The sequence below is a fragment of the Myxine glutinosa genome, chromosome 3 (genome assembly GCF_964187855.1).
Source record: "Myxine glutinosa chromosome 3, kmMyxGlut1.1, whole genome shotgun sequence".
In the NCBI taxonomy this organism is placed as follows: domain Eukaryota; kingdom Metazoa; phylum Chordata; class Myxini; order Myxiniformes; family Myxinidae; genus Myxine; species Myxine glutinosa.
In genome coordinates, this window is record NC_136263.1 from 64,336,257 (window position 1) to 64,480,435 (window position 144,179).

Sequence of the window (144,179 nt, forward strand, 5' to 3'; positions counted from 1 at the left end):
GAAGGATGAACCGGCTGAATCAACCCACCTCGTGCTATTTTAACAGCACGACAGGGGCTTGACCTCAGGACCCCTAGGATCTTAAGGTAGCCAGGTAGCCACCTTAACCGTTAAGCGAACCTCAGGCTTTTCTGTGGAGTTTAGGGATCAGTTAAAAACAAGTGCGAACTCTTTGTCTTGCCTGTTGTGCCCTCTGGCGGCAACTACTTCGTTAAGTGTTCAGGTAGCGTTGGAGCCCTGACCAAACCATGAACTATAAGCCTGGTGGATCGCAGGTAGCGCGATGCACAAATGAGTAGTAGTCCTTCGGAAGGAACGACAAGTCGTGTGTTCAACGTCCTCGAATGCGCGTGTGGATGTTAAAGATCTCCTGGTGCCTTTATTAAAGATTAGGCCGATGGTCGTGTGCTGTTATTCTGGCAAATCCCAGGGAAACATTCCTGAGCATCAGCCTCGGTTGCGTAATCGTCCACCTGGAGTGTAGAAGGTGATGGTTTGAATTTCTGAACCCCGGCCTAGTCATTCCAAAGATTTAAAAAATGTGTGTGCTGCTTCCTTGCTTGAAACTCGGCATTTAAAAAGGATACAAGAACACAGGAATAACTTAAGGTGACAAGTGGCTTAATACATAAATATATAGGAGGGAAATACAATTCCATTAAAGTCAGGAAAAATTACTTATTTGCTTTCAAAACTTTTTTTTCTATCTTATTACAATTTGTCATACCACGTCATTCAAATTTGTGATGTTGCGCATATAATTTGCACATTGATTGCATATTAGATTCTGAGATGATGCATTTTTGGAGTGCGGAATCATATGCACTTCCAAAAGAAACATATTAATCATGATGTGTGTTTGTGTTAACGTTTTTTTTGTTTTTATCCCGCCCACACATCACTTGTGTGTGTTTATGTCTGTGTGTGTCTATGTCTGTGTGTGTGTGTCTATGTCTGTGTGTCTGTCTGTGTGTGCATCTGTTTATGTGTGTGTGTATGTCTGTGTGTGTCTATGTCTGTGTATGCGTCTGTTTGTGTGTCTATCTCTGTGTGTGTGTTTGTGTGTGTGTGTCTATGTCTGTGTCTATTTCTGTGTGTGTGTCTATATCTGCATGTGTGTCTATGTCTGTGTGTGTGTCTATGTCTGCATGTGTCTATGTCTGTGTGTGTGTCTATGTCTGTGTGTGTATATGTCTGTGTGTGTGTCTATGTCTGCGTGTGTGTCTATGTCTGTGTGTGTGACTATGTCTGTATGTGTCTAGGTCTGTGTGTGTGTTTATATCTGTGTGTGTCTATGTCTGTGTGTGTATGTCTATGTCTGGTATGTGTGCGTCTATGTTTGTGTGGGTGTCTATCTGTGTGTGTGGGTGTGTGTGTGTGTGTGTGTGTGTGTGTGTGTGTGTGTGTGTGTGTGTGTGTCTGTCTGTGTGTGCGTCTGTCCAGGCCGTAGCCTTTTTACTATTAAGGTATCGTCATGAAATTTTCACGAAAGCTTTATTATGATAATACGGAGAAGGAAAATCAATCGTTTTGGCAAAAGGTTGGGTCAAAGGTCAGTATCACATAAAATCATTAATTTTCATCCAATTGACCTGAAATTTAAATTTACCATTTGAGTTTTGTCATCAAACTTTCAACAAAGCTTTATTATGAGAATATGGAGAAGGCAAATTAATAAATTGGTCAAAAGGTCAAAATCACATAAAATCGTCAATTTTCATTCAATTGATTTGAAATTTTATGAGAATATGGAGAAGGAAAATTAATAATTTGGTCAACAAAGACACAACAACATGCATTTTAAGGCCATTTTCCCTGATAGAGAGGAGTTAGCCTTGCGGTCCCCATGACAATGTTCTCCATTTTGCCCTATTTTCTGCATCTCTCCTTGTTAACCCCCTTGCCCGCATTTCTTCTTCGACCATCTTTAGCCAAGTCTTTCTCGGTCTTCCCCGTCCTCTACTTCCTTCTACATTCATTTCCATCACTATCCTCAACCAGTCACTTTCATCCTTCCTCAACACATGACCAAACCATCTCAACCTGTTCCTCTTCAAAGCATCAATCACAGGCACTATTCCCATCATCTTTCGCAATTCATCATTTGTCTTCCTCTCTCACAACGATACTCCGCACATCCACCGATTCATTCGCATTTCCACCCTTTCCAGCCTTCGTTGCTGCTCTACGTTCATTACCCATGTCTCGCTCCCATAAATCATAACACTTCTCACACATGCAGCATACACCTTTCCCTTCAGCTTCAACGACACTCCCCTCATCATCAGCACGCCACTCAATTCCCGAAACTTCTTCCATGCACATCTCACTCGAGCAACCGTTGCCGAGTCTGATCCACCTTCTCCGTTCAGCATGTCTCCGAGGTAGCAAAATGTTTTCACACCTTCCAGCTTCACGCCATCTCCAAGATCCAACTCAACATTTCCTCCATCTGCAGCTCCCTCTGTGCACACCTTACATTTGAATGTAGCTGCCACACTGGTTAATGACCCTCTCAGACCACTGCATTTTTGATGAACCCACTCAGCGCACATTGTACATTGAATGGAGTTCACTCCGACACCCTTCCTGCACATAGCACATGGCCACTTCCCAGTTCTTTCCACCTCACCACATGCTTTACCACTCGCCATCACCTTCGTCTTTCCGATGTTCACCTTCGGACCTTTTGTCTCCATACATTCCTTCCACTTGTTCATCTTTTCCTTCAGTCCATCCATACTTTCCGCAATCAACACCAGATCATCTGCATACAACAACTCCCATGGTAAACCCTCCTTTACGTACTGAGCCAGCACCTCCATCACAGCTACAAATAGTAGTGGACTTAGTACTGACCCCTGATGCACTCCCACCTTCACCTCAATCTCACCACTGTTCCCGTCCTTCGTCCTTACAGCTGTGCGCGCTCTTTTGTACATTCCCATCACTACTCTGATCAACCATTCCTCCACTCCTAACTTCCTCAATGCCCATGTCAATACTTCACGTGGAACCCTATCGAATGCTTTCTCCAGATCAACAAACCCAAGAAACAACTTCTTCCTCTTCTCCATGTACTTCTCCTGCAACTGCCTCACAATAAAGAGCACGTCTGTCGTTCCTCTTCCTGGCATCAATCCAAACTGCATTTCGTCGATCTTCACCTTCTTCCTTATCCTCCTCTCCAACACCCTTTCCAATACCTTCATTCCATGCTCCAATAACTTTATCGCTCGGTACGAGCCACACTCCAGAGGGTCACCTTTCCCCTTGTATTGAGGGACGAGGGTACTCAGTTCCCAATCCACTGGAATGCGGCCTTCTTTCACCACCAGATTACAGAGCTCCGTCATTCTCTTCACACCCCAACTTCCTGCTGCCTTCAACATATCTCCCACAACTCCCGTCGGCCCTCCCTCTTTTCTACTCTTCATTGCTTTTATCACTTCCTCAACTTCCTTCTCAGTTATCTTCTCTGCCGGTCCTAAAACTGGGTTACTCTCTATGTTGCCATCCCATTCATTCTCTGTATTCAACAGCATTTCCATATATCTTTTCCATCTTCCTTTAATTCCATCTGGGTCCACAACGATTTGTCCCACTTCATCCTTCAAGCAACTCACACCCATCACATCACACCTCTCTTTCGCTATCTGTTTTGCAATCCTGAATACCGCTCTCTGACCCTCTTCCGAATCCAAGCGTTCTCCGAACATTTTCCTGCATGCCTCCTGCGCCTTTGCTACCTCTTTCTTTGCAGCCTTCTTGGCTGCCTTATAACTTTCATGCTCTGCTTTTTCTGCTCCCGTACCCTTCGCCTTCCGCCACTCCTTGAACTTCTTCCTCTTCTCAACAATCCTCTTTCCAACTTCATCATCCCACCACCATGTTTCCGAGTGCCTCGGTGGTCCTTTTGTCCATCCACATACCTCACCAACGGCTCCCAACAGACTATCTAACATTGACATCCAACCACTTTCAAGCTCAACCACATCATCCTCTGCCCTACTCAGCCTCTCTTTTAATGCCTCCCTTACTGTCACCTCTTTCAACCTCCACACCTTCATTCTCGGTTGGTACTTCACCCGCCGAGCTCTCCTCACACCTTTCACCCTTATGTCGCAGACAACCAAGTGGTGCTGTGAAACAGCCTCCTCCCCCGGGATCACGTTTGTGTCCCGGAGGTGCCCCCTATCTCGCCTACGCACCATCAGGTAGTCAACGGTTGTCGTCGACCCACATGACGTGTATGTAACAAGCTTATTATCCTCTTTCTGGAACTGAGTATTACAAATCAACAAATCAGCTCCATCAGCAAACTCCAAAATCCTTTCACCTTCTCCATTTCTCACAACAAATCCGTAACCCCCATGAACTCCCTCAAACCCGTCCATACTCCTTCCCACATGTCCATTTTGGTCTCCTCCTACCACAACAACTTCCTCATCTTTCACGTTTTCCATCAGCTTCTCTATCGCACACCAGAACTTGTCCTTCTCTTCATCGCTCCGACCAACCTGCGGAGCATATCCCGGGATGATGTTCACCAAGAGCTTTCAAATCATCATTTTCACCATCATCAAACTATCACTCACTCTAGTCACACTCACCACACTCTCTACAAACTCCTCAGAAAACAGGACACCAACACCATTCAAGCCCTCCGGTCACCCTTGCCACACAAACTTGTATTTCTGTCCCTGCCTACCCTTCACCATTCTCACACCACTTCCCTTCCATCTCGTCTCTTGCACACAACATATGTCCACTCTTCTTCTGACCAATACTTCCACCACTTCTCCTGATCTCCCTGTCATTGTCCCTACATTCCATGTCCCAAACCTCAGAAACCGATCTCCACTTCGGGCTGTACCCTGCCCATATGTAGTTGTAATTGTCATGGTTCTCTTTTTAAGGCAATGTTTTTATGGCCGGATGCCCTTCCTGACGCCAACCCTCTTACTCGCCTCTTACGACACGCAGGGATACGGTGTACCTATTCTAAACCAGGGTACACACCGGGAAAATTAATAATTTGGTCAACAACAACAACAACAACATGCATTATAAAGGCCATTTTCCCTGCTAGAGTGGGGGTTAGCCTTGCGGTCCCCATGACAATCTTCTCCATTTTGCCCTATTTTCTGCATCTCTCCTTGTTAACCCCCTGGCCCGCATTTCTTCTTCCACCATCTTTAGCCAAGTCTTTCTCGGTCTTCCCCGTCTTCTACTTCCTTCTACATTCATTTCCATCACTCTTCTCAACCAGTCACTTTTATCCTTCCTCAACACATGACCAAACCATCTCAACCTGTTCCTCTTCACAGCATCAATCACAGGCTCTATTCCCATCATCTTTCGCAATTCATCATTTGTCTTCCTCTCTCTCAACGATACTCCGCACATCCGTCGAACCATTCGCATTTCCACCCTTTCCAACCTTCGTTGCTGCTCTACGTTCATTACCCATGTCTCGCTCCCATAAATCATAACACTTCTCACACATGCAGCATACACCTTTCCCTTCAGCTTCAACGACACTCCCCTCATCATCAGCACGCCACTCAATTCCCGAAACTTCTTCCATGCACATCTCACTCGAGCAACCGTTGCCGAGTCTGATCCACCTTCTCCATTCAGCATGCCTCCGAGGTAGCAAAATGTTTTCACACCTTCCAGCTTCACGCCGTCTCCGAGATCCAACTCAACATTTCTTCCATCTGCAGCTCCCTCTGTGCACACCTTACATTTGAATGTAGCTGCCACACTGGTTAATGACCCTCTCAGACCACTACATTTTTGATGAACCCAGTCAGCGCACATTGTACACTGAATGGAGTTCACTCCGACACCCTTCCTACACACAGCACAGGGCCACTCCCCAGTTCTTTCCACCTCACCACATGCTTTACCACTTGCCATCACCTTCGTCTTTCCGATATTCACCTTCGGACCTTTTGTCTCCATACATTCCTTCCACGTGTTCATCTTTTCCTTCAGTCCATCCATACTTTCCGCAATCAACACCAGATCATCTGCATACAACTCCCACGGTAAACCGTCCTTTACGTTCTGAGCCAGCACCTCCATCACAGCTACAAATAGTAGTGGACTAAGTACCGACCCCTGATGCACTCCCACCTTCACCTCAAACTCACCACTGTTCCCGTCCTTCGTCCTTACAGCTGTGCGCGCTCTTTTGTACATTGCCATCACTACTCTGATCAACCATTCCTCCACTCCTAACTTCCTCAATGCCCATGTCAATACTTTGCGTGGAACCCGATCGAATGCTTTCTCCAGATCAACAAACCCAAGAAACAACTTCTTCCTCTTCTCCATGTACTTCTCCTGCAACTGCCTCACAATGAAAAGCGCGTCTGTCGTTCCTCTTCCTGGCATAAATCCAAACTGCATTTCGTCGATCTTCACTTTCTTCCTTATCCTCCTCTCCAACACCCTTTCCAATACCTTCATTCCATGCTCCAATAACTTTATCGCTCGGTACGAGCCACACTCCAGAGGGTCACCTTTCCCCTTGTATAGAGGGACGAGGGTACTCAGTTCCCAATCCACTGGAATGCGGCCTTCTTTCACCACCAGATTACAGATCTCTGTCATTCTCTTCACACCCCAACTTCCTGCTGCCTTCAACATATCTCCCACAACTCCCGTCGGCCCTCCCGCTTTTCTACCCTTCATTGCTTTTATCGCTTCCTCAACTTCCTTCTCAGTTATCTTCTCTGCCGGTCCTAAAACTGGGTTACTCTCTATGTTGCCATCCCATTCATTCTCTGTATTCAACAGCATTTCCATATATCTTTTCCATCTTCCTTTAATTCCATCTGGGTCGACAACGATTTGTCCCATTTCATCCTTCAAGCAGCTCACCCCCATCACATCACACCTCTCTTTCGCTATCTGCTTTGCAAATCCTGAATACTGCTTTTTGACCCTCTTCCGAATCCAAGCGTTCTCCGAACATTTTCCTACATGCCTCCTGCGCCTTTGCTACCTCTTTCTTTGCAGCCTTCTTGGCTGCCTTATAACTTTCATGCTCTGCTGTTACTGCTCCCGTACCCTTCGCCTTCTGCCACTCCTTGAACTTCTTCCTCTTCTCGTCAATCCTCTTTCCAACTTCATCATCCCACCACCATGTTTCCGAGTGCCTCGGTGGTCCTTTTGTCCATCCACATACCTCACCAACGGCTCCCAACAGACTAGCTTTCATTGACATCCAACCACTTTCAAGCTCAACCACATCATCCTCGACCCTACTCAGCCTCTCTTTTAATGCCTCCCTTACTGTCACCTCTTTCAACCTCCACACCTTCATTCTCGGTTGGTACTTCACCCGCTGAGCTCTCCTCGCACCTTTCACCCTTACGTCGCAGACAACCAAGTGGTGCTGTGAAACAGCCTCCCCCCCGGGATCACCTTTGTGTCTCGGAGGTGCCCCCTATCTCGCCTACGCACCATCAGGTAGTCAACGGTTGTCGTCGACCCACCTGACGTGTATGTACCAAGCTTATTATCCTCTTTCTGGAACTGAGTATTACAAATCAACAAATCAGCTCCATCAGCAAACTCCAAAATCCTTTCACCTTCTCCATTTCTCACACCATATCCGTAACCCCCACGAACTCCGTCAAAACCATCCATACTCCTTCCCACATGTCCATTTAGGTCTCCTCCTACCACAACAACTTCCTCCTACCACAACAAAATTAATAATTTGGTCAAAAGGTAAAAATCACATAAAAGTCAATTTTCATCCAATTGATTTGAAATTTTAATAATTTGCATATTGGGTCAATTAATTGGTTCACCAATCAAAAGCTACAAGCCGATTGTTTTGTTTTTTTTCGATCAAAGGGTTAAAGGTCAAAGCTGCATAGAATCATAAATTTTCATTTGGTATTAATTTAAACTGTTTTCGTTATTTTGAGCCTACGCAAGAAGAAGAAGAAGAAGAAGACGTCTGAATACAAACGAATGCGGACGGGCTTTGCATTTTCAGATGCTCCTTTGTTTTGTGTTGAATTGTGATTCTAACACTGAAGAGTAATTGAGTACTAAATTTGAAAGTGTGATTTTTTTATTGTTGATAAATAAGTCACATTGTAACCTTAAAGCTGTTCAGAAGAAAATGCAGGTCAAGTACTAAACATACCTGTCTTAATTGTATAAGAGTCAGAGCGAGAAATATCACTGTGATGAAAATGACGTCATTGTATTATTGTCCGATATTAATTGAAACTGTGATATGAACGTAACGACATTCCACAAATCTCATTAGTTTCAGCAGCTTGACACCACAGCAGGTAACCAGCCATTCACAGTAATGTACACTCAGTAGGTAGAATAAGGTATTTTATTGTTGTCGATGTAATCATATATACATGATAGTACAATATATAACATTAACGGTTCTGAAAAACACCGCAGATTCCACGCTCTGAGTGCAACGACAAGTGTAAACCTGGCACGAGGAAGAGTGTGCGCCGAGGGGCTCCATTTTGCTGCTACGACTGTCTGCCATGCTCTTCTGGAGAGTTCTCCAACAGTACAGGTGTGTACCTCATATTGTACCTGAAAATAAGCTCTCCGAGCAGGACGAACCAAAAACATGTCTTCTGTAGACGTGGTGACGAGGAGTGAGCACATCTCTAAAAGGAGGACTCTCAACTTAGGTGTGAAGGGATTTAATAAGTGACCCTGAAACTTAAGCTCAAGAAGCACTCCATAGCCCTGACTCATCATATCTTGCTGGAATGAGAGAGACCGTGACGGGATGGTCTTCCAGTGCTTGGTGCTCAGCGGGTAGCATCACCTGCATGTTAGAGCAGGAATTTGGAATTTGTTCAGGGTGCCGGCGATAACTCGCCTTCTGTTTGTGGACACATAGGATCTTTAACGTGCAGCAATTCATGCCAGCAGATGCCCAATTTAAGGTCCATCCGAGGGACAGCACACACGTTGATGAAACACCCTGCCTGAAAAACACAAGGGTGACACTTTTAGTTTTTTTTTTTTGTATACAAGATCGAGGCTCGTGTAAGAGCTAACATTGATCACAAAAAGACAAACTGACACATAAAACATACGATAAAGGGAGCGGAAGAACAAGATGGAGAGCAGGGACATCGGGAGATCTGTGGGAGGGAGAGGGCTTCGGGGGAGGAGGAGGAGATTAGTCGGACCAAGATTTGAACACATGCGAGACAGCTCAGAGGCGAATGGGCTGCCGAGGCCTCTAAACAAGTCTATATATACCTTTAGAAATTTTATATAGTGCCTTTAGAAAGTACTCACACTCCTTGACTTTTTCACATTTTGTTGTTACAGCCTGAATTAAAAATGGATTAAACTTTAAAATATTTCACCGATCTACGCAAAATACAGTATTCTATAATGACAAAGTGAAAACATGTTTAAAAAAATATTAACACATCTATTGGAAAATGAAACAGAAATATCTAATTTACATAAGGATTCAACCCATTAGTCAATAATAATTTGTAGAAGCGCCTTTGAGAATGATTACAGCTTCGAGTCTTCTTGGATATGTCTGTATCCACTTTGCACCTCTGCATTTGGGGAGTTTCTCCCATTTTTCCTTGCAGATTTGCTCAAGCTCTATCAAGTTGTATGGGGAGCATCGGTTTAAAATGTCCTGTCCGTACCGATAAAGACCGGTCTCGGACGGATTGCCGATCGAGCTTACACTCCGAGGCGTTCAGTCAAAAATATAGCGGAGAATATGCGCGTGGGGGAGGGCGAAGAACTTACCTTCACGGGTCTCACTGGACGTCTTCGAACCTGCGATGATTAATTCAAGCCGACACAGCACTTAAAATGTACAAAAATACCGGCTTTATTGAAGAAATGCCGGTAATAAAAGAACACACGGCAAAACTAAGATTCCTAAATGGGACGTCCCCACACAGACTCGTATACCACACAAAGGGGGAACATAACTGGTGAAAATAAATGTGTGTTTTTAGGTACTTATCTCTGTGCGTCTCCTGAACCCGCTCGGGAATCGTCAAAACTCCCACTTCCTTGGCGGGAACAGCACAGGCCTCCGTGCACAGTTCGCACGCGGGAAACGCAGGCCTCGGTCCGCAGTCTGTGCCCGGGAAACCACAGGCCTCGGTCCGCAGTTCGCTCCTCCTCACGCTCGTTGAAGCCTCCAATGTCCCTAGCGCAAGAGCGCTATGAACTGTGACTGCATGGCATCAATGTTCCAACGCAAGAGGAGGGAAAATGTCGGAACATGACCGTTCGCCACCAAACCCCACAGCCAAGAGCTCGTAAACTTCGACTGTTCGTCGAGACTGAATAATGGCTCATTGTCAAGTACTCACCATGGGGAATAAGATATGTTGATGGTGATGTCATCGGTGCCTTAATTATGATGTCATAATTCGACAAGTACAACCCGTGATCTGATCATTATGAATAAAACAAGAATTCCTCTGCAACTGTTAGACCGATGGACGCAAAATTTTCAGAATATGTGCGGTTCCTCCTGTATAATTTTTTTATGATAATTATAACGTCATAGGTCATGTGGGACAGACGTCATCTTGGAAAAAATCGAAAAAAGTTGCACCTCTATATCTCCGAAACTACTCCATGGAAAACATTGAACCATGGCTCATTTTCAAGTACTCCCCTTGGGGAACAAGCATTCTGAGTACTGCGCTGCAATACATGTCCCCTACCGGCAGTCTGTCATCCGGAAAACTGTTGGGGAAATTACCAAAGTTCAAAGTGCCATAACTTTGTCAAAAATGATAGAAACGTCGTGAAGTTCGAACTTAATCTGTAACTTATCATGAGGAAACCATGTGCCAAGTTTGAAATCATTAGCGTTAAGAGTTTAGAAAAAAAGTCCGGAAAACTGTTCTTTGCGTGACGGACTGACAGACGGACAGACTGACAGACGGAGGGATGGAGTGCAAACCTGTAGTCCCCTCCGGTGTACACTAACAGGTGACTAATAAGATATGTTATTGATGATGTCATCTGTGCCTTCGTTATGACATCATAATTCGACAAGTACAACACGTATCGATCATTGTTTGTTTTTTTTCTCAACAACTGTTGGTCTGATGGGCACGAAATTTTCACCATAGGAGCGCCTCCTTTTTAATGATAATCATGACGTCATAGGTCATGTGGTACAGGCACCATCTTGAAAAAAGCAAAAAATGTTGCACCTCTATTTCTCCAAAACCACTGCATGGAAAAAATTTAAACATGGCTCATTATAAAGAACTCCATATGGGGAATAGGTTTTGTTAATGATGACGTCATTCGTGCCATAATTATGACGTCATAATTCGACAGGGACAACGCTTAGTCTGATCAGTTTGAAATGTATTGGGTGTGATCTATGCAACAATTATATTAGAGAATATAAATTTATAATGTCATCGCTCACGTGGTCTGGCAGCCATATTGGAACAAAGAAAAAAAATGTTCAAAAACAGAAGCGTTGGCTCGCAACAAGTTGACTGCACAGGGTAAGTATTCTATGAATGCCATCTAGTTGTCCCTGGAACGCACTTCTTACATGTACCCGGAAAGAAGAAGAAAAAGAAGCCCGATCGACCGACCCAGTTGGAGAATTGTGAGCACGTGACCCTCCAGCAGCTATGGCTTTAACCGCGGAGTCTTCCCCAACAATGGGGCGAACATCCTTTCTAGCTTGTTCCACAGCAGCCGCAGTTCCAACCGCTTTTAAAAATGTAATCTCTTCAATCGTCATCCGTAAAATTGACGCTGCCATCTTCTCATCTCGCAACCCTGCGATAAAACGATTCTTCAATCTTTGTGATCGTTCATCGTCCCCAAAACAACAATCCCCCGCCAGATGCTTGGGCCTCGCCATGAAATCAGCTACCTTCTCATCGGGAAACTGAACCAGGTTGTCGAACTCGTAACACGATAACTGGTGTGACTTGTCTGGTTTAATATGATCGTGCAGCGTCTTCACTATGGACTCGTCGGTGACAGCATCATCCGACATCCTCGCCGGCGAAATCAAGTCACACAGCAAATGGAAAACCTCCGCCAAGAGGGACGATAGAAGAATCGCTTTCTGCTTCCCGCCACGACGATGTCGTCAGCGATGAAATAAAAGCTTAGCTGCTGCGCTGCCAATTGTAATGTCTTTGTTATAAAGATGCGGACACGCAGATAGGATCAAGCACCATCTTTATTCCAGGTAACGGCAATACAGCACAGCACAGGTCTCATTCGGCCCCGCCCACAGCGGCCTCATTCGGCCCCGCCCACAGCGGCCTCACTCGGCCCCGCCCACAGCGGCCTCACTCGGCCCCTCACAGCGGCCTCACTCGGCCGTACACGGCACTACACTATGAAATAACCCCAACTATGGAAGAATTCATTTGGAACTTATTAACCACAGATTAAACTTCCTGAAGATGCTAAAGAGCAAATCAGATGAGTTTGGATCAAATCCTAATTGGATACACTAATCAATTTTGTTGTGTTGTTCGCACAGCTGTAAAATAAGTAAGAAGATATCAAATCCGATCGATCCCCTTTTGTTTCGTCCATGTCTTTTGTGTTCCAAAACCTCTGCACAGTCATTTCTTAGATTCATGTTTACCTGCATGGGAAAGATTCTAATACATGTATTGTTCAGGGGAACCAAACTATTTTGATTCAATGCAAATGTCTTCATAAGCTTAAGAGTTGGTGTGAAGGAGCTGCGCTCCAACGCGAGTCGAAAGAATTGACGCGACCAAAGACGGATTTCGTCCGAGTTGCTTTATTGAAACAAAACAGCTCAGGTATTCCGACAAGCCCGTTTATCGGGCAGCAATATATATACACATTTATGCCGGGGCGTTTGCCCGGGAAAACCGAGACCGGGCATGCCCGGGTGTCAAGTGCGAGTCCTGGAAAGGCGAGTCTGGACATGCCCGGGCGTCCTGGACGCGGCCTGGCAAGTCGAGGCTGGGCGTGCCCGGACGCTCTGGGCGAGCCCTGGAAAGGCGAGAGCGGGCATGCCCGGGAAAGAGGAGACCGGGCGTGCCCGGGAGGTTCGGGCGTGCCCGGGAACAGCGAGTCTGGGCATGCCCAGGAGAGGTGCGTCTGGGCCCGTCCGGACGAGCCCGGCATGGCGATCGCGCCCTGGCCGCGTCCTGGCAGGTGCAAGGCGATTGTGACATTGTGTACATTCAGCGGGAACCGCTACACACGCCCCTCCAGAATCGACCTGCACCGGCAGGGTCAATTTAAGGGGGGTCCGGATGACCTGGCCGAAGCGAACCCTGGAGGGTCGTGGAGGGGGGGGGGGGGGGTCCGATCTGGTGGTGGGTGGTCGAGCGGGGGGAACTGTGGACGGGGGGCGGCCTCGCCGCGGAGGAAGGGCCAAACGTGGTGGTCGGTCGACGTCCACGTGCGCCGGTTTGAGGCGGTCCACAGAGATCCGGTCCGACCGGCCGCCGACGTCGACGACGAAGGACTTGTCGCCCCGTCGCAAGACCCGGAAGGGCCCGTCGTACGGTGGCCGGAGTGGCCCCCGGTGCACGTCATGACGCACAAAGACGTACTCCGCTGTGCGAAGCGCCGGGGGGACGTAGGACTGGGGGCCACTGTGGCGGGACGTTGGCACGGGGGCAAATCGTCGGGCGGCCTCCTGGAGGTCCGAGCGCTGGTGTGCGGCGGACCAGGGACTGGTAGCGTCGGGCACGAACTCGCCCGGGACGCGGAGCGGCTGGCCGTAGACGAGCTCGGCGGCGGACGCCCGGAGGTCCTCCTTAGGGGCCGTGCAGAGGCCCAAAAGGACCCACGGCAGCCGGTCGGTCCAACCGTCGTCCTGAAGGCCGGCCATGAGTGCGGCCTTCATGGAGCGGTGAAACCGCTCGCACAACCCGTTGGCTTGGGGGTGGTAGGCCGTGGTGCGGTGCAGCGTGACCCCCAACGAGCGGGCGACCGCGCCCCAAAGTTCGGACGTGAACTGTGGGCCGCGGTCGGAAGAGATGTCCGCCGGTGCGCCGAAGCGCGCGACCCAGGTGGCGATGAACGCCTGCGCCACGTCGGCGGTGGTGGTGGAGGTGAGGGGCACGGCCTCCGGCCACCTGGTGGTCCTGTCCACCATGGTGGGCAGGTGGGTGAACCCCCGCGATGGGGGCAGGGGACCCACCAGGTCCACGTGGACGTGGTCGAAACGCCGTGCAGGCACGGTGAAAGGGGCTAGCGGGGCCTGGGTGTGGCGGTGGACCTTGGCCCGCTGGCAGGCCGTGCAGGCGTTGGCCCAGTCGCGGACGTTCCGTCGAAGGCCGTGCCAGACGAAACGCGCCGACACCAGCTTCTGAGAAGCTTTCCGGCCCGGGTGAGAAAGGCCGTGGATGGAGGCGAAGATGCGGCGCTGCCAGGAAACGGGCACGATGGGGCGAGGCTGGCCCTGGGAGACGTCGCAGAGCAGGACGGTGCCCGCGAAGGGGATGTCGGCCAGGCGGAGGCCCGTGTCCTCCGCCCGGAGGGCCTGCACCGAGGTGTCGGTGGTCTGGTCGGCCGCCATGAGCGCGAAGTCCACGCTGAGGTGGACCGCGTTCGCGCTGGCCCGAGAAAGGCAGTCGGCCACGGCGTTGTCTTTGCCGGCGACGTGCCGGATGTCCGTGGTGAATTCCGACACGGCGGAGAGGTGGCGCTGCTGGCGGGCCGACCACGGCTCCGTGACTTTGGCCATTGCGTAGACCAACGGCTTGTGGTCGACGAAAGCCGTGAACGGGGCGGCCCTCCAGGAGGTGCCGGAAATGGCGAACGGCCAGGAATAGACCGAGCAGCTCGCGGTCGAACGTGCTGTATTTTAACTCGTTCGGCCGGAGTTGCCGGCTGAAAAAAGCGAGTGGCTGCCAAACCCCGTCCACCCATTGTTCATGGACGGCGCCCACCGCGTAGTTGGAGGCGTCCGTAGTGAGGGCGATGGGCGCGTTGAGCACCGGGTGAGCCAGCAGCATTGCGTCGGCGAGGGACCGTTTTGCGCTCGCGAAGGCTGCGTCCATGGCCGCGGACCAAACGATGACATGCTTGGCCGGCTTGCCCCGGAGGGCCTCGTAAAGGGGCCGCATGAGCTGAGCAGCGCGGGGCACGAATCGGTGATAAAAATTCACCATACCGAGGAACTCTTGTAGGGCCCTGATGGAACGGGGACGCGGGAACGTGGTGATGGCCTCGACCTTGGTCAGCAGCGGCACGGCCCCGGTCTTGGTGATGCGGTGGCCCAAAAAGTCAACGGTCGTCGTGCCGAAGTGGCATTTGGCCGGGTTGACAATTAAGCCGTGCTCGCTGAGGCGACCGAACAGTGTTCGGAGGTGGAGGAGGTGCTCGGCGCGGGACGTGCTGGCGACGAGGATGTCGTCCAGATAGACGAAAAGAAATGGCAGGTCGCGCAGCACGCCGTCCATTAAGCGCTGGAACGCCTGGGCCGCGTTCTTGAGGCCAAACGGCATCCTCAAAAATTCGAACAAGCCGAACGGCATGATGACGGCCGTCTTCGGGACGTCGGCCGCCCGGACAGGTACCTGGTGGTATCCCCGTATCAGGTCAATTTTGGAAAATATGACCCGTCCCGCCAAACGGGCGGAAAAGTCCTGGATGTGCGGGATCGGGTACCTGTCGGGGGTGGTAGCGTCGTTGAGGCGGCGGTAATCGCCACACGGGCGCCATCTGCCCCCCGGCTTTGGCACGATGTGCAGTGGTGAGGCCCACGCGCTATTGGAGCGCCGCACAATGCTGAGGTGCTCCAACGCGTCGAACTCGGTCTTTGCCACGGCGAGCTTGGCCGGGTCGAGGCGGCGGGCCCTGGCGTAGACCGGCGGGCCCATAGTGGGTATGTGGTGCTCGTTCCCATGCCGCACTGCGACGGCCGAAAACATCGGCCGCGTGAGGGCTGGGAATTCCGTGAGCAGGCGAGCGAACTCGTTCGCCGTCGGGAGGGCGCACGCCAGTTCGGTCGGCGCGGAGCTGCTCATCATGCACGCCAGGGAGCTGAAGGTCTCGGCGTTGACAAGGCGACGTCGTTTGACATCGACCAGCAGCCCATGCGCGCAGAGGAAGTCGGCGCCCAGCAAAGCCATGGGGACGCAGGCGGTCACAAAGGTCCACTAAAGCGCTAGCTGCCGAAGCAGAGGGTGACGTCCTGCGGGCCGAAAGTGCGTATGGCCGAGCCATTAGCAGCGACCAAAGAGGGGCCGCAAACGGCGTCCCGCCTGTCCTGCTCGGAGGCGGGTATGACGCTCAGTTGGGCGCCGGTGTCACAAAGGAAACGCCGCCCGGACGCTTTGTCCCGAATAAAAAGCAAGTTGCCCGAGTGGCCGGCGCTCATGGCTGGGAATGAACGCCGGCCCGGCCGTTTCCCGACTTGCCGAAAGTGCACGGGGGTCGGCACGTCCGAGCCTTGTGTCCGAACCTGGCGTGGTAATAACACCACGCTTGGTCAGGTGGAGGCCCCGGCCGTCGTGCTGGAAGCGGTCGGCGCGGCGTGGCGGCCGCCAGTTGCACCGGCAGTTCGGCCTCCAACCGCGCAGGGCGCTCGGGCGTCGCCTCGGACGGCGGCAGGCTCCAGGTAGCCGCGCCGATGTGTTGGCCCGCCGAGGAGATCTTATCGGCTTCCCTGGCGAGGGCACGGGGATCGGTGATCGACGTGCCAGCCAGGGCGAGGCGTACCGGGTGAGGCAGCTGGCGAAGGAACAGCTCGCGGAACAGAAAATCCGGAGAGTGCTCACCAAGCAACGAGAGCATATAGTCCATGCACTCGGACGGGCGCGTGTCGCCGAGCTCGGGCAGGTCGAGCAGGCGCCGTGCGTGTGCCGCCGGTGAGAGGGCGAAAGCGTCGAGGAGGAGCGTCTTCAGCGCGTCATACTTGTCAGCAGCCGGCGGGTGCTCGAGGAGGCTCAGGGCGCGGGCCGCGGTGGCGGAACCGAGCGCTGCCACGACGTGGTGGAAGCGGGTGTCGTCCGCGGTGATGCCTCGCAGGGCGAACTGGGAGTCTGCCTGGGTGAACCAAACAGCCGCGTGAGCCTCCCAGAAGGTAGGCAGTTTAAGAGTCACTGCCCTGTCCATGTCGGTAGGTCACCAGTGAAGGAGCTGCGCTCCAACGCGAGTCAAAAGAATTGACGCGACCAAAGACGGAATTCGTCCGAGTTGCTTTATTGAAACAAAACAGCTCAGGTATTCCGACAAGCCCGTTTATCGGGCAGCAATATATATACACGTTTATGCCGGGGCGTTTGCCCGGGAAAACCGAGACCGGGCATGCCCGGGTGTCAAGGGCGAGTCCTGGAAAGGCGAGTCTGGACATGCCCGGGCGTCCTGGACGCGGCCTGGCAAGTCGAGGCTGGGCGTGCCCGAGCGCTCTGGGCGAGCCCTGGAAAGGCGAGAGCGGGCATGCCCGGGAAAGACGAGACCGGGCGTGCCCGGGAGGTTCGGGCGTGCCCGGGAACAGCGAGTCCGGGCATGCCCAGGAGAGGTGCGTCTGGGCCCGTCCGGACGAGCCCGGCATGGCGATCGCGCCCTGGCCGCGTCCTGGCAGGTGCAAGGCGATTGTGTACATTCAGCGGGAACCGCTACAGGTGGATGAATGACTATTGATCTGGGATTGTAGCATTTTCATAATTAGTTCACGAGTTATCAAGTGATCACTATATTCGTCATGCGTGTGCGTCTGTCTGTCCGCAGCATAACTACCCGATGATATCATCCGATCTTGATGAAACTTGGGTGGAAGGTTGATATCATGATCGAGTTGTGTCCTGCCTAGAGGGGGCGTATTGCGCCCATTGTGGGCGGAGCCACGCCCAAAAAAGATATCTTTTTAGGGGGTAATCGAGTTCAGGCTACATCTTCTCCGAGGGGTTTGGTGGAATCTGACAGGGGTTTCGATATTTGGTTAGGCCAATGTCACGTGTCTAGCCCCACGGAGCTCGATTTTTCATTTTCGCCCCAAGGTCAAGGTCACAAGGTCACGAAATTTAGAAAAGTCGATTTTTGATGGTTTTATTACATTGTTCGCTTCCTGATAGGGTGAAATGTCATACATGATCTTATATTATCACATACATCATGAAATACAAGTTTTCCAACACATTTCAGAATCTTAGACCTTGACCTTTGAAGGTCACAAAGGTCAAATTTTCAACGTTGTCAGAATCGAACCGAATTTTCGGTATTGTGTAGCTAACTAACCTCATAACTGATTATACATTATTTTCTATCTCATTACAAGGTCACTAACCTTCGTTTTGACATTTCACGGTCACCAAGGTCAAATTTTCAAAGTTGGCGGAATCAAACCAAATTTTCGGTATTGTGTAGCTAACTAGTCTCACAACCGATAATACATTCCTATTTATATATTTTCAATGTCGGTTTTGACCTTTGTCATTGAGTACCGCTCGCTCGTGAACCATCGTCGTCTCCTGACTTGTTTAATAAAGTACTTTATATTTTTGTAACTGGACGGGTCCCACCTTTTGTTCTGTGTGTCCATAGTACAAAATGTCACCTGCAGGTTAAATTAGCGATTATGAGGACTAGTCCACTCGGCTGTTCTTGTAACACAATGCAGTGAGTGCGACATTTGGGACCATGGTACACACTACCCCCAAGATAGTGAATTGGACCTTTGGGACTGTTACATCAGTTCATGACAGTTTGTAATAAGCATATCATGCATTTCCAAAACCCCGGCCCCAGACTCGCTGCTCTGCCTTCAATGTCCCTTGTTCTTCTGGTCGAACGATTTGCGGGATAGCTGTGTGCCGATGCCAGAGGAGTTTCTGTCCTTCTCCGACCCGCTGGCCATCGCCCTCCTGGTTCTCGCAGCTCTGGGAATGGTGCTCACGCTCACAGTGACCCTGGTGCTGTTCAGAGCTCGGCCACCACACCTCCTGCTGCTTGCTCTGGCTGCCTGCTTTGCCAGTTGTGTTCCATTTGTGGGGCGGCCCACTCAACTATCGTGTCAGCTTCGGGAGCCTGTCGCCTGTATCTGCCTAACCTTCACCATTGCCCGTGTGCTCACCCTGGGCTACCCAGACAATGGTTCCAAAGAGGGTAGGGGCTCTATTACAATACAATGTACAACAGTGTTGACTTGGATAGTGTTGGTAGAAGTGCACGTCACCATTTGGTGGTGTAAGCAAGATAATGCTGCCATTGCGATGACAGATCAAAACTTCCTGTGACGAAAGAAATAATTTAAAATGTTCTGAAATTTTCTTCACCAATAAAGAATTGGGGTCAGCATACGAGCAGATAAATACAGTATAAACTGATAATGCTGCCATATATTGTTATGTGACTGGTATAAGTGGCAAAATGGGGGATAGATTGGTATAGTTATTTCATAGTACATGTTAACGTAAGTGTGGTGTAATTCCTGTATATGATAAAGCAGGTGGAGCATACAGTGCATTCAGAAAGTATTCAGACCCCTTCACTTTTTTCACATTTTGTTATGTTGCAGCCTTATGCTGAAATCGTTTAAATTCATTTTTTTCCTCATCAATCTACACTCAATACCCCATAATGACAAAGAGAAAACAGGGTTTTAGAAAGTTTTGCAAATTTATTAAAAAGAAAAAACTGAAATATCACATTGACATAAGTATTCAGACCCTTAACTCAGTACTTAGTTGAAGCACCTTTGGCAGCAACTACAGCCTCGAGTCTTCTTGGGTATGACGCGACAAGCTTTGCACACCTGGATTTTGGGATTTTCTGCCATTCTTCTCTGCAGATCCTCCCAAGCTCTGTCAGGTCGGATGGGGACCATTGGTGGACAGCCATTTTCAGGTCTCTCCAGAGATGTTCGATTGGGTTCAAGTCAGGGCTCTGGCTGGGCCACTCAAGGACCTTCACAGAGTTGTCCCGAAGCCACTCCTGCGTTGTCTCGGCCGTGTGCTTAGTATGCTTAGGGTCATTGTCTTGTTGGAAGGTGAACCTTCGGCCCAGTCTGAGGTCCTGAGCGTTCTGTTTCAGGTTTTCATTAAGGATATCTCTGTACTTTGCTCTGTGCATTGTTCCCTCAACCCTGACCAGTCTCCCAGTCCCTGCTGCTGAAAAACACCCCCACAGCATGATGCTGCCACCACCATGCTTCACCGTTGGGATGGTATTGGGCAGGTGATGAGCGGTGCCTGGTTTCCTCCAGACATGACGCTTAGAATCGAGGCCAAACAGTTCAATCTTGGTTTCATCAGACCACAGAATCTTGTTTCTCACAGTCTGAGAATCCTTTAGGTGCTTTTTTGCAAACTCCAAGCGGGCTTTCATGTGTCTTTCACTGAGGAGAGGCTTCCGGCTGGCCACTCTGCCATAAAGCCCAGATCGGTGGAGTGTTGCAGTGATGGTTGTCCTTATGGAAGTTTCTCCCATCTCCACACAGGATCTCTGGAGCTCAGCCAGAGTGACCATCGGGTTCTTGGTCACCTCTCTTACCAAGGCCCTTCTCCCCCGATTGCTGTTTGGCCGGGCGGCCAGCTCTAGGAAGAGTCCTGGTTGTTCCAAACTTCTTCCATTTAAGAATTATGGAGGCCACTGTGCTCTTGGGAACCTTCAAGGCAGCAGAAATTTTTTTGTAGGCTTCCCCCGATCTGTGCCTCGCCACAATCCTGTCTCTGAGCTCTGCAGGCAGTTCCTTCGACCTCATGGCTTGGTTTTTGCACTGATATGCATTGTCAGCTATGAGACCTTATATAGACAGGTGTGTGCCTTTCCAAATCATGTCCAATCAATAGAATTTACCACAGGTGGACTCCAATCAAGGTGTACAAACATCTGAAAGATGATCAAGAGAAATGGAAGGCACCTGAGCGAAATTTCAAGTGTCATAGCAAAGGGTCTGAATACTTATGTAAATGTGATATTTCAGTTTTTTCTTTTTAATAAATTTGCAAAACTTTCTAAAATCCTGTTTTCTCTTTGTCATTATGGGGTATTGAGTGTAGATTGATGAGGGAAAAAATGAATTTAAACGATTTCAGCATAACGCTGCAAAATAACAAAATGTGAAAAAGGTGAAGGGGTCTGAATACTTTATGAATGCACTGTACGTTCATAAAAATGTCACCCCACCCTCGCCGTCCCTACCACAGTACCACAGTGTCTGTATCTATGCCCTGCCAACCCCCAACCCCTCCACTCTACCCATTCATTATTGAGCCTGCCCCTTCATTATATAGCATTTCTTATTTTGTTAACAGCCAATTGATGGGGCCCATTAGCATGATCGCGGGGTCAGCACAAAGACATGTTGCACCATGAACATGCCCATATATGGGCATCGGTCAGGCTAAATATAATTGGACGGGCTGGCAAGCAAAGCCATGAATCAGCATATGGCGGTTGTGTGAAATTTACCCAACTTGCTAGCCAATGGGCACGTGCCATAAATCATGATCTGTCAGGTTACATCAGCCAATGAGCGTGCACAACGAACAGTTGGATCGACCCCGCAGGAGGTCATAAAAGCATGCACACCATGCACAGTGGTTATTGACACGTGGTCTTTTGTGGTGGTCCTGATGTAAATTCATGAAAGGGGTCAGCATGTTTCAATGTAATATTCAGTTAATGATGAATACCTAGTGTTGGCGTAGCCGTTAGGGTGCCGGCTTGGGATCCTCGGATTCTGGGTTCGAATCCCGGTCGATCGCTGAATTAATGCCAGGGGGGTTGACTCAGCCTGTCATCCTTCCGAGGTCGGCAAATTGAGCACCAGTTCACTGGTAATTCCCTATGTGTCGCAAGAGGCGACTAACAGGGTTGGCGGCAGGAAGGGCATCCGGCCATAAAACATTGCTTCAAAAACGGGACCACAGTGCCAGAAAAAGACCAACCCCCGCTCTGCGGGGAAAAATGGCCTCTAAAGGTGGTTCTTATTCAGTTAATGATGAGGTATTCAGAAAGGATGTCATAAATCATACAACACAACACACAACAGGCATTTTAAGGCCATTTTCCCTGCAAGAGTGGGGGTTAGCCTGTCATAGGGATGTCACAAATCATACTGTATATAATTTGAGAAGTCTTTGTTTGTTTGTGGGTTTGTTTTACTTCTGTGTATTCTTCAACAGCTGCCTTCCCTGAGCTTATCTAGTCTTCTTTTAGCCACTTACCTATAGGGGTTCATGCCTCCTTTGGGGGTTCAGGGTAGAAGGAGGACCCCAATTATCTCTTCATAAATGTGTGTCGTATCGCACAACTTGGTGAAAGCACATGGTACATTGAATCCTCTTCCCTTGAAACAACTTGCCTTATCTTCCTGGAAGGGAAGATAATTTCCCTTCCTGGTTACTCCCTCCTCCGGTATGATAGACCTGAGCATCGTCCTGGTGGTGGGGTGGCTATCTTTATCAAAAACTCTGTTCCTCACTCTCCTTGCACTGCCCTCTCTCCACCCCACCCCTAGGAGTACATCTGGCTACGGCTTCCCCTCCGCTCCCACCTTGTGTGTTCATATGTGTTCTGTACCGTCCACCAAACAGTGATGACTCCATTTACATCTCCCTGTCTGATAACATGGACCAACTTCTATCCACTCATTCCAACTCTCTCTTCCTCATATGTGGCGACTTCAATTGTCATCATGCCAGCTGGCTGGGTGTGGGTACCTCTCTCACCAGCCACAGCACCTCAGCAAAGGAATTCTGCAACTCATTGGGACTGACACAATCTGTCAATTTCCTGACCTGGATCTCAGTCAACAGAGTATCATCTCTTCTAGACTTGGTTATGACTAACTTCCCTGCAAATGTCTGCTGTTGTTCTTCTGCTCCAATCGGTTCATCTGATCATTTCCTTGTTAAAGTGGACATCTCTCTGACCATTCTCAGAGAGCCTCCTCAGCGTCGATGAGTGACATTTCACTCAGGCCAACTGGCACGGTCTTCAAGGAGCCATCAATCATGTGGACTGGTCTCCCATCTCTATCGCCTCTGACATCAACTCATTCTGGGAATTCTTCCAAAGAAAATTGCTCTCTCTCATGCACAGATTTATCCCATCTCGTCTTCAGTTGTCATACCCTTCCTCCCGTCCATGGTACACAGAATCTTGTGGTGAGGCTGTTGCCATGAAACAATTTGCCCTCACCTCCTGGAAGGCAAATCCAACGGAAGGCAATCTCATTTCCTTTCACAAAGTCCGGAACAAGTGTGTTTCTACCCTCAGGAGAGCCAGGAAACTATATCTCTCTACTCTCAAGACTGAACTCTCAAACCTGTCTCCCTCTTCCAAATCCTGGTGGTGTCTGGTTAAATCTGTTTCTGGTGTTTGTTCCCTTCCATCCCCTCCCTTACCTCAAACGGCTACACAGCTGACTTCGCACATGAAAAAGCTGAATGCCTCAACTCTGTTTTTGCCTCAAAATCTTGTGTCGCAAACCCATCTCTCTGTACCCACCTTACCCAGTCAAACGCAGCTGCTCCTGGACTCCTTGTGTCCTTCTCTCCTGACAAGGTGGAGAAGTTTATGTCAAACCTCGACTCTGATTCTGCAACTGGACCAGACGGCATCAGCCCACGTGTCCTAAAATCCTGCTCTGCCGCTCTATCTCACCCTCTCTCTGTTCTGTTCATCCTCTCTTTTGCTCAAGGTCATCTGCCATCAGCTTGGAAATCAGCAAACATTACTGCTTTACACACAAAAAGGTGCAAAAACAGTTCCTTATAATAATAATAATAATACATTTATTTTATATAGCGCTTTTCAAGAAGCCCAAAGACACTTTGACAGAGTACAAAAAAACAAGTGCAAAAAGACAAAAATCAATAGGTAAATAATCAAAGCAAAAGGAAGGAGAAGGAGAAGTGATAGTCAGGGATTAAATGCTGTGGGTTAAATGTTGAATGCAGTGTTGAACAGGTGGGTCTTGAGTGATGTTTTGAATGTGGTGAGTGAGGAGGAGTCTCTGATGGTGTGAGGTAGTGAGTTCCAGAGGGTGGGAGCAGCGATGGAGAAGGCCCTGTCCCCCCAGGATCTGAATTTGGTCCGCATGGGGGGGGGGGGGGGGGGTCAGGAGGTTGGTACCAGCAGAGCGGAGGTTGTGGGTGGGAGTGTGTCTGGAGAGGAGGTCAGTAAGGTAGGATGGGGCCAGGTTATGGAGGGCTTTGTAGGTCAAGAGGAGGATTTTGTACTGGATTCTCTGGGGGATGGGGAGCCAGTGAAGCTTGTAAAGGACGGGGGTGATGTGGTCACGGGTCCGGAATGGGTGAGTAGACGGGCAGCGGAGTTCTGAATGTATTGGAGTTTATTGGTGATTATTGAGGGCGAACCAAAGAGGAGGCTGTTGCAGTAGTCAAGACGGGAGGTGATGAAGGCGTGGATGAGGGTTTCTGCAGCCGTGGAAGAGAGGGATGGACGGAGACGGGCGATGTTTTTCAGGTGAAAGAAGGCTGTCTTTGTGATCTGTTTAGTGTATTTGTCGAAGGAGAGGGTTTGGTCAAAGATGATGCCAAGATTCCGGATGTGAGGGGAGGTGGATACTGGGAAACCGTCGATGCTGAGGGCAAAGTTATGGGTGGATTTGGTGAGCGTTTTTGGGCCAATGATGATTATTTCAGATTTAGCATAGTTAAGTTTGAGGAAGTTGATTTGAAGCCAGGATTTTATTTCAGTGATGCAGTTTGTCAGGATAGAGTGGGTGACGGTGGAGATGGACTTGGTAGTGATGAAAAGCTGGGTGTCATCGGCGAAGCAGTGGAATTGGAGACCATGACGGCGGATTAAGTGGCCAAGGGGGGACAGGTACAGGATGAAGAGGAGGGGGCCAAGAACTGAACCTTGGGGGACACCTTGGGGGAGGGGAGCAGTGGGGGATTTGCAGTTATTGATGGAGATGAACTGGCGTCTGTCAGAGAGGTAAGATTTGATCCAAGAGAGGGCAGTGCCGGTAATGTTAAAGGTGGTTTCAAGTCGGGTGAGGAGGATGGTGTGATTGATGGTGTCAAAGGCGGCGCTGAAGTCGAGGAGGATGAAAATGTTGAGGTTGCCAGCGTCAGAGGAGAGGAGAAGGTCATTGGTGATTTTGAGGAGAGCAGTTTCAGTACTGTGGTTGGAGCGGAATCCGGATTGGAATGTTTCATACAGGTTATTGGCAGAGAGGTGATGTTTGAGTTGAGTGGCTACAGCGCGTTCCAAAACTTTTGACAGAAAGGGTAGGTTGGAGATGGGTCTGAAGTTGTTTAGAGTGTCAGGGTTGAGTCCAGGTTTTTTCAGAATGGGAGTAACAGCAGCAATTTTGAGGGATGGTGGGACGACGCCTGTAGACAGGGAGGAGTTTATTGTTGCAGTGATAAGTGGAGAGAGAGCAGGAAGGGAGGCCTTGACAAAGCTGGAGGGGATGGGGTCAAGAGTGCAGATGGCAGTTTTCATTCCTATGAGGAGTTCAGAGAGGTCAGTAAGGGAGACTGGGGAGAACTGAGACAGGGGTTGGCAGGATAAGGGGGGGGGGGGGGGCAGGTGGTTTGAGGGGGAGCAGGTGCGGTGGTGGTTAAGCTGCTGTAGATGTTGTCAATTTTGCTTTGGAAGAATGAAAGGAAGGAGATGCAGTTGTCTACTGTGAATGACTGGGTGGAGGTGTTCAGGGGGCTGAGGAGTTTGTTTATTGTAGAGAAGAATGCTTTTGGGTTTCCAGAGCCAGAGTGGATAATTTGAGAGTAGTAGGCGGAGCGGGCACGGGAGAGGGCATCTTTGTAGTGTTGTAGGTGGTCCTTGTAGGCTTGGGAGTGAATTGTGAGACCTGTTTTATTGCGGAGTCTTTCAAGTTGGCGAGCATGAGTTTTCATCAGGCGGAGTTCAGGGGTAAACCAGGGAGCAGAATGGGTGAAAGAAACTGTTTTGGATTTTATAGGCGCAAGCTGGTCAAGGCAGGAGGAGAGAGTGTGGTTGTAGTAGTCAGTGAGGTCAGAAGGGGTGTGGAGGTCAACGAAGGGAGAAGTGGACATTTTTTCAGAGAGGGTGGATGAGAATGAGGTAGGTGAAAGAGCGTTTAGCTTACGGAAGCTGATAGTGCGATAATGCCTTGGTGCTGGGGTGGGGATGTTGATTGTCATAGTGATGGCTAAGTGGTCAGAGAGGGTGAGGTCGGAGCCAGAGAGATGGTGCAAAATTAATCCAGTAGAGCAGACAAGGTCCAGAATGTGACCACGGTTATGGGTAGGAAAGTTGACATGTTGAGTGAGGTTTTTTTTTTTTTTTTTTTTTTTTTTTTTTTCTATACTGAATCGAGGCTCGTGAAAGAGCTGACAACCGCGAGGGAAAGACAAAGACAGCACAGGGGAACCACGAGGGAAAGACAGGACAGGGGGACCACGAGGGAAAGACAAAGACAGCACAGGGGAACCACGAGGGAAAGACAGGACAGGGGGACCACGAGGGAAAGACAAAGACAGCACATGGGGACCGCGAGGGAAAGACAGGACAGGGGGACCACGAGGGAAAGACAAAGACAGCACAGGGGAACCACGAGGGAAAGACAGGACAGGGGGACCACGAGGGAAAGACAAAGACAGCACATGGGGACCGCGAGGGAAAGACAGGACAGGGGGACCACGAGGGAAAGACAAAGACAGCACAGGGGAACCACGAGGGAAAGACAGGACAGGGGGACCACGAGGGAAAGACAAAGACAGCACATGGGGACCGTGAGGGAAAGACAAAGACAGCACATGGGGACCGCGAGGGAAAGACAAAGACAGCACAGGGGAACCACGAGGGAAAGACAGGACAGGGGGAACACGAGGGAAAGACAAAGACAGCACATGGGGACCGTGAGGGAAAGACAAAGACAGCACATGGGGACCGCGAGGGAAAGACAAAGACAGCACAGGGGAACCACGAGGGAAAGACAGGACAGGGGGACCACGAGGGAAAGACAAAGACAGCACATGGGGACCGTGAGGGAAAGACAAAGACAGCACATGGGGACCGCGAGGGAAAGACAAAGACAGCACAGGGGAACCACGAGGGAAAGACAGGACAGGGGGACCACGAGGGAAAGACAAAGACAGCACATGGGGACCGTGAGGGAAAGACAAAGACAGCACAGGGGAACCACGAGGGAAAGACAGGACAGGGGGACCACGAGGGAAAGACAAAGACAGCACATGGGGACCATGAGGGAAAGACAAAGACAGCACATGGGGACCGCGAGGGAAAGACAAAGACAGCACAGGGGAACCACGAGGGAAAGACAAAGACAGCACATGGGGACCGCGAGGGAAAGACAAAAACAGCACATGGGGACCGTGAGGGAAAGACAAAAACAGCACATGGGGACCGCGAGGGAAAGACAAAAACAGCACATGGGGACCGCGAGGGAAAGACAAAGACAGCACATGGGGACCACGAGGGAAAGACAAAGACAGCACATGGGGACTGCGAGGGAAAGACAAAAACAGCACATGGGGACCGCGAGGGAAAGACAAAAACAGCACATGGGGACCGCGAGGGAAAGACCGGTGGTCTTTCAGGTTAAAGTTAAAAGTTAAAGTTAAGTTAAAGGTTAAAAGTTAAAAGTTAAAGGTTAAAGCAGGTGAGTAAATCAGTGAAGTCGGTGGTTATTGTGGAGTCAGTGGAGTCCATGTGGATATTGAAATCACCAAGGAGGAGGATTGAGGGGGAGAGGGAACATAGCTGGGTCAGAAAGTAGAAGTCAGACAGGAATGATGGGTGTGGTTTGGGAGGGCGGTAGACGACAGCCATGACTGACTGTGTGTGACCAGAGAGTTTAAAAGCCAGGTGTTCAAATGATGGAGCAGATGAGATGGAGATGAGGTTGGTCTTGATGTCCTGTCGGTGAATTACGGCAATTCCACCACCTCGGCCCTCCGAGCGTGGTTTATTGATGTAACAATATCCATTGGGTGTAGTGAGGTTGAGTGCGAAGTAGTCCAGAGGTTGTTGCCAGGTTTCAGTGAGACAGAGAAAGTCCAGTTTATTTTCCAGAATGTAGTCGTTCAGGATGAGGCTTTTGTTGTTGAGGGACCGGGTATTGAACAGGGTGAGCTTGATGTTGCTTTGTACGGTGGGGATGAACTCAGGTGATTTAGCCAGGGTTTGCAGGCAGGAGATGCGATCGTGTGCGTTGCTGTGACCAGGTGCGCTGGGACAATGAGTGGGAGTGTGCTGAGCCAACTACAGACCTTGTAGTACTACAGACCTACAGACCTCGACTACAGACCGAGTTCCTTGCAACTATAGACCAAGTTCCTTGCAACTACAGACCAATCAGCCTGCTCCCAATCATCAGCAACGTCATGGAATCCATCATCGTTTCTGATATTAAATCTTTCCTCTTCTCCAATGGCTTGAACTCGGATCATCAAGTTGGATTCAGACCAGGTCATTCAACTCTGGACATGCTGCTTCTGCTGTCTCAGCAATGGATGGAGACCCTCAATGCCAAACAGGAAATCAGAGCAGTCTCCTTTGACATATCTCGTGCCTTCGAAACGGTCTGGCACCCCACCCTGCTCACCAAACTCTCCTCCTATGGTATGCATGGAAATCTCCACGCATGGCTTGCAGACTTCCTCTCCGCTCGCAGTCAACGTGTGGCCCTGAATGGAATTCTCTCATCTCCCCTTCCTGTTCAGGCTGGAGTTGCTCAAGGCAGTATTCTGGGCCCTGTGCTTTTTTTGGTCTTCATTAATGATCTCTCCGACAATCTGGAAAATCCTCTGTATCTTTGCTGATGACCCCACTCTCTGCCGCTCCATATCTCATCCCTCAGATCGGCAGGCAGGAGCCTCTTCACCCTCTGCAGACCTGGACAAAATCACAGACTGGTCAAACAAGCGGAACATGTCTTTCAATCCTGACAAATCACACACTCTCACTATGTCTCTCCGAAAAGACCGTCTGGAAAACCCTCCCATATACTTTCTCAACAATCCTCTTGAATATGTTTTATCACGCAAGCTTTTGGGTCTCACTATTTCTTGAGCAAACCACTTTTCCAAGCTGGCCTCCAAAGCCAGTCGTCAACTGCATGGGCATCCTCTGTCGTGTGAAGTCCTTCCTTGGTACAACTGAACTCCTACTACTTACAAAGCTTTCATCCGCAGCTTGATGAAGTACTGCTCTCCCCTCTGGACTGGTGCTCCTGCCTCACACAGCTCGGCGTCACGCTGTGGAAACCAAGGCTTTTAGAATCATTGGTATCTCCCACGACAAAGCTGATTCTTTCACTCTCTCACCACAGGCAGGTTGGCGGTGTTCCTATCCTCCATCCACTCCTTCATATAAAAGTGCAACGATGTCTCCTAATGTCTCCATCTCCTAATGTACATTGTACAACCTCCTTTTCATGTCTGAATGTCTTTAGTGGCCATGTTTATATTACATATTTACATAAATATTACATATTTCTATTTATTACATATTTTTCTATTACACAATTTACCGCCAGGTCGGTCTCTTGACTGCCACTGGTAATATGTAACCTAGTGCTACCTGCCGCATGGTCAGATAGTTGGCGTCTAAATCGACTACCCTCACTGGCAACTGACTACCCTCACTCATGGTGACTGTGACACCCTGCAGTACTAAAGACAATACTCGTTAAGGGGGGGATGAGCTCCCTTCGGGAGCCAACGACCATCCAGGAAGGAGATGGTGTCTCCTAAAAAACACCCATCCGGTTGGACCAGTTTTTTTTAGGTAGGAGGTATTAGACAGCAACCGCTCAGTGTAGTCCTACCGTTCTAACTTAAGAGCATTAAAGTAGTGCCCGGAACCGTCTTACACTCCCTGTGTCAGGATTGCTGGTCTTACTTTCTGTCTCACTCAAACTATAGTTACCGTGTTAGCTTTAATCTCTCTTCCTCACAAACAAACATCATACACTTTTCATCACACATTTTCATACCCATTTTCATTCCTCACCTTTACATTCTCTCTCTTTTATTTTTCTTTATACATCATTTTACTTTTATTTTTATACATCATTTTTACATCATTATACCATCAGTCATTTATTTTACTTTTTCCACATGCGAAATTTGCATTTATGTTTATTTAAATTATACAATGGACTACAAAATGTAAATGTTTCATGATATTTGTTATATTATATCACCTTTATCTATTAATATTGTTGAAATGAAGATCAAATAGCTGTATGTTGAAATATGTTGAAAAAGTCAAAACTTTACATGGGGTGTACTTACTTTTTCACGTGACTGTATATATATAATATATATATATATATATATTGTTATGAATTTGGTAATGCAACATCTAGAGCTAGGTAGATCTGAATAGGTAGGTATTCGGCTGTCGTGACAGGGACTCTACATGTAATAAGTTCTTGATGTTTAGGCGGTTGTCGGGGTAAGATGTATGAGTGTGGATCTACCTGGAGATTCGAGTGTTAAATAGTGAGGGGTTAAAGGTAACGCCCCTGTGAGTCTCACCTAGTAATCAAACCTTTGTCCTTTATGGCACTGCAAACCACATAAACATTAGTTAGGTCCTTAGCGCAACATTAAATAATCCCCCTTTCCCTGACAAGGACTTCGTAATAAATTGACAGGAAACCAGGTCAAAAACACCGCCACGATTGGCCGCCACCGTGTACACCTCCAAAGGCCTACAAACCTGGCCGGCACGTGTTATGCCAGGACCGCAGGGTCGCGTAACGGGGGAGATGTCAGGAGTCGCGGGAGGCTTTGATTGGCTGAGGAGTGCGCAATGTGACGTCATCGGCCACCAATATAGGCGACGGTCGGACGCCATTTCAAGAGTTGCGTCGCAGTTCGCCAGTTGAGTTGAGTTGAGTTGAGTTCGTGGCAGGCACTGGGAGACGCAGGCAGGCACCAGAGTTGAGTTGAGTTCGTGGCAGGCACTGGCAGACGCAGGCAGGCACCAGAGAGTTGAGCGGTGGTGGAGAGTTGGAGAGGACACGCCATTCCAGTCGCAGTTCGAGTGCAGTTCGGGTTGTAGGGAGTCGCAGGAGACACACGAGAGCACACCCAGTTGGCACTGAGCAGTTCGTTGGCACTTGGCTGCCAGCACTCCCGCGTCGTCGAGTCGAGTGGAGTTGAAAGGAGTCCTTCCTGTCCCTGGTCAAGTGGAGCCGCTGGCCTGCGTCGGACGCGTGGTGCTTGGAGCGAGGGGCCTCGTGGTGTGCGATCGGGCCGGAAGGAGCGGTGCTGGACACCAACAATACAAGACGACAAAGACAGATAAGCCCGATCTCCGCGTATATTTTGAACGACGGGACGTGTTATTTTCGTGATTAATCTCCCTCGTTTGTGTTTGCTGTCAGTCGTGTGGGGACGTCCCGATTTAGGTTTATTAGAATTATTAGATTTACCGGCGGGCTTTTTCACTGGCTTTACTTTTCCTAATAAACCCTTATATTACTTTTTGTACATAATATCTGAACGCAGTTTTCCTGGGTGTTTGATTTTAATAGATAAGGTTGCGGAGCCTTCGCTGCGCCCCGCCATTCCGCGCGTTGGTGTTGAACTTGAGTCCGCCATTGAGTGTTCGCCTCGGGAGTTAAAGTCTCGCAAATCGGTCATCCGTAACTGTGGTGTTAATCACGGTTACGCGACAAGTGGTGTCAGGAGTGTAGGATTTGAACCCGTCGGACAAATTTTTTTTGTCCGCGGGGAGACATCGACACGGTCGGGCGTACATTGCGCCCGACGTTCGAACGCAAAATTTTTATAGTCGAGGCGGAGAAATTTAATAATCAATCGGGCAAACGGAGCGCGATATCGCGTCTTCGTCAAATTTAAATTGTTTCAGGAATTATTAAAATAAATACGCGCGCGGGAAACAATCTTCCGGAAAGCGGATGTCGGAAATTGATGAGATGGAAGTACGCAGCGAGGCCTCCGTCAGCGTCGGGAGTGAGCCGGAAATAGGGGAATTAAATGTCGGGGTGAGCCTTGGAACCTCCCCCGTCCCGAGCACCAACTTATCCCCCTCCCCTACCGGGGAGCCGGGAGTAGTAGGAACGGCCCCGACAACCGACCAGATGTTGGGTCAATTGCTTCAAAAAATGGAGTCCCAGGGGAAGGAATGTAGGGAAGGAATGAAGGGAATGAGTGATCGATTGGAGGAACAAATGGGACAAATGAAAAGTGGGTTGGGAAATAAAATTGATGGGTTAAAAGGGGAACTGAATGCCCAGAGTGATAAAATTGAAGGATTAAAGGAGGGATTGAAAGAACAAATCAAAGGGATGGTCAGCAAAATCGATGGATTGGAGGGAAAAATGGAGGTGATGAATGAACAAATGAATGAACAAGGGAATGAAATAAAGGAAAGGAATGAACAATTGGAAGGAAAAATTGGGGAAATGGCACAGCAGCTGGGGGAACGAATTGATGGCATAGAAGGGAGAGTGCAAAACCAAATTACGGACAGACTGGGGAAATTTGAGGGTAAAGTAGAAACTCAAATGGGGGCACAGGAGAAGCCAAAGGTGGCAAAAATTGAATCGGAACGGGGGGAAGCTAGATTGGGAACAGGAGAGAGTACGGCCCATGCAGATGTGCATGTTGCTCACGAGCAGGGAATTGCACCGGGAATGGCAAAATTGGGAATTGCACAGGGAATGGCAATTGAAGTAAACGTGGAGTGTCCACAGGTGAGCGGGGAAGGAAATTTGGAATGTGAGAGTTGTAATGGGGAATGTTTCCCACATTCTGGCCTGGTTGTTTATCGGGACCGTGTGGATGTCACAACACCCCAACCGGGGGATGAATTTGGAATTGTGCAGCACCAGGGCGGTGGTGCGGAGCAAGAGGGGGTAGAGTTTTTGGGGGTCCGTGCAATGGAGCCGGACCAGGTATTTATTGGGGATATCGATCAAAGCCTGGCGGGGCCAGGAATGATTTGTGGAAATGATGATGATGAGGATGATTTGATCCAGCGGCTGGAGACCTGTGACAGTCCCATGGAGGTAGAGCTTGTTCAGGCCCAAAGGAGTCTGGGGGAAGAGGTGAGTTGGTCCAAGGAGGTGGTTGGAATGACCGAGGGGACGCTCACTGTACACTGCTATTTGGAAACAGAGGCTCCAAAATTGGACAACCAGTTGGGGGAGTGTGTTGGCTCCGGGCTGGATTTGGATCTTGGAGGATCGGGAGATAGAGCTTCTGGAGATTTGGTCCCTGTAGGGAATTTGGATCAACTGCAGGGAGGGGCAGAACAACCGGTGGTAGAGGTTGTTCCCTGCAGCTGCGGGTTGGCAATGGGAATGAAAATTTGTAAAATAAAATGTAAAATAAAATTACAATGGGAAATTGATTTGGAGCAGCCATGGTGGGGATTGGTCCCCGGGCTGCGGGATTTGGACATGGAGAGGTCATGGGTGATGGCCTCGGGCAAAAGTTGCCCCTTTCAAAATTTGGGTATGCCGGCCAGCTGGGGGGCTGTGATGGCGAGATTTGGACGTGGGGTCCAGCCTTGGGTGTCGAGGTACGACCTGGGTCCCACGGGGGGTCTGGTGGAGTGTGGCGTCCCTTGTCCGTCGGGGCGCCGTCCGAGCTGGTGGCTCGGGCCGGCAGGGTCACCGGACCCTGGTGGGGGTTAAGACCTCCAGGGAGGTCCGAGGTGGTTTCTCAAGCCTGGGATGGCAAATATTGAGGACCACTAGGGGGAGGTGTTGTGGGTCGCGCTTTGGTGGTGGCACTGTGGACGGCCAACTTGGGACTGATGTGGTGACCACCCGGGCATGCGGCCTGGCACTCTCCTCCAGGGACTCTGGGACAACCAGCATGTGGTGACCTGGCATGGTGGTTGGTCTATGGACGCGGGTCAAACCGAATGGACAGGGATGGAGATAGCCTGCCGGACAACCATTGGGGCATCTGTGGAACGTGATGGTGTGAGTGACCTTCCACAGATGCTCCGTTATGATTTATGGACTCTCGGGTTGGGAAGAGAGCCATGGGGATGTGAATCGGGAGATGTGTAACGCGCCGAGCATATGGGCCATGCTCGGCTGGCATGTGTATGGCAAAGCATCCTTCTTTGGTGAGGTGAGTGAAATGTGACAAATGGTTGGCATGGGTAATCTGTGGGTTAGATGGAAATTTAAGGGTGGATTTTGAAATGCCATGGTGGACACTGTACAGTGACGCCATTATTGATCCAGGTGTGTAGACCAAAGTGTTGGAGGCTGTGATGAAATTAATAGGGTAGCAAGACACAGCTTTCAACTGGTTGCGGGGGCAACTGTGCTGATATTTGGGACGCGGGATGATGGGGATGTAGTTGTGTAGCCTGAGGGTTAACGTGGTGCTGTGCGTGTCCGAGGTGTGTGGACCATGTCTTCTGGGTGGGTCTCCTGGTGGAGCATGGCTGTTGACTGGACCTTGGTGTGGTCAAGTGTGGGTGAGCACTGGGGGGCTGCAGTTCTGTAGTCGGACTGGGGGATGATGGGGAGGTGCAGGGGACGTGGCTGTAGGGATGCCACGCACTGCGACCGTGCCCCCCAGGGCCGAGGTTGTGTGTGCGGTAGTGTGTGTTGTGGCAGCAAGTGCTCACCACATTGGCCAGCTGGGGCTGCTGCAGCTGTGTTCCTCGCAGGGGGGGCCGAAGGATGGATGGTGGGTCGCACCCTTATGGACACTCATGGGCCATGTTGGCGTTTTGACTGCTCACCTTGTCCCGGTGACCCTTGCACGGTAGAGGTGCAGAGCTGTCGTGGCCACAGGTAGTTGTGTAGTGATGATCACCGTTGGATGCGGATCCACATACCTGCCAGTGTAGTGGGGACAAAAGAGAAATTTGGAAGGATTTGGTAGGCCCAATGTGAAATTTGGGGAATTGTATGGGTGGATTGCACTTTGAACCTGACCAACCTGCAACTACCTGCACTTGAGGTGAGTGTTTTGAGGAGTACTGTCCCAGGCTTCAGGATTTGCTTTGGGAAATTGGGGACATGTAATTTGGAGTTGGGAGGCGGGTGAGAGTGATGACATGGCCGGTGAGGGGATGGAATGGGAGCCACAGTGTCTTGTGGGTGGCGTATGTTTTTGTATTGTGGTTAGGTGTTTTGATGTGGTCGTGAGAGTGGAACCTGGAGAGTGAGTGATGATTATTGGAGATAATGAGGGGCGATAAATTGTGCTTTTTGGAAATGTGCTAATGGAAATGTGTAAGGATTCAATGATTCGAACTGTGAATGGGATTTCACATTGGCAGGCCATGGCAAGCCTTGTAACACCTTTTACACCATCTATGAATTGTACTGAATTGTGCTGAGTTGTGTGGAGAATTGAATGGCAGCGGGGGAGGAAGTGTGTTTTGGGGTCTTGTGGGTGGGGAAGGTGTGTGTGTCCGCAGGTACAGAGCAAGCTCTGAGGAGCGATGCCTGCGGGCCCCCCTCTGCGGCAATTACCCCTGGCAGCCGGTGGTAACTGGAAATTGGAGCTCGTCGGTGGAGGGTCTGGTTGGGCGCCGCGGGGTGAGGAAGTCCCCCGGTGACCCGTGTTGCTGCGTGAAAGCAGGAGGCAAAGGAGCCTGGTGTGTGTGGAGACCCTCACCGGCGAGGTAACGGCGGAAAGGGGCTGTTGGGCTGTCACGGGGCCAAGAGGTAAAGGGGGGGGGGGGCAATGAATTTGTAAGTCGGTTGACTTGTTTTTGGGACTGCGGGCACCACAGCCTGATGCGCCCCCACCATCTTTTGTGCGGTACCTCCCCGCTGCCTAGTTGAGGAATGCACACACACGTGAATGACATCAATGCCATGGTCCTGCAGGGGGTGTATTGGGAATAAGTGCTTTGTTGATTTTTGAAATGCCTTGATGACCTATGGAATGAGAATGAGTGGTTAAGGGGTCTGTGTAGCATGAATGTGGGCGAAATCCACCGAGCCGTGTCACTCACCTGTAACATCTGGACAGGGCCGTGGAAAATTTAGGGGGATGCATTGGGGATGGCCCCGCAGGTAAGGTTGTGTCTTGTGGCATCCACCGGGGGACGCGGTCTGTAGACCGGGGTATGTACAAAGGTTAGAGTTTTGAGTTTTGGAAAGATGGTTAAGTTTTGTGGTTAAGTTAGTGTTGTGTGTTGTTGTTTCCTCCCTCCACAGGAACAACGAAGAAGATGTACATACTTGCATGATGGTTAAGGGGTTCAGCATGTTAAGGAAGTGTAGGTAGGTAGTCCGACTCACTTCCCACAGCCCTTCCTGATTTATTTCGTAGGTTAATTAAGTGTGTGACAGTAAGTGTTAAGGCTGGAATGGTAGCCCTGCGGTGAACCTTGCAGGAGCTACGGTTCCAGGGGGGGGGGCTGTGTTATGAATTTGGTAATGCAACATCTAGAGCTAGGTAGATCTGAATAGGTAGGTATTCGGCTGTCGTGACAGGGACTCTACATGTAATAAGTTCTTGATGTTTAGGCGGTTGTCGGGGTAAGATGTATGAGTGTGGATCTACCTGGAGATTTGAGTGTTAAATAGTGAGGGGTTAAAGGTAACGCCCCTGTGAGTCTCACCTAGTAATCAAACCTTTGTCCTTTATGGCACTGCAAACCACATAAACATTAGTTAGGTCCTTAGCGCAACATTAAATAATCCCCCTTTCCCTGACAAGGACTTCGTAATAAATTGACAGGAAACCAGGTCAAAAACACCGCCACGATTGGCCGCCACCGTGTACACCTCCAAAGGCCTACAAACCTGGCCGGCACGTGTTATGCCAGGACCGCAGGGTCGCGTAACGGGGGAGATGTCAGGAGTCGCGGGAGGCTTTGATTGGCTGAGGAGTGCGCAATGTGACGTCATCGGCCACCAATATAGGCGACGGTCGGACGCCATTTCAAGAGTTGCGTCGCAGTTCGCCAGTTGAGTTGAGTTGAGTTGAGTTCGTGGCAGGCACTGGGAGACGCAGGCAGGCACCAGAGTTGAGTTGAGTTCGTGGCAGGCACTGGCAGACGCAGGCAGGCACCAGAGAGTTGAGCGGTGGTGGAGAGTTGGAGAGGACACGCCATTCCAGTCGCAGTTCGAGTGCAGTTCGGGTTGTAGGGAGTCGCAGGAGACACACGAGAGCACACCCAGTTGGCACTGAGCAGTTCGTTGGCACTTGGCTGCCAGCACTCCCGCGTCGTCGAGTCGAGTGGAGTTGAAAGGAGTCCTTCCTGTCCCTGGTCAAGTGGAGCCGCTGGCCTGCGTCGGACGCGTGGTGCTTGGAGCGAGGGGCCTCGTGGTGTGCGATCGGGCCGGAAGGAGCAGTGCTGGACACCAACAATACAAGACGACAAAGACAGATAAGCCCGATCTCCGCGTATATTTTGAACGACGGGACGTGTTATTTTCGTGATTAATCTCCCTCGTTTGTGTTTGCTGTCAGTCGTGTGGGGACGTCCCGATTTAGGTTTATTAGAATTATTAGATTTACCGGCGGGCTTTTTCACTGGCTTTACTTTTCCTAATAAACCCTTATATTACTTTTTGTACATAATATCTGAACGCAGTTTTCCTGGGTGTTTGATTTTAATAGATAAGGTTGCGGAGCCTTCGCTGCGCCCCGCCATTCCGCGCGTTGGTGTTGAACTTGAGTCCGCCATTGAGTGTTCGCCTCGGGAGTTAAAGTCTCGCAAATCGGTCATCCGTAACTGTGGTGTTAATCACGGTTACGCGACAATATATATATATATATACACACATATATGGCACAATTATAACCCCCCCACTTACCCATCACATCCCTCCCGCCACTCCTTTCTCTCTACTAACAGGTAAACGTAATAAATAGATGGCCCCTTTACTCTGCTTCCTGTGAGACTTTTAGAAAAAAAAAAGGGTATGTGGAGGGGTTCAATAGGTCATGTGATAATTTAAGGCAATCAAGAATATACATTTCGTGATGGATATATTTGCCGTTGCAATTAAAAATATTTTAACATGAATGTGTCTGACTTTTCTTTCCAGAAAATAAAGGAGTCTTAACACAAACTTGGTTTCTGAGAAATTCCCACGTCCTTTTGGCGGCATGCATGATCGTTCAGGTGACCCTCTGTGTGACTTGGACAGTGGCCGGACCATCGATCCCCATCCGTAACACGCACGTGCGGCCCTATATGATCATCGTCGAGTGTGCTGGGGCATCGTCAGTTTGGGCAAGTAGTGCATGGTCCATCCTGGGCTTCCTGGACATTCTGGGCTTGCTCCTATCAGGGAAAGCTCGCAAGTTGAATATGGCTTCCAATGATCTGAAGTTTCTGAACTTTAGTATGTTAGTTTGCTTGCTCGTTCACCTCACCTTCCTGCCTGCTTACAACAGTACGCGGGGCAAGCTTCAAACTGCCGCCGAGCTCGTCGTCATTATGTCATCTGCATTCGGGCTAATTGGGTGTCTCTTTTTACCCAAAGTATATATCTTGTTTTTTAAATGATGGCACAACTGCTAAGGGCATAATGACCTGCATTTTACTGTCATTGTACCTCAAAAATAAGCTCATTAATGTGGGGTGAACAAAGAAACCAGCTCGATTGTGGACAACAAACAACATGTGGGCCTACACCCACAAAACCACTTTCCTCTTCGCATGTTTAGCAAAAACAGAGGATTAAACCCCTTAATCCACAAGTTTAACAAAGAGTGCATAAAAAAATAAAATGTTCAAACATCAGTCCATTCCACTTGCTTCTTTCATTGCCGATTACAGTTACAGCAAGGGAGAGTTGCAGTAAATGCACCGATGAGAGAGAATGTCTTGGAGCCATTCGGGGTCTGTGTGGAACAACAGGGAAAGAAGACCACATTGGACGGGGTAAGTGGGGAGGTAGGAGAAAGACGAAAAATAACATGAACAGAGTATTTATGAAGGTGCAGAGGCAAAGGAAAGTTTTGTTTTTTTGAGGATAATTTAAGGCAACATACGATAATGTCTGTAATAAAACAATCACTGAAGAAGAGAGATGAAGAAGAGCAAGCCACCCTTGGAACGAAGAGTACAAATCTGTAAATATGGAGATCAGTAACCGGACAACCTGTGCCAGGTGAAACCAATCCATAAGTATTTCTTTAAAATTAACCTGTGTGTGTAGGAACGGAGGCGATGGAATCCTTGTGCATGCAGCGCCGGAACACGGCACCTTGACAGGCTCGGAAGGTCAGGCAGCATCTGAGGCAATGACAATGACATGGTCATTTTCATCGAGGTGGAGGAGAAGGGAAAAAAAGAGAGGAGAATGAAAAAGAATTGGACAAGAAAGAGGAAAAGGAGGAATATATGAGAAAGAATGGAAGATACCAGTGGCTTGTTAGTCCGAATTTATGTAAATGTATAGTAGTCGTACGAAAGTGGTGGTGGTATTCAGATGGTGTATTTTGAATAACACATTAATTGTGCATTTTAGAGTCAAGCTAGCCTGGTGTTGGCTTAGCGGGTAAGGTGCCGACTTGGGATCCCAGAATCCTGAGTTCGAATCCCGGTCGATCGCTGAATTAACGCCAGGGGGGTTGACTCAGCCTGTCATCCTTCCAAGGTCGGCAAATTGAGTACTAACTTGCTGGGATGAATGTGCCGGTGTGCGCCCCGGTTTAGAATAGGTACACCGTATCCCTACGTGTCGTAAGAGGCGACTAAAGGGTTGGTGTCAGGAAGGGCATCTGGCCATAAAAAAAAAACATTGCCTCAAAAAGGGAACCATGATGATCGTCATGGGGCCCACAAGGCTAACCCCCGCTCTTTGGGAAAAATGGCCTCTTATGGCAGTTCTTTTAGAGTCAAGCTGCCAGCAATCCCTCCCGACCAGATTCACCTACCCACATTCATTTGATCCACATACCTGGGTTCAGCACAGAGGTTTGATGATGGTGGAATTATGACAAGTCATTGGAAGTATCATGCGAGTAAAGGAATAAAGGAGAGCGACAGTGGCATATGTTGGCTGTACCTGAACTACCATCTTACGAGGGATGTCCGTAAATGTGATGGGTTCCACAATGTGATGAGTACACATCGTGACTGCCTTGCGTTGCAGGCAAGTTCGTATTGAGGTGAATCCGATAAATGATCAATATGCATGTAGTAGTATTTTCATCTTCTTCTTCTTCTTATGACATCCACTTAATTTGGTGACATTATTTTTATACATTGTCAAAATAGCAAGTTACCTGATCAAAATGATCAACCCCAGTCATCAAAACACATGTCAGCGCATACATCAATGAGGTGTTCCTTGCAGGGAGGTGTTTGATGGGTTACCTGGGCCAAGTGTGCCCTCCAGAACATGTGGTAAAATTATGCAGCGAAAAAGGCAACTCAAGGCCACATGCTACACAACGCTCCTCAACCTCCGTGCTCTCAATCCGTTCCCCAAAGGTCTCCATCAATCTCTAAACAGACAAAGAACAGACAATAAAACAAATATCGTAGAAAATGCACAGATACATCTCCCATACAACATTTTTTAACCCTCTCAAGACACATGGATGGGGTCTATATGGACCCCAAGGGCATTTCATTCACTTCATTTTAAAATCTTTGCTTAGATCTTTTTGTACCCATCAAATATATAACTGTGTAGAAATGGATAGTAAAGATCTAGGATTCCAGGGTACAGCGAGATGGGTCATCCCCAAATCTGACTGCGTAATGTATGGCAGAGAAAGGGTTAAAATCAGAGCTTCACAAAAATGGATGATCAGATACAACGCTTAGCCTGTGGGTTAACATTTGACTCCAAGGGACGTTCTAAAAATCCTACTAACGAGATGCAGTACTCACAATCGTTCAAGAGATGCCAATGTCTCCAGCTTTCAATATACAAATACATAAATTATTAATTTATATATTTTATGGAAGAAGGGGAAACATGGGTATTTACATTGTGTTAACAATGGTTATTGTGGTGGGATGATGGTGGTGGGATGATGAAGTTGGAAAGAGGCTTGACGAGAAGAGGAAGAAGTTCAAGGAGTGGCAGAAGGCGAAGGGTACGGGAGCAGAAACAGCAGAGCATGAAAGTTATAAGGCAGCCAGGAAGGCTGCAAAGAAAGAGGTAGCAAAGGCGCAGGAGGCATGTAGGAAAATGTTCGGAGAACGCTTGGATTCGGAAGAGGGTCAGAAATTCAGGATTGCAAAGCAGATAGCGAAAGAGAGGTGTGATGTGATGGGGGTGAGTTGCTTGAAGGATGAAGTGGGACAAATCGTTGTCGACCCAGATGGAATTAAAGGAAGATGGAAAAGATGTATGGAAATGCTGTTGAATACAGAGAATGAATGGGATGGCAACATAGAGAGTAACCCAGTTTTAGGACCGGCACAGAAGATAACTGAGAAGGAAGTTGTGGAAGCGATAAAAGCAATGAAGGGTAGAAAAGCAGGAGGGCCGACGGGAGTTGTGGGAGATATGTTGAAGGCAGCAGGAAGTTGGGGTGTGAAGAGAATGACAGAGATCTGTAATCTGGTGGTGAAAGAAGGCCGCATTCCAGTGGATTGGGAACTGAGTACCCTCGTCCCTCTATACAAGGAGAAAGGTGACCCTCTGGAGTGTGGCTCGTACCGAGCGATAAAGTTATTGGAGCATGGAATGAAGGTATTGGAAAGGGTGTTGGAGAGGAGGGTAAGGAAGAAAGTGAAGATCGACGAAATGCAGTTTGGATTCATGCCAGGAAGAGGAACGACAGACGCGCTTTTCATTGTGAGGCAGTTGCAGGAGAAGTACATGGAGAAGAGGAAGAAGTTGTTTCTTGGGTTTGTTGATCTGGAGAAAGCATTCGATCGGGTTCCATGCAAAGTATTGACATGAGCATTGAGGAAGTTAGGAGTGGAGGAATGGTTGATCAGAGTAGTGATGGCAATGTACAAAAGAGCGCGCACAGCTGTAAGGACGAAGGCCGGGAACAGTGGTGAGTTTGAGGTGAAGGTGGGAGTGCATCAGGGGTCGGTACTAAGTCCACTACTATTTGTAGCTGGATGGAGGTGCTGGCTCAGAACGTAAAGGAGGGTTTACCATGGGAGTTGTTGTATGCAGATGATCTGGTGTTGATTGCGGAAAGTATGGATGGACTTTTTTTTTTTTTTTTTTTTTTTTTTTTTGTATACAATATCGAGGCTCGTGAAAGAGCGAACATTAATCACACAGAAAGACAAACCGACACATAAAACATATAACATAGGGAGCGGTAGACAAGATGGGGAGAGAGGGGGAAGGACACAAACACAACATTTGAGAGCAGGGACCGAGAGACATGGAGACATCGAGAGATCTGAGAGAGGGCGAGGGCTTTGGGGGGGGGGGGGGCGTGGGAAGGGGGCAGTGGGAGAGGTATAAAACATATGGACACTGCCATGACTTCCAGGAAAGAAGTTGGAATTTCAAACAAGGTGGATCTGGGGTGAATTAGCGGGGGTAGAAAAGATCAAGGTTTTGGATGGGGGAAGATAAGAGATGGTGGTGAACAGCTGTTTTAAAGACCTGGAGGGAGGAGTGGGATTGAAGGGAGTGAGGGAGTTTGTTCCAGAGGCGGGAGAAAAGAGGAATGAAAGAGTGAAGGTGAGCAGAGAGCCGAGATTTCGGCAGTTTAACCATCAGAGGGTTGCTGGCAGATCTTGTGCGACCTGTAGGAATATTTGGGGGACAGAGCACAGAGAGAGCTGGGGGTGCAAGGCCGGAGAGGAGTCGGTAGAAGACAGAAAGACCACCTACCTGCCTGCGGTGAGTGAGTGAAAGGCCCTCAGAGATAGCTTCATCGCGGGAGATTCCAATAATTCTGAAAGCTTTGGTTTCAACAGCGTGAAGCCGAGCTAGGTGTGAGGCAGGAGCACCGGCCCATAGGGGAGAACAGTATTCCATTGAGCTGCGGATGAAAGCCTTGTATGTGGTGAGGAGCTCAGGTGTGCCGAGGAAGGACTTCGCACGACGGAGGATGCCCAGTCGGCGACTGGCTTTGGAGGCCAGCTTGGAAATGCGGTTTTCCCAAGAAAGATCATGGCAGATAGTGAGACCCAAAATCTTGAGCGACAGAACTTCTTGGAGAGGATTGTTGAGAAAGTAGATGGGAGGGTTGTCCAGTCGATCTTTTCGGAGAGACATGGTAAGAGTGTGAGATTTGTCAGGATTGAAAGACATGTTCCACTTGTTTGACCAGTCTGTGATTTTGTCCAGGTCTTCAGAGAGTGAGGAGGCAGCAGACTGCCGATCTGAGGGAAGAGGAATGGAGCGGCAGAGAGTGGAGTCATCAGCAAAGAGATAGAGAGGATTTTCGAGAGAGTCAGAGAGATCATTGATGAAGACCAGAAAAAGCACGGGGCCCAGAACACTGCCTTGGGGAACTCCAGCCTGAACAGGAAGAGGAGATGAGAGAAACCCATTCAGGGCCACACGTTGACGACGACTAGACTGAAGGAAAAGATGAACACGTGGAAGGAATGTATGGAGACAAAAGGTCTGAAGGTGAATATCGGAAAGACGAAGGTGATGGCAAGTGGTAAAGCATGTGGTGAGGTGGAAAGAACTGGGAAGTGGCCCTGTGCTGTGTGTAGGAAGGGTGTCGGAGTGAACTCCATTCAGTGTACAATGTGCGCTGAGTGGGTTCATCAAAAATGTAGTGGTCTGAGAGGGTCATTAACCAGTGTGGCAGCTACATTCAAATGTAAGGTGTGCACAGAGGGAGCTGCAGATGGAGGAAATGTTGAGTTGGATCTTGGAGACGGCGTGAAGCTGGAAGGTGTGAAAACATTTTGCTACCTCGGAGACATGCTGAATGGAGAAGGTGGATAAGACTCGGCAACGGTTGCTCGAGTGAGATGTGCATGGAAGAAGTTTCGGGAATTGAGTGGCGTGCTGATGATGTGGGGAGTGTCGTTGAAGCTGAAGGGAAAGGTGTATGCTGCATGTGTGAGAAGTGTTATGATTTATGGGAGCGAGACATGGGTAATGAACGTAGAGCAGCAACGAAGGTTGGAAAGGGTGGAAATGCGAATGGTTCGACGGATGTGCGGAGTATCGTTGAGAGAGAGGAAGACAAATGATGAATTGTGAAAGATGATGGGAATAGAGCCTGTGATTGATGCTGTGAAGAGGAACAGGTTGAGATGGTTTGGTCATGTGTTGAGGAAGGATGAAAGTGACTGGTTGAGAAGAGTGATGGAAATGAATGTAGAAGGAAGTAGAAGACGGGGAAGACCGAGAAAGACTTGGCTAAAGATGGTGGAAGAAGAAATGCGGGCAAGGGGGTTAACAAGGAGAAATGCAGAAAATAGGGCAAAATGGTGAAGATTGTCATGGGGACCGCAAGGCTAACCCCCACTCTAGCAGGGAAAATGGCCTTTAAAATGCATGTTGTTGTTGTTGTTGTTGTTGTTGTAACAAACAATATTCACAAAATACGGAATCGTAATGGCTTAAAAATATTCATCACTTGCTAAAACAATACAAGCGATTCTCCATTTCGAAACAAAAACATGTAAAATGCTGCGAGTTAATATCCCACAAATTGATTCTAGATCTAGACTGGGCTGGCATGGCGGCCTAGACGTACGCACACTCACCTACCTCTGAGCGGTGTAGTCTGTGGTTGAGTCTCGGCCAAGCTATAAACTATCATCCTGGTGTTTCACAGGCAGGGCGATCCATCAATGTGTGTGCCGACGTTCCTCGGATGGACGTTAAACTGGGCGTCCCGTCTGCCTGCATTAGTTGCAGGTGGACGTTAAAGTTCCCACAGTGTTATTCGTGAAGAGAAGGCGAGCGATCACCAGTACCAGGAAAAAAATTACAAATTCCTGTCTTAACCTAAAGGAATCACTGCATCGATGGCACAGCTGTGCCCCCCAGCAATTATGCAAATCAGCAGCCTTAGCTGTGCCCCCCCCAGCAATTATGCAAATCAGCAGCCTTAGCTGTGCCCCCCCCCAGCAATTATGCAAATCAGCAGCCACAGCTGTCCCCCCCCCCCCCCCCAGCAATTACGCAAATCAGCAGCCTTAGCTGTGATGCCCACCCCCCCAGCAATTATGCAAATCAGCAGCCACAGCTGTGCCCCCCCCCCCAGCAATTATGCAAATCAGCAGCCTTAGCTGTGCCCCCCCCCCAACAATTATGCAAATCAGCAGCCATAACTGTGCCCCCCCCCCCCCCCAGCAATTATGCAAATCAGCAGCCACGTGTTGTACATGGAATGAAATGAAATTCAACACTGCACATTAAAAGTGGCTTTTCCTTTGCACTGATGGATTATGTAACGTCGCAAGATAAAATACACTGCAATGATCCGACGGTATGACAAGGGGCTGGTGATACCTGGGTGCTTTCATCGGTGGCCACACGGTTCATATAATGGTAAAGAGATGCCACCGGGATGCCCGTCCTGGCATAGCTCAAGCGGCCACCGGAGCCAGAACTCAAAAAGTCCTCAGATGAGCCACTTGGGAGTGAAGTGCAGGAAGTCTTTGGAGATACTATGTTATTAGTTATGGTGCATGTAGATGGATCTCCAAGATGATTCTCCCCTTGGATAACAAGCTGCTGCACAATATATCGAACCCGAATGAAAGCCAACTGCAACCTCAACACCTCCACGTGTTCTCCAGTCACGCCCTTGCTCTTCCCTCCACCACTCGCTTCATTAGATCTATCATCTCTGTCTGTGACTTCATCAGGAGTTTTCCTTTTCATAGTACCAGGCCTCAACGTAGCCGTGTTTTCGGTATCACCAGGAGCCTGTTTTTGCACAGCCATTGCACTCCCTTCATGCTCCAACATCTGTGCAATTGAAAGCTTCAGCTGCAAAAAATGTGTGTCGTCATCGATCAAGTCATGCTCACCTGCTGTACCAGGCCTCAAGGCTGGAGGGAGAGGTCCTGCAGTATAAATCCAGGGTCTTACTGCTTCCAGCAGATCCAGACAATTAAAGGGTCCACATGGTGGAGAAGGCAGTAGTGGACCAGGCATGAGGCAGTGAGGCATGATGGGTGGTGGTGGATGAAGTATTGATTTCAAAGCTTGCTGAGCATCAATATGTTGCACAAACAGCAAACGAGTGTCGTTAACATGGCTCTTCCCCGCCACAAGATTCAACATATCTCGTTGCTGTACAAGAACGGCAAGAAATGCACCCCCAGGTGAAGCGGCTACGCCTCGTATACGAGTTCTGCCCGACAGACCCGGCAGAGCTATCGGGAAGCGCTGAAAGTTCAGTGCCGCGTCCGTAGAGAGAGTACCCAGTCTTGGCTGAACTACAGCCAGCTTATCATGCCCGTCAGCACATGTGTATATGACTGGGCCTTGTGGAGAAGGCGTGACAGTGAAGGAGGTGATCGGCCGTGGGTGCAGACCGGGAATGTGGAACACAGAGAGTGAGAGTTCACCCCGGCCACCGTCTTTTTTGACACTGCCACGCAAAACTGCAGCCAGTAAGTGTGGACCCCGAGCGGCAAACACGACACTGCAACTACCCGCAGGCACGGAGTCAGCTGTGTAGGGAAGACTCGCAGTTTGCAAGCATGAAACGGGTAGTCCGTCGGCTTTATCCCAAAGAACGACCGCCTTCTTTAGGGTCAATGCTCCCTAGGGGAAGGAGGGGGGTGGGGGGTAACGAGGCACAGCCTTAACATTCTGTTTACAGACTAACAATTATAACAGTAAATGAAACATTAAAGTCGTAAAGTAGAAAAAAAACAACTTCGATTCGATTTTTGCAAAGATCCGGATACTATAATCTTTCGAGCAATTCATCAACATTGAGAGATAGGGCCAAACACGATATATAGCATGATATTTCAAAAAGTTGTGGATGAGTTATGACAAAACTCGGTGGATGAGTTGATTAGGTGACAAGAACAACTCAATTTGATTTTGTTCAGGTCCGAATCCAGATCCAGTCTATCGGTGGGATACAAAACCTAAACTGTTCACCATGGCGGAAGTTTGCGCTCTGCCGAGCTCTGTACTAATGTAATAGCGCAATATTTTCGATGGCTTACGATCGTTCGGAGGGTTTAAATGGATCATTCGTTAACAATAACTAGAACAGCACTCAGTAGAGAGCATACCTCCGCCAGGTGAACACTTTCCGTATTATATCCTAGAGCAGACCAGAAAATCACAATACAGAATCACATTTAATCAAAATCATCCGTCCACAACTTTGAGATATCCTGTTTTGTATCGTTTTTGGGTCTGATCTCCCAATGGTGATGAATCACTTAAAAAATTAAATAATTCTCACATCCGAATCCATATTCAGATCTTCACCAAAATCGAAACTATTTGTCCTCGTCACACACACATCCTATGCACCAAGTTTCATCCAAATCCATCCACAACTTTTTGAGATATCCTGCTATGTATCGTTTTTGGCCATATCTCCCAATGGTGAAGAATCACTTTAAAAATTAAATAATTCTCACATCCGAATCCATATTCGATCTTCACCAAAATCGAAACTGTTTGTCCTTGTCACACACACATCCTCTCCACCAAGTTTCATCCAAATCCATCCACAACTTTTTGAGATATCCTGCTATGTATCGTTTTTGGCCCGATCTCCCAATGGTGAAGAATCACTTAAAAAAAAAAAAAAATTCTCATATCCGAATCCATATTCAGATCTTCACCAAAATCGAAACTATTTGTCCTTGTCACACACAGATCCTCTCCACCAAGTTTCGTCCAAATCCGTTCATAACTTTTTGAGATATCCTGCTATGTATAGTTTTTGGCCCAATCTCCCAATGTTGAAGAATCACTTTTAAAATTCTACTAGCCGGATCCGAATCCGGATCTTCACCAAAATCTAACCATTTGGTCCTTGTCACATACGCTACCTCTCTGCCAAATTTCGTCTGAATCCGTTCTCAACATTTTAAGATATCTTGTTCACAAACAAACAGACAGGGGCGAAAACATAACCTCCATCCACTTTTGGTGGCAGAGGTAATTATGGATTATCCAAACCTCTTCCCCTCCGCATCTCCTCCCCAACACCTCCACCACCGTCCTCCCCTGGTTTTTCTTACCTTTATGGCTGGTAGATTAATGGGAACAATTTTAACTCGGCCTTTGCATTCTCCAACAACCAATCCAACCAAATGATGGTTGTCTATTTCCTGAAGCCACCAAGCAAGACGACCATTGGACGGACAGTCAGAAACACCATGTGGAGCTCCAGGGTCACTGGGTGGAGCGTTCAGCACTAGTTTTGAGCAAAAGGATACCAATCCAGGTGCCAAAACCTGTGCATGACAGAGCCATATGTGGAAGAATGAGAGGAAGTTTTGAAAACTTTGAGGTAGATTTTAATATTTAAAGCTGGTAACAATGAAGTGCAACAGTGAGCATTAGCAAGCAACAGTAGATGATGGGCAAGATGGAGGATCCATTTGGGAATCCAATGCAATACTTGGAGCAGTTATAAGCACACAGAATACGCACACGCAGAAACAGAGCAATGTCCATCACCTGCCAGATGAAGACATCTCCGACAGCTGTTAGTGCGGAGAGGAGTGAGACGGGGACAGTGTGGGTAGAACCACCTGCACGGCGGCGCTGCACTGGGAATGGCGGTGACCACGCAAGATGCACCACTGTAAGAGCAGCACGATGTTGCTGAAAGTGCACGAGACAAAGACTTGGGAAATTGTTTCGACAATAAAGATCACCAACGATCAACTCGGATATGCATTCCTGATCTCTGGAATATTGGCATGGGTCACACAACCATGATACAACTACAGTTGTGGTGCCACATAAAAACTCTTCCACCAGCCATAAATGCAATGCTCCATGAGTATGTTCAAAAACACTCAACACAACCAGCCAGGTTACCTTCATTTTCTCTACGGTGTCAAGCAAGAGACCATTTGGAGGCGGTGAAGGGGGCTCTCCTCCCGGCCATCGATCCCATAGATTAACACCATCGCTTGTTTTGTCACATGCGCCATCGTTGGTGCTGCCACCCCCATCAGTGCCAGGCTTGTCACATGATTTACCAGCTGTGTTATTCGGCCCCTCACGTGACAAATCAGAGCTGAGGTCTGCAATGGTGGTCCAGCTGAGAGGTGAGGTGGATGAGCGCAAAGTCAAGCGCCCATCCAACGCGAGCAGGGCAAGCAGGCACGTTCCAGAGGGTCCCAGTGTAGCAGGAGACCAACAGGCCTGGGCAAACCCTGCCATTTGTGGGTGTTGATATAGGTGAACAAGAAAATGTTTTGGAGAATTGACTGCAATGAATTGCCAATCAAAGGTGTTTTTTTAAATGAAAAACATTAACATTGCTATTTCTGCATATATTTATATATCGTTATGAAATTAACTTGGGTTCGTGAAGAGGGGTGAGGGGTGCAAACTACCCATCAACATGGTGCACCAACCTGAGCTAGCTACAAGCCCATGCACACACTCTCATGAGATTGCGGGTACATATGTAGTACCTCAGCGCTAAGAGAGCACATGCGTGACTTTCGTAGGGTAGGGGGAGAGACCACTCTCTAGGTAGGGGGAGAGACCTCTGGATGTGGGACCCTGGCTATAAAAAAAAAGGCAGCGACAATCGCGCGCTAAGGAGACGTAGGGAGAATCCATGGTGAGGAGAAGCTGGGAGACACCAGACAGAGAGAGATGCCAGGCGAGACACACCAAACTGATGGAGAAGGTTCTGCAAAGCGAGAAGGGTCTAAAGGGTGATCCTGCTGCAAAGCGAGAAGGGTCTAAAGGGTGATCCTGCTGCAAAGCGAGAAGGGTCTAAAGGGTGATCCTGCTGCAAAGCGAGAAGGGTCTAAAGGGTGATCCTGCTGCAAAGCGAGAAGGGTCTAAAGAGTGATCCTGCTGCAAAGCGAGAAGGGTCTAAAGGGTGATCCTGCTGCAAAGCGAGAAGGGTCTAAAGGGTGATCCTGCTGCAAAGCGTCATTGGCGTCTCCGCCAACCTGCGAGACCAGAATGTGTAGCCACTCCTGATACTTCACCACAGGCAATATCGCACACACCTACATCGCACAGGTCTGTCAACTCTCACGTTTGTCCTGGGTCCCTGCCTAAGTCTGCCCCCATAAGAATAGACAAAGTATACGTGTTGGAACCTGTGTTCCGCACTGTTAACCAGTCGTGTGTGTGGAACGCCTCCGCTCAGCGTCTTGGGAGTTCATCTCCAGCGGTATCGCATTACCTGTTATGGAGACTGACTTTGTTACAATATGTTTACACAGTACAGCACATTTATGTACGCCTCATAGTTGAGCTCGAACATAGATCACTTGCAGGGTGCAGGAGCAAGAAGGAAGAAAACACAGTAACCTGGAACGGAAGGTGTGAACTTGAGGAGGGTTAGAAAAGATCATGAGTATGGATGTGGGATGACCTGAGGGAAGTTTCACCAAATTTTGAGAGTTTCACCAGAAGTGGATTACTGACAGAATGTGTGCACCCTGGATAAATGTACGGGGAGAGGTTGACAGAGCACAGAAAGGGCAGAGGGTGCAAGACAGTGCAGGTTTTTGTGGAAGAATTCCCAGGTAACATCAATATCAGGAGGACTACACAGACAGTGAGAAATGGGGTTCTAAATGGAAACTGAAGCTGCATGACTGGGATGGGGGATAGGCCTGTTTAAAGAGATTCGCCAATAGTTGGGGAGATACAGAGCAATCAGAGAAATCCTGAAGGAGGAATGATTCTGCAGAGAAGATAATATCAGATTTAGCAGCAAAGCCATGTGTGGAGTTTGGCCTTGGATGCCAGACTGTACAGAATGCTCGAGATATGTCAAGATAGACGGCCCTTATCTCACATCTGACATTAAGAGTCTTCATCCATTGTTGGGAGAGTAGGAGCAGCATGTCCAAATTCAAGTGACCTGGTCTGAATCCAAATTGGTGGCGGTGGTGATTCGTATGCAGCCCGTGGTTGCTTGGCTGCATAGTTTTCTGGAGGTTTGGCTGTGCCACTGATGCAATGCCCCCTATTACCAGTAAGCTGGTACTCATTTTGCCAACCTTGGAAGAATGACAGGCTGAGTCAACCCACCTGGTGTTATTTCATGGCACGACAGGGCCTCAAACTCAGGACCCCAAGATGTCAAGCCAACCACTTTAACCGTTAAGCCAACATCAGGCTTTCCAAATTGATGATCTGAGATGAGGTCGTCAGACAAAAGGAAGGGTTTCATATCAACAGCGATGATGGATTCCATGGCCTTGCTGATGATTGGAAGCAAGCTGAGGGTTCGAGGAAATAATGGGTTTTGAGAGTGAATGTCTGACGGAATGAGCTGTGAACAAGCTAGCAACGAGTGAGGATGAGTGACAAATTTTTTGTTGTTCCTTTTTGATAAGAAAGAATATAGCAAGGGAGGGAGTGGGAATGAGAGTGAAAACGACAAGTGTGGTGGAAGGATGAGGAAAGGAAGTGATAGGGAAGGAGTTCAATGAGGCTGCAAACGATGCCGAACACGTGGCCATCTTCTGAAGTAATCTGTGACTAAAACCCATCTAATGCCACCCTCTCATTTCACGTGACAAAAAAGACCAAATGCTACATAACTGTGGTAGAGGGAGCACACATGAAGCATACATGGCTCTGTCTGCATGCGTGTTTTTGACGTGATGCATAACTGAGTCAGTTACATTGAACACAATGGGTTACAATGACACTGTTCATACAAAGCTCAAGCTCCTACTTGCTTTGTAACTGTAAATGCGCTTGTGTGCCAGGCCATGTAACAACACCCCAGGACAATTTTGGGTACAAGTCAAGGTTAAAAGATTCTCGCATTTTCCGAGTGCAACGTTTATCGACAGCTCTATCAAACCCGGGTCTTGCAAGCAAACTGTTGATCAAAACATGTCGTGCAAAACATTCAAGGATACGATATTTTGTATTCCTTAGACCGGACAAACCAACAATGGTGCCGGCTCGCAGCGAGGTGAGTGACTCAAGCCGGCCGTACCGTGCGCGCTGGGCCGAGGCTGGAATCCCCAGTTGAGGGCCAACTCGAGACGTGCGGACAACGGCCTCACCGCGCGTGCCAAAGCTTTCCGGGCCTTCTGGCTCCGCATCTCCAGCTTTGGAGTCTCATCCTGAGGCACGTGAATGGCATTGAGATTCTTTGAAGTTACATGGATATTTACGTGGGATTGGTGGAATTGCAGTGGACACTATTCCACCAAACCTGTAACATTCTGTCAATGGAGTCACAAGGACCCTTTTCCTTCCACCAATTGAAATAACTTTGTTCAGTTGTTTGTTAATATGATGAATTTGATTAATCAGATGATGAATTGCGAAAGATGATGGGAATAGAGCCTGTGATTGATGCTGTGAAGAGGAACAGGTTGAGATGGTTTGGTCATGTGTTGAGGAAGGATGAAAGTGACTGGTTGAGAAGAGTGATGGAAATGAATGTAGAAGGAAGTAGAGTACGGGGAAGACCGAGAAAGACTTGGCTACTGGTGGTGGAACAAGAAATGCGGGCAAGGGGGTTAACGAGGAGAGATGCAGAAAATAGGGCAAAATGGAGAAGATTGTCATGTGGACCGCAAGGCTAACCCCCGCTCTTGCAGGGAAAATGGCCTTAAAATGCATGTTGTTGTTGTTGTAGTTGTATGTTAATACTTGTCCAGACAAAAAGAAGAGATTCGTGGAAAGAGCAAAGCAACTGGTGGGAGGAGAGGGGGGAAGAATGTGAGGGGGAGAAGGGAGATGGGTGGGTGGGATCATCATACTAACAGCAGATGGTTGGGTAATGGAGGGAACAGGTAGGGATGGGACATACTGGGTTTATGAAAAAAATCAACAATTATTACATTACCCGACAACAAACCTGATTACACATAAAAATGAAATGTACCGACGAGCTAACAATGGAAAATAGAGTGGTAATCCTTACCTTTATGGAAGATCTTGTAACTGAAAAACGAAGGGGCACTTGCTTGCCCACCTGCTGCCCGATACCGACGTTGACAACCTGCACACAGTTGCCGACACAGGCAACCAAACGGTGATCTCGTGACCAAGCCAGCGATGAGGACCCGATCGGATCTCCGCGCAGCAATAGAGTTGGGCCATACAGTTCAAGGGGAGCGGGCGATTCCCAGAGGTCGGTCATGGTGTCCAGTTCCTGCTCTCCGATGGACGTGTCTGAGGGACTACAACGGCATCTAAAAATGTAACACAGAGAAAAGCCAGGTAATAATTTGTTCCATTAAACATATTTCTACATAATGTTATATTCTCACCAACTTTATCTCCCATTTCACCTTTTTATATTAAAGCAAAATGTGTAGTATAAATCCCAACAAATTATATCATCCTATGGGTTTTAGTGACGGATAAATATTTAATTTATGAAATTTTTGAGCTCGGCTTCTCCTGTAGATAGAAGATGCAGTGACTTTCACGGGGGGGGGGGGGGGGGGGGTAAATCAACGTATTAGATCCCCACATGGGGTGGGGGGGATAGGTGTACAAGCAAGTGTCCCTTTTTTTTTTCGAAAGTAAGTGAGAAATTTAAAACTCAGAAGAGAGGATGATAGGAGGGAGGAGGGTAGAGGTTGAAGGGAGAAGGGAAAAAAGCTTGGGATAAGCTAGGAGTTGAACGAAAGTAAAAGGCAGGTAGGGATCGTGAAGGGGTTGGGAGGGAAAGATGGGGGTTGCAGACATCACCAGAAATTCCGCCATAGGTGCATACGTAATAAATAGATGGACATGTAATGGTACAATTAGCCTCTGTGGGTGTTGTTGGAGTTGTGCCGCATAGTATTGAAGCAACCTGAATCTATTCTATAGTTGTTTGATTTAGTTTACTGCTTGTATTATCTGTTATGAGACTTTTGCGTGCGTGTATATGTATGTACGTATGTGTGTGTGTATGTATATGTATGTATGTATGTACGTATGTGTGTGTGTATGTATATGTATGTACGTATGTGTGTGTGTGTGTGTGTGTGCGTGTATGTATGTATGTATGTATGTGTGTGTGTGTGTGTGTGTGTGTGTGTGTGTGTGTGTGTGTGTGTATATATATATATATACATACATACATACATACGGAGTGAGTGTCTGAGATTTGTCTGGGTCGAAATATTACAAGTGTTGGACTAGCTCTTACAACGACAAGTGTTAGCTTGGACCAGCTCCTGATTATATCAAGGTCTGCAGAGAGGGAGCGACACGCTGAATTGAATACGGTCGTGGAGAATGCCAATGATAAAAATGAGGAGGTTGCCTTGGATACCATAAGCAGAGAGTTTTGGTGCCAGGCTGTATGAAGTGCTCGATAGATGTCCAGAGAGACGGTCCTGATATTGAGGGCTGCCATCAACACAAGCCTTTTCATGAGGTAAGATTGCCTTTCGCGCATGCGCGGTGTGCGCGTTTCCACTTTCCAGTGACTCGCTTCTGCTCGCCGGGCACTTTTAACCTGCCATTTCTTTCACGAAATCTGTAAATCAAAGTCTTCAGGATGGTGGTTCAAACTGGGTGGATTTTCCATTGCCTTCCCAACGTTGTTTGGCCATGTTCTATTCTTTTAAATGCTGAATCATGTCAAGGGAGGCAGCAGTACTTAATATTATCAGTCTTTTATATGACTCGAACCGGGTTTGAACCACCGTCCTCTCACTCAGACTCCGAGTCCGAGTCGACGCTCTAACCATTACGCCACCCAGTCTACTTTCACAGATACATATACAAATCACCAAGACCACGCACCAAGCATCGGAACTTCCGCCAAAGCGTGCCGCTACCCCTCAAAAGTCATGTTACAACGCAACAGCATCACAACGAACCCGCGTCAAAAACGGCGCCAACCGGAACCGGCAGTGCGTCAAACGTGAGGTAGATGGTAAAATGTTGTTTTATGGTCCATTCGACTAAAGGATGAGCTACATTCCAGTGGGTGGTGCCGATTCGATAGTCTGGAGATCAGCACGAAAATAACGCCAAGTTAGATATCGCGAGGTTTCCGAAGTCCGAGATTTGGATGCGGAAGTAACGAGTATCGGTATTCGGTATTCGGTAGAAACATTTCTACATTGTTGCATCACCATCTTGCAACACGCAAAAGGAGATCTTGAATCGACAAATCGCGACTAGTAACCGACTGCAAAGCGGCAAGGAGCAGGCGAAGCCAAAGCCTCTTGCCACTATTTTACCCATCACTGTGGCATCAGTAAGTTAGGTAGTTGGCAGTAGGTCTTGCATCCGCAAGATGGCGGCCTCCATTACATTGAGTGAATTGGTTTTTGAAATATTTTTTCAAATGCTCGAATCTCATTGATTCCGGTGTTTAGTGACGATTTTCGTTGAAGATGTAGCGGTTAACGCTGAATGTACACAATCGCCTTGCACCTGCCAGGACGCGGCCAGGGCGCGATCGCCATGCCGGGCTCGTCCGGACGGGCCCAGACGCGCCTCTCCTGGGCATGCCCGGACTCGCTGTTCCCGGGCACGCCCGAACCTCCCGGGCACGCCCGGTCTCGTCTTTCCTGGGCATGCCCGCTCTCGCCTTTCCAGGGCTCGCCCAGAGCGCCCGGGCACGCCCAGCCTCGACTTGCCAGGCCGCGTCCAGGACGCCCGTGCATGTCCAGACTCGCCTTTCCAGGGCTCGCCCAGAGCATCCGGGCATGCCCGCTCTCGCCTTTCCAGGGCTCGCCCAGAGCGCTCGGGCACGCCCAGCCTCGACTTGCCAGGCCGCGTTCAGGACGCCCGGGCATGTCCAGACTCGCCTTTCCAGGACTCGCCCTTGACACCCGGGCATGCCCGGTCTCGGTTTTCCCGAGCAAACGCCCCGGCATAAATGTGTATATATATTGCTGCCCGATAAACGGGCTTGTGAGAATACCTGAGCTGTTTTGTTTCATTAAAGCAACTCGGACGAATTCCGTCTTTGGTCGCGTCAATTCTTTCGACTCGCGTTGGAGCGCAGCTCCTTCACTGGTGACCTACCGACATGGACACGGCAGTGACTCTTAAACTGCCTACCTTCTGGGAGGCTCACGCGGCTGTTTGGTTCGCCCAGGCGGACTCCCAGTTCGCCCTGCGAGGCATCACCGCGGAAGACACCCGCTTCCACCACGTCGTGGCAGCGCTCGGTTCCGCCACCGCGGCTCGCGCCCTGAGCCTCCTCGAGCACCCGCCGGCTGCTGACAAGTATGACGCACTGAAGACGCTCCTCCTCGACGCTTTCGCCCTCTCACCGGCGGCACGCGCAAGGCGCCTGCTCGACCTGCCCGAGCTCGGCGACACGTGCCCGTCCGAGCGCATGGACTATATGCTCTCGTTGCTCGGTGAGCACTCTCCGGAATTTCTGTTCCGCGAGCTGTTCCTTCGCCAGCTGCCTCACCCGGTACGCCTCGCCCTGGCTGGCACGTCGATCACCGATCCCCGCGCCCTCGCCAGGGAAGCCGATAAGATCTCCTCGGCGGGCCAACACATCGGCGCGGCTACCTGGAGCCTGCCGCCGTCCGAGACGATGCCCGAGCGCCCTGCGCGGTTGGAGGCCGAACTGCCGGTGTAACTGGCGGCCGCCACGCCGCGCCGACCGCTTCCGACACGACGGCCGGGGCCTCCACCTGACCAGGCATGGTGTTCTTACCACGCCAGGTTCGGACACAAGGCTCGGACGTGCCGACCCCCGTGCACTTTAGGCAAGTCGGGAAACGGCCGGGCCAGCGTTCATTCCCAGCCATGAGCGCCGGCCACTCGGGCAACTTGCTTTTTATTCGGGACAAAGCGTCCGGGTGGCGTTTCCTTTGTGACACCGGCGCCCAACTGAGCGTCATACCCGCCTCCGAGCAGGACAGGTGGGACGCCGTTTGCGGCCCCTCTTTGGTCGCTGCTAATGGCTCGGCCATACGCACTTTTGGCCCGCGCGACGTCACCCTCTGCTTCGGCAGCCGGCGCTTTCAGTGGACCTTTGTGACCGCCTGCGTCCCCATGGCTTTGCTGGGCGCCGACTTCCTCTGCGCGCACGGGCTGCTGGTCGACGTCAAACGACGTCGCCTTGTCCACGCCGAGACCTTCAGCTCCCTGGCGTGCACGATGAGCAGCTCCGCGCCGACCGAACTGGCGTGCGCCCTCCCGACGGCGAACGAGTTCGCTCGCCTGCTCGCGGAATTCCCGGCCCTCACGCGGCCGACGTTTTCGGCCGTCGCAGTGCGGCATGGGATCGAGCACCACATACCCACTAAGGGCCCGTCGGTCTACGCCAGGGCCCGCCGCCTCGACCCGGCCAAGCTCGCCGTGGCAAAGGCCGAGTTCGACGCGTTGGAGCACCTCGGCATCGTGCGGCGCTCCAATAGCGCGTGGGCCTCACCACTGCACATCGTGCCAAAGCCGGGGGGCGGATGGCGCCCGTGTGGCGACTACCGCCGCCTCAACGACGCTACCACCCCCGACAGGTGTGAAGAAGCAGCTCTTCGTTTGCAAAAGAAGTCCACAAATAGCCTGAAATGACGCAGCTTTTATTAAAAACCAACTTATACAGATCCGGAGGAGACAGACATCTACAGCAAGAACCAGCTTCATGCCACGTCTAGCCTTCCTGGAAACGCATTGATTCTCATTCACTTATATAGGAATACGATTATCAGAAAATCTCCGAGAGAACAAAGCGACTGGCGAGAGTCCCTCACCGTCATCCTAGCCCCCACCGTCATCCGCTCTGTCATTCGGGGGAGTCAGCCCTTCCTTATCATTCGGACCAGATATAGTTTCAAAAGCTCCGAGGTGACGAAAAATGTAACTCACAGAGAGAAGAGTGCATGCTTGGCCAGATAAGACCATGCTTGGCCAGCCAGATAAGACCATAAAATATATGGGTTTGTTCACATGAGTAATTCAAAGCATGTTTATACAGAGTCAAGCGTCGCTGTGATTAATACAAAATATATATGGTTTTAACGATAGGTTTATGTCTGCAATCTAATCATTCTACTAGCGTTACACAAAATCACGCGCATGTGAGCGTGATTTTACGACCGGCCTTATCTAGCCTCGAAAAAGCACACGTATACAATTGTCCAGCACGACCGAAGCGAGCCTTTCCTCATTTTAAACACAAACTGAAGCATGTTTATTGTAATTCAGGCGCCGCTATGATTATATGGAATATAATTAATGTTTTTTAAGTTTATATCTGCAATTCGAGCACTCCACTTGAAACTACACATTCCACGCGCGTATAAACGTCCGCCAGCCCGCGGCTCGAGGCGCCATCTGCGGACCGAATCAGAGAATCTATGACCGGGCTTTATCTTGCATCGAGAGGGCACATGGAGGACGAGCCATCCGTTCAGCACGAAATGCATCGAGTACTTTCCCATTTATCCCCAGCAAAGCGAAAACCCCTTTATTTACTTATGTAAAACATTAAGCAACATTTTAGATCAAAACATATTATTCGACCGACGTTTAAAACAGAATTCTAAGCAATAAAGAATCTACGACTTGACATTCCTTCCTCTTGTCTCGTCGAGACAAAGTATCTTAAGAGACAACGTGCCACATCGGGCTTTATTGAAAAATAATTGTGTAATGCGGGTATTGAAAAAATAATTGTGTAATGCGGGTATCTCCCAAGGGCATATCGTGCGCCCATAGCGCCTCGCCCGTGCATTTGGGGAACGTGTCGTGTGGTGCGTGCTTTGAACCTGAGGGCTCAGAACATGAAAGTCCATTAACGTTTCGGATCCACAACGAAGACGTCTGGTCCAGATGAGGTTCTGCCCCGCCAGAGGGCCCACAACCTCCCCTGCGGAACTTGCTCCCCCCACCCTTTGCAGACGCAGTCCTTGCAGATCTTCGAAGTTAATCAACGATCATGCCCATGAGGTCCCTCACGTGTTGCTGTTCTGGGGAATACATAATATTGTCAGTATCTTGTGTCTCAATTTCCTGGTCAGGGTACAGAGCGTAAAAATCCGATTCACTTGAAGCATTTGAACTTAATACATATGAAGCAAAGAGAGGAACTTCCTTTATGTCAAAGTCTCCCATGGGCGCCTGGTCGGCTTGCGGGTCTAGGATATCCACGTCGGGTCCCTCGACCGCCAGACCCAGCGTCGCAATCAGATCCATAGTTGGGTCGGAAGGGGGCGTGCAGCTGTCAGCTTGTAATACATAAGCAGCGTTAGCCAGTACACGCAAGGGGTTTATAGCACAAGTATCACAGTCATCACAGACACCGTTACAGGCAGCAGCCAGTTCCCACATGGGATCCACACAAGTATCACAGTCGTCACAAAATTCAATACAATTTTCTGGAGCGCTGGTCGCAACTGCCTTGTTGAAGGACCCATTCAGGTCGACGGCCTCTGTGGTCAGAGCCATAGTCGTTGTCGGCGGCTTCTTCACTTTCCATCCTGTAAAATACTTTCTCATACAGAGGAGGACTAGAGATTTCATTAGTGCCCCCCAAATTACTACCCCGATTATCACAGCCAGTGCGGTCAATAACCACTTCACTATGGTGCCCGTCCATCCCCGGAACCAGTCAGTGAGCCAGCTAAATGTATAAGAATTTTCGCGCGCGATCCGATCGATCGTCAGGGCGTGGCTAGTTTCCCTTAGTCTCACTATTGCGGCTGACACTCCTTCAGATGGATCGGGTATGTAAGTGCAACATTTTCCCTCTATAATTCCGCATACCCCTCCTTTCTCTGCCAAGAGCATGTCCAAAGCCACCCGATTCTGCATCACCATTGTACGCATGTGAATCACCGTATCCAATAGTATGTCATGAGCCGTAGCGGTGTCGTTTGCCACCTTTTCTAGGGCCAAAGCCAATTTATCTATCCGGAAACTATCCATGACTGTGCCCGCTCCTGGGAAGAAGAAACCAAACACCTTTTCCCAATTTCCTAATCCACTTTTTTTCAAGTGGATCCAATTTTATCCAATATTCAATTTTTAAATTCAATCCCATTTAATCCAGTCCAATTCAAATTAAATTCAATCCTTCTCTCAGCATCCCATTACCTGTTTCCAACATCAATAAAAATAAAATTATAAAATTAATAAAAATCAATCATCTCAAATCTCAAATCAAATCAAAAAATCAATCAAAATCATTAAAAAATCAATAAAATAATAAAAATAAACGAAAATTACTTCAGCTAGAGTTTCAACTAGAATTAACACAAACAAACCACCATTAACCTCCATTAACACAAACAAACCACCATTAACCTCCATTAACCTCCCCCTATTATTTATTTATTTTCACGAATAAACAAATAATAGAAATAACCTGGTCTACTTCCAATTTCAATTCTGGTCAGTTCTGGTGTCTGGTCACACACAATGTTTTCCTCACCCACTGTGATTCGCTCAAAATAGATTCTCACTGTTATGTCTGAAATTCGTCTCATGAAAACCCATTCAAGAGTCCGGTGTAACAGACAGCCAAACACATAGACACGCCGAAGACCCCAGGGTACCCATCAAACTAGCTTGTCCCCAGATCCACAACACAGCGAAACATGTAACTTTACTAAAACTAGAACGGGCACTCGGTAGAGCGCATACCTTCGCCGCAGCTACTTTTGTTGCCAAAATAAAAGACTACAAGATCTGTGTAGCAAAGCCACACCTACGTTGTCATGCGGGAAGATTTGTTTCAAATTAAACCATTCTATCCCGCCAAAAGTTTGATATTGTAATCACATCCATGACCTTTTCATGACCTTGACCTTGACCTTTGACCCGATTGATTCCAAAATCTAATCAAATGGTTCCCGGATAATAACCTATCATCCCACCAAATTTCATGCGAATCGGTTGAATACTTTTTGAGTTATGCGAATAACATACACATACACACACACAGACATACAAATAAATACACAGCGATCAAAACATAACCTTCCGCTTTTGCGAAGGTAATAATCACTTACTCATAACTAATACTCATAATAACTCATAATTACTTATGTAATTACTCATGCCAATACTTACTTAAAATAATGTAATATCCCAATCTTCACCCCCTATGCAAATCGAAGCACCCCGGACAATCCACAACCAATATCAACCACTGTAGCCGCCTTCCCGACTCCAGGCAGCCACACACAGCCACATACATCTCCATCCACGTCACACAAGACAACAGCCAACGAGTGTGTCCACCACACAGAAACCTTTGGCAATGCAACAACCGAACTCCCAGACAACCAACAACAAAACCCAATCCATCTCCATGGCTCATCAAGCAGTTCCAACTTAATCCAGCTTCACATACCGATTTCCCCAAAAACTCGTGAAACTTCACCCCCATTCTGGAAAAACCCTGGACTAAACCCTGACACCCTAAATAACTTCAGACCCATCTCCAACCTACCCTTTCTGTCAAAAGTTTTGGAACGTGCTGTGGCCACTCAACTCAAACATCACCACTCTGCCGATAACCTGTATGAAACATCCCAATCCGGATTCTGCTCCAGCCACAGTACTGAAACTGCTCTCCTCAAAATCACCAGCGACCTTCTCTCTCCTCTGACGCCGGCAACCTCAACATTTTCATCCTCCTCACCTCAACGCCTCCTTTGACATCATCAATCACACCATCCTCCTCACCCTGTTTAGACCAGCTTGTGCCTATTAAACCCAAATCAGTTCACTCCCAAGCCTACAAGGACCACCTACAGCACTGCAAAGATGTCCTCTACTCCACCTACTACTCTCAAATTATCCACTCTGGCTCCGGAATCCCAAAAGCACTCTTCTCTACAATAAACAAACTAAATAAACAAATAAATAAACAAACTTTACAACGTGAACAAACTCCTCAGCGCCCTGGATACCACCACCTGTCATTCAGAGTAGACAACAGCATCTCCTTTCTGGCTTTCAGCATCTCCTTTCTCCTTTCTGGCATCCAAATAAAATTCTGGCTTCAAATCAACTTCCTCGAACTTAACTATGATAAATCTAAATTAATCTTCGTTTGCCCAAAACCACTCACCAAATCCACCCACAACTTTGCCCCCAACATCGATGGTCATTTGAACACAAATTGAACAAATTTAATCGAACAAAACACTTCCATTAACTCGACATTCTTTTCACAGCACAAAGTTCACTTGAACATCCTTTTCCTGGATACTCCCTCTTTATTTTTATACCATACCATGCTTCTCCACTTGCAACCCAAATATTTTCCATGAAATAAATAAAATGAATTTTATGAATCTTCTCATTATTCGAAAGTTTACAAATGTCCCAAATCTGTATATTATTTTCTACTGTGGTTATATTAAACCATTATTTTACAAAATCCAACTTTCAATAAACTGAAAAATGCTTCGCCATGGAATAGTCCACCACTCATATAAATAATCATAAGAGTTCTGCGAAACATCTCCATCTTTAAAACTTAGCCAACCATTTTTAAACCACATGTTTTCCCCCCAAAAAACAAGTCACATTCTTTGTATATTGCCAACATTGTTCATCGTTTAAGTATCATCCAGAACTAAAAATTTTTATAAACCATCAACTTGTAGATGCATTTATTTATATCCCATTAACCCAAGAACTCTCAATTGCTTGGTTATATTTTAGTAATGTCATATATCCATATTTCTTTTCCAAAATGTTCCTGATATACACATTAATCCCATCTGTCTTTGTTTCCAGATCAACTCAAATCAAGAAATCGACACAAATCCTTATTACCTCCAATCAACTCAAAATTAAATCAAACAATTCAAAACCAGATCGGATCAGCGATCAGAAATCACTTTTCCAATCAACACATTCCAAGCAACAATTCATTCAAAGACCAAGCTTAAAAACACAACTCTCATCTTACTGTGACAAATAAGCAACCAACCTACTTCACACTAAAACAAATAACTTTTCATCACCCCTTTCTTCTCCACCGCCTCTTACACTTAAACAGATCACAATTACTCACTCATACACTGTTGCCCAGCATGAAATCCCAGTAGGTTGTTCTTCAATCCCAACCATCATGTGATCCCAACCACCACTTCTGACACCATTGTCGACGTCTCCATTTATTTCGTTCCTCATGGGGTTGGTGTTTTATGGCCTTTACCTCTTACCCAATCACACTGCACATCATTCCCCGTCCTTGATGGATAATTTTACATCCAGATGGGCACAGCATCCCATTTTTGGCGACCCAGCCCTGAAACAAGCCCCTGGACTCCTTGCAGGCTGGACCAAAACCCCTGGACGAGGTTGCATCCCAGTACTGACTCTGCTGCCTTCTTGCAAACCACTTCAACTCCATGAATTTTACATGTTTCGTGAACAGAACAAAGCCCTCTGTAATCGTCAGATTGAACCTGCCCCAAACCCGTCCATATAAACTCCATTGTTGTCCTGTCCATCTCTCTGTGTTACATTTACATTTTGTGACTCACAGTACCTGCCTCCATGGAACAATGACGCCTAAGCACTCAATTAGCCCTCCCAGTACCAAAGACTTACAATCAGACCGACAGACAGACAAATAACAGAGGCATGTCGCCAGCCCCAGCACAGGACATCACCTTTCCGGGCAGGCACAATATAATCCACAGCATCGAAATGCCAATTTCTATCTGGAGCCTCGCAAAGCCAAAATCGGGCATGTTCACTGCATTTCACTGCATTTCACTGACCATGACTATCCCCATTGCTCGATCACACACGTCACTGTGCTCGGCCCGGTTAAATTAAATTCCAAGCGTACTGTACCTGACGCTTCCACAACAACAAAAAACTCGATATTCTCTGTTCGCTAATTACGTACATGATTTCAGTTTTATCCAACAATATATGTCCCGATATTCTCTCCAGATTTAAGTTCTATATCCTGTCGTTAAAGCAACACCCTGTAGACTGACTCCGCCTGTCGTTCTTCCAAGGTTAGTGAATTATCTCCGACCTCTTTCCCTTACAAATCTCGAACAAAGGTCAAATAAACTTCGAAGGGTCAAACTTCAAATTGGGGTAACCAGCGCTTTATTATCCCACAAGTAATGCAAGTCCGGCGACAATGGACAAATGACCATTAATGTGGCTCTACATAGCATAATGCTAACTTCTACGAATCCAACAACCGTCACAATCCGCCCAGGAACGTCCGTACGAGGCGTGCTTTACAATGCAGCACCCTTGCTACCTGGTGCACCTTTCGCACATCCCTCCTCGTTCGCACAACGCTTCATCAACAAACCTCCTCGCGCCCACACCTTGGCATGAAGCCACACCACATACCGACAGTTGAAACCTCGACCGTCCTCCTTCCTCGGATAAGCGTTCTGTTGAAAACGTGACATTTGACCCACAATGCATTTGGGCACACATCCTCCGAGCAACCTCATACAGCACACCCGTGACTCGCGGCTCGCTCGGCTCCTGCCCGAACGCACAATAACTCTACCCAAACTTCCACGGAGCCGCACGGCGGAAACACAGGTTTGTACCACACTTTAATTAAACGAACATCGCCAGGATTCTCGGATAGACGTTAATTTCACAACACACATGACAAAAATCCGATTTAAATTCAGAGATCGCCGATCGACCTGGCACAACCATCTCAACGCGACGACGCCACGCCGCCCTCCGTCCTGGCGCGCACCCTCGTGCCTCCACACGAATCCCAACACTCCCGCCTCATGGTTTCCTGCGAGGCTCGTAGCCGTGGCAACCAAAACTGCGCGCCGCTCTCGAATGAGGGCCGTCATAACAGTGAGCTGTCAGAACTCATCCCTAGCTCGTAAACATCGCAAAAAAAACAGGATCTCCGACGCTCCACCTCCCCGACCCCAAATGCACCACACGACACCAATTCCAAAGGTGAGCTGCCTCAGCGATACATCCCACACATACAATCCACAATATCTGCCATTGAATGAATTCTTCGATTCCAGTCAAACACACACTTCGACCCAAACTCTGAACCTCCAGTTCCACAAACTCCAAACCTCCGTCCGACTGCCGCTCGAAAGACAAAGCAGCCCATCCTGCAACCATCTCCAAGAAACCGCTTCATATCAACAGTAGGTCGACAAGGGCACTCCGAGTGCTTTCCTGACCCGATTTATATCAATTCGCTTCCCAAACAACTCCCAAACAGATGAAAATCCGGACTCAGTTCAGGACCTCGCCTGTTCCCTCGGATAGTCGCTAGGGAATGTCAAGTAGACCACTTACAAAGCTTCACACCGAAACCCTCTGCTTTGCATATGTCATACAGACAAATACATTGGCCAGATACACACGTCAATTAACATCCCAATATACATTCATTCCTCATTCATATACGAGTGAGTCTCCCAGACTTCGCGCGAAAATCAGATCGACTCAAATCATGCCTTTCTCCAGCCACTCTCATGTACAATCTTTGCTCATTCATGTTACGTCTCTCATTCAAGGAAAAGGTTTTTTTTGGGACGGGTTGGACGGGGTGGGTTGAGGTGAAAAAGGGAAGGCAGGGCGGGGTGTTGGGGTGTTGCCTAGAGCCCCGGGACTGAGCTCAGGTCTTGGGGGGGTTGGGGGGTCTTGGTCTGGCATCTGGTCCAGCGGCATCAATCGCTGATTTACTTGCTTAACTGCTTACTTACTTGTCAAGCGCAAACGACCCCTCCTCTGGCCAGGGATTATTTAAATCTTTAGTTAACACAGCCCAGTCCTTTAATGGTCTTACCGCGGCAAAATGATGCCTCTTAAACATGAAAGATGCCGGGGTTCCCTTAAGGGGTTCCCCTTCTTTCATTAGCTTGCTTCCCATCTTATTGCTCTGGGCTGATCCTTCCTGGAAAGTTCTCGGCCTGGCTCAACCTTTACGGCTGTCCGACCTCACTTTTCCCCTTTCCCTTGTTTAACTTATAACGTTACCCTTATCGAACGTTATCTTTACCGATATCCTGCGCAAATCCTTTTACTGGCCATGTTCTTATGGCCCTCTTAAGTTAGCCACAGCCCTTCGTTCCCTGGCATGCAATGGCATACCCCATCTTGTCTCTGGGCTGTTCCTTCCTGGAAAAATCTTGGCCACCTGGCTTCAACCTATATGGCTGTCCGACCTCATTTTCCCCTCCTGGTGCTAACTGTAACTTTAAGCTTACTGTTAAGTCCTTACTGGTATCCTTAATTGTTTATCCTGGCTTTAACAAAGCCACGTCATTCTGAGGCCTAAAATGAGCCTTTACTTACAATTTCTGTTCGAGTGCAGGCAGCGCGGAAGACAGGGAGACTGGACCCGCTCGAGGGAGGAAGGTACGAATTTGGAATAATAGCCCTCTGATATAAAACAACTCCCACCTTTAATCAAATCAGCGTGCCGGCGCCGGCCTCAGGCAGCCTTCCTCCTGTCCCTCGGGCTCCGTTTCCCGTCGTCCGGTGCTGCAACCCCACTTCTGGTACCATCTGTGAAGAAGCAGCTCTTCGTTTGCAAAAGAAGTCCACAAATAGCCTGAAATGACGCAGCTTTTATTAAAAACCAACTTATACAGATCCGGAGGAGACAGACATCTACAGCAAGAACCAGCTTCATGCCACGTCTAGCCTTCCTGGAAACGCATTGATTCTCATTCACTTATATAGGAATACGATTATCAGAAAATCTCCGAGAGAACAAAGCGACTGGCGAGAGTCCCTCACCGTCATCCTAGCCCCCACCGTCATCCGCTCTGTCATTCGGGGGAGTCAGCCCTTCCTTATCATTCGGACCAGATATAGTTTCAAAAGCTCCGAGGTGACGAAAAATGTAACTCACAGAGAGAAGAGTGCATGCTTGGCCAGATAAGACCATGCTTGGCCAGCCAGATAAGACCATAAAATATATGGGTTTGTTCACATGAGTAATTCAAAGCATGTTTATACAGAGTCAAGCGTCGCTGTGATTAATACAAAATATATATGGTTTTAACGATAGGTTTATGTCTGCAATCTAATCATTCTACTAGCGTTACACAAAATCACGCGCATGTGAGCGTGATTTTACGACCGGCCTTATCTAGCCTCGAAAAAGCACACGTATACAATTGTCCAGCACGACCGAAGCGAGCCTTTCCTCATTTTAAACACAAACTGAAGCATGTTTATTGTAATTCAGGCGCCGCTATGATTATATGGAATATAATTAATGTTTTTTAAGTTTATATCTGCAATTCGAGCACTCCACTTGAAACTACACATTCCACGCGCGTATAAACGTCCGCCAGCCCGCGGCTCGAGGCGCCATCTGCGGACCGAATCAGAGAATCTATGACCGGGCTTTATCTTGCATCGAGAGGGCACATGGAGGACGAGCCATCCGTTCAGCACGAAATGCATCGAGTACTTTCCCATTTATCCCCAGCAAAGCGAAAACCCCTTTATTTACTTATGTAAAACATTAAGCAACATTTTAGATCAAAACATATTATTCGACCGACGTTTAAAACAGAATTCTAAGCAATAAAGAATCTACGACTTGACATTGCGCCCGTGTGGCGACTACCGCCGCCTCAACGACGCTACCACCCCCGACAGGTACCCGATCCCGCACATCCAGGACTTTTCCGCCCGTTTGGCGGGACGGGTCATCTTTTCCAAAATTGACCTGATACGGGGATACCACCAGGTACCTGTCCGGGCGGCCGACGTCCCGAAGACGGCCGTCATCACGCCGTTCGGCCTGTTAGAATTTTTGAGGATGCCGTTTGGCCTCAAGAACGCGGCCCAGGCGTTCCAGCGCTTAATGGACGGCGTGCTGCGCGACCTGCCATTTCTTTTCATCTATCTGGACGACATCCTCGCCGCCAGCACGTCCCGCGCCGAGCACCTCCTCCACCTCCGAACACTGTTCGGTCGCCTCAGCGAGCACGGCTTAATTGTCAACCCGGCCAAATGCCACTTCGGCACGACGACCGTTGACTTTTTGGGCCACCGCATCACCAGGACCGGGGCCGTGCCGCTGCCGACCAAGGTCGAGGCCATCACCACGTTCCCGCGTCCCCGTTCCATCAAGGCCCTACAAGAGTTCCTCGGCATGGTGAATTTTTATCACCGATTCGTGCCCCGCGCTGCTCAGCTCATGCGGCCCCTTTATGAGGCCCTCCGGGGCAAGCCGGCCAAGCATGACATCGTTTTGTCCACGGCCATGGACGCAGCCTTCGCGAGCGCAAAACGGGCCCTCGCCGACGCAACGCTGCTGGCTCACCCGGTGCTCAACGCGCCCATCGCCCTCACTACGGACGCCTCCAACTACGCGGTGGGCGCCGTCCATGAACAATGGGTGGACGGGGTTTGGCAGCCACTCGCTTTTTTCAGCCGGCAACTCCGGCCGAACGAGTTAAAATACAGCACGTTCGACCGCGAGCTGCTCGGGCTATTCCTGGCCGTTCGCCATTTCCGACACCTCCTGGAGGGCCGCCCGTTCACGGCTTTCGTCGACCACAAGCTGTTGGTCTACGCAATGGCCAAAGTCACGGAGCTGTGGTCGGCCCGCCAGCAGCGCCACCTCTCCGCCGTGTCGGAATTCACCACGGACATCCGGCACGTCGCCGGCAAAGACAACGCCGTGGCCGACTGTCTTTCTCGGGCCAGCGCGAACGCGGTCCACCTCGGTGTGGACTTCGCGCTCATGGCGGCCGACCAGACCACCGACACCTCGGTGCAGGCCCTCCGGGCGGCGGACACGGGCCTCCGCCTGGCCGACATCCCCTTCGCGGGCACCGTCCTGTTCTGCGACGTCTCCCAGGGCCAGCCTCGCCCCATCGTGCCCGTTTCCTGGCAGCGCCGCATCTTCGCCTCCATCCACGGCCTTTCTCACCCGGGCCGGAAAGCTTCTCAGAAGCTGGTGTCGGCGCGTTTCGTCTGGCACGGCCTTCGACGGAACGTCCGCGACTGGGCCAACGCCTGCACGGCCTGCCAGTGGGCCAAGGTCCACCGCCACACCCAGGCCCCGCTAGCACCTTTCACCGTGCCTGCACGGCGTTTCGACCACGTCCACGTGGACCTGGTGGGTCCCCTGCCCCCATTGCGGGGGTTCACCCACCTGCTCACCATGGTGGACAGGTCCACCAGGTGGCCGGAGGCCGTGCCCCTCACCTCCACCACCACCGCCGACGTGGCGCAGGCGTTCATCGCCACCTGGGTCGCGCGCTTCGGCGCACCGGCGGACATCTCGTCCGACCGCGGCCCACAGTTCACGTCGGGAACTTTGGGGCGCGGTCGCCCGCTCGTTGGGGGTCACGCTGCACCGCACCACGGCCTACCACCCCCAAGCCAACGGATTGTGCGAGCGGTTTCACCGCTCCATGAAGGCCGCACTCATGGCCGGCCTTCAGGACGACGGTTGGACCGACCGGCTGCCGTGGGTCCTTTTGGGCCTCCGCACGGCCCCCAAGGAGGACCTCCGGGCGTCCGCCGCCGAGCTCGTCTACGGCCAGCCGCTCCGCGTCCCGGGCGAGTTCGTGCCCGACGCTACCAGTCCCTGGTCCGCCGCACACCAGGGCTCGGACCTCCAGGAGGCCGCCCGACGATTTGCCCCCGTGCCAACGTCCCGCCACGGTGGCCCCCGGTCCTACGTCCCCCCGGCGCTTCGCACAGCGGAGTACGTCTTTGTGTGTCATGACGCGCACCGGGGGCCACTCCGGCCGCCGTACGACGGGCCCTTCCGGGTCCTGCGATGGGGCGACAAGTCCTTCGTCGTCGACGTTGGCGGCCGGTCGGACCGGATCTCTGTGGACCGCCTCAAACCGGCGCACGTGGACGTCGACCGACCACCACGGTTGGCCCTTCCTCCGTGGTGAGGCCGCCCCCCGTCCACAGTTCCCCCCGCTCGACCACGCACCACCAGATTGGACCCCCCCCCCCCACGACCCTCCAGGGGTCGCTTCGGCTGGGTCATCCGGACCCCCCTTAAATTGACCCTGCCGGTGCAGGTCGATTCTGGAGGGGCGTGTGTAGCGGTTCCCGCTGAATGTACAAAATCGCCTTACACCTGCCAGGACGCGGCCAGGGCGCGATCGCCATGCCGGGCTCGTCCGGACGGGCCCAGACGCGCCTCTCCTGGGCATGCCCGGACTCGCTGTTCCCGGGCACGCCCGGTCTCGTCTTTCCCGGGCATGCCCGCTCTCGCCTTTCCAGGGCTCGCCCAGAGCGCTCGGGCACGCCCAGCCTCGACTTGCCAGGCCGCGTTCAGGACGCCCGGGCATGTCCAGACTCGCCTTTCCAGGACTCGCCCTTGACACCCGGGCATGCCCGGTCTCGGTTTTCCCGGGCAAACGCCCCGGCATAAATGTGTATATATATTGCTGCCCGATAAACGGGCTTGTGAGAATACCTGAGCTGTTTTGTTTCATAAAAGCAACTCGGACGAATTCCGTCTTTGGTCGCGTCAATTCTTTCGACTCGCGTTGGAGCACAGCTCCTTCAAAGATAACCAGCACCAGGCCCGTGCGGGCCGAGGTTGATCTTGAAGTATTTTAATTACAAATTAGAGGTGCATTAGATTGTGAATCAAAAAAAGACGGGTGAAACAAACTCCTATTCAATTTTTTCAATTTTTTATGCATACTTCCGCATCCGCAAGATTGCGGCCTCCATTGACGATTTGGTGCGTCACAGCTTCGAAATTCTCAAGGGATCCAGCAAAATGTGGCTTTTCAACATAATACGTACGCGTTCATTCACAACACCGTTTCGCCGGCTATTAAACATTGAATCCGTGACCGACCTGTTAATTCACACCACGAAGTTAACTTGTTAATGTTATCATCCACTGCTTGCAAAGACGATATAATCCGAATGGGTTACAATAATAAAAATATATCGTCGCGCGGCGACGTTTTCCTGTATACTATACTATTACTACTGTAGTTCATTGTTCGTACCCATGGTAAGATGGCGATTGGTTGGCTTTAACAGCTACAAACGCGTAAGCTAACCGAGTTATACAAATATGCGGTTTTAAAATTCCCCCTATTTTAATTGCCTGCAGATAATCTATCGGTAACAAATATATACGACAGGACAACAACATGTCGGACAACGGTCAACCTTAAAAGTGAAGTTATTCTTTAACCTCGATTCGTCGTGTGGTTATTAAAGACTACGAGTAAAAGTTCCGCGGAAACCCTCCATTTTATGGGCAGTGTATAGGCAACGATGCGCTGCCTCGTGCCTCGCATGCTCCCGGAAGTTTATGTTTGGCAATATAAAGGTAGGACATGGCGATTTTAGAAAATCACTGGTTCCACGATGTGTTCAGCTTGAACTGCATGAAAATTAAAAAATCCGGTGAGTGGAGTCAGCCTTCATACTAATGACGTCATTGTGTGTGGAGTCAGGCCAGCTGTCCAACCAATGGGGCGCTACTTGAATATATAGATATTAATGCATACATCTTTCTTCAGATCAATCTTATTATAGAAAACAATCCAATCTTGGTCTTACATTTTTTTGTCAGAGCTCGGTTATTTCGAGTATTTGCGAGAGATGAAATAAACGGTGAATGGTCAAAGTTGTTAGCAACACTGTTTCCTTCGTATGTTGCTGCGGGGGGTTTTTTTCAATGTAATATTGGCGTTCACAGATCCCATTTTGTCGGAGAAACGTTCATAAAAAAATTCTAACAAATATTTTGTTTGTTTTTCTACCACGTTATCGAGATCGGTAACACAGGATGTGAGATGTCGTAAAGTGGCGTAAAACGGCTCACATTTTGCTATAATCGTTTAGTCCCGAAAAGGTTACGTCATACTTTAGCACATTGAATTGTGTTTTTTGGAATCGACACAAGCTTAAAATCCATCTGAGATTAGTGAGTGAAGCGAAAATAGCCAATAAATCGATCTATTTCGAAAACGTTTGAAGAACTACAAAGCAACACGAGCACGAGCCCGCTGGTGAAGTAACCAACTATAGGAGGAGGAGATAAATACTTAAAGGGGAGGAGGAGATAAATACTTAAAGGGGAGGAGATAAGCTTAGGGGTGGGGTTATAGAAATTGTGGGAGGACCGAAGAGCTGATTGAGTGAGCTTGCACGCGGTGTGTTCACCAACTGTTGGTTTGTGCTGGGTTCCGGTGGTCCCTTACTGCAGGCTGGAGAACAGGTAAGGTTTTAAATGGCTCTATCTCGGTAAGGCATTGAGGTTTGTCTTTGAATTTGCTCGCTCTTGTGCCCATCTTGCTGAGTCCTCACCATTGCTCCTCCGTTCTGATTCCTGGCATGGTGTAGGAGGGTGAGACGTTGAGGGTGCCGAGGTAATTACCTTGACCTGTGTGCTCCTGTAAGCTGGTGCTTTGGTGCGGTGACAACAGGGGTGTCTGCACCATGGAGTACGCCCTCATTTAGCTGGCTCTTTGCAATGTGGAGGTTGCATTCCCTTTATTTGCAGGTTTTGCCCTTTCGGGTGGTACCATGGCCAAATGGCTTAATTACCTCCGAGCAAGTACCCACAAACCGCCAAAAATGATCCCTCATGGTCATATTGAGTAATTGTGGTGCGGAGAACAGGTTCAGGGTGAATGGTTTGCCTTGGAGGTTGGTGGTACCACGAGAATGTTTATTATCCCCACGCTATAAAAAAATGGGGGTAAAGGGAGGGAGGGGGGATATTGTAATCGTCTGTCTGTCCGGCAAGCTGTTTCTAACGAAACGGTTGTGTAGAAATTAACCAAACTTTGTGGTCATGATCAACACATGGGAAGGTGTGAGAGCAGTATCATTTTGGCCCCGCCCCTTTGAGCTATGGGGTGGGGTCAAAAGGTCGAATGGCAAAAAATGCAATTGTGGGGGCACATTTGAAAACACCTTTTCAATGAATTTTATGTGCATGTACAATCAACATGATATATGTAAACATTTTTTGGGGGGGGATTTGACCCCCAGTTCATGCCCTGTGGGGTGGGGAGGTCACAGGCGTCAAAACAATATATATTTTTTTAACTTCAAATTTGATAGGTCATTCCTGGTGGAACCTTTGCCATCTTTTTGATTTGGCTCTAGGTGGGAAGCGTGTGGATTTGCGATGGCGTGCCGTCGACTTCGCTCTCATCTAATTTGTCCCTGGAACGGTGTGCTTTGGCTTTTATTTATTTGTATGATTATTGCCAACTCATTTATATACCTAACACTGTCCAAGACGTCATGGAGTGGCTTTCGTTGATCAAGTGTGTCATGGCAATTGCAAACATTTTGGGAGAATAAGGGCAAGGCATTGCATTACATGGGATTTTGAACCCATGGTCTCAGCATGTCATGAAAGAGAGGAGGAGGAGGGAGTGGGGGTTACTTGCTAGGGTAGTAGGTCCAGCAGGTCAGCCCGGGCAGCACTGCTGATTGATGACCACAGTGTCCTAAACGTTTCAATATATGGAAGAGGAGGTGTACAACAATTTGCAAGAGGAGGGTGGGAAGAAGATGCAGATCTATAAATTGGCTCATGACAGCGATGAGGATAGCAAGAACGTGGGGGGGAAGGGGATTGGTGGGGGAGGGTGGGTAAGTGATGAGGGATGGATAGCCACAGAGAGGGGGGGGGGGGCAGTATTGAACGTGTGGGAAGGAGCTGTTGAACTGGGGAGGAAGCAACGGAGAACTGGAGCTAAAGTGTGTGAAGCTGTTGGAGATCACTGAGGAGAATGAAGTGCAGACAGCATTGAAGGAGATGAATAAAGGAAGAGCGCTAGGCATTGATGAGGTGTGTACAAAGATGATAATTGCAGTGGGAGAGGTCGGAGTCAGTTGGACGAAGAGGTTGTTTCATGTATGTTTGATAGAGGGTTCAATTGCGGAGGATTGGAGGATGTTTAATTGTGCTGATATGGAAGAGAAAGGGAGATGTTCAATACCTGGGGAAGTACATGGTGTTACGTGCTCCTCCCCAAACCCCGGTCACGGTGTACCTCCGAGCCCCGAAAGGAGTCACGGCAGAAAGATGTGCTATTATGTGTGCCAATGACCAATGGTGAAACCACACCAATCAATTGATACAAAACCCAAGTATTGTATTAAAATCGCAAGATAATAACAACTTGCGCAAGTACAAGGAAACCTCAATTGCACAGCAAACACCATATAATTCCTATGATGGTACCACCAGTTTCTTAACTCAATAACTCACGGTACTCCACGTGAGCGAACTGTAACACCCCCAAAGTCACTGTCACGACACCAGGCCAAAGTCGATCCACGCTCCGGTGATCACAAGAAAAAAAGGTCGTACTGAGACCTGAACCCAGGACGGCTGACAGTCGACGCTGCAGAAGAGCCGCTGGGTGAGAGGTCGGGCCGACGTCGGTCGGGTAAAAGTTCACCCAAAAGGCGACTGGGAATTCACACCTTCGGTTCACCAGACAATGACAATGACGCTGACATGAACGATCAGCGGCTCCCAAGCGGAGAACCGCGAATTCCCAAGCAAAATCCACAACACATGAGAACCAGGCTAACAGCTGGTGCGAGGTGAAATGGCTGGTGCGTGGTGTAATGGCGGACGGGCCCGTAATGGAGGCATACCTGCTTTCCAGCGATGATTCACTTTCGGAACCAACAGCAAAACCCATCTCGCAGGTTTATTTACCTCAGCAATAACGACGCTGTCACAGGAATCCCTTTCCTGGGGAAACAAATATTCGTTCGTGACAATGTCCAACAGCGTCCGCTCGACACCTCGAAGCAGATAGGCCTTCTTTTCCCGATCTCACTCGATCCGCTCCAGCCTCTTCTTCTTCCTCCTCCGCTTGCTCCTGATCCATTTCGTTTTTCTTTTGAAACACTAATTTTACCTTTGAAGACAGTTATCTCCATTTCACACCGAAACCATAACAATAATAGTACATGAAACTAAGAATGCTTCAAGTGGATGACGACCAAAAAGACAAGTGACGAATCGGTAACAATGGGCATTATGCTCCTTAGTCTTGTCATGAAGGTGCGGAGATGATTCTGAATGGGAGGATAAGGCAGAATATCACGACAGCACAGAAAGAAAATTAATATCAGTTTTAAGGGGATCAGACAAGGAAATAGCTTTGAGTATCTGGGTGGAAGTGACTGGGGATGCTATAGGTGGGGAGGAGGATTCGGGTGGGTACAAATACGTGGAGGGATTAATGGTAGACAAAACGATTTCAAGGAAATTGAAAGGGAAGGTTCTGATTTTGTGTGTAACGCAGGCCTACCTTTGCGGTCTGGAGACTGTGGCACTGACAGAGACAACAGAGGCTGCAGGTTTGCAAGAACAATTGGATGAAGAGGATTGCAGGAGTGAAGAGGGTGGATAGAAGGAAAACAGTGAAACCTTTATGTATAAACTGAGGGAGGAGATCGGTGTGCAGATGAGCTTGATGAGGAGATGGTGAAATGCCAGCTGATGGGCTGGACATGTGGTGAGGATAGAGGAGGATAGAGGAGAGGAGAGAACGGCAAAGAGAGCGGATAGGTTGAGGGGGCAAGTGTTATGGATTTGTCACTTCCGTTGTTGTGGTTTCCTCCACTTGAAATATTTCTGATTCTATGTACTATTATTGTCTTCAAAAGGTTTATTGTTCATGGAACTGTTTGCAAAGGATAAAAGCGTTAATGTTAAAAAGAGACAGGAAGCCAGATCGGGAGCCGGAAGAAGAAGAAGAAGAAGAAGAAGAAGAGGAGGAAAGAAAGAGGGTGGAGCGAGAGAGGTCGGATAGAAAAGCCGAGTTGCTCCGGGTTCTGAAGCGAACGTTGGCGAGCAAGAGTCACTAGCGAACTTTCGGGTTTCCGGGAAAGGAATTCCGAGTTGTCATCGCTGTGACCGATTAAACTGCGTGTCAGGTTGCTATCGATTCAGGAGAGAATCATCGCCGTGCTGGTGCGCCACGAGACCGGGCCGTCGGCCATTTTGACTCGCGCAGGACTTGTACTTCGCTCGCGGTTTCGTTTCCTTTTGAACATTTTCACCGCATTCAGACGTCGATCTGGGGTGTGTGTGTGACGTGGCTTTTTGAAGGCTAATTCGTCCATACCCGAGGGTGTGATTCTCTCAGTCGCCTGTAGGGCGCCTTTGGATTTCCCAGTCGCCTTGAGGGTGCCTTTGTACAGCTTCGGCTGTGTGACTGTTTTTGCCATCCGCACGGGATTCGGGTTTCGATTGGACCTCGTTCTGGCGATCGCTGGAGCGAATCAACTGTGGCTTGAAGCCCGGAATAAGAGACATTGGGGATGTTCTGGTTTCACTCATTTGGAGCACAGTGAGTTATATATTATAACACTGATGGTACCATCATAGAATATTGATTGTACTTTAACTTTTGATTCATATTAATGTTGTATGGTTATTCTTGTGTGATCTTAATACAATATTTGTGAGTAACAATTGGTGTGGCTTCACCATCGATCTTTGACATGCAGAATAACACATTTTTCTGCCGTGACTCCTCTCGGGGCTCGGAGGTACACCGTGACCAGGGGGTCGGGGAGGAGCATGTAACACAAGGTAGGAGGAAAAGATGTAGACCACGGTTGAGATAAGAGGATTGTGTGACGAGGATATCAGTAAGGTGGGGGTGGTTGGAGGGTGGAGAGAGGTGGCTGAGGACAGGATGGTGTGGAGGAGTATTGTAGTCCAGGCAGGGCAGAAGCTTGGTGCCATTGGACTTCACCCCTTTCAAGGGAAGAGGAGGAGTTTGTTATTTTACCAATGATACAAATGATATTTACCAATGATATTTATTATTAGTCATGTTTGGTTGAGGTGAGCGTGTGAGTCGGAGCTGTATGGGCTGTAAAGGTTATTGGCGCTGAGGAAGCGCCTCTAGCGATTGACTTCCAGCCAGTGTAACGCTAATTCCTGTCACAGGAATTCTGAGATCATATAAGTGGGCGTGGCAGTTCCTGATTGGTTCGTGTTGGGGAACGCCTTCTCGCTGCCGACGTGACGTAAATTCGCGCACGCGCACTGGTGATTGGCGCTGAGGAATCGCCTCTAGCGAATGACTTCCAGCCAGTGTAACGCTAATTCCTGTCACAGGAATTCTGAGATCATATAAGTGGGCGTGGCAGTTCCTGATTGGTTCGTGTTGGGGAACGCCTTCTCGCTGCCGACGTGACGTAAATTCGCGCACGCGCACTGGTGAAGCTTACTCGATCTTACTCGATCCCATATTACATGTACTCTCATTGCATACAAATTATACTTCCTCCTAGAAATTCCATGCCCGAACCTCAGCGCAATCCAAGAGGATTCACTTGTTGTAAATAGGCCTATATATTGTTATGGATCCAGGTTTTGGGTTTCACCATGAGGAATTTCTCGGGCTTCTCCCGACCTACCGGTCCTGAGGCCACCAGCTACGGATAACTCGGCGGGTTGCCAATCAACCACAAACTCCAATTAGATTGCCAAGTCTCCCAGGGTCCTCCGTCTGACACTTTACCATGGGGGTGACGTGGCCTACCTGAGGATTGTTCCCTCGGTTCGTACTAGTCTTGTCTTATTTAGTCAGATGCAGCCGAGCAAACGCACCGGCTAATGTTGCGGAGCCGTTTTGTTGGGGAAGAATGTCCTGAACTACCACTATTGCACTTTAGCCAAGTCAATATGAAGAAGATGAAGTGGGCACGTTGAACACAATTGTTTGCCAAAATTTCAAGAATTATTTACAAAGCACAAGCAAAGAGCAACACGCTTACAATGATCAAAGGAAATTATTAATAAATACAATCGCCCCAAAAAGCTTGAACCCTTTGTCCAGTCTTACCTGATTATTTACATGGATCACATGGGCCCATCAGAATCGCACCGATGAACATAGAGAGGACGAAAAGAAGAGGGGGAGAATAGCGTCCAGGGCTTAGGTTTGGTCCTTTGCTTACTTAGGTACCATCGATGGATGGGTACTGGTCCTGATACAGGTGGGAAGAGGAAGAGGAAGAGGATGAGGAGGAGGAGCATTAGTCAGTATGATAGCGTGGTGCAGATGGGAAACGGTGAGGTGCGAATGATGCACCTGCCCTGAAAAGGGACAAGGCGGAATTGTTGACTGCTATTATACGTCATACGATATTTAGGGGACAGCAAGAGATAGGAATGTTTACATCAGTATGCAGGTCCTTTGCCCTTTGGACGCAGGTCCTTTGCCAGAAACGGCTAGCTGCCTCGCGCCTCGTACCTCGGACATCCTCGACAGCGCTCTGCACCTAGCGCAGCCTCAACCTCCGCGTAACATGTCCTTGATCAGCACAATGGTTCTCGCTTTTGTAGTAGGCAGGTGCTTCATCTTAATTGCAGTAGATCTCTGGTTCCATCAGAAGGCAGCGAACAACACTTGTGTTCCGCCTTATATACTTTCTGAAGTGGGGTGGCATCTGGTGGGATCAGAGTTCAGATGTTCACCTCTGATCCCACATAGAGCTTCTTGATTGGTGAGCTTCCAGATGCCTCACCCCACTCTTCTGTCGATACTGGCGATGCGGTCCAGGTGGACTTGGTTGAGGCTTGTCCGCCGCACCAGCCTCAACAGGTTTTCCGCCAAGTGAGTTCAAATTGAGGGTTCCTGCTCCTTGTCCCTTGGGGTTATGTGTTTCCCGTGAGGTGCTGGTGATTAATAAATTCAGTGAGTGTGGTTGTCATCAGTGATTCGTTTTGTACAAAAGGTCTTCATTCATCTCAGACAATGTACAAAATGAATACATACTCGTTTTTTTTCAATACAAGTACTGTAATGCATTTGGATGCAGGTTTGTGGTGTCTCTAGGAAGCGAGATTTTGCCGAACAAGTTGAAATCTTAATTGGATATTGGGGTTAGCCTTTTCCCCTCGCAGGTGTTGCAAAGGAGGGCGGGGAGTCAATGGTGAAAATTTAATATTAAGAAGGAGCTTTTGGAAGAGGGATGGGATTGGGAGATAGGGAGGGATTTTATTCTTGTATACATGGTTGTGGTTCTTGGAAAAAGCTAGAGCAGAATGGAAAGGGGGGAAACACCAACAGCAGAGTAGACCTGAGCGTGAGATCAGGGTGATGGGAAGAAGGACACATGGAGGTGAACAAGTTTCTCACAAGCTGAATGTAACACAGCAAGAAGAGGAAGGGGAAACCGGGAATGAAACAGAAAAGGAACAAAGCAACCACCAAGTAACAAACAAAAAGGGGAGAGGGGGTGGGGATCACAATAACCTGAGGGGGCGGGGGGGGGGGGGGGGGGACCAAATGCTTGGAAATTGGTTAATTTGGGATGGAAGAGATGAGTATGGATGGAGGATGACCTTAGGGAGTGGTGCACAGCTTTCTTGAAATATTGGAGGGAAATTTTGGGCCTTTACATTTCACTGTTATTTCATACACTAGGGCATGCCCGTACTATATATATGCCCGTACTATATATCTATCTAAAATTATATCCCCCCCCTCTATTTACATGAAATGGTTTGGTCCATTCGCAACGACCACAGAACCCCCCCCCCCCTCTATTTACATGAAATGGTTTGGTCCATTCGCAACGCCAAAGCGAACGGCGAACGGCTAAATCGCCATAGCTCGGTAAGTACTTGTCCGATTAATTTCAAACCTTGAAAAGGCACATCCTCGGGTCCCCAGCAATATACCTGGCAAGTTTCAAGTATATCGGACCGGTAGTTGTCGAGAAATCGTTGTCGCATACACACATACACACATACACACACACATACACACAGAGATTAATGGAATTATAGATAGATAATGAATAGCTGTCCTTATTCAATCCACATGTGGAGTGGCCCTGGACAATAGACCGGACTCGGTGGTGTCATGGAGTGCCCACTGAGTCTGGGAGGTCAGTGGTTCGAAGTTCAAACCCTGACCGCATTACACCAAAAACTTAAAAAATGGTTCGTCCTGCGTCCTTGCTTGACGCTCACCATTTGAAAAGGATAGAGCACAGACAATAAACCATAGCTTGGCAACTATTGCGCAGGTGTGGATGGGTCTGATGGCCTTCTGCATTGCAGTTCCTTGCAGGAGAACGTGTATATTATGTAACTGGAATCCCTTTTAACCTCCCTGTTTATATTTTCACCCCTGTCTGTTTGTGAACAGGATATCTCAAAGTTGTGGACGGATTTGGACGAAATTTGGTGGAGAGGTTGGAGTATGTGACTAGGACGAAATTATTACATTTTGGTGAAGACCGGTATCTGGATCAGAGAAATTTTAAGTGATTCTTCACCATTGAGAGATGGGGCTAAAACCGATTTTTTTTTGCACAATATCTCAAAGTTATGGACGGATTCAGCCGAAAGTTGGTGGATGAGTTGGGTAAGTGACAAGAACAAGCCAATTTGGTTTTGGTTCATGTTTGGATCCAGATCCAGCCTATCAGTGGAATACAAAACGTAAACTGTTTTGTAATGAAGGCCAATTTCCACCTTGTCTGCTCCTGCGATGCTTACAAGGCCACCACCTTGGTGTTATTTGGTTGACCTTGATCGGATCGATTTCCCAAATGGCTGCCTCCTTATCTGATGTGTGCAGATCTTGCATGGCAGTGTGTGGGACGCTGCTGGTGTTTCTTGATAGTGAGTGTTTGTGGTTGTTTCATTTTTTAAATTCATTTTGCAAATCGACCTTTTGGACGTTAGCTGTGCGATTCATCATTGTTTTGTCACAAACCTGGGATTTGTTAACGTTTTGATCACGTGACCATACGTGTTCTGCATTATCCATGATCCTTGAGCTGCATCATTTTGATGGTGACGTAACTGTTTCCCTGTTTAGCTTTTACCTTCATGCCCCCCTTTCATCCCTTCTTGTTAATAAGCATCCAGGCAATTGAAGTTTATTGTAACTGAAGAAATGCTCGTCTCCGTCTGTGCTTATTGGCTATATCAGGAGTGGCTTGACTATGATTATAAATTACAGGATGTTTTGGGTTCACTTTTACCCCAAAGGAAAAGTGAAATGGTTTCAAAGCGGTAACGCTGCAGTGAAAATGCTGTGCACACAATTTGATGTAAAAATAGGAAATGTTTATTAGATCAGAGATCTCGGGACAGGAAAAGTCCAAACTAAACGTCGTCGCATGACGCCTCGGTTATAATGGTGTTTTTAAATGAAGCCCCCCCCCAGCCCCCCGCTCATCTTGCTCATCTTGCTATAATTCACCAAATGTCTGTCCGTCTGTTCCCAGGTACCGCAAAAACGGCTGAACCGATCGCAACTAAATTTTGGGTAGGTGATCCTGGGACCCCCCAAGAGTAAAATAGGCTGTATTGATTTTCTATTTTCCAGTTTTTCCAAAAACGATGGAATAATATTTACCGATATGAACAGTGATGTGGCTTTTGCTGAAATTCTACAAATACTGTTTAGATTTTGATGATTTGCGTGTGATACGATTTAACGGATGTTTATATAAATCGTTTAAAAAAAAAAAAAACCTTCAATTTCTGATATTTTTCCTTTTCATTTGGGCCTCCCAATTGAAGCCTCGCCCGTAGGGCGGCTACCGTTGCTAGTTAGATAAATGGGAAATTGATGTTGGTGACAGTTTCTGCAACATTTGATGTCACCGAATGTATTATTTGACCTCGTAACCATTCCACTAAGTCTGACCAATCAAATCTTGTGATCCAAACAGCTTCACTGTGATCGATTTTGAGCCTATGTTGTTGGTGTGATAATGATGCCGAGTTGACCGTTTCAAAATGAATGACATCAGCAACTACAGACCAATCAGCCTTCTCCCAATTATCAGCAAGATCATGGAATCCATCATTGCTTCGGATATGAAATCTTTCCTCTTCTCCAATGGCTTGATCTCTGATCATCAATTTGGTTTCAGACCATGGCCCCTCTACTCTGGGCATGCTGCTTCTGCTGCCTCAACAATGGATGGAGGTCCTCAATGCCAAACAGGAAATTAGAGCTGTCTCCCTCAACATATCACGTGCCTTCGATACGGTCTGGCACCCCGCTCTGCTCACCAAACTCTCCTCCTTTGGTATCCATGGAAATCTCCACGCATGGCTGGTGGACTTCCTCTCTCGTCGTAGTCAACGTGTGGCCCTGAATGGATTTCTCTCATCTCCCCTTCCTGTTCAGGCTGGAGTTCCCCAAGGCAGTGTGCTGGGCCCTGTGCTTTTTCTGGTCTTTATCAATGATCTCTCCGACTCTCTGGAAAATCCTCTCTATCTCTTTGTTGATGACTCCACTCTCTGCCGCTCCATTCCTCTTCCCTCACATCGGTAGTCTGCAGCCTCCTCACTCTCTGAAGACCTGGACAAAATCACAGTCTGGTCAAACAAGTGGAACATGTCTTTCAATCCTGACAAATCTCACTCTCTTACTATGTCTCTCCGAAAAGATCGACTGGACAACCCTCCCATCTACTTTCTCAACAATACTCTCCAATAAGTTCTGTCGCTCAAGCTTTTGAGTCTCACTATCTGCCATGATCTTTCTTGGGAAAACCACATTTCCAAGCTGGCCTCCAAAGCCAGTCGCCGACTGGGCATCCTCCGTCGTGTGAAGTCCATCCTCGGCACACCTGAGCTCCTCACCACATACAAGGCTTTCATCCGCAGCTCAATGGAATACTGTTCTCCCCATGGGCTGGTGCTCCTGCCTCACACCTGGCTCGGCTTCATGCTGTTGAATCCAAAGCTTTCAAAATCATTGGAATCTCCCGCGATGAAGCTATCTCTGAGGGCCTTTCACTCACTCACCGCAGGCAGGTAGGTGGTCTTTCTGTCTTCTACCGACTCCTCTCCAGCCTTGCTCCCCCAGCTCTCTCTGTGCTCTGTCCCCCAAATATTCCTACAGGTCGCACAAGATCTGCCAGCAACCCTCTGATGGTTAAACTGCCGAAATCTCGGCTCTCTGCTCACCTTCACTCTTTCATTCCTCTTTTCTCCCGCCTCTGGAACAAACTCCCACACTCCCTTCAATCCCACTCCTCCCTCCAGGTCTTTAAAACAGCTGTTCACCACCATCTCTTATCTTCCCCCATCCAAAACCTTGATCTTTTCTACCCCCGCTAATTTCACCCCAAATCCACTTTTTTGAGGTGACCTTTGTCTTCTTTCCTGGAAGTCCTTGGTGTCCTTACGTTTTATACCTATCCTGCCTCCCCCCAGGCCCTCTGCCTCCCACACATCTCCCGATGTCCCTGCCCTCAAATGTTGTGTTTGTGTGCTTCCTCCCCTTCTCTCCCCATCTTGTCGACCGCTCCCCTTTTTATATACTTTGTTTGCTTGTTTGTTTGATTTGTTTGTTTGATAAATGTTAACTCTTTCACGAGCCTCGACTCTGTATACAAAAAAACAAAAACAGAACAAATTATAATTTTACAGGTTTTACAGATACAGTATTGGCTGGGAGGATCGCCTATTAGTGTGTGCACTCACCTCTTAGTTATACAGCCTGGATTTGAATCTCGACCAAGCTTTTAACGGTCAACTTTGGTTTACATGCGTTGTCCCTCGGATGGACATAATGCTGGGTGTCCTATCTGCCAGCATAAGTTGGTGGACGTTTATAACCCACAGTGTTATTCGCAAAATCCCTGGTGTTGGCTTAGCGGTTAGGGTGCCGGCTTGGGATCCTAGGATCCTGGGTTAGAATCCCGATCGATCGCTGAATTAACGCCAGGGGGGTTGACTCAGCCTGTCATCCTTCCGAGGTCGGCAAATTGAGTACCAGCTTGCTGGGATGAATGATCACGGTGTGTACCCCGATTTAGAATAGGTGCACTGTATCCCTGCGCATCCTAAGAGCGTGACCAAGGGTTGGCGTCAGGAAGGGCATCCGGCCATAAAAACATTGCCTCAAACGAGGAACCATGATTGTCATGGGGCCCGCAAGGCTAACCCCCGCTCTAGCGGGGAAAATGGCCTTAAAACGATCATTCATTCATTCATTCATTCAGTGTTATTCGCAAAGACGAGGTGAGTTATCGCCGGCAACCTGAACAAGTTGCTTTCCTACTACCTTCAGTCGAACCTGGCCAGCTCATTCGTGAAAGACTTAAGCCAATAACTTTTCTTGCCTGAAGCTCCCCCCCTCCCTCCCCCCCCCCCCAACAATAACATGGGAATAATTGGGGTGACCAATGAAAATCTTCCGCAGTCGAGTGTGCACATGCACCTTAGTGAATGTAGAATTAATTGGCGCTATTAAATTAATAATCATACTCGTGGTGGTGATGGTAGTAGTAGTGGAGGATATAAAAAAACCACCTTTAGAGGCCATTTAGTAGTGGAGGATATAGTATTCTATTTATTTGTAGTTAAAAGGTCTTGCGTAAATATTCTTTAAGGATTTGGCGTTGTGGGTGTGACATCACGTCACATCACATGGTCATTGTGATTTGTATACATTTGCTGGCAGGCCTCAACTCCGAGGAGCTGTATGCATCCCTAGATGACATTGACGTTTGCCTGTTGTCTATCCTCAGAAGACATTCTCGACACAAGATGTGTGATCTTTGGATGAAGTCGCCGGATGCATTATGTTTTTTATTACTAATATAAAGCTGGCTTCCCTGCTTGTAATCCATTGCCATCCACTCTGGCCTTTTTTTTTTTTTTTAATACTTGGTCTAGGCTCGTGGAAGAGCTAGGCCACAGAAATTGGCTGCTTGGGTAGCCTAGAGGTATGCAAACTCACCTTCGAGCTGTGAAGCCCGAGTTAAAATCTCAGTCCATCTATAAGCTACCGTCCTGACATTTCACAGGCAGGGCAAGGCATCGGCGTGTGGCCCGTCCTTAGGATGGGCGTTGAAACAGTTGTTGCCTTATTCGACAAGTTGTACACGTTTTGCAACCTTGAGATTTTAACACGCTCCTCTTGAGAAACTTGATAAGAAATTTGGAATTGCTCAATTGGAATGCCAGGCCACATCAAAGTGGACCCAATGATCTCTGCAAGAGCTGCAAAGATGAGATTCACTCTCCATGTTGAATACTGCAGACAATTATCTTGCATACTATTGTTAATCTTTCCTCCAATCTTGAAAGGGAATACATCCATTGTATATACAAAATATAATCTTGGCCTCACTACCAAAGTAGCTGAAAGGGCCTCTCACATGCTTGCTGCAGGCAGAGAATGGTCATATAAAAGTTTCCAGATCAACAAGGAAACCATGAAAGAGTGGCTGTTTCACCTTTTTGTGTTCGTCAGCTTCGATACGGGTCAAAAGTTTGCCCAACCGACTGGCACTTTCATTAGAACAACACCACACACATTGATGGAGAACCAGATATGAAACTAGTTCAGTTGTGGATAAAGACAAAAGCAATCAGAGGTTTCTTACAGGTTGTTTTTTTCCCTGCCTGTGTTTTTCTTTTCTTTTCTTTTCTTTTCCTCTGAGATCGTGCCTCATAGAACAGCGAGGGCACAGAGGGTAAAAGGGCAACAAGCTGGTGCAGTGCAGCACTGGAACCACATTTGGACTCGACCAAGGGAATGAAGGAATGAATGGCACAAGGTGATTTTGCTGTTGTCATGTCGTAGGCACATATCTGTCCTCTCTGGTTTGAGACAGGAGTCTCAATCTTGTATGGAAAAATAAACGGATGAGAGGAAACCCATTAACTAGCAAGTAAAAGGGTTGAGTTGGATGGGGTTCATGGGGGTATAAAGGATTGTGGGTCAGGATGGACGATGATGCGAGTTGTCTTGAAGCCCTGGTGTGATTGAACAGCCTCAGGAGAGTGGTTCCACAAGTGGGAAAAATGATATAAAAAAAAAAACTGCCCGTCTGCAGTGTGAGAGCGACGAGCCTTGTGCTTCAGCCTCATTGCGGGAGACGCCGATTAATGTTGAGAGCTTTGGATTTCACGGAATCCAAGAGAGACGTTTGATTTTGGGGCACCAGCCCATAGGGGAACATTGTACTCCCATTGAGCTATGGACAAAGGTTTTTGAGGGCTGTCATTCTGATTTACCATGGAATGAGGGAGGCTTCTTTTAGAAGCCAGCTTTGCTACATATGGTCAACCGAGGAGAGGTCATGGCTAATGTTGAGATCTGAAAGTTCAATGGACTCAACCTCTTCCAGTGACTGTTCCTGACCATGGATGGTTTGATGATCCTTCCAGGTGACAAGGTGACTTTTTATCTCTTTTTTTCAGGATTAAAGGATGTGTTCCATTTATGAGACGAGGATTTAATCAGATCTGATTGATCAGATTGAGACTTCCAGTCCCTCGAGCGACGAGGCTTGCTTCGATCTCTCCACGGCATCAAAGTTTGAGTGTTTTCCCGTTCGTGTCTTTGTCAAATTTCCGCTGGGTATTTTGTTGTGTATGTGTTGTGTGTTTCTATTTGGTTTTGGTTTTGTAGTTGTTGCAAATTGTGTGTAATTAGTTGTTGTTTTTTTTGCGCCTCGTGCGGCCTGGTCTCTCCAGGCTCCCTCCCCCCCGTCGGTATTTTGTGAATATGGGTTCTTTCCTTCATAGTATTTGCTTGTTTCTTCGATTTTCTTTTCTCCCCCCGACCTCTCACGAACATCTTACCCTTTGTCCAGCGTTTTGAAAACAGAACAAACAAATAAACAAACAAAAAAAAAAATTCTATATTAATTCTTTCTCTCCTCCCGGACACGTGCTTGTTCGCTCTCCTCCTCGGCTCGACTTGTGCCCCACCCCATATATCTCGTTTTTCTTCCACCTCTGCTCCTGCTTTCTCAAATCCACATTCTCACTTAGAGACTTTTCCCAGATTGTTTTTCATGGTTTTGTTTAAATATTATTTAAATATGCTTAAACCGTAGCCGTGATGCTGACGCCCCCCCCGCCCCCCCCCCCCCAGAATTTCCATGTTTTAAACGTTTCCCAGTGTATACCCTGGATTAGAATAGGTACACCGTATCCCTGCGTGTCATAAGAGACGACTAAGAGGGTTGGCGTCAGGAAGGGCATCCGGCCATAAAAACATTGCCTCAAAAAGAGAGAGGACAATGACAATTACAACTACATATGGGCAGGGTACAGCCCAAAGTGGAGATCGGTTTCTGAGGTTTGGGACATGGAATGTAGGGACAATGACAGGGAGATCAGGAGAAGTGGTGGAAGTATTGGTCAGAAGAAGAGTGGACATATGTTGTGTGCAAGAGACGAGATGGAAGGGAAGTGGTGTGAGAATGGTGAAGGGTAGGCAGGGACAGAAATACAAGTTTATGTGGCAAGGGTGCCCAGAGGGCGTGAATGGTGTTGGTGTCGTGTTTTCTAAGGAGTTTGTAGACCGTGTGGTGAGTGTGACTAGAGTGAGTGATGGGTTGATGATGGTGAAAATGATGATTGGAAAGCTCTTGGTGAACGTCATCTCGGGATATGCTCCGCAGGTTGGTCGAAGCGATGAAGAGGACAAGTTCTGGTGTGCGATAGAGAAGCTGATGGAAAACGTGAAAGATGAGGAAGTTGTTGTGGTAAGAGGAGACCTAAATGGACATGTGGGAAGGAGTATGGATGGTTTTGATGGAGTTCGTGGGGTTACGGATATGGTGTGAGAAATGGAGAAGGTGAAAGGATTTTGGAGTTTGCTGATGGAGCTGATTTGTTGATTTGTAATACTCAGTTCCAGAAAGAGGATAATAAGCTTGTTACATACACGTCAGGTGGGTCGACGACAACTGTTGACTACCTGATGGTGCGTAGGCGAGATAGGGGGCACCTCCGGGACACAAAGGTGATCCCGGGGGAGGAGGCTGTTTCACAGCACCACTTGGTTGTCTGCGGCATAAGGGTGAAAGGTGCGAGGAGAGCTCGGCGGGTGAAGTACCAACCGAGAATGAAGGTGTGGAGGTTGAAAGAGGTGACAGTAAGGGAGGCATTAAAAGAGAGGCTGAGTAGGGTCAAGGATGATGTTGTTGAGCTTGAAAGTGGTTGGATGTCAATGAAAGCTAGTCTGTTGGGAGCCGTTGGTGAGGTATGTGGATGGACAAAAGGACCACCGGGGCACTCTGAAACATGGTGGTGGGATGATGAAGTTGGAAAGAGGATTGACAAGAAGAGGAAGAAGTTCAAGGAGTGGCAGAAGGCGAAGGGTACGGGAGCAGAAACAGCAGAGCATGAAAGTTATAAGGCAGCCAGGAAGGCTGCAAAGAAAGAGTTAGCAAAGGCGTAGGAGGCATGTAGGAAAATGTTCGGAGAACGCTTGGATTCGGAAGTGGGTCAGAAAGCAGTATTCAGGATTGCAAAGCAGATAGCGAAAGAGAGGTGTGATGTGATGGGGGTGAGTTGCTTGAAGGATGAAGTGGGACAAATCGTTGTTGACCCCGATGGAATTAAAGGAAGATGGAAAAGATATATGGAAATGCTGTTGAATACAGAGAATGAATGGGATGGCAACATAGAGAGTAACCCATTTTTAGGACCGGCAGAGAAGATAACTGAGAAGGAAGTTGAGGAAGCGATAAAAGCAATGAAGGGTAGAAAAGCGGGAGGGCCGACGGGAGTTGTGGGAGATATGTTGAAGGCAGCAGGAAGTTGGGGTGTGAAGAGAATGACAGAGATCCGTAATCTGATGGTGAAAGAAGGCCGCATTCCAGTGGATTGGGAACTGAGTACCCTCGTCCCTCTATACAAGGGGAAAGGTGACCCTCTGGAGTGTGGCTCGTACCGAGCGATAAAGTTATTGGAGCATGGAATGAAGGTATTGGAAAGGGTGTTGGAGAGGAGGATAAGGAAGAAAGTGAAGATCGACGAAATGCAGTTTGGATTTATGCCAGGAAGAGGAACGACAGACGCGCTTTTCATTGTGAGGCAGTTGCAGGAGAAGTACATGGAGAAGAGGAAGAAGTTGTTTCTTGGGTTTATTGATCTGGAGAAAGCATTCGATAGGGTTGTATTAGTATTGACATTGACATGGGCATTGAGGAAGCTAGGACTGGAGGAATGGTTGATCAGAGTAGTGATAGCAATGTACAAAAGAGCGCGCACAGCTGTAAGGACGAAGGACGGGAACAGTGGTGAATTTGAGGTGAAGGTGGGAGTGCATCAGGGGTCGGTACTAAGTCCACTACTATTTGTAGCTGTGATGGAGGTGCTGGCTCAGAACGTAAAGGAGGGTTTACCGTGGGAGTTGTTGTATGCAGATGATCTGGTGTTGATTGCGGAAAGTGTGGATGGACTGAAGGAAAAGCTGAACTAGTGGAAGGAATGTATGGAGACAAAAGGTCTGAAGGTGAATATCGGAAAGACGAAGGTGATGGAAAGTGGTAAAGCATGTGGTGAGGTGGAAAGAACTGGGAAGTGGCCCTGTGCTGTGTGTAGGAAGGGTGTCGGAGTGAACTCCATTCAATGTACAATGTGCGCTGAGTGGGTTCATCAAAAATGTAGTGGTCTGAGAGGGTCATTAACCAGTGTGGCAGCTACATTCAAATGTAAGGTGTGCACAGAGGGAGCTGTAGATGGAGGAATTGTTGAGTTGGATCTTGGAGACGGCGTCAAGCTGGAAGGTGTGAAAACATTTTGCTACCTCGGAGACATGCTGAATGGAGAAGGTGGATCAGACTCGGCAACGGTTGCTAGAGTGAGATGTGCATGGAAGAAGTTTCGGGAACTGAGTGGCGTGCTGATGATGAGGGGAGTGTCGTTGAAGCTGAAGGGAAAGGTGTATGCTGCATGTGTGAGAAGTGTTATGATTTATGGGAGCGCGACATGGGTAATGAACGTAGAGCAGCAACGAAGGTTGGAAAGGGTGGAAATGCGAATGGTTTGACGGATGTGCTGAGTATCGTTGAGAGAGAGGAAGACAAATGATGAATTGCGAAAGATGATGGGAATAGCCTGTGATTGATGCTGTGAAGAGGAACAGTTTGAGATGGTTTGGTCATGTGTTGAGGAAGGATGAAAGTGACTGGTTGAGAAGAGTGATGGAAATGAATGTAGAAGGAAGTAGAGGACGGGGAAGACCTAGAAAGACCTGGCTAAAGATGGTGGAAGAAGAAATGCGGGCAAGGGGGTTAACAAGGAGAGATGCAGAAAATAGGGCAAAATGGAGAAGATTGTCATGGGGACCGCAAGGCTAACCCCCACTCTCGTAGGGAAAATGGCCTTAAAATGCATGTTGTTGTTGTTGTTGTTGATGATTTAATCAGTTCCAGATTGGCAGAGGTTGATGCAACTGTAGTCTGCCTGGCAGTGGGATGGGGCCGACACAATGTGGAGTTGTCTGCAAAAGTGAAGAGATGGTTTTAATGCAGCTTCCTTAACTTAGCCGAGTCCTGCTCTCAGATTAATCGTCCCTTGTAGTAAACTGATTGTAAATGCTGGTGTCCTCATTGTGTTGTTGGTTAGTGTTTATTTATTTATTTATCTGTCCCTTTGCTTGTCACTTTACCTGAGCCTTTTCTGTAGATGCCTTTTCCCTGTGAACCGCCCCAGTACGCCATCCATTAAACACAGATTAAAATTTTAAATTATTTTGTTTACCATATCAATCAGTTTCTCATCGAGGAAGTAAACTGTGTGGGTTATGGATGGAGTAGATGAGGTTCGTTGGGGAGGAGGTGGAGCACCTTAAGGGAAGGAACTGCTAACAGAGTGGGTTTTGGAGAAAGCAGGTGAGGTTTATGGAGAGGAGGGAAGAGGAGGAGGAGGAGGAGGAGGAGGAGAGAGGAGAGGACAAAGGATAGGAACTGCCAACAGAGTTTGTTTTGGAGAAAGCAGTTGAGGATTATGAAAAAGGAGGTGGAGGGGGGGGGGGGACCACTTTAAGGGAAGGAACTGACAATGGCATGGATTTTGGAGAGAGCAGTTGTGGTTTATGGGGGGGAAGGGTGGAGGAAGAGAGAGTACCTTTATAAAGGGAATGAACAGCCAATGGATTGGGGTTTATGGGGAGGGGTAGAGGGGGTGCACCTAAAGGGAAGAATCTTTTGGAGAGAACAGGTAGGGTTTATGAAAGGGGGCACCTTAAGGGAAGGAACTGCTAACAGCGAGTTTTGTTTCAGAGAGCAGTTGAGGTTTATGGGGACTGGGAGGAGGGGAGCTCCTAAGGGGAAGGAACTGCTAACTGCGTGGGATTTGGAGAGAGCAGACTGCATTAATTTGGAGATGTTTCACGTTTTCTGGTGCTTTGGCTAATCGTGAACTACCCGTTCCATTTTCAGGAATACCCTGTTGTACAGGCACTTTCAAGTGGTGTTCATGTCACTGTAATTAGATGATGTTCTGTGGATGTATCCTTGCTGTCCTGCTCCGTGTACCTGAAGTGTCGAAGCATTTTGGTATTTTGTTGTGCTTTGTCAGCTGTAACTGCGGGTCAGGGTGGAGAGCGATTATTATCTTTCCGATACATGGTTTCTGAAGCAATGTTAACTGTTGTCTGTGTTTCTCACATTGATTCCCACAAAGCCCCCCCCCCTTGATCCACCTCCCCTCCCACCTTGTGCTCACACCCTGGCAGAACCAGCACAGGCAGTTTTTGTTGCTGCAAGTCTGGCATTTTGAGACGGTTGCTTTTGCTGAAGAGGCGGGCGGTCATGATGGATTGTTGGGCTTCCATGGAGACATTGGCTAACTGTGACTTTGCTAAATGAAATAAAAAGGAAAGGTTTCTTTGTCTTCGTCACTTTGTTCCACTGTCTGACTCAGCTTTTGGTTTTGGAGGATTAACCGCCTGATTTTTATTTATTTATTTATTTTTACCTTCTCCTTTGTTTAATATCTTGGTTTTTAGCCAGGTAAGAACAATTCGACAAACCGGTTCTTAACATTGCCACACCTTTTTGCTACCTGTGCTCATTTATTTGATAACCATGACAGGTTGCAAACTCCTTTTGTATTTGTTTTATTTTTGAATCGGTTTATAATGTTTAATCGAGAAAATATGGATTCGCTTTCTGCCTGTCTGGATGCATTGCCGTGATAGACATGGACCCGTGCTCGTTGCTGCAGAGTGGATTTCAGCATTCCGTACTCCGCTCGTGGCAGGAGTCCCAGGCCTTTCTCCACGCCGAACGCTTCGTGTACCCCATATTCGTCACGTGAGTGCTGGCACGTTGCCGTGCTCGGGCCGCTTGCTTTTGTCCTCCTCTGGAATGCCTGGCAAACTTGGTCCTGCTTGTTCGCTGTTTATGGTGTACTGTCTCCTATGCTTTTTCATCCCTCGCTTAATCACGGAGCGTTTGCCTGGATAACTGTTCAAACTTTCTGCTGAATGGTTTCACCATGTGGCCCCACAATAAGTCAACAATGTTTAAGACTTTTAAGAAATCATGCATTCAACATGGTCTCGTCTCTGATCATTGTAATCTTTTGGGGCTTTTATTTGGTTTTTATCTACAAGCCAATAAGGCAGCAAGTAATTAAGCTCCTTATTTGTTTTGATTAGCCATTGCTATCACTCGGTGTTGTCAGTCGTCACGTGATGTAAACTGTGTGCGGAGTTACACTATTTTGTGCTTTAAATCAGCCGTTTCTATTATTTAATTTTTTCCCTGGACATGTGGTATCTCAGAATGCACGGTATATTGAAACAATGTGCAAGGTTACCATGAACCTTGCGGTTAACCCTTGTTATGGGGAGACAAACAAAGCAATTGAACAAAGTACAAACCAGGGTATACAGCATTGGGCCCAAAGAAAGAATTCTCGATTATATCTTGCTTTCACATGACGAACAAGTACAATGGCTGCGGCTTGTATAAGCATGGAAGAAAAAAAATAAATCGAAAGCTGTTTTCAATATGCGCTCAATCTCCCACAATCCCATTTCCATTACCCCACCTGCTTCTGAGCTCCTCCCCTCACTACTCCAGCTTCATGCAAGGGTCATTCAACAAGTTCCATGGATGAGGTGTTAATTTTCACTTAACAACTGCAGTTTTTTTTGTGCAATGTATATGCTTGTTTTATTCCAATATCTTCAACAATTTTACGTTATTTGTTTCTGAATATAATCCAGAGGTTTAGCCAGCAACAAGTACACATTTAACTGGACACGTGCTCCTCATCCGGCTCCTCACGTCCATCACCATCTCCTCATCGGGCCTTCTTGCCCGCTCAGATGCATCATGGGAACATGATTGTTCGTTTGCCCACATTCGAGTGTCTGATTTACTGCCCGCTCAGGATTATGCTCATAAATATTCATATGTTCGAAAACCCTATTATCCCTGATTATTTATATATATATATATATATATATATATATATATATATATATATATATATATATATATATATATATATATATATATATATATATATGTATATATATGTATATATATATTGTACTCTTTCAATCAAAAATGAATAAATTAGAGTAAATCAAACTTGTGTAATATAAGGGATGATGAGGGATAACGAGCTACAAAGGTTTATGGTGAAGCATAGCAAGCACCGTGTGCTGTCTCTCGTGCTGGTAAGGAACCCCATGGAGAGGAGAGAATGGTGTGTGAAAAGGGGCAAGAGTGCTGGAGTGAAGCCCATGTGAATGAGGGGTGAATTATGTTGTGAATGTTTGTCGTGGAATGGATCAAACCTTTGAAAGACCAATACTTGGTTATAAAGTATAATGTTCGAAGCCGGGTGTTTGTAAACCGGGGACTGCTTGGATATAGATTAAAATTGCCATTTCTTTTCAACACCTCTTTTGTCCTTCTTGCATTGTCATCACATGGTAGTGTAATATAATATAATGTGAATGGGGAAAAATGATTGGGTACACTCCCTTACTGGAAACACCCGATCCCTTGGGTGTGGCGTCGGTGGGGCAAATATATTGTTGCGGATCTCAGATTACGGCGCTCCCCTTACCGAGGGGGGTTTAATCCCCTCGTCTATTTCACTGGCCGTCCGAGTCCTAGAATATATCGCGCTCCTTTGCGGGGTTGAGGTTGACCAGGGTGACTGGTCAATGGAGTCCCAGATACCTTCGCCAACCTCTCCGCAAAGCAGGACGATACTTCTGATCGAGCCACGGACAAGATGGAAGATTGCCGAGCGGTTTAGCAATCCGAGGCTCGAGCCGTTAGCAATAAAACTAACCCGATTATAGCGGTTGGCCAAATCGTGCCACAGGTACTCAATGGAGAAAAGACTAAAGCGACCGGATGAGAGGAACCAAAGAATGAGGAGGGTGAAGGAAGAACAAATATGGTTTATTACTATCTAAAAGAGGAAACGAAAGAAGGGAATATACAAGAAGAGGAAACAAAAGGACATAGGGCAACCTTAGACACTCTTATATAACACGCCCAGGACAAACAGACTCACCAGAAAGGTAGCTGGTAGGGGAGGAAGGTCCAGGCAGATGGTTCCAGGCTCCGGGTCCGCCGCGAAGAATGGCAGGCAGCTGGCGTCGTTGGCGCTCGACCGGACCTTACAAATGCGAGGGGCTGGAATGTGCGTACGTATAGCGTGCCAAACGCTCTCAAAACCGCGGCAGTTCGTATCCAAACGTCCCAAACGATCCTCCGCGCAATGTTCTTGTATTCGCCGCCTCTGCGCTGGTCTCTCGCATCTGCTGGTCTCCCCCGCATCTGCTCTCTGCTCTTCCCCTCTCTGCCTGCCTCTGCTCTCTGTCGTTCATCTCCGTGAAAAGGCTTTGCGCTCGCGCTTTTATTGCAAGCTTCGCGTATTAAGCCGCGTCCGCTTTGCTCCGCCTACCGGTGAACACGCCTCGGCCTGGATTGGTCACGAGGGTTAATTGTTACCTCCCCTCGTGACGCGTTGATGGGGCCACGCCTAGGTTCCTGGCCGCTCCTCCCTTCTCCAACTTGACCGCGTGCGTAATGGCGTCTTGAGACGGGCGCTGCAGCTAGCAGAGAAGCGCAATATGTTGTGGAGGGCAGTTTACGCCGCAATATGAATGGAATAGGAATTGGAGGAGGGGGCTAGGTTATTTGATTAATACAACGCCGATTCAACTATTGGAAACAGATTCTTACCTGAAACATAGACTAATGAAATAACTAAAGAAGAATCTATGGTGTCCTACGTGTTGTACATGGCCTAACTAGGGTGCAACCTTTACAAAGGGGGATATTTACAAGAATTATTATTTTACAAAGTGAAGGTTCTAAAAACCGTAACAATATGTTATGCTATGGCTAATAATCCCGCTGTCTACAGCAGGGGTCAGTAAACTACTTGTGCTCTGGCACGTGTACAGGTGAATATCGTAAGGGGGTGGTGGAGTTTTGTGCAAATGACCTGACCTATATTTGACCTATATTTAAATATGTTTAAACCGCAGCCGTGATGCTGACGCCGCCCTCCCCCTCCCCCCCCCCCCCCCTTCCAGAATTTCCATATTTTGAACGTTTCCCATTGTATACCCTGGATTAGAATAGGTACACCGTATCCCTGCGTGTCGTAAGACGACTAAGAGGGTTGGCGTCAGGAAGGGCATCCGGCCATAAAAACATTGCCTCAAAAAGAGAAAGAGAACCATGACAATGACAATGACAATTACAACTACATATGGGCAGGGTACAGCCCAAAGTGGAGATCGGTTTCTGAGGTTTGGGACATGGAATGTAGGGACAATGACGGAGATCAGGAGAAGTGGTGGAAGTAGTGGTCAGAAGAAGAGTGGACATATGTTGTGTGCAAGAGACGAGATGGAAGGGAAGTGGTGTGAGAATGATGAAGGGTAGGCAGGGACAAAAATACAAGTTTATGTGGCAAGGGTGCCTGGAGGGCATGAATGGTGTTGGTGTCCTGTTTTCTAAGGAGTTTGTAGACAGTGTGGTGAGTGACTAGAGTGAGTGATAGGTTGATGATGGTGAAAATGATGATTGGAAAGCTCTTGGTGAACATCATCTCGGGGATATGCTCCGCAGGTTGATCGAAGCGATGAAGAGAAGGACAAGTTCTGGTGTGCGATAGAGAAGCTGATGGAAAACGTGAAAGATGAGGAAGTTGTTGTGGTAGGAGGAGACCTAAATGGACATGTGGGAAGGAGTATGGATGGTTTTGACGGAGTTCATGGGGGTTACGGATATGGTGTGAGAAATGGAGAAGGTGAAAGGATTTTGGAGTTTGCTGATGGAGCTGATTTGTTGATTTGTAATACTCAGTTCCAGAAAGAGGATAATAAGCTTGTTACATACACGTCAGGTGGGTCGACGACAACCGTTGACTACCTGATGGTGCGTAGGCGAGATAGGGGGCACCTCCGGGACACAAAGGTGATCCTGGGGGAGGAGGCTGTTTCACAGCATCACTTGGTTGTCTGCGACATAAGGGTGAAAGGTGCGAGGAGAGCTCGGCGGGTGAAGTACCAACCGAGAATGAAGGTGTGGAGGTTGAAAGAGGTGACGGTAAGGGAGGCATTAAAAGAGAGGCTGAGTTGGGTCGAGGATGATGTGGTTGAGCTTGAAAGTGGTTGGATGTCAATGAAAGCTAGTCTGTTGGGAGCCGTTGGTGAGGTATGTGGATGGACAAAAGGACCACCGAGGCACTCGGAAACATGGTGGTGGGATGATGAAGTTGGAAAGAGGATTGACGAGCAGAGGAAGAAGTTCAAGGAGTGGCAGAAGGCAAAGGGTACGGGAGCAGAAACAGAGCATGAAAGTTATAAGGCAGCCAGGAAGGCTGCAAAGAAAGAGGTAGCAAAGGCGCAGGAGGCATGTAGGAAAATGTTCGGAGAACGCTTGGATTCGGAAGAGGGTCAGAAAGCAGTATTCAGGTTTGCAAAGCAGATAGCGAAAGAGGTGTGATGTGATGGGGGTGAGTTGCTTGAAGGATGAAGTGGGACAAATCGTTGTCGACCCAGATGGAATTAAAGGAAGATGGAAAAGACATATGGAAATGCTGTTGAATACAGAGAATGAATGTTATGGCAACATAGAGAGTAACCCAGTTTTAGGACCGGCAGAGAAGATAACTGAGAAGGAAGTTGAGGAAGCGATAAAAGCAATGAAGGGTAGAAAAGTGGGAGGGCCGACGGGAGTTGTGGGAGATATGTTGAAGGCAGCAGGAAGTTGGGGTGTGAAGAGAATGACAGAGATCTGTAATCTGGTGGTGAAAGAAGGCCGCATTCCAGTGGATTGGGAACTGAGTACCCTCGTCCCTCTATACAAGGGGAAAGGCGACCCTCTGGAGTGTGGCTCGTACCGAGCGATAAAGTTATTGGAGCATGGAATGAACGTATTGGAAAGGGTGTTGGAGAGGAGGATAAGGAAGAAAGTGAAGATCGACGAAATGCAGTTTGGATTTATGCCAGGAAGAGGAACGACAGACGCACTTTTCATTGTGAGGCAGTTGCAGGAGAAGTACATGGAGAAGAGGAAGAAGTTGTTTCTTGGGTTTGTTGATCTGGAGAAAGCATTCTTTCGGGTTCCACGCAAAGTATTGACATGGGCATTGAGGAAGCTAGGACTGGAGGAATGGTTGATCAGAGTAGTGATAGCAATGTACAAAAGAGCGCGCACAGCTGTAAGGACGAAGGACGGGAACAGTGGTGAGTTTGAGGTTAAGGTGGGAGTGCATCAGGGGTCAGTACCAAGTCCACCACTATTTGTAGCTGTGATGAAGGTGCTGGCTCAGAACGTAAAGGAGGGTTTACCGTGGGAGTTGTTGTATGCAGATGATCTGGTGTTGATTGCGGAAAGTATGGATGGACTGAAGGAAAAGATTAACAAGTGGAAGGAATATATGGAGACAAAAGGTCTGAAGGTGAATATCGGAAAGACGAAGGTGATGGCAAGTGGTAAAGCATGTGTTGAGGTGGAAAGAACTGGGAAGTGGCCCTGTGCTGTGTGTAGGAAGGGTGTCGGAGTGAACTCCATTCAATGTACAATGTGCGCTGAGTGGGTTCATCAAAAATGTTGTGTTCTGAGAGGGTCATTAACCAGTCTGGCAGCTACATTCAAATGTAAGGTGTGCACAGAGGGAGCTGCAGATGGAGGAAAGGTTGAGTTGGATCTTGTAGACGGCGTGAAGCTGGAAGGTGTGAAAACATTTTTCTACCTCGGAGCGTTGCTGAATGGAGAAGGTGGATCAGACTCGGCAATGGTTGCTAGAGTGAGATGTTCATGGAAGAAGTTTCGGGAACTGATTGGCGTGCTGATGTGGGGAGTGTCGTTGAAGTTGAAGGGAAAGGTGTATGCTGCATGTGTGAGAAGTGTTATGATTTATGGGAGCGAGACATGGGTAATGAACGTAGAGCAGCAACGAAGGTTGGAAAGGGTGGAAATGCGAATGGTTCGACGGATGTGTGGAGTATCGTTGAGAGAGTGAAAGACAAATGATGAATTGCGAAAGATGATGGGAATAGAGCCTGTGATTGATGCTGTGAAGAGGAACAGGTTGAGATGGTTTGGTCATGTGTTGAGGAAGGATGAAAGTGACTGGTTGAGAAGAGTGATGGAAATGAATGTAGAAGGAAGGTGAGGATGGGGAAGACCGAGAAAGACTTGGCTAAAGATGGTGGAAGAAGAAATGCGGGCAAGGGGGTTAACAAGGGGAGATGCAGAAAATAGGGCAAAATGGAGAAGATTGTCATGGGGACCGCAAGGCTAACCCCTGCTCTAGTAGGGAAAATGGCCTTTAAAATGCATGTTTTTGTTGTTGTTGTTGTTTGACCTGACCTATCACATATGTAAAATTTGGTGGTAATCAGCTCAGCCGTTTTTTTTTTTTGTCTCTGGCAACCTCGTTTGTTTTTTGGTTGTTCTCCGTCCAGCTGTCCGTCTGTCTGTCTGTCCGTCCGTCCGTGATAGGTTTTTGTTATCGTGATAACTTATGAACAGCTGAAGGGATCCAAGTCTAACTTGGTGTAAGTATGTACAATGATGCAAACTGAACTGATTAAATTATGGGGTCGTGAGGTTAAAGGTCGAAGATCAGAGGTACCGTTGGGTAAAAATTCTGTTATTGCACTATCTTGTGAACCAGTGATGGGATTTTGACCAAACTTGGTATTAGTACATAGTGTGATGCAAAGATGAACTGATTAGATTTAGGCATCAAAGGTCGGAGGTCATGTCAGGTAAAAATGTGATACGAGAGAACAGCTAAAGGGATTTAAATCAAAGTTGGTGCAAGTATGTACAATTTCCAGGTGGATGGACACACACACACACACACACACACACACACACACACACACACACACACACACACACACACACACACACACACACACACACACACACACACACACACACACACACACTTAATGTAATAGGATTTTTGAGTGGTGGGCAGGGGTTATGTTTTCACCGAATCTGGATCTTGATACAACAGTTTTAATTTTATTTTAAAGTGATTCTTCACCATTGTAATGTAATAATATATAATATTAGAACAGCACTCGGCAGAGCACATACCGTCGCCAGGCTGATCAGTTTGTTTTGTATCCCACTGATAGGCCGGATCTGGATTCGGACTTGAACCAAAATCAAATCATCTTGTTCTTGTCACCTAACCAACTCATCGACCAAGTTTAGTTATGACTCGTCCATAACTTTTTTAAATATGTTAAAATATTAAAACATATGTCACTTTTTGCCCGATCTCTCTGGTGAAGAATCACTTAAAAATTCTCTGATCCAGATCTTCACCAAAATTTAAATCAATTCTTCCTTGTCACACACACAACCACTCCCCCAAGTTTTGTCCAAATCTGTCCAACTTTTTGAGAAATCTTGTTCACAGACAAACAAACAGACAAGGGTGAAAACATAACCTCCATCCACCTTAGGTGGCGGAGGTAATAATAGGGCCAAAAACGATATATACAGTATCGCATATCTCAGTTGTGGACGGATTTGGATGAGTTGGTTCGACGATAATAATCCGATTGGTATTTGGAGGTCCCGATGCAGATCCGGCCCAACAGTGAGATACAAAACGTAAACTGTTCAGCCTGGCAGAGGTATGCTCTCTACTGAGTGCCGTTCTAGTTTTCAACAGTCGTGGCAATAATGGCAAAACTTGGTGAATGCTTGTCATGAGAAAGTGTTATTATTACAATGTTACATCCTGCAAAAACCTTTTCCCCTCAATTGGCCTGCTGTGCTTTTGGCAGTTGCATCCGTCAGTACATTGAGTGATAGGACTACTATATTTGAGGAAATTGTTGTTGTTGTAGAGGGCTCTCTGTGGCTTCATAGGAAGGAAAAATCTTTCAGCCAAAATCAACTGCACGGACTCCTGTAACAACAATAACGACCCCAAACCGGCAGCACTTACTTTCCCAACGAATCCCTGATTTTGTCATCCTTTCCTTGGGAAAGCTGTTCCCCACAAGCTCATCCCATACCCATGATCGTCGCTTGTCTCCCTACCTATTTATTTATTTGTCTGGCCCGAGGGATGTTGTGATGTTTTGTATTTGTACAACTTTTGGGTGAAATGATTAAACATTGATCTAACGCGTCTTCGTAAGTTCCCAAAAGTAAGCACCTCCATCGATCCATCTTTCCCTCCTGTAATGGTTTATTATTCTTATTCCAACCAGGGATGACCCGGATGCAGTCGAGTCGATTCCAAGCTTGCCAGGACAGAATAGGTGAGCAGCCTATGAATCCTAAAGTAATTTTGGACGGAGAATTTAACATGTGATAAGTATGCATTCAACACCATCCCTGACGTTTGTAAATGTGTCATCCTTTTATTTTATTTTTGAACAAATCAAGTATTTCACCCACTCCCCTCTTCATCACCACATCATGTTCATGTATGAAACTGTATTTGACTTTACCAGTTAATTGAGTAGAGTGTGTGTAGGCTCGGAGTGAACCAGCTGGAGGATGCACTCCAGCCACTCGTTAACAAAGGCCTGTGTGCGGTGTTGGTGTTCGGTGTCCCGGCTAAGCTGTGTAAGGTGCGTATTGTTACGAATGTACTTTTTTTTTTCTTCTTCTTTTTTTTAACTAGCGTGTAATGCCTGCCTCTGTTCATCAATCCTTCTTTTTCTTTTACTTATTCGTTTCCTTTGACTGCAGGATGATCAGGGATCCAATGCCGACTCCCCCGACACTCCAGCGATACTTGCTGTACGGCGACTTCGTTCGGCCTTTCCCAACCTGCTGGTCATCTGTGACGTCTGTCTTTGTCCCTACACCTCCCATGGACACTGTGGTACATCTTTTATACGTAACATGTGGATTGTTCCTACATCAGAGAAACCTGGGCTCCTTAATCGTGTCAAAAACTTATTAAATGATGAACTCATTGGTGTGAAGGTAGATATTGGTGTCGTTTGCTGCTAGTTGTGGTTGCGCTGTGCTTGGCAGGAATTCTGCGCACAGATGGTACGGTGGACAATCAGGAGAGTTGCCACAGATTGGCGGAAGTGGCATTGGCCTATGCGAAGGCTGGTAAGATGTAAACACGATGTTCTGTCATTGTCGTGTTGTATGAGAAATGTACCAAAGTTTGGTGTTTAACTCACAGCCACAGTGTTGTTATTGTGAACTGTAATAGGGAGGAGGGGGTGCAGGTACTTGGTAATAGTGTAGTGTATGGAATTATGAAATGGAGGGTGGTTGTGGTAATGGAGGTGGTGGGTGTTGTGGATGAGTATTACTATGTTCTTTGTGATGCAGGTTGTCATGTGGTGGCCCCCAGTGACATGATGGATGGACGAGTGTCGGCCATTAAGCGACAACTAATTGAACATGGTCTGGGTAACAAGGTGGGCAATCGTTAAATGCTATAACTCACCGACGCTAAACTTACCTTTCCTCACCAGAGGTCCTTTCATCCATACATTACCACTCTTGCTTTGGTAATTCCTCTGCACCCTTCATTCCCCTCTCCCCTCCACCCCCCTTCATTGTTTTAATTTCCTCCCCATGCTTTTTCCCCCACCCCCATGCTACATTGATATCTCCTAACCCCAACACTGCATTTATATTCCCCAATACTGCTTTGATACCCTCTGCCTTCTGCATACTGCATTGATACTCTGCTCCCCCCCCCCCCCCCCAATACTTTGACACTGCCCATGCTACTTTGATCCTCCCAACTCTCCCAATGTTTTGATACCCCCTTCCTCACCCCACCCCCCCCCCCCCCCGGCCATGCTTTGTCCCACCAGTTGTAGTATAGGTTTTTTTTTTTTTGAACGTTTCATCAAATGAAGTATATTGTCACAACAAACCTGTGCAAAACCAATTGCCATGAACCCACTAGGCTCCTGTAATTGCGCTATAAAGCTCGGGTTTAGGTTTGCATCCAAGTTTTCGATTGCATAGAAGTTTAAATTTGCATCCTCATGAGAATCCAGTAAATCAAAAGGAAGAGTTGTATGCATGTAAAGTGGTGTTGATCTCATCCTTTTGGGACGATTGCCTTTTGAGTCTCAGTTGGTGTGAACCTTCATGCTTGTACGCTTTTCTCAACAGGTGTCTGTGTTGAGCTACAGTGCCAAGTTTGCTTCGTGCTTTTATGGACCATTCCGGTGAGCGGTTGGGGGAGGCGGGGGGTTTATGCTAATTTGTTTTTTTGTGGGGGGGGGGGGCATTGTTATATTCATCCAATTTAAACAAACTATTCCGTTGTTTTAGAGATGCCGTGCAGTCAGCACCGGCATTTGGAGACAGACGATGCTACCAGCTGCCCCCTGGAGCACGGGGCCTCTCACTACGAGCTGTTGTAAGTTCATCTGTCTGAGCATTTGACTGTTGTGTTCAAATTGCTGGGAAATAGCTTACCAGGGGCTCGCAATGAGCAAATATGATCCAATTCTTGCTTCATCGTAAGTACTCCTGCTAATTAGGCCTCAAGATAGCCATGTAAATCGACCCGAGTGAACTGAATTCACAAATGTTAGGTTTCTAGAACTGTGCATTGAGATTTGCTTCAGTCACCCTTTTTTACCTGGAATTTGTTTCACAAAACTGGATTTGCCTGATTTTTGTTACTGATTAATATCTGCCTCCATACTGCTATGATACTCTCTCTGCCATCCTCTCCCCCCTCCCCCACCCCTCCCCACTGCCAATGTTGCTTTGAAACTGCGCTGAGTAGATTTACTAGTGGAAGCGAATCGCAAGGTCACTCGGCCACAACATCCATTCTCTCTTGATTTCTTTTACTTTTTATTTTATCTGCTTCACATTTTCCCGTCGACTGAAATTATGGAGTATATTGAATGAGGCGAACTCATTTCAAGCACAGGCAACAAATGCTGATGTTGGGGTGGGCTGGTGTGTGATGCAGCTGAAGAGAAATTGGAATTTATTTCCCTCTGAGACTCGCATCGGGGTATTGCTGCATTTGCTTCAATTTTTCTGCTGAATGTTGCACAAATTTTCAATTCTCATTCGAATGAATTGCTGGCATTGTCTGCTTATGACTGACCGTTTGTTCGCTAATCTAACTGCGACCCAGTGGGTCGGTAATTGCAAGAACGACATTGCGAAAACTCGGACAAGGTGCTTAAATATAGGAGCTGTATTGCTGTCATCTTGAGGAATCTTTTAAAATCCAAACTCGCTTATCTATTTCAAATCACCTATAAACACAAAGTTTCAGTATAAATACCTAGAAATGCATCATGACATGGAAGCACAAATGCGTGCAAACACTCAGCGCTTTTATTTTTCTCAATCTTCTAATATCGCATCCTTTAAATCATAATTACCTGATTAAGCCCTACTTAACCCAGCCAGCAACCAATCCTGAACAAGTGGTTCGACCCTATATCCAAACACTTGTTGGAATTGGTAGTTGCACAAGTCTCTTGGTCCTACAAAAGTTCAGTCTGGCGCTTCACACCCTTGAAGAGTTGTGCCTTGCGGCAAGAAAGTAAGAAAGCAAATTTGGTGTAAAAACTATACCAGTGGCAATAGTTCAACCGATTGTACACTACCACCGAAAACATGTCTCCAAATGGCAAATGCAAAGTAACTCTATCTTGTGCGTCGGCCCTGCCAAATACAAAGCAAACTGGAAGCGCGTTACTCTTACACCATCTTTATCTCAGTCGCTGGCTGAGGAATTTGCCGTGCTTTTCAAAACTATAGTGTTGCCATTGGCAAAGGCTCTGGGACGAGCTTTCTACTGATTGTGATGAAATAATGGAATTTTGTTCTTTGCAGCCTCGGTGTTTGTCCTCGGTTTGCTCTTGTTCACGAGGATACGGCAAATAAAATTATCAGTTTATCCAACTAAAACTACTACAGCTACTGCTTTGGACCGGATTTGTTCAAATACGTTTCGGTTTCTTGCTACCCTTCTTGGAACTTTTGCGAATGTATCATTTGGTTATTTAACCAGTCTGTTCTGTCTCCTTTAACATCACTGTTATTTCAATTCAGGAAAAGGTCTCCACCAGATGTGCATGATTTATTACCACAGGGTTCGACCTATTTCCCTCTTACCCTTGGTTTCTCAAATTGTGGAACATTTCTTTTGCCAAATTACTGTAACATGCCGAGAGCAAATTCTCAGGCAGGTAACGTTTCAATCTGGATTAAGCAGATTCCCAGCATCGGAAAACGTGAATTACACAAACTCTTTTGCTCTGTTGAATGGTTAATACTTGAAACATCAGCTTGATGATCAACTTCCCCTCGAATTTTCATCCATTGTTCTACCGGTCTGCCGATGTGGATCGACACTCGTTTTCACCAGGAAGACTTGTTCTTTATTCTACACCCATTTGTATTAATTTGCCATAATATTAATCTTCATTGTTGCATCACCAATCCCCAAATAAATATTCATCCAGCTCACTGAAACCCCAATCCCTGACATTTGTGTATTGTGTGAATTTTTTATTTTGTTTTCGCTTTTGTTATTGCATGATCCCACATAATGTTCAACATACGCAATGTGCGCCGAACATCTGATGGGACTTTGAGCCGGTGCACCCATATGCTTGCATTGATTGCTGGTGGACGTCTATCATTGAAGATTATAGACGTAGGCAAGATGTAAGATGTATGTAGGCAAGATGTATGTAGGCAAGATGTCACGATCCCTAAGTTTGGGTGCCGGCACACCATCACCTTGGACCATTGCAGAGCCTGAAACCTGGCTGGGGTAAGGAACATTAACAACAGCTTGCGTTTCTGTTTGCAGGAAAGGGATGTGCGCGAAGGTGCAGACATGCTTATGGTGAAGCCAGGATTACCTTACCTGGACATTGTACGAGAAGTCAAAGACAAGGTAGGTATTGTGGAATCTTACAAACCTACCACGTGTCTATTTGCTTGTCGCAGAGCTCTACAAGAGATCCGCGTGGTCGTTCTTGTTGGGGGTCGATTTTTTTGAAATGTGTACCGTACAGCTGCCGGACTCGACCCACATGTATCACTTGACTAAACCTTTTATGGCACCGAGACAAAATAATATAGCCCCATTTTTGGTTTTTTTGTGGCCCTAAGACACCAGGCCTGTAGGCCTCTACTGATATTATACACTGCCTGGATTTGTTGTGCCAGATTTCCATTGGCTTTGTTTCCGTCGAGTTGTTACTCATGATGAGGGACCCCAAAAAATCTAATTATATGTCGAATAAAAATTACAAGTAAGGCTTAATAAAGCCTGTCGGCACACTCGGTACGTGCCTCCCTAAAAGATAGATTTGCATAATTTTTGAATAGCCCCATATTGGGGTTAAACAATCTGTGACCATGTGACGCATCAGCTCTTTCTGATACAAGCGTGGCAGAGGCTGTCATAGATGAGAGGTGTCAAGTTAATCTTTTAATATCACATTAAATGCGTGGTTTCCAATGGGCCCATTACATGATTTTGCCCCAAGTTGTGATCACAGTGCGGCCATTCTTGTTAAGAAATGTGCGTGACTCCAAGATTTGAGGCGGATGGAGGCCGTTAGGCCCATCAAAGCCTATGCTATTATTCCTGACTCATGGTTGTTTGTCCATGCTCTATCCTTTTCAACTGCCGAGCATCAAGCAAGGAAGCAGCACGTATCATTTTCACCCCTCGGCCCGAATTGGGCTAAAGGGTAGCGTCGTCCGGGCGTCCATCAACTTTTGGATTCTGTCAATTTCATGGAGAACGGCTTGTCCGATTAAATCCATTTTTGCAGTGTGTGTTGGGGTTGAATCGAAGGTTCCTTTCAAAAATGGGCGTGCTGCGATTTTCAATATGGCCGCCACGGCAGCCATCTTGAAATTGGTTTCCACCATGCATGGGCTGAGGGGTTACGCCTGCTTTGCGGTGCTATTTATATATTTAGCTTGAGAAAACGTACAGAAGCCTGGTACATACACGATATTTTCCGAAAATGTACTACAAAGACCTGGGCGAGTGAAATGGAGTTGCACAGGAGCAATGATAGTTGCTCTTTTGATGCATTGAATCCAACAATGACAGACAACTCTTCCTGGTTCAGAGATGTCTTGTTTGGATTCTTGTTCCAGAACAGACCGATATTATCAATGTATTTGTAAGCCTCATCTTGCAGGTGCTTCCCAACGAGCTTGGCAAACTCTTATTTTAAATAGCTTTGCCGCAGCCATGTTCACAACGGTACTTTCTCCCCACGCTGAAGCAGAAGAGGAAGGCTGTGAATAACGTTTAAGTGGCTCAGCTGTCCCAACTCTGTGTAAATGAAACTGCTTTGCACAGAAACCTATATTGAAGCGTCGGTCCACAAAGATCATGGCAATGGTTTGCTTCATCAACTGCTGAAACCAAACCAGTGAATCATCTTCCGTCTGTTGACATCTGCCTAGCCAACTGCGTTTTTTTGGTTTCTTTACCGTGACCACTTGTACCTCGTAACTTGCATTTGCACATGTTAACAGTGTATGCACAGATATGTTAACAGTCATCGATTTGCCAGTTTTGACTTGAGCCTCAGCAGTAGGCTTGCTCTCAAGCAGCCAAGCCTTTGTTTAGTATACCTTTTCTTTCCTTTAGGATCTATTTTTATGAAGTTAGATGAACATTGATTGATGCCACAGAGTGTGCACTCTCCGTGAAGATAAATAGATCGACATAATGGGTTTTCAGGGTTTACTCCTTGTTTGGCTTAGTCTGGGTGTGATGTATTCAGAAGCTCAGATATGAAAATCGCATTCTAAGCATTTATTTTGGTTAAGCCCATGGCTCATTGTCAGGCAACTGGTGTCTTGTCTAACTTGTTATTTCACTGTCTTTTTCTTTTGTGGAATGTGTTACAACATGGCACCTTTGATGTAGTGCCATGCCTTTAATGTAGTCTCATGATTATGAGCTGCCATGTCTTTTGCTCCAAGACATATCTTACTATAATTCACCAAATGTCCGTCCGTCCGTTCCCAGGTGCCGCAAAAACGGCTGAACCGATAGCAACGAAATTTTGGGTGGGTAATCCTGGGACCCCCTGGAGTAAAATAGGCTATATTGTTTTTCCAATTTCAGCTTTGGTCTCCAGCATTTTCAGATTTGGACTCCCGCCTAACGTTATTGTCCCGGGTACCACAAAAACGGCTGCACCGATCGCAACGATACATCTCCATGCCTGTGGGATTCCCACGGGTGACCCCACTAGTCTATATAATGGAGGGAAAGTATGTTGTAGGTTTCATATACTCCAAGAGGATTTGGCATCGGAAGGTGAAACTTTCAGGGATTAATGGGGGCACCCGGAAGTTGTGCCATCTAGTTTTTTTTTTTTTGTATTTTTTTGTATTCAAGATTGAGGCTCATTTAAGAGCTAGTTTTGAAACAAGAAAGAATTTCACCCATCTTTGCATTTTCTTATTTTGGGTGGAGAGAGGGGTGCAGTTGGAATTATCCCAGATATTTCATCATGATTAATTATATGTGCACATCAGCAGAATGCATGTTTTTGTTTCATTTACATAACTCGGGTTATTTTTATTTTAGGGAGCAATTGATGTAGCGGTCTGTTACTGATACACCACCCAAATAAGAATGTATTACACACTTACAAGACACCACACTATTACACACTTACACACTTACACACTTACACACTTACACACTTACACACTTGCACACTTGCACACTTACAAGATTGCCTGTAGGGCAGGTACTCTGCTAGTCTTTCCAATGCAGTGTTATTAAAACCTGCACATTTCTTCTCTAACTATTGCTGATCTTCGAGAAACATTTGGAGTACTGTTCTTTGTTTAAGCCTGGTGTTGGCTTAGCAGTTAAGGTGGATTAAGATCTTAGGGTCTTGAGTTTGAGACCGTCATGTCGTTAAATAACACCAGGTGTGTTTACTCAGCCTGTCATCCTTCTGAGATCGGCAAAATGAGTACCAGCTTATTGGAAATGGGGCACTGCATCAGTGGCACAGCTGTGCTCCCAGCAATGACGCAACCAACATATGAAATTATGATTACTGTCACTTAAGTTGTAGGAACAGTGCAAAGGAACCTGCCGATAAGTCGAGTAATTGGGCCAATCTCATTAGCAGTCATGCTGAATTCCACCACTGCATCTATGAAGGTTGCTTGTCTTTCCATAGACACTCCTGAAATGTCTGTCCTAAGCTGACTACCTTGCGGTGGATGGTCTGAACTAGATTAGTATATGTTGTCCACAAGCCTGATCTGAGACTTGACAGGTGGTGCACAGTTTTGTTGTGATGGGGTTGCAATTGTCTTCCTTGTGCAGAACCCAGTGTTCTTGGAAGGGGGTTGTTTTTTACCATGATCATGTTTACCTTTCATTTTTCTCTCGAATCGAGTGATCCTAAACTCTGCTTTGTGTGTGCAGTTCCCGTCTCTGCCGCTGGCAGCTTACCATGTTTCTGGTGAGTTTGCCATGCTGTGGCATGCTGCGCAGGCTGGAGCCATAACCCTACGGCCTGCTGTCCTCGAAGCTATGACCTGCCTCACACGTGCAGGTAGGGCCGAAGAGAGAAGGTGTAAGCCCTGGTGGGAAACCCAGCACACATTATGGATGCCAGTTTGCCATTGTCCTGCAATGGTTTCATTTTAAAATTCTCACCAGCGAGTCGAGTTATTTTGTTGCTTTCTGCCAAGTACCTTGTGAGCCGACATTGCCCCCTCTTGCTGTATGAGATGTGTATGTCACACCCTTAAAGACATTTGTGTTACTGTAGCATGACCCCTCCCAAAATACTTGTATACAAACCTGTTTTATTGGTCAAAATAAGACTAAAGAAGAAGAAAAAAAGGTGAATCATTTATTGTGTTCATTTTAACAAGTAGATGTACTTTGCAAATATTATTATTATTATTATTATTATTATTATTATTATTATTATAAGGTAATGGATCTATGACCTTCCTGAACCAAGAAAGAAAACGTTACTTTGGCAATAATGCCAGGACAATTTTTAATAATACAAAATGAAGCGCCGCATCCACGACGGAATAGAAATGACACCAATTATGAAATAAATAAATAATAAACGTCAGATAATCCTCTGTCCACTTAAAACAAAGCTAACCGCTCCTCTATAAAAAACTGCTTCCTGCTGCCACTAAACGAGGATTTCAATCGGATCCAATCCCAACTACAATTGATCCTTAGAGCAGTTGGCTTCTTGGGATAATCTTCAAAGGGCTCTTCCAGTCGATCACGAAGATGATCGTTTTGTGTGCACGTGCATGTAGTAGACATTGTTCCGAATTCATGTTATATTTATTCGGTTGATTCTGTAATTGTTCTCGGGTGTCATTACTTGTGACCCTAGCGGGGAGGTTGTCCCAATCGGGTATAGAACGTCGAACAAAGGCAGATTTGTCGACGTTTCCCCTTGGTTGATGGTGTTGAATGATCATATGACGTTTCTGAGTTTGTGTTTTACTTCTGCTAAAGAAGACACTTGGGGAGATTGTGACGAACTCTCTCAAGATCTTATAAACCCATTGTAAGTCTGCTGGCAGTGTGCTTCTGAGAAAGATGTTGCCATTTCACGTGTTTAACCATGCTGGAAACACTGCTTGTCTTGTGGTAGTTATTGCAGACATACCTGGCCCCTCGACGTTGTATATTCTCCAATCTCTGGATGTCCCATTTAGAGTGGGGGATCCGAAACACTTTTTTCTGAGGTTTGCATGCAAACAATAAGCTATCCTGCCAGTTTTGATAACCCAATAAAGGGTTAGGGTCTGAAAAGAGGATGATGATTGGGGATAACTGAGGAGAAGTTTCCTTTTGGAAGAGTTAACTCCAAATGTAATGTAGTATTTAACAATTTGCATAAAGTGTAGTTACCTCTACCACTGAATGTGGATAGAGGTTGTGTTTTCACCCATCTGTTTGTGAACATGATATATCAAAAAGTTGTGGACAAATTTGAACGAAATTTTGTGGAGAGGTTGGGTGTGTGACAAGGATGAATCTATTTGATTTTGGTGAAGATCTGAATCTGGATATGAGAATTTTAAAGATTTTTGAATGATTCTTCATCATCGAGTGATCGGGCCATTAACGATGTATCGCATGGTATTTCAAAAAGTTGCAGACTGATTCGGACGAAACTTGGTGGACAAGTTGGGTAGGTGACAAGAACAAGCAGATTAGAGTTTGGTTCAGGTCCAAATTCAGAACCGACCTGTCAGTGTGATTAAAAAAAAAAAAATCGTTAACTGTTCAGCCTGGCGGAGGTCAGATGCTCGCTACCGAGTGCAGTTCTAGTTACATTATGGTGCACAATGCTGCTTTATTTCGCTCAATAAGAATTCCTAGAAACTCTTTGGTCCATTTTCACATGATTGTGATGATGGTTATTCAACACGTGTATGTTGGTTGCATTGCCATCCCCTGGATTAATTATTTTAAGCTTAACTTTTCTGGCACACAAAAAGTTTATCAATTCGGCCAAACTCGTGTGACAACATATTTCTAATGCAGCCAGGTACGTGGGATCGGAAGGGAGAATTTAGCTCGGAATAGTGTGATGTCATCGTCTTTGGAAATAGTGTATAAACAAGAGAGAGCTTGTGCTGATTTCAGACATGTCAATTGCTTCCTTTCTGTTCAGTGGGCCTTGTGATGTTGTCAAACTATTTGTGTGGATGTGCTTCACTACGCTCCATTTTATTTTTCACCAACAGGTAAAAACCCATTCCTATCTTGACGATCAGCCTGTGTTGTGGAAATCAGGACCACCACCCCTACCTCCCACCCTCTCTCTCCCATGGACCTATGGGAAGAAGATTTCTGCTTTGATAAATGCCATTTTTTTCTGCATCTAGTTGGAAAATTTGGGTGGATGATGGTTTTATAACCACAACATAAATATCTGAAGGTCCCATTGAATGAAATGTTTTTTTTTGTAACCAACTTCCACATTCTCTTCAATCTCATTCTTCACTACAGGTCTTCAGGACTGCTGTTCACCACCATCTCAGATCATTCCCCATCCAAAACCATCATCATTGTACCGTCTACCAAGCAGTGATGACTCAATTTCCATCTCGCTGTCTGACAACATGGACCAACTTCTATCCACTCATCCCAACTCTCTCTTTTTCATATGTGGTGACTTGAACTGTCATCATGCCAGCTGGCTGGGTATGGGTACCTCTCACACCAGCCATGGCATCTCAGCAAAGGACTTCTGCGACTCATTGGACCTGACACAAACTAAATTTCCCGACCCGGATCTCAGTCAACGGAACATCTTCTCTTCCAGACTTGGTTATGACCAACTTCCCTGCATTTGTCTGCTGCTCTTCTTCTGCTCCAATTGGTTCCTCTGATGATTTGCTTGTTAAAGTGGATATCTCTGGCCGTTCTCAGAGAGCCTCCTCAGCATCGAGGAGTATGGCATTTCATTCAGGCCGACTGGCACGGCCTTCAAGCAGCCATCATTCATCTGGACTGGTCTCCCATCTCTGCTGCCTCTGACAGCAACTCTTCCTGGGAATTCTTCCAAAGTAAACTGCTCTCTCATGCACAGATTTATGGACATCCTGTACATCCTGTACATCCTGTACCTGTACCATCTCGGCTTCAGTTGTCATACGCTTCCTCCTGTCCATGGTACACTGAAACTTGTGGTGAGGCAGCTGCCCTGAAACAACTTGCCTTCGCCTCCTGGAAGGCAAATCCAACTGAAGGCATTATGTATTCCTTTCACCAATCTTGGAACAAGTGTGTGTCTACCCTCAGTAGAGCCACGAAACAATATATCTCTACTCTCAAGACTGGACTCTCAAACCTCTCTCCCTCTTCCAAATCCTGGTGGCATCTGGTCAATATGTCTGGTGTTTGTTCCCCATCCATCCCCTCGCTTATCCTCAAACATTGACACAGCTGACACCACATGTGAAAAAACTGAATGCCTCAACTCTGTGCTTGCCTCAAAATATTGTGTCCCAAAAACATCTCTCTGTACCCACCTTACCCAGTCATACCCAGCTGCTTTTGGACTCTGTGTCCTTCTCTCCTGACAAGGTGGAGAGGTTTTTGTCAAACTTCGACTCTGATTCTGCAACTGGACCAGACGGCATCAGCCCACGGGTCCTAAAATCCTGCTCTGCCATTCTATCACACCCTCTCTCTCTTCTCTTCACCCTCTCTTTTGCTCAAGGTCTTCTGCCATCATCTTGGAAATCAGCCAACATCACCGTTTTACACAAAAAGGTGCAAAAACAGATCCTTACAACGACAGACCAATCAGCCTGCTCCCAATCATCAGTGAAGTCATGGAATCCATCATTGCTTTGGATATCAAATCCTTCCTCTTCTCCAATGGCTTGATCTCTTATCAATTTGGATTCAGACCACGTCATTCTTCTCTGGACATGCTGCTTCTGCTGTCTCAACAATGGATGGCGACCCTCAACGCCAAACAGGAAATCAGAGCTGTCTCCCTTGACATTTCACGTGCCTTCGATACAGTCTGGCACCCCTTTTTGCTCGCCAAACTCTCCTATGGTATCCATGGAAATCTCCACACATGGCTTGCGGACTTCCTCTCTGGTTGTAGTCAACATGTGGCCCTCAATGGATTTCTCTCATCTCCCCTTCCTGTTCAGGCTGGAGTTCCTCAAGGCAGTGTTCTGGGCTTTTTCTGGTCTTCATCAATGATCTCTCCGACTCTGGAAAATCCTCTCTATCTTTTTGCTGATGACTCCACTCTTTACCTCTCCATACCTCATCCCTCAGATCGGCAGGCAGCAGCCTCCTCTCTCTTTGCAGACTTGGACAAAATCAGACTGGTCAAACAAGTGGAACATGTCTTTCAATCCTGACAAATCTCACACTCACTTTGTCTCTCTGAAAAGACTGTCTGGACAACCCTTCCATCTACTTTCTCAACAATCCTCTCCAAGAAGTTATGTCACTCAAGCGTTTGGGTCTCACTATCTGCCATGATCTTTCCTGGGAAAACCACATTTCAAAGCTGGCCTCCAAAGCCAGTCGCCAACTGGGCATCCTCAGTCATGCGAAGTCCTTCCTTCCTTGGCACACCTGAGCTCCTCACCACATACAAGGCTTTCATCCATAGCTTGATGGAGTACTGCCCTCCACTCTGGGCTGGTGCTCCTGCCTCACCTAGCTCGGCTTCACCCTGTTGAAACCAAAGCTTTCAGAATCATTGGAATCTCCCGCGATGAAGCTGATTCTGAGAGGCCTTTCTCTCTTTGAAAATCTCTTTCGCGGGATTGCTGCCATCGATATTTTCAGGTGGAAAGCACCCGGTTTGCAGCAATAACATGCACTTGTGACTTCGAAGATCAGGCCAATGTCCGACAAAATCGGGTGCAGACAGACATTGATTTGTATGACCAGCCGCTACTGGAAGTAGTGTGTGACCTTTATCATTGTTCTACCTGAGATTGTACTCGCTGTATCCACAGTTTGCTTTTTCCTTATTTTGACATATTTAAGTCACTAATGTGGAAATTACGACACACTGAAATATAGAATACAACGATGAACGAAAAACATAGGATTATGGTGATATATTAACTGGAATTTTTAAATATCTAAACCATGTATTTTGCCTCTCGATAAGTGGTCATCATGTATGAAGGGGAGTAAATGTCAGCCCCACTCCACTGTCCCCCTAAACCTTTTCAAAACAGTTGAGGATCCACGAATATGACTTTTCTTCCAACGGCTTCAGGAAGGTCACCCACCATTGGGAAGAATATGTGACACTGACAGTAGACCGCATGAATAAGGACGAACATGTGTGCTATGATTTGCTAGACAGGACCGACCATTATTGCTCACTAATTACGATGCTCGTGTCAAATATCCTGTACCATGGCTCCATTACAACAATCATTTGTTTGTGAAAAAAGCAAATCGAGCAGACGTGTAGTTCGCCCCAATTCCGACGCACACCATGCACTCTGCGTTCGGCGAATTGTAATCAAACGGATTGCTGTCGATTTATTGAAGCGTCCCTTGGTTTTGCCTCCAAAATCGATGCCGTTTTGCGCACATGATACATCTACCGGTGCCTTGTGCTTGCGATGATGGAAGGAATCCAAGTCGGGCCCCGATCGTTGCATCGTGAACATTTGTCTTGTCCTTTCATGCACATCCTCGACAGCCTTTGCGCAGATTTTATTTATTTTTTATTTTTACTTTTTTAGTATTTCCTCAGAATTGGTTAAGACATTTCATGTGGTCTGCTTTTAACTCTTCAACATGAAAATTGTCTTTTTATTTTCTCTGTGATTTACTGTGTGTTTGGACGGGAGGGGGGGAGGAAGCTGTGGTGCATGCCGAGCTTCGGGATTTATAAAAGCCTGGTCCATCTTGCATGCGCCTGTAATAAATTGATGGTGTCTTACCGTTTCCAAGTGTTCCCTTTGTAGAATAGAAAGAAAAAAAAAACCACATGGGTTGCACCTCCTTGATTTCTCAGTGATGCCACTGGCACATACACCCTTACCTGGTTTAGTTTTTCTGCTCTGCCACCTGATACTAATGCATAATTGAACCGATCATCCTGCCCATGGCCCATGTTTGCCATTCCCACCTTTTCTCCCCACAGGTGCTGATGTAATTATTACATACTTCACTCCCCACCTGCTGGACTGGCTCTCGGAGAAATAGGGTTCAAACTGATCAAGATCGATTTCTCAACTTCTAACGACCATCCCTCGACTCCCTCTCTCTCTCTCTCTCTCTCTCTCTCTCTCTCTCTCTCCACCCATTAACATCCCACCAGCTGCACACAGCACGTATGCCATCTGCCCGACCACACGGGAACCCGTCGAGATGCACCTCGTGCTCACCTGAGCATTGCAACCTTTAAACTGCAATAATTAATATAATTATTTCCTTGTACGACTGATCTGTTGTCGCGTTTGTGTGCTAATTAGCCTCGGATAGCGGTAGTTTTGCACAGTTTAAAACTGATATTTCTTTGCCCGTTTTGCTTTTGCACAAACTTCACAATGTCTAAAGAAGAAAACGAAAAACGCTAAAAAGGTGCAAAAGGCATCCCGAGTAATCTTGATGGTGCAAAGCGACCTCTGAAGCAACTTCTCCCCCCATCGCTTCCATGTTTTTGTGCTCGTCTGCTCGAGTTTGTGTGGGTCGCCTGTCTAAGTAACCCGAACTCACTTGGTTGGTGTGGAAAGCGGGCCGGAAAGTTGGAAACACTAACATTGTTCCCAAAATAAACTTTATTTGTTAGACTTTTGGCAGTTTCGGTCTTCTTTTTTCTGGTCTCTTAGGGGAGGAGGATGATACTTGTACACCGACGTGTTGCATCCATTGGAGATGTTAATCTCTATTTGATTTGTTTATTGGAGCAGTTATGGTTGTACAGTGTTGGTGCTTTTATGGTGGCATTAGCCTCACAGCCAGCCTCGCCATCAGCGTCTGGTGAAACTGATATATCATGCGTGTTGCAATTTCATATTGGACTCAGAAACTTATTTCTGCCTCCACTGACAGTCTCCAGAGGCAGTGTTTTTGGGTTGTCCGTCCATCCGTGATAGGTTTTCCTTACTGCGATCACTAAAGAACAGTTGAAGGGATCCAAGTCAAACTTGGTACAGGTATGTGCAGGGTGTTTCAAAAAAAGTGGATAATTTCAACATTTTATTGTAGAAAAATTACAAAAGGTAGCAAGTTCAGTTATGCATTGAAGGAAACCATACACCATGCCATTTTAAAATCACTCATACTGTTTGTAATTGACATTTTAAATGAGTGCTCCTCTGTTCAAACAGGCTTTGATCCTGACTCCGAAATTCTCCACAACTCGTATGCAAGTGGCTGCAGTGGTAGCCTGATGGTAGTCCTCCACCTCCTGCTTCAGGACAGCCGGAGTTTGGGGTTGTTGGCATAAACTTGACCTTTGGCAGCATCCCAAAATAAAAAATCCAATGGATTCAAATCCCAGCCTGTGGGACACCCACTCATGCGCTGTGCCCAGGCTGATGACACGATTTACAAACAACTGGTGGAGCAAGTCGATGGTTTCACCTGCATGAACCATGCAAGTCCGAGTTGGTTTGGAGACTGAGTGAGATCAGCGTGGAATCGGCATAAGACATCGCGGTACCGCTTGCCATTGACTGTAACCGTCTTACCATTGGTGTCCTCGAACCAATACGGTCCCAACATACCCCATCTGGCATGCAACGCACAGAAGCAAGTGGACTTGGGCCCTTGAGAGACATCTCAGACACGTCATCAGAAGGCTCAACACCCCAGATGTTGTGATTGTTGATAGCCCCATTCAAATGGAGGTGTGCTTCATCACTGAACCACAAGGAGTTGATCCAATTTTGGTACCTTTCCATTCGGTCACTGAACCAATCATACATTGTTACTCATCTTGCGATCATTCAGTTAGTTTATGCCTCACAGATATGATGTATGCGTAGATCTTGAGTGCAGAAGTGAGAATGCGCCACACAGATGAGGCTGAGATCGCCAGCTCTTGGGAATACCGACGGTGGGATTCCTTAGGATTTTGATAGCAGAATCTCTCACAAGATCAATGTTCCCTTGCTCCTTGGTAACACTTGGTGTGCAGCCATTGTTGCCTTTATTTAGAGTTTTCATCCTTCCATTCCATGTGCTTGGAGGTGTTCCACAAACCGCTGAATGCTCCCATTGGAAGGTCCATTACAGGTGTGAACATTGTAATACTGACAGTATCGTCGGTAGGATTTTATCTCCAAGCACAAAGTCACGATTTTCACTTTTTGTTCCACTGTGAACACCATAGTTGAGGTAGAGTCCTACTGACTACTTGCTAGAATGTCATACCACCACTGCCACCATAACCTGCAAGAGAGAAGAGTATAGCATTATTAACGATACAATATCAGGCTGCTCAAATAGTTCATTTTTTTGAATCGCCCTGTATAATGATGTAAAGATGAACTGATTAGATTATGGGGTCAAGAGGTCAAAGGCCTGAGGTGAAAATTCTGTTACCATGTTAATTTGTGGACCAGTGATGGGAGTTTGACCAAATTTGATACAAAAGTATATTATTGGATAAAATGTTAGGGGCATAGAAAAGGCCCCTTTATATAAGGGTATGTGGCAAAGTATAGAAAAGAAGGGACATTCAAAAAATGTGTGCCAATGCCAATTTCATTCATACACCTGCATGAAGAAGTAAATATTTTATTTGCCAGATGTAGGGTGCCCCTTTATTTGAACTTTCCTGGAGCATTACTTGGTTCCTCCTAAGAACACAAGGGTAGTACATAGTACAGCATGCACACGAGATTTTTTTTTGAATGTCCCTTCTTTTCTCTACTTTGCCACATGGCACATAGTTATATAAAGTGGCCTTTTCTATGCGCCTGAAATTTTACCCAATAATATATTTAATTTTAAAGCAAAAACTATCACACTTAGGTGGAATTTGTTTTGAAAGCCATTAACTAGACCTATTGGCCGATGTATATTCCAAGTTTCAGCTAGTTTCAATGTATAGTCCTTGAGATATGAGCGCCAACACATTTTGAGGGGGACAGACAGACAGACGGACGGACAGACACCAAGATGATTTTGAGGGTTTTCTAAATAAAACTCAAGAATGCGGAAACAGACGTTGCTGAAATTTGGAACATATTACCTCAACGTACAAAGCATTTACTTCTGAAATTTGCAGCCGATTTCGTGCAGAAGAAGCCGAGAAACGTATTTTCTGTCCCCATGTAAAAGCTGCATACAGAGAAACGATCCCTTATATAAATGGAGGGATGCTTTGTGTCTTCCTTTGATTATGATGCAAAGGTGAAATGATTAGATTTTAGCATAAGGAGGTCATGTCAGGTAAAAATGTGACATTTGAGAACAAATGAAGGGATTTAAATCAAACTTGGTAGTGTTGTATAATGATGTAAAGATGAACTTATTAGATTGTTTGGGTCAAAAGGGCAGAGGTTATGTGAGGTTAAAATGTTATCGAGGTTGCGATTTGAACTACACTAAGTACATGTACCTTGATGCATATATGTACAGGTTAGATATTGAGGTCAATTGGTCAAATGTTGGAGTAATTCATATAATTTGAGGAGTTTATCTTCATAGGACGTTTGGAGCAGCAATTAACTCAAGCGTTTTAACATTAAAACAAAAAGGTTAATCTGTTCTGACTTGTGTTTTCCACTGACCACTTCCATGATAATGTAGTTCCACTATTGGATTTGATGGACTATACTCTTTAGAACGTTCATGCAGCTGAAGCAGTTTATTGGCAAGGGCTACAGTGGGTGGTTTGCCATTGTCTTTCCAGCATTGTTTGCCCCTGCTCTTTTAAATTTTTATGCTGAACGCTTTTAAGTGCTGAATGCACTTTTAAATGCACTTTTGCACTTTTACTTTTAAATGCACTTTTACTGAGCTGGTGCTCCTGCCTCATCTTTTACAATGCACTTTTACTGCTTTTACTGCACTAAAATGCACTTTCAAATGCTGAACGTCAAGCAAGGAAGCAGCACACACCATTTTTCAAGTCTTTGGTGTACGACTGCGGCCGGGATTTGATACCAACGACTTCCCAGACTCGGATCGGATGCTGCAACCATTATGACTGCGCCTGGTGTGCACATCAAGTTGATATCACCAAGTGAGCAAATATCACAAATGAATCTCGTGTGCTTGTGCTTGGCTCCGTTATGCTCTTCCCGTGGAATGAATGACGCACAAAGCCCATCGACTCCATTTTTAATCGCTGAGCACGAGCGATTACAGTGTGAGACCAGAGATCACGCGCCCTTCATGCAACACAGCACTTGCTATACACGGTTCAAAATGTCTGCGGTGTATAAAACCGCTTCAATATTTGGCTCTGTCCATCCGTCCGTCACAATGAAGAAGAAGACCCTTTCTAGCCCATCGTGGTACGTCCAATGGGTTCTCGAGGATAATTGTGATGGGTTCCGACTTCGAAGGGGTAATGGGTCATTCTACGGGGTTCGAAAGTGGCATTATACAGGGTGCTAAAGCGGCATTCTACAGGGTGCTAAAGCGGCATTCTATAGGGTTCTAAAGAGGCATTCTGCAGGGTTCTAAAGCGGCATTCTACAGGGTTCGAAAGGGTCATTCTACAGGGTTCTAAAGAGGCATTCTGCAGGGTTCTAAAGCGGCATTCTACAGGGTTCGAAAGGGTCATTCTACAGGGTTCGAAAGTGGCATTATACAGGGTGCTAAAGCGGCATTCTACAGGGTTCGAAAGGGTCATTCTACAGGGTTCGAAAGTGGCATTATACAGGGTGCTAAAGCGGCATTCTACAGGGTGCTAAAGCGGCAATCTACAGGGTTCGAAAGTGGCATTATACAGGGTGCTAAAGCGGCATTCTACAGGGTTCGAAAGGGTCATTCTACAGGGTTCGAAAGGGTCATTCTACAGGGTTCGAAAGTGGCATTCTACAGGGTGCTAAAGCGGCATTCTACAGGGTGCTAAAGCGGCATTCTATAGGGTTCTAAAGAGGCATTCTGCAGGGTTCTAAAGCGGCATTCGAAAGGGTCATTCTCCAGGGTTCTAAAGTGGCATTCTCCAGGGTTCTAAAGTGGCATTCTACAGGGTTCGAAAGGGTCATTCTACAGGGTTCTAAAGTGGCATTCTACAGGGTGCTAAAGCGGCATTCTACAGGGTTCTAAAGCGGCAATCTACAGGGTTCGAAAGTGGCATTATACAGGGTGCTAAAGCGGCATTCTACAGGGTTCGAAAGGGTCATTCTACAGGGTTCGAAAGGGTCATTCTACAGGGTTCGAAAGTGGCATTATACAGGGTGCTAAAGCGGCATTCTACAGGGTGCTAAAGCGGCATTCTATAGGGTTCTAAAGAGGCATTCTGCAGGGTTCTAAAGCGGCATTCGAAAGGGTCATTCTCCAGGGTTCTAAAGTGGCATTCTCCAGGGTTCTAAAGTGGCATTCTACAGGGTTCGAAAGGGTCATTCTACAGGGTTCTAAAGTGGCATTCTACAGGGTTCTAAAGCAGCATTCGAAAGGGTCTTTCTACAGGGTGCTAAAGCGGCATTCTACAGGGTTCTAAAGGGTCATTCTACAGGGTTCTAAATTGTAATTCTACAGGGTTCTAAAGCGGCATTCTACAGGGTTCGAAGTTCATTCTACAGGGTTCAAAGGTCATTCTACTGGGTTCTAAAGTGGCATTCTGCAGGGTTCTAAAGTGGCATTCTACAGGGTTCTAAAGCGGCATTCTACAGGGTTCGAAAGGGTCATTCTCCAGGGTTCTAAAGCGGCATTCTACAGGGTTCGAAAGGGTCATTCTACAGGGTTCTAAAGCGGCATCCTACGGGGTTCGAAAGTGGCATTCTACAGGGTGCTAAAGTGGCATTCTACAGGGTTCTAAAGAGGCATTCTGCAGGGTTCTAAAGCGGCATTCTACAGGGTTCGAAAGGGTCATTCTACAGGGTTCTAAAGCGGCATTCTACAGGGTTCTAAAGCGGCATTCGAAAGGGTCATTCTCCAGGGTTCTAAAGCGGCATTCTACAGGGTTCAAAAGCGGCATTCTACAGGGTTCTAAAGCGGCATTCTACAGGGTTCGAAAGGGTCATTCTACAGGGTTCTAAAGCGGCATTCGAAAGGGTCATTCTCCAGGGTTCTAAAGAGGCATTCTCCAGGGTTCTAAAGCGGCATTCTACAGGGTTCGAAAGGGTCATTCTACAGGGTTCTAAAGTGGCATTCTACAGTGTTCTAAAGCGGCATTCGAAAGGGTCATTCTACAGGGTGCTAAAGCGGCATTCTACAGGGTTCAAAAGCGGCATTCTACAGGGTTCTAAAGCGGCATTCTACAGGGTTCGAAAGGGTCATTCTACAGGGTTCTAAAGCGACATTCTACAGGGTTCTAAAGCGGCATTCGAAAGGGTCATTCTACAGGGTTCTAAAGTGGCATTCTACAGGGTTCTAAAGCGGCATTCTACAGGGTTCGAAAGGGTCATTCTCCAGGGTTCTAAAGCGGCATTCTACAGGGTGCAAAAGTGGCATTCTACAGGGTTCTAAAGAGGCATTCTGCAGGGTTCTAAAGCGGCAATCTACAGGGTTCGAAAGGGTCATTCTTCAGGGTTCTAAAGCGGCATTCTTCAGGGTTCTAAAGCGGCATTCGAAAGGGTCATTCTCCAGGGTTCTAAAGTGGCATTCTACAGGGTTCGAAAGGGTCATTCTACAGGGTTCTAAAGTGGCATTCTACAGGGTTCTAAAGCGGCATTCGAAAGGGTCATTCTACAGGGTGCTAAAGCGGCATTCTACAGGGTTCAAAAGCGGCATTCTACAGGGTTCTAAAGCGGCATTCTACAGGGCTCGAAAGGGTCATTCTACAGGGTTCTAAAGCGGCATTCTACAGGGTTCTAAAGCGGCATTCGAAAGGGTCATTCTACAGAGTTCTAAAGTGGCATTCTACAGGGTTCTAAAGCGGCATTCTACAGGGTTCGAAAGGGTCATTCTACATGGTTATAAATTGTAATTCTACAGGGTTGTAAAGCGGCATTCTACAGGGTTCGAAGGTCATTCTACAGGGTTCGAAGGTCATTCTCCAGGGTTCTAAAGTGGCATTCTACAGGGTTCTAAAGAGGCATTCTACAGGGTTCTAAAGCGGCATTCTACAGGGTTCGAAAGGGTCATTCTACAGGGTTCGAAAGGGTCATTCTACAGGGTTCTAAAGGGTCATTCTACAGGGTTCTAAAGGGTCATTCTACAGGGTTCGAAAGGGTCATTCTACAGGGTTCGAAAGGGTCATTCTACAGGGTTCTAAAGCGGCATTCTACAGGGTTATAAAGCGGCATTCTACAGGGCTCGAAGGTCATTCTACAGGGTTCTAAAGCGGCATTCTACAGGGTTTGAAAGGGTCATTCTCCAGGGTTCTAAAGCGGCATTCTACAGGGTTCGAAAGCGGCATTCGAAAGGGTCATTCTACAGAGTTCTAAAGCGGCATTCGAAAGGGTCATTCTGCAGGGTTCTAAAGTGGCATTCTACAGGGCTCTAAAGTGGCATTCTACAGGGTTCGAAAGGGTCATTCTACAGGGTTCTAAAGGGTATTTCTACAGGGTTCTAAAGCGGCATTCTACAGGGTTCTAAAGTGGCATTCTACAGGGTTCTAAAGGGTCATTCTACAGGGTTCGAAAGGGTCATTCTACAGGGTTCTAAAGCGGCATTCTACAGGGTTCGAAAGGGTCATTCTTCAGGGTTCTAAAGTGGCATTCTACAGGGTTCTAAAGAGGCATTCTACAGGGTTCTAAAGTGGTATTCTACAGGGTTCTAAAGCGGCATTATACAGGGTGCTAAAAAGGCATTCTACAGGGTTCTAAAGCGGCATTCTACAGGGTTCTAAAGTGGCATTCTACTGGGTTCTAAAGCGGCATTCTACCGGGTTCGAAACGGTCATTCTACAGGGTTCTAAAGTGGCATTCTACAGGGTTCGAAAGGGTCATTCTACAGGGTTCTAAAGGGTAATTCTACAGGGTTCTAAACGGTCATTCTACTGGGTTCTTAAGCGGCATTCTACCAGGTTCGAAGGGGTCATTCTACTGGGTTCTAAAGCGGCATTTTACAGGGTTCGAAAGGGTCATTCTACAGGGTTCTAAAGGGTAATTCTACAGAGTTCTAAAGCGGCATTCTACAGGGTTCGAAAGGGTCATTCTACAGGGTTCTAAAGTGGCATTCTACTGGGTTATAAAGCGGCAGTCTACAGGGTTCAAAAGGGTCATTCTACAGGGTTCTAAAGTGGCATTCTACAGGGTTCGATAGGGTCATTCTACAGGGTTCTAAAGGGTCATTCTACAGGGTTCTAAAGGGTCATTCTACAGGGTTCGAAAGGGTCATTCTACAGGGTTCTAAAGTGGCATTCTACAGGGTTCGAAAGGGTCATTCTACAGGGTTCTAAAGTGGCATTCTACAGGGTGCTAAAGAGGCATTCTACAGGGTTCTAAAGCGGCATTCTACAGGGTTCTAAAGCGGCATTCTACAGGGTTCTAAAGTGGCATTCTACAGGGTTCTAAAGGGTAATTCTCATGGGTTCAAAAGGGCAATTTTAAAGGGTCATTTTAATGGATTCTAATGGGTAATTATAAAGTGTAATTTTAATGGGTTCTAAAGTGTAATTTTAATGGGTTCTAAAGTGTAATTCTAAAGTGTAATTTTAATGGGTTCTAAAGTGTAATTCGAAAGTAATTTTAATGGATTCTAAAGTGTAATTATGAAGTGTAATTTTAATGGATTCTAAAGTGTAATTATAAAGTGTAATTTTAATGGGTTCTAAAGTGTAATTTTAATGGGTTCTAAAGTGTAATTTTAATGGGTTTTAAAGGGTAATTATGAAGTAATTTTAATGGATTCTAAAGTGTAATTGTAAAGTGTAATTTTAATGGGTTATAAAGTGTAATTATAAAGTGTAATTTTAATGGGTTATATAGTGTAATTCAAAAAGGTAATTTTAATGAGTTATAAAGTGTAATTATAAAGTCTACTTTTAATGGGTTATATAGTGTAATTCAAAAGGGTAATTTTAATGGGTTCTAAAGTGTAATTCTAAAGGATAATTTTAATGGGTTATGGAATGTAATTTTAATGGGTTATAGAGTGTAATTTTAATGGGTTATAAAGTGTAATTTTAATGAGTTATAAAGTGTAATTTTAATGGGTTATAAAGTGTAATTCAAAACGGTAATTTTAATGGGTTATAAAGTGTAATTTTAACCCTTTGAGTACGGATAACGTCCAGTGGCGCAACCCGCGAAAAAGTTGTGTTCGGATGACGTTACTACACGTCATCGACTATACCTAAAATAGATCATCAGTACGTGGTTGCATTTCCGCACCAAAATGCAAAATTAATCCCGTACCGGGGGTATTTTTATAAATAAATAAAAATCCTGTACTCAAAGGGTTAATGGGTTCTAAAGTGTAATTCTAAAGTGTTATTCAAAAGTGTAATTTTAATGGGTTATAGAGTAATTTTAAAGGGTAATTTGAATGGGTTCTAAAGGGTTTCGTTCGTTTCGAGGCTTTGCCTATTGGTTCACGAGTTATCAAGTGATCACTATATTCGTCATGTGTGTCTGTCTGTCCGCAGCATAACTACCCGATGATATCATCCGATCTTGATGAAACTTGGGTGGGCGGTTGATATCATGATCTAGTTGTGTCCTGCCTTGAGTGGGCGTATTGCACCCATTGTGGGCGGAGCCACGCCCGAAAAAAAGATGTCTTTTTAGGGGGTAATCGAGTTCAAGCTACATCTTCTCCGAGGGGTTTGGTGGAATCTGACGGGGGTTTCGATATTTGGTTAGGCCAATGTCATGTGTCTAGCCCCACGGAGCTCGATTTTTCATTTTTAATTTTCTTTCCCCCCACCCCCTGCCCCTCTTTTTTATTTCCCCATTTTTCACCGAATTTTCGGTATTGTGTAGCTAACTAACCTCATAACTGATTATACATTATTTTCTATCTCATTTCAAGGTCAGTAACCTTCGTTTTGACATTTCCGAGCCTGGCCTGCCCGGGCCTGTTTCGGTTATAGTCCGTCCTTTGTCATTGAATACCGCTCGCTCGTGAACCATCGTCGTCTCCTGACTTGTTTCATATTAAAATGTCAAACTGAACCGCTTTCTTCGGACACGGGGGCGACTTTTCTATTATGTATGCGAAACATAGGGGCAATACCCCTGGCGCTCACCTGGTAGAATAAACAGTATACTACACTGACCAAAGGTATTTTAAACCAATTTCAATGGTTGCTGGAAGACAGAGCAGCATGTAGAATCATACTAACATAATCATAATACTTTAAACAAAACAAACAAAAAAATATCTATTTTGGGGGGCAATCCTACCATTGTAGGAGCTGTGCTCCCACGTAATCGGAAGAATGGACGCGACAAAAAGCTGGAATTCGTCCGAGTTTCTTTATTGTCACAAAACAACTCGGGTACTCTGAAAAGCCCGTTTATTGGGCAGCAATATATATACACATTATCCCGGAGCGTTTGCCCGGGAAAGGCGAGAGGGGGCATGCCCGGGCGTCCAGGACGCGGCCTGGCAAGTTGAGAGCGGGCCTGCCCGGGCGTCCTGGACGAGCCCGGCATGGTGATCGCTCCGTGTCCTGGGTAGGTGCAATGCGATTGTGTAAACCCAGAGGTAGCCGCTACACACGTCCCCCCAGAATCGACTTGCACCGGCAGGGTCAATTTAAGGGGGGTCCTGATGACCCGGCCGAAGCGACCCCTGGGAGGTCATGGGGGGGGGGGGGGGGGTCCGGTGTGGTGGTGGGCGGTCGAGTGGAGGGCACCGTGGATGGGGGGGGGGCCTCGCCGCGGCGGAAGGGCCAACCGTGGCGGTTGGTCGATGTCCACGTGCGCCGGCTTGAGGCGGTCCACCGCAATCCGGTCCGACCTGCCGCCGATGTCGATGACAAATGACTTGTCGTCCCGTCGCAGGACCCGGAAGGGTCCGTCGTACGGCGGCCGGAGTGGCCCCCGATGTGCGTCATGACGCACAAAAACGTACTCTGCTGTGCGAAGTGCTGGGGGGACGTAGGACTGGGGGTCACCGTGGTGGGACGTTGGCATGGGGGCAAACCGTCGGGCGGCCTCCTGGAGGTCCCCGAGCGCTGGTGAGCTGCGGACCAGGGACTGGTAGCGTCAGGCACGAATTCGCCCGGGACGCGTAGCGCCTGGCCGTAGACAAGCTCGGCGGTGGATGCCGGAGGTCCTCCTTGGGGGCCGTGCGGAGGCCCAAAAGGACCCACGGCAGCCGGTCGGCCCAACCGCCGTCCTGAAGGCCGGCCATGAGCGCGGCCTTCATCGAGCGGTGGAATCGCTCGCACAACCCGTTGGCTTGGGGGTGGTAGGCCGTAGTACGGTGGAGCTTGACCCCCAGGTTGTGGGCGACCGCGCCCCACAGCTCGGAGGTGAACTGCGGTCCGCGGTCCGACGAGATGTCCGCCGGTGCGCCAAAGCGGGCGACCCAGGTGGCGATGAAAGCCTGCGCCACGTCGGCGGTGGTGGTGGAGATGAGGGGAACGGCCTCTGGCCACCTGGTGGTCCTGTCCACCATGGTGAGAAGGTGTGTGAACGCCCGTGATGGGGGGAGGGGGCCCACCAGGTCCACGTTGACGTGGTCGAAACATCGTTCGGGCACGGTGAAAGGTGCCAGCGGGGCCTGGGTGTGTCGGTGGACCTTGGCCTGTTGGCAGGCTGTGCAGGTGCTGGTCCAATCGCGGACATCCCGTCGAAGGCCGTGCCAGATGAATCGCGCCGACACCAGCTTCTGGGAAGCTTTCTGGCCCGGGTGGGAAAGGCCGTGGAGGGAGGCGAAGATGCGGCGTTGCCAGGTAACGGGCACGATGGGGCGAGGCTGGCCTTGGGAGACGTCGCAGAGCAGGACAGTGTCAGCGAAGGGGATGTCGGCCAGGCGGAGGCCCGTGTCCGCCGCCCGGAGGGCTTGCACCGTGGTGTCGGTGGTTTGGTCCGCCGCCATAAGCGCGAAGTCCACACCGAGGTGGACCGCGTTCGCGCTGGCCCGAGAAAGGCAGTCGGCCATGACGTTGTCTTTGCCGGCGACGTGCCGGATGTCCGTGGTAAACTCCGACACGGCGGAGAGGTGGCGCTGTTGGCGGGCCGACCACGGCTCCGTGACCTTGGCCATTGCGTAAACCAACGGCTTGTGGTCGACGAACGCCGGCCGTGAAGGGTCGGCCCTCCAGGAGGTGGCGGAAATGGCGAACGGCCAGTTGTAGCCCGAGGACCTCACGGTCAAACGTGCTATATTTGAGCTCGTTCGGCCGGAGCTGCCGGCTGAAAAAAGCGAGTGGCTGCCAAACCCCGTTCACCCATTGCTCATGTACGGCGCCCACCACGTAGTCGGAGGCATCCGTGGTGAGGGCGATGGGAGCGTTGAGCACCGGGTGAGCGAGCAGTGTTGCGTCGGCGAGGGCCCGCTTTGAGCTGTTGAAGGCCGCGTCCATTGCTGCGGACCAGACGACGTCGTGCTTGGCCGGCTTGCCCCGGAGGGCTTCGTCGAGGGGCCGCATGAGTTGAGCAGCGCGGGGCACGAAGCGGTGATAGAAATTCACCATTCCCAGGAATTCCTGCAGGGCCTTTATGGAGCGGGGATGCGGAAACGTGGTGATGGCCTCGACCTTGGCTGGCAGCGGCACGGCCCCGTTCTTGGTGATGTGGTGGCCCAAAAAATCAACGGCCGTCGTGCCGAAGTGGCATTTGGCCGGGTTGACGATGAGGCCGTGCTCGCTGAGGCGCCCGAACAGTGTTCGTAGGTGGAGGAGGTGCTCGGCCCGGGACGTGCTGGCGACGAGGATGTCGTCCAGGTAAACGAAGAGGAACGGCAGGTCACGCAGCACGCCGTCCATCAAGCGCTGGAATGCCTGAGCCGCGTTCTTGAGGCCAAACGGCATCCGCAGGATTTCGAACAAACCGAACGGCGTGATGACGGCCGTTTTAGGGATGTCGGCCGCCCTGACAGGTACCTGGTGATATCCCCGTATTAGATCGATTTTTGAAAAAATGACCCGTCCTGCCAGACGGGCGGAGAAGTCTTGGATGTGCGGGATCAGATATCTGTCGGGGGTGGTAGCGTCGTTAAGGCGGCGGTAGTTCCCACATGTGCGCCAGCCGCCCCCTGGTTTTGGGACGATGTGTAGTGGCGAAGCCCACGCGCTATCGGAGCGCCGCATGATGCCGAGGTGTTCCAAAGCGTCAAACTCGGCTTTGGCCACGGCGAGCTTGGCTGGGTCGAGGTGGCGGGCTCTGGCGTAGACCGGCGGGCCCGTGGTTGGTATGTGGTGCTCGATCCCATGTCGTACCGCGACGGCCGAAAACGTCGGCCGCGTGAGGGCCGGGAACTCTGTGAGCAGGCGAGCAAACTCGTTCGCCGCCGGGAGGGCGCATGCCAGCTCGGTCGGAGCGGAGCTGCTCAATGTGCATACCAGGGAGCTGAAGGTCTCGGCGTTGATGAGGCGACGCCGTTGGACATCCACCAGCAGTCCGTGTGCACAGAGGAAGTCGGCACCTAGCAGAGCCATGGGCACGCTTGCGGTTACAAACGTCCAAGTAAAGCATTGGCCGCCGAAGCAGAGGGTGACGTTGCGCGGGCCGAAGGTGCGGATGGCCGATCCGTTGGCCGCAACCAAGGAGGGGCCGCAAACCGCGGACTGCCTGTCCTGATCAGAGGTGGGTATGACGCTCAGTTGGGCACCGGTGTCGCACAGGAAGCGCCGTCCGGACGCTTTGTCCGTGATGAAAAGTAAGTTGCCCGTGTGGCCGGCGCTCATGGCTGGTAATGAACGCCGGCCCGGCCGTTTCCCGGCCTGCCGAAGGTGCACGGGGGTCGGCATGTCCGGGCCTTCTGTCCGAACCTGGCATGATAGTAACACCACGCTTGGTCAGGTGGAGGCCCCGGTCGTCGTGCTGGGGGTGGTCGGCTCGGCGTAACGGCCGCCACTTGCGTCGGCAGTTCGGTCGTCGACCGTGCCGGGTGCTCGGGCGCCATGGGCGTTGCGTCGGACGGCGGTGGGCCCCAGGTCGCTGCAGCAATGCGTTGGCCTGCCGCGGAGATCTTGTCCGCTTCCCTGGCGAGGGCGCGGGGATCCGTGATCGTCGTGCTCGCCAGGGCGAGGCGTACTGGGCTAGGCAGCTGACGGAGGAACAGCTCCCGGAACAGGAATGCCGGAGAGTGCTCGCTGAGCAGCGAAAGCATGTAGTCCATTCGCTCGGACGGGCGCGTGTCGCCGAGCTCGGGCAGGTCGAGCAGGCGCCGTGCGCGTTCCGCCGATGAGAGGGCGAAAGCGTCGAGGAGGAGCTTTTTAATCGCGCCGTATTTGTCAACGGCTGGCGGGCTCTCGAGGAGGCTCAGGGCGCGGGCCGCGGTGGCTGAACCGAGCGCTGCTACCACATGGTGGAAGCGGGTGTCGTCGGCCGTGATGCCTCGCAGGGCGAACAGGGAGTCCGCCTGGGCGAACCAAACCGCCGCATGAGCCTCCCAGAAGGTAGGCAGTTTGAAGGCAACTGCCGTGTCCATGTCGGTAGGTCACCAATGTAGGAGCTGTGCTCCCACGTAATCGGAAGAATGGACGCGACAAAAAGCTGGAATTCGTCCGAGTTTCTTTATTGTCACAAAACAACTCGGGTACTCTGAAAAGCCCGTTTATCGGGCAGCAATATATATACACATTATCCCGGAGTGTTTGCCCGGGAAAGGCGAGAGGGGGCGTGGCCGGGCGTCCTGGCCGCGGCCTGGCAAGTCGAGGGCGGGCATGCCCGGGCATGCCCGGGCGTCCAGGACGCGGCCTGGCAAGTTGAGAGCGGGCCTGCCCGGGCGTCCTGGACGAGCCCGGCATGGTGATCGCTCCGTGTCCTTGGTAGGTGCAAGGCGATTGTGTAAACCCAGCGGTAGCCGCTACACACGTCCCCCCAGAATCGACTTGCACCGGCAGGGTCAATTTAAGGGGGGTCCTGATGACCCGGCCGAAGCGACCCCTGGGGGGTCATGGGGGGGGGGGGGTCCGGTGTGGTGGTGGGCGGTCGAGTGGAGGGCACCGTGGATGGGGGGGGGGCCTCGCCGCGGCGGAAGGGCCAACCGTGGCGGTTGGTCGATGTCCACGTGCGCCGGCTTGAGGCGGTCCACCGCAATCCGGTCCGACCTGCCGCCGATGTCGATGACAAACGACTTGTCGTCCCGTCGCAGGACCCGGAAGGGTCCGTCGTACGGCGGCCGGAGTGGCCCCCGATGTGCGTCATGACGCACAAAAACGTACTCTGCTGTGCGAAGTGCTGGGGGGACGTAGGACTGGGGGTCACCGTGGTGGGACGTTGGCATGGGGGCAAACCGTCGGGCGGCCTCCTGGAGGTCCCCGAGCGCTGGTGAGCTGCGGACCAGGGACTGGTAGCGTCAGGCACGAATTCGCCCGGGACGCGTAGCGCCTGGCCGTAGACAAGCTCGGCGGTGGATGCCGGAGGTCCTCCTTGGGGGCCGTGCGGAGGCCCAAAAGGACCCACGGCAGCCGGTCGGCCCAACCGCCGTCCTGAAGGCCGGCCATGAGCGCGGCCTTCATCGAGCGGTGGAATCGCTCGCACAACCCGTTGGCTTGGGGGTGGTAGGCCGTAGTACGGTGGAGCTTGACCCCCAGGTTGCGGGCGACCGCGCCCCACAGCTCGGAGGTGAACTGCGGTCCGCGGTCCGACGAGATGTCCGCCGGTGCGCCAAAGCGGGCGACCCAGGTGGCGATGAAAGCCTGCGCCACGTCGGCGGTGGTGGTGGAGACGAGGGGAACGGCCTCTGGCCACCTGGTGGTCCTGTCCACCATGGTGAGAAGGTGTGTGAACGCCCGTGATGGGGGGAGGGAGCCCACCAGGTCCACGTTGACGTGGTCGAAACATCGTTCGGGCACGGTGAAAGGTGCCAGCGGGGCCTGGGTGTGTCGGTGGACCTTGGCCTGTTGGCAGGCTGTGCAGGTGCTGGTCCAATCACGGACATCCCGTCGAAGGCCGTGCCAGACGAATCGCGCCGACACCAGCTTCTGGGAAGCTTTCTGGCCCGGGTGGGAAAGGCCGTGGAGGGAGGCGAAGATGCGGCGTTGCCAGGTAACGGGCACGATGGGGCGAGGCTGGCCTTGGGAGACGTCGCAGAGCAGGACAGTGTCAGCGAAGGGGATGTCGGCCAGGCGGAGGCCCGTGTCCGCCGCCCGGAGGGCTTGCACCGTGGTGTCGGTGGTTTGGTCCGCCGCCATAAGCGCGAAGTCCACACCGAGGTGGACCGCGTTCGCGCTGGCCCGAGAAAGACAGTCGGCCATGGCGTTGTCTTTGCCGGCGACGTGCCGGATGTCCGTGGTAAACTCCGACACGGCGGAGAGGTGGCGCTGTTGGCGGGCCGACCACGGCTCCGTGACCTTGGCCATTGCGTAAACCAACGGCTTGTGGTCGACGAACGCCGGCCGTGAAGGGTCGGCCCTCCAGGAGGTGGCGGAAATGGCAAACGGCCAGGTGTAGACCGAGGACCTCACGGTCAAACGTGCTATATTTGAGCTCGTTCGGCCGGAGCTGCCGGCTGAAAAAAGCGAGTGGCTGCCAAACCCCGTTCACCCATTGCTCATGTACGGCGCCCACCACATAGTCGGAGGCATCCGTGGTGAGGGCGATGGGAGCGTTGAGCACCGGGTGAGCGAGCAGTGTTGCGTCGGCGAGGGCCCGCTTTGAGCTGTTGAAGGCCGCGTCCATTGCTGCGGACCAGACGACGTCGTGCTTGGCCGGCTTGCCCCGGAGGGCTTCGTAGAGGGGCCGCATGAGTTGAGCAGCGCGGGGCACGAAGCGGTGATAGAAATTCACCATTCCCAGGAATTCCTGCAGGGCTTTTATGGAGCGGGGACGCGGAAACGTGGTGATGGCCTCGACCTTGGCTGGCAGCGGCACGGCCCCGTTCTTGGTGATGTGGTGGCCCAAAAAATCAACGGCCGTCATGCCGAAGTGGCATTTGGCCGGGTTGACGATGAGGCCGTGCTCGCTGAGGCGCCCGAACAGTGTTCGTAGGTGGAGGAGGTGCTCGGCCCGGGACGTGCTGGCGACGAGGATGTCGTCCAGGTAAACGAAGAGGAACGGCAGGTCACGCAGCACGCCGTCCATCAAGCGCTGGAATGCCTGAGCCGCGTTCTTGAGGCCAAACGGCATCCGCAGGATTTCGAACAAACCGAACGGCGTGATGACGGCCGTTTTAGGGACGTCGGCCGCCCTGACAGGTACCTGGTGATATCCCCGTATTAGATCGATTTTTGAAAAAATGACCCGTCCTGCCAGACGGGCGGAGAAGTCTTGGATGTGCGGGATCAGATATCTGTCGGGGGTGGTAGCGTCGTTAAGGCGGCGGTAGTCGCCACATGTGCGCCAGCCGCCCCCTGGTTTTGGGACGATGTGTAGTGGCGAAGCCCACGCGCTATCGGAGCGCCGCACGATGCCGAGGTGTTCCAAAGCGTCAAACTCGGCTTTGGCCACGGCGAGCTTGGCTGGGTCGAGGTGGCGGGCTCTGGCGTAGACCGGCGGGCCCGTGGTTGGTATGTGGTGCTCGATCCCATGTCGTACCGCGACGGCCGAAAACGTCGGCCGCGTGAGGACCGGGAACTCCGTGAGCAGGCGAGCAAACTCGTTCGCCGCCGGGAGGGCGCATGCCAGCTCGGTCGGAGCGGAGCTGCTCAATGTGCATACCAGGGAGCTGAAGGTCTCGGCGTTGATGAGGCGACGCCGTTGGACATCCACCAGCAGTCCGTGTGCACAGAGGAAGTCGGCACCTAGCAGAGCCATGGGCACGCTTGCGGTTACAAACGTCCAAGTAAAGCATTGGCCGCCGAAGCAGAGGGTGACGTTGCGCGGGCCGAAGGTGCGGATGGCCGATCCGTTGGCCGCAACCAAGGAGGGGCCGCAAACCGCGGACTGCCTGTCCTGATCAGAGGTGGGTATGACGCTCAGTTGGGCGCCGGTGTCGCACAGGAAGCGCCGTCCGGACGCTTTGTCCGTGATGAAAAGTAAGTTGCCCGTGTGGCCGGCGCTCATGGCTGGTAATGAACGCCGGCCCGGCCGTTTCCCGGCCTGCCGACGGTGCACGGGGGTCGGCATGTCCGGGCCTTCTGTCCGAACCTGGCATGATAGTAACACCACGCTTGGTCAGGTGGAGGCCCCGGTCGTCGTGCTGGGGGTGGTCGGCTCGGCGTAACGGCCGCCACTTGCGTCGGCAGTTCGGTCGTCGACCGTGCCGGGTGCTCGGGCGCCATGGGCGTTGCGTCGGACGGCGGTGGGCCCCAGGTCGCTGCAGCAATGCGTTGGCCTGCCGCGGAGATCTTGTCCGCTTCCCTGGCGAGGGCGCGGGGATCCGTGATCGTCGTGCTCGCCAGGGCGAGGCGTACTGGGCTAGGCAGCTGACGGAGGAACAGCTCCCGGAACAGGAATGCCGGAGAGTGCTCGCTGAGCAGCGAAAGCATGTAGTCCATTCGCTCGGACGGGCGCGTGTCGCCGAGCTCGGGCAGGTCGAGCAGGCGCCGTGCGCGTTCCGCCGATGAGAGGGCGAAAGCGTCGAGGAGGAGCTTTTTAATCGCGCCGTATTTGTCAACGGCTGGCGGGCTCTCGAGGAGGCTCAGGGCGCGGGCCGCGGTGGCTGAACCGAGCGCTGCTACCACATGGTGGAAGCGGGTGTCGTCGGCCGTGATGACTCGCAGGGCGAACAGGGAGTCCGCCTGGGCGAACCAAACCGCCGCATGAGCCTCCCAGAAGGTAGGCAGTTTGAAGGCAACTGCCGTGTCCATGTCGGTAGGTCACCAATGTAGGAGCTGTGCTCCCACGTAATCGGAAGAATGGACGCGACAAAAAGCTGGAATTCGTCCGAGTTTCTTTATTGTCACAAAACAACTCGGGTACTCTGAAAAGCCCGTTTATCGGGCAGCAATATATATACACATTATCCCGGAGCGTTTGCCCGGGAAAGGCGAGAGGGGGCGTGGCCGGGCATCCTGGCCGCGGCCTGGCAAGTCGAGGGCGGGCATGCCCGGGCATGCCCGGGCGTCCCGGACGCGGCCTGGCAAGTCGAGAGTGGGCGTGGCCGGGTGTGCCCGGGCATGCCCGGGCATCCCGGCCGAGGCCTGGCAAGTTGAGAGCGGGCCTGCCCGGGCGTCCTGGACGAGTCCGGCATGGTGATCGCTCCGCGTCCTTGGTAGGTGCAAGGCGATTGTGTAAACCCAGCGGTAGCCGCTACACCATCCTGTATACCTCCTCAGACCCCAATTATTCTAATGCCTTGAACAAACATTGATACATCACGGGTGATGAAGGTTGTGGTGAAGTTTAATTTAAATATTGGGTGTAGTTTCAGAGTAAAGAGCAAATTCCTAATTTTTTTTTTGGGGGGGGGGGGGGGGGGGTCAAACCTGGATGCACTTTGACCCCCGGTAAACCCCCTTAGACCCCGATATTTTTAATGCCGTGAACAAACTTTAGTCATATAAACACAACAAATATAATTTGTGCCAAATTTTGTCGCAATCCCATCAGCGGTTTCGAAGAAGAAGTTTCAAGTGTTTACGGACGGACGGACAACGCACCATCGCATAAGCTCACCTGAACTTCGTTCCAGGTGTGCCAAAAATGGAGTGTTTGACTTTTTCAACCTCCCTCCCCTTTCCTGATTTTCTCAAAGGCTTCTTGCGGACAACCCACCTCTTATTTCCTCTTCTTGTTACATACTCCAAGGTCAGCGGCTGTTTGTCTCGTGTCAAAATTCAAGTCGTGTGTTTGTGTTAGTTAGTTTGCGTACGAGACAACGACTGCCAATCAGCCAGGTGGGGGCGTGGCCACCAGACACATTTGCCTCATTGTCGTTGTATAATGCGTGATAATATTGACATCAAATAATATCGGCAGAAATATCATATCTCGAGGAATCCCTTATTTTTTCAGTTATATTTATGAAAATAAAATAACAGTGATTAGCGAGGTATCAGTGATGCACACGGGACCCACGTGATTTTACAGGTGCCAAGGTAAAATAACCACGTGATCAATAAGCTTCTCGAGTCACGGTTTCTCGGTGCCAGATTCGCCACGTCGGTGCATCACAGGCAGCTGCATCGTAATATATTTATACAAAGTAAAACAAGTAATACAAACATTTTTAAAATTAAAATGTGAAGGGATTTATGGATGTTACTCCAAAAAGTATGGAAACAAGGTAGGGATGATCACAAGAAATGATCATGTGAAACCATGAGCCATCCCTACATCTATCTATAATTCCAGTAATCTCTGTCTGTACGTTTGTCTGTGACCGCTGTTTCTCGACAACCACGGGTCCGATATACTTTTAACTTGCCAGGTATATTGCTGGGGACCCGAGGATGTGCCTTTTCAAGGTTTCATATTAATCGGACAATTACTTACCGAGCTATGTCCAAAAAACGATTCAACCAATCAGCGAGCAGCGAGTTATCGCGTGTGCCGAACGTGCCGAACACACGCTGCCTCGGACGGCACATTTGAGAGCGTATTCCTTTATTTCACGTTGGCAAACTATGTTGCCGCTATGTTGGCGTTAAACTATGTTTTAAAACTAATTAAAACTAATTTGCGATTCATTCGCTTTCCTGCGCGTTTGTGCACGCGATGGCGATTTCTTTACCAAACTCCGGAAGCCGTTCGCTTTGGACCAAACCATTTCATGTAAATAGAGGGGGGGGATTGTCACTGTACTCGCAAGCCGTTCGCCGTTCGCTTTGGCTTTGCGAATGGACCAAACCATTTCATGTAAATAGAGGGGGGGGATATAATTTTAGATATAGATATAGTACGGGCAATGCCCTAGTCTATCTATAATTCCACTAATCTCTGTGTGTATGTGTGTATGTGTGTATGTGTGTATGTGTGTTTGTATGTGTGTATGCGACAACGATTTCTCGACAACTACCGGTCCGATATACTTGAAACTTGCCAGGTATATTGCTGGGGACCCGAGGATGTGCCTTTTCAAGGTTTGAAATTAATCGGACAAGTACTTACCGAGCTATGGCGATTTAGCCGTTCGCCGTTCGCTTTGGCGTTGCGAATGGACCAAACCATTTCATGTAAATAGAGGGGGGGGGGGGGGGGTTCTGTGGTCGTTGCGAATGGACCAAACCATTTCATGTAAATAGAGGGGGGGGATTGTCTCTGTACTCGCAAGCCGTTCGCCGTTCGCTTTGGCGTTGCGAATGGACCAAACCATTTCATGTAAATAGAGGGGGGGGGGGGGATATAATTTTAGATATATATATAGTACGGGCATGCCCTAGTCTATCTATAATTCCATTAATCTCTGTATGTGTGTATGTGTGTATGTGTGTTTGTATGTTTGTCTGTGACCGCTGTTTCTCGACAACCACGGGTCCGATATACTTTAAACTTGCCAGGTATATTGCTGGGGACCCGAGGATGTGCCTTTTCAAGGTTTGAAATTAATCGGACAAGTAGTTACCGAGCTATGGCGATTTATCCGTTCGCCGTTCGCTTTGGCGTTGCGAATGGACCAAACCATTTCATGTAAATAGAGGGGGGGGGGGGGGTTCTGTGGTCGTTGCGAATGGACCAAACCATTTCATGTAAATAGAGGGGGGGGATTGTCACTGTACTCGCAAGCCGTTCGCCGTTCGCTTTGGCGTTGCGAATGGACCAAAACATTTCATGAACCAAACCATTTCATGTAAATAGAGGGGGGGGGGGATTGTCACCGTACTCGCACCCACGTACCCACGTACCCACGTACGGGCATTGCACCCACGTACGGGCATGCCCTAGTATCCTTTAATTGTGTGTGTGTGTGTGTGTGTGTGTGTGTGTGTGTGTGTGTGTGTGTGTGTGTGTGTGTGCGTGTGTGTGTGTGTCTTGTGTCGTTGGCTGTTATCTCCAAATGCAGAAGGTGTCTCCCCGGGTCTCAAAGTGTCCACGTTCGTTTCAGTAAGGGGATCATGATTCATGGACCAGTTTGTGAAGTTTTCTTATTCTCACTCAAAGTTTTGTCCCGATGGCTCTTTTGAGGATCTTCATCGAGCCCCGGAAAGCTTCCAACTGCAGTTCGTTTGTCGTAATTATCCCAGGGATGTTTTTAAAGATCTCTGTGAGGTTCTTCTTTATCATTCCCGTTGCTCCAATAATTATCACTGGTGCCATTTCAGCACTCTTTAGCTTCCAGGATCTTTTCACTTCATTTTTGAGGTCCTGGTATTTGGCCATTTTCTTGATTTCTGCGTTGTTTAGGCCAAAATCGCTGGGAACTGACATCTCAATCAGGATTTCCCTGGTTTTTTTTTTTTTTTGGACCTCAGTACTACATCCAGTCCCAATGCTTTTTTACATTTTTCTTTTTTTTGTATGCAAGATCGAGGCTCGTGTAAGAGCTAACATTAATCACAAAAAAAAAAAACTGACACATAAAACATAACATAAAGGGAGCGGGAGACGATATGGGGAGAGAGAGAGGGAAGCACACTGCACACAAGTACAACATTTGAGAGCAGGGACATCGGGAGATCTGTGGGAGGAAGAGGACTTGGTTGGGGAGGAGGCATGGGAGGTGGGGGGGCGGGAGGGGAGTGGTAAAAAACACATGGACACTGCTAGGACTTCCAGGAAAGAAGTTGGTATTTCAAAAAAGTGGATCTGGGGTGAATTAACAGGGGTAGAAAAGATCAAGGTTTTGGATGGGGGAACATAAGACATGGTGGTGAACAGCTGTTTTAAAGATCTGGAGGGAGGAGTGGGGTTGAAGAGAGTGAGGGAGTTTGTTCCAGAGGCGGGAGTAAAGAGGAATTAAAGAGTGAAGGTGAATAGACAGTCTTGATTTTGGCAGTTTCACCGGAAGAGGGTTGCTGGCAGATCTTGTGTGACCTGTAGGAATATTTGGGGGGGACAGAGCACAGAGAGAGCTGGGGGAGAAAGGCCAGATAGGAGTCGGTAGAAGACAGAAAGACCACCAACCTGCCTGCGGTGATTGAGTGAAAGGCCTTCGGAGTTAGCTTCATCGCGGGAGATTCCAATGATTCTGAAAGCTTTGGTTTCAACAGCGTGAAGACGAGCTAGGTGTGAGGCAGGAGCACCAGCACCAGCTTTGTTTTCTATGTTCACACCTGATGGGACCATTCGCTCGTACGTGAGCATTACCTCCTTGTTTTCAGCGATTGCTTTTGGTTCATGTTTTATGAGTTTTCTGGAACTGGGATATTGAAACTTTTGCAGATGTGCCAGTGGATTACTCGACATACCTTGTTGTGCCTTTAGGTGTGCAGCTGCTCTGACATGAGTTTTTTTGTTTTTTTACATCCCGATAGGATTTGACTTGTGCTTTCTGGGTCTACCTTGCAGAACCTACATTGTCCGATTCACTGAGTCCTGCCGTATTCTTAAAGCAATTTGTGTAGTGTCCTTGGTCTTGGACATTTGTAATGATTCGCTGTCCATCCCTGTTGAGCTGACCTCTCTCTTAGCCATTCCAAAGAGCCTTTGTCTGTTCCCAATCTGTCCAACTTTTTTTTTTTTTTAATGCCTTCGCCGACGAAGTCGACGGAGTCTTTATGTTTTCAGGTTGTCCGGCTGTCCGTCCGTGTCCGTGATAAGTTTTCGTTGCCGTGATAACTTGAGAAGGGCTGAAGGGATCTTAGTCAAATTTGGCACAGGTATGTATAATGAGGTAAAGATTAACTGATTAGATTTTGGGGTCACGAGTTCAAAGGCCAAAGGTCAGAGGTCATGTTAGCTAAAAATTCTGTTACCGCAATAACTTGTGAACCAGTGATGGGATTCTGACCAAATTTGGTACAATTATGTATAATGATGTAAAGATGAACTGATTAGATTTTGGGGTCAAGAGATCAAAGGTCAAAGTCTGTAATAGGTCTATAACTTGAGAACGGCTAAAGGGATCTAATTCAAACTTGGGACAGATATGTATAATGATGTAAAGATTAATTGATTCGATTTTGGGGGGGTGAAAGGTGGTCAAAGGTGAAAGGTTAGAGGTCATGCCAGTTAAAAGCCTCGATTCAGTATAAATAAAATAAAATAAAGAAAAAAAAAGTGATAACTTGAGAACAGCTGAATGGATTGAAATCAAACTTGGAACAAGTATTATAATGATGTAATAATGTGGGCGGAGGCATATCGGCCGACGTCGTTACGTCGAAGAGTGTTCTTTTTTTTCTTTTTTTTACCTTCCTGCTCTTTTATCGTTTTCTCAGTTGTCGGAGTATATCTGTTGATATTTTGTTTTATATTTTTCTTTCTTCTTTTTTGCAATTATTGTTTTGCTTTTTGCAATTGGTTTTCGCAATTGCAACTCGTTGTTTCGGTTTTTGTGTGACATCTTCCATTGGAACCTGTCTTTGGAAATTTTTTGCTAGGTGGGTTAGGGATACCTTTTCTCGTTTGTTGTCTTCATGTTTGCTTATAAATTTGATTCAGTAGTCTGCTGCACTGTTCTGCCAATGCTACAGTTGTCATTCTATGCACTTGGTTGAGCTCCATTAGGCCACTCACTACCTTCTCATCTCGGCAGGTACATTCTCGGGATGCATTGGTTTTTGTATAACATTTTGTGGATGGTGAAGAGTTTCCTTGTTTTGATATCCAGTTTATTGATTTCTGATTGTGGTCAGTTTATCATTCCGCAGCTGTACTGGAATACTGGTATTGCAAGTTGGTTTATGGCTTTGATTTTGTTCCTTGGAGAAAGGTATATTTTCAGGATCAGACTCATTCTACACAGGTATTTTTTGGTAATTGTTTTGTGCATTTGTTTGTGACATATTTGGCGGCCCCTCTTCTATGCCGAGGTATTTGTATGATGCTTCATTGTCTAGCTCCATATTGTTGTATTTGTGTCAATTTTTATGTTGTTCGTTTTTAGCTCACCTGGACTTTAGTCCTTATGCGATCGAACAGTGTCCATCGGTAAGTCAGTCAGTCAGTCAGTCAGCCAGTCAGTCAGTGAGTGAGTCAGTAAACACTTCAGTAATTATCGCTTGAACCAAACAAATGATTTTGATAAAACTTGGCCATAAGCTTCATATCTGATGCATAACGAAGGTGTATTGACCGCATCAAAGTCTGTGCTCATGAAGGGATATTACGGGAGGTGGTGGGGTGTTTTACCCCCCCCCCCTCCCACCCCCAAAGTAGGTATGTGCTCTGATCTTCTCTGAAACTACGCATATCGTTTTGATGAAACTTGGTCCTCGGCTTCATATCTGATGCTGAATGACGGTGTAGTGACCGCATCAATGACAATATCTGCACTCATTAAGGGGAACTATAGGGTGAGGGCAGGGGGGGAGTTTGACCCCCCCCCCCCCCAGGATAGGTATTTGTTCTCTTCTCCGAAACGACACACACAATTTCAATGAAACTTGATCACAACCTTCATCGCCCATGATGTACCAAAGTTTGTTCACGGCATCAAAAATATCTCAGGGTCTGAGTGGGTCTGTGGAGGTCCGGCCCCTCCCCCCTCCTACTATGATGTATACACTCCAATCGATACGAATGGCTCCTCCTTCCTGCTATTTTACATAGCTCCTCCCATTATTGCATCGTAGCTCCTCCTTCCTGCTATTTTACAAAGCTCCCCCCATTATTGCATCGTAGCTCCTCCTTCCTGCTATTTTACAAAGCTCCTCCCATTATTGCATCGTAGCTCCTCCTTCACTGCTTCTCTCTGCTCTCTTGTCTCCACCCTTCGTTCTCTTTCCCCCCTCTACCCGCCTCCATATCCACCCAATCCTATCTTCCACACTGGCCTTTCTCATCCAGACCTCTCGGTGCCCCTGGAGCGGCATCGAGCTTGAAACGTGCGATCTGGGTAAGGGTTTGCGACCCGGTAGTCTCTGGCGAGCATGTTCGGATCGGCACTCGCTCAAAACGCCGTTCGATCTGTCCCGAGGCCCGGTCAAGCTAGGCCCGAAGGGAGGGGGCTTTCGGACACTTCACTTCGTTCGAGCCTTTAACGCCATCGACGTGTCCGTCAGCTCCTCTGTGCACGTCTGTTTATCCGTCTGTGTGTGCGCGTGTGTGTCCGAGTCCGCTTAGCCATTGCCGTGTGTACGAGCTTCGGGTAGCGCCATCCTGTCCTTCGCTTTGCCGTCCGTCTGTCCTTGCTTTGTCCGCCAGTTCTGTCGTCCACATACGGTGCTTGTTTCTCTTGGGTTTTCCTCTGCACTTAACATCGCTATTTAAATGAACAAATCTTTTTTTTTTTAAATCTAGTAATATACATGATAATACATGTACCACGTCTCTTTACGCATACACCGCCCGTAAATGCGGGCACCTTTATACCGGAACTCCTCCTTTCTTTGTGTTTTTATTATATAATTAAAATATAGGGTACATAATACTAATGGTTGATCCGGTGGCATGACGAAGTGGTGTACATACCTTTGAACTGTTTTGGCTATAAATAGTCCACTCAGGTGATTCATCGCCAGGTTATTGCATCGCACAGGAGGCTGTCCTTTCAGAGGGGACGTTAAGCCGGTCGTCGAGGCTGCTCGCAGTTGCTTGTGGATGTTGAAGCCCACGGTAACTTCCCAAAAGGGGTAGGCCACAGTGTGACGGTGCCTTGCCAAATCGCAAACTGCTACCCTGGTTGGTCGCCTTGGTAGCACCGTGACGTGGAGTAGCGAGCGACCCGTCGGGGATACATTACAAGCTGTGCCATGCTGGCACAGTGTCATGAGCGCCCCGATGTCCCCAAGGTGAGATATGGGATGACCGACTGACTGATCCATTGTTAAGGATCGTGCAACTTTGGGTGAAGAGTCTAAGGAGAGCTTGAGCCTCAAGGTAGCAGGTAACCTGTTGTAGTTTGTTTACTTTTTGCTCCAATCTCAGGATGCAAGTAGTAAATAAAGGTTAGAACCAACCCCCTCCCACCCTCTCCCCTTACCCTCCTCTCAGTACTAATGCCAGCTTCTTTACATTTGCTTTTTGTCAGGTGTCTCGGCCAAATTATATGTTCCCTGCATGACTGACTTTCATCAGGACCTTATATCATCAGTGCCACTACACCCCGCTACCTGGCATATCCGGAGAGGTTGGCGATGCTGAATTTTTATAATGATTTCTCAGTCGGCGATGCATTGGCCTCTTGGACAAGCCTTAGAGTCAAAGGCCTGCTCTTGTTCGGAAGCCGTTGTGCAGCTTAACGCATATGGTCCCCGCTAAAGGATGTCCTGCTTCGTACACGAACACCTTGCTCACACAGCGCCAAGGTACGCATTTGTCTCCCTTTTTTGGAATGCAAGGGACTAAGCATGACGGAGGATTGACATCTGCTCTTGGAGTGCTGCTTCGGTCATGTCTTTTACAATATGTCACAGAAGTTGATCAAGTTTTGTGGACTGCTCCCAGGCCAGAATTCATGAAACCTGCGTTAAAGGTCATTCTCCAAGAAATCAACCTTTTTCAAAGCCCCAAAAAGCATCTAGTGAAGCACACGCGCACGCACGCACACCCTCGAAACAAAACTCTGAGAACAACAAAACTTCACAACTCGGGCCATAAATCGAGATCCGAGCCCTGGGAGGATTCCGTTCCGCCTTCTGAAACCCGCATATGGGGATAACAACCAATGACACACATTAAAAGATCTCATTTAAAGTGAGCCTCAAAAGATTATTGTTGCTATAATGGTATAAAAGGGTAACATTTTGAGAATGACATAGAGCGAGAAAGATGTTGGAAACTGTTTGCCGACCTTTCAAACTATTGCGCACAAATACATTTGGGATATTCCAATTGGAAATGCACTAATGGCCCCCATATTGACCATCTCTACAAATGTTGGGTTTTTCTTTTCCAATATGAAATTTTTCATGAATAACCCCAAAGTTCTAGGCCTAACACCCCCATCTTTTGGAAGTTTTGGCTCCAGATGTGGAGGTATCTCAATAAAAAAAAGTATCTTGTTTTTTTAGACTTTTGCAGCAGTTGTACCTTCAGAGATGGTTCGTATGTCTTCACAAACCTTTCTATGCAGCTTGACAACTTTGTGTGGATCACAAACCGATAAGAGATATCACTACGTTTGGTTAGGAATTCCAATGCCATTCACGGGCAAAGCCTACTAATTCTACATGGAGAATGTGCATCCTATCCCTCAACCCCAAGACTACCGGCAAAGATAAAAAAAAAAACACCCCAATGCACTAATTGAGGTCATGCTGATCCGATGTAGCAGGTCTGGATGCAATCGGCCCAGAACTATAGTGCGACAAACACACACACACACACACTTCACAATCTGCGAATGTGAATTATAGTAAGCATACCTGTGATACAATGGCTACCCTCCTCTTCCACTTCCCACACCACCCAAAACATAGTCTTATGTTGTTAAGCCATTGTTTGAGGGAGGCACCAGTTACATACACTTCTTTGATCTATAGGCTCTGGAAATCTGGTAAAGTGTTCTTTAAAGTCTCCAGCGGCATTATGTTTCCGGGTCGTCTGTCCGGCTGTCCGTCCATCCATCCATCCGTGATAGGTTTTCGTTACTGCGATAACTTGAGAACGGCTGAAGGCATTTAAATCCAGCTTGGATCATGTAAAGATGAACACTGTGATGTAAAGATGAACTGATTAGATTTTGGGGTCAAAAGGTCAAAGGTTATGTTTGGTGAAAATCCTGTTACCATGATAACCTGTGAACCAGCGATGGGATTTTGACTAACATTGGTACAAGTATGTATTATGATGCAAAGATAAACTAATGAGATGTTGGGGTCAATAGGTCAAAGGTCAATGTCTGTAATAGGTTTTTGTTACGCGATAACTTAAGAACGGCTGGAGGAACTAAGTCAAACGTGGTACAAGTATGTATAATGATGTAAAGATAAACAGATTCGATTGTGGGGTCAAGAGGTCAAAAGTCAGATGTCTCAAAAGGTAAAAATTCTGTTACTGCGCTAACTTGTGAACCAGTGATAGGATTTTGACGAAACTTGGTATCAGTGCATATTATGATGCAAAGACGAACTGATTGGATTTTGGCGTCAAAGGTCAGAGGTCATGTCAGGTTAAAAGGTGATACTTGAGAACAGCTGAAGGGGTTTAAATCAAACTTGGTACAAATAATGATGTAATAATGTGGGCGGAGGCATATCAATCGATGTCACTACGTCGAAGAGTGCCGCTCCAGTTTTTTTTCCTCCGCCACCAAATATGTGTATATATATATATATATATTGTTTTTTTTAAAGCAAAAATGCCCTATTTTGTCATTTACTATTACCTAGTTGCATCAAAATGACATTTTTACTGCACGTGTATTAAAAAACAAACAAACAAAAAAAAACTACCTTTAGAGGCCATTTTTCCCCCAAGCGGGGGTTGGCCTTTTTCGGGCACCGTGGTTGTTGTTGTTTTTCGGTCCCCTTTTTGAAGCAATGTTTTGCGGCCAGATGCCCTTCCTGCCGCCAACCCTGTTTGTCGCCTTTTACAACAAGCAGGGAATTACCAG

At 48.1% G+C, this 144,179-nt stretch overlaps 3 protein-coding genes and 2 long non-coding RNA genes across 26 annotated transcripts in view; 3 read left to right on the forward strand and 2 right to left on the reverse strand.

Moving 5' to 3' along the window:
• Window positions 1-38,432: 38,432 nt before the first annotated feature.
• GTF3C4 (general transcription factor IIIC subunit 4) lies at window positions 38,433-70,931 on the reverse strand. The gene is made up of 10 exons (XM_078774136.1): window positions 70,804-70,931; window positions 52,851-53,121; window positions 51,912-52,041; window positions 48,797-49,137; window positions 48,431-48,577; window positions 47,989-48,204; window positions 45,272-46,537; window positions 40,231-40,361; window positions 39,056-39,144; window positions 38,433-38,750 (listed from the first exon to the last, which is right to left on the reverse strand). Exons 2-10 carry the CDS (start codon window positions 53,067-53,069, stop codon window positions 38,686-38,688), a joined length of 2,604 nt encoding a protein of 867 aa, XP_078630262.1. The 5' UTR covers window positions 53,070-53,121; window positions 70,804-70,931; the 3' UTR covers window positions 38,433-38,685.
• On the reverse strand, window positions 57,408-62,104 carry LOC144891319 (uncharacterized). The gene is made up of 2 exons (XR_013622843.1): window positions 61,635-62,104; window positions 57,408-61,602 (listed from the first exon to the last, which is right to left on the reverse strand). It is a non-coding gene; the product is annotated as an uncharacterized LOC144891319 (long non-coding RNA).
• A 655-nt stretch (window positions 70,932-71,586) lies between the features above and the next one.
• Window positions 71,587-115,361, forward strand: ALAD (aminolevulinate dehydratase). 6 transcript variants are annotated; one of them, XM_078774138.1, is made up of 13 exons: window positions 71,927-72,026; window positions 87,218-87,301; window positions 91,750-91,864; window positions 100,294-100,344; window positions 100,563-100,659; window positions 100,781-100,916; window positions 101,072-101,155; window positions 101,384-101,472; window positions 102,185-102,240; window positions 102,347-102,434; window positions 104,868-104,954; window positions 108,492-108,621; window positions 114,709-115,361. In XM_078774138.1, exons 3-13 carry the CDS (start codon window positions 91,752-91,754, stop codon window positions 114,768-114,770), a joined length of 993 nt encoding a protein of 330 aa, XP_078630264.1. In that variant the 5' UTR covers window positions 71,927-72,026; window positions 87,218-87,301; window positions 91,750-91,751; the 3' UTR covers window positions 114,771-115,361. The 6 variants fall into 6 exon arrangements, with proteins under 6 accessions (XP_067966793.1, XP_078630264.1, XP_067966792.1 ...); XM_068110691.2 differs by lacking the exon at window positions 87,218-87,301 and adding an exon at window positions 72,923-72,990 and having other exon boundaries at window positions 71,950-72,026; XM_068110692.2 differs by lacking the exon at window positions 87,218-87,301 and having other exon boundaries at window positions 71,587-72,026.
• Window positions 90,970-91,438, forward strand: LOC144891320 (uncharacterized). The gene is made up of 2 exons (XR_013622844.1): window positions 90,970-91,105; window positions 91,285-91,438. It is a non-coding gene; the product is annotated as an uncharacterized LOC144891320 (long non-coding RNA).
• A 25,005-nt stretch (window positions 115,362-140,366) lies between the features above and the next one.
• The window catches only part of LOC137423483 (retinoic acid receptor RXR-alpha-B), a 105,987-nt gene continuing 102,174 nt past the window's right edge, over window positions 140,367-144,179 (forward strand). For 10 of the 17 annotated variants that reach the window (XM_068110703.2, XM_078774128.1, XM_078774132.1 and 7 more), the window contains exon 1: window positions 140,384-140,519. The gene's annotated coding sequence lies outside the window, so the exon portion shown is untranslated. Of the gene's footprint in view, window positions 140,520-141,129; window positions 141,415-144,179 lie in introns of those variants that run through there. The other 7 variants (XM_068110700.2, XM_068110698.2, XM_068110699.2 and 4 more) reach the window with 5 other exon arrangements.

Coding starts and splice junctions, on each gene's coding strand:
- ALAD (XM_068110691.2), top strand. CDS start 72,945: ATGGCGTGCCGTCGACTTCGCTCTCATCTAATTTGTCCCTGGAACG. Junction 72,991..91,749: donor TCTAATTTGTCCCTGGAACG/GTGTGCTTTGGC, acceptor TTGCCGTGATAG/ACATGGACCCGTGCTCGTTG. Junction 102,435..104,867: donor GCCTCTCACTACGAGCTGTT/GTAAGTTCATCT, acceptor TTCTGTTTGCAG/GAAAGGGATGTGCGCGAAGG.
- GTF3C4 (XM_078774136.1), bottom strand. CDS start 53,069: ATGACCGACCTCTGGGAATCGCCCGCTCCCCTTGAACTGTATGGCCCA. Junction 49,138..51,911: donor GCCTCGGCCCAGCGCGCACG/GTACGGCCGGCT, acceptor CACAAATGGCAG/GGTTTGCCCAGGCCTGTTGG. Junction 40,362..45,271: donor CCACCGATGAAAGCACCCAG/GTATCACCAGCC, acceptor TTGTCTGTTTAG/AGATTGATGGAGACCTTTGG.